This window comes from Coregonus lavaretus (genome assembly GCF_964263955.1).
Source record: "Coregonus lavaretus genome assembly, chromosome: 33".
Taxonomy (NCBI): Eukaryota; Metazoa; Chordata; class Actinopteri; order Salmoniformes; family Salmonidae; genus Coregonus; species Coregonus lavaretus.
Window position 1 is genome coordinate 13,722,334 of NC_140020.1, and position 141,681 is coordinate 13,864,014.

Below are 141,681 nucleotides of genomic sequence, written 5' to 3' on the forward strand. Positions count from 1 at the left end.
CAGGGTTTCTATAAATCTTTGTTTAAAACTGTACAGTAAGTGTGCATTTTGCATTTGTGAAAGTATTTTGACGTGATATGAAAGTAGTGGGCTTTATATTTATAGAACCGTATCGCAATTGAGAATCGAATCACGTTTAGATTGAGTATTAAAGTACTTGGACCTTAATAAGCAGTAACGGTAATATTAGGCTCCCTACGAGTATTGAGCTAAGTGAAGGTTCCTACTCAACATCACTATATCTGTATTAGGACATTTTTATATATTCTGAAGAGTGAACAGCTAGCTAATTTAATACCCGTTTACAGACAAATAAATAGAAAAGGTGACACGTTGCCATGATTGTCCAAAACTGTAACAATGAGCACGAGAATGTCATAATATACCTAGCATACATATCATGACCACTGTAACGTTTGTTTTTGTCATAAGCGTATGTAATTTGATCATTTGGAGTATCCGTAGTCCTGTGTTTACATGTGTAGTGAGCCATATTCGCTTGCTAGCTAGGAGTAAGCAAACATTTTGCAGGTTTGCGGCAAAAACCACCATTTCACTTTATGCGGAAAATAAATGGACATTTATTTTTCTTCTCTACAAAGCCAGCTAGCCTTTCTGTGTGCTAGCGACGTCACTAGCTAACTTGAATTACAGTATACTTATTCCAACAGGCGGCAGGAGCTAGCTAGCTAAAGGTAGCTAGCTAGCGAGTACTAAAAGACTGAATCCCATGTCCAGGTCACACGTGAGTAACCTGTCCTTACTCCAAATGCTATGTAACTAGCTAACGTTAGCTGGTTAGTCTCGTTTAGGTTGTCATGCTCAGACTTCACTTCTTAAATTCATTTAGAGGGATTTGCCTGCTTCAAATAATGCTTACAGTCAGAGAACAACAACAATGTGCAAACTGCACGAAGTCCCACGCTGAATTTGACAAAGGAAGCTAATCAAAACAGTTTAAACTTTTCTGTATTACCTCAAGGTCAGGTAAACTTATTTGGAGTACAGCCGGTCACTGGGACTGATTATGCTGTCGAGCTCGAGACGAGCAGCATGGAACTTGACAACGACCTCTTGCTGTCACCTGCACATGATCCATCGACTGCTATAGTTGCTGCTGAGGAGAGTCACTTGCATTGCAATGTGAACGAACTCATCGCCCCTGGTAAGAAATATAAATCTATTATCATCACTGAAATACGCTGAATGAGTGGAACCTGGCGTCTTTGATTCCAAAGTTTGAGGGTGGGGTGGGGTTACAGATTTTCATTGACCCTGTGTAAAACAGCATCTATGTCTTACACATTGTCATCTGGAACAACGATTGAGGAAGTCGACTAAACCATTCCATTGTTTCTGCAACTACCTTCCCCTAACAAGTAATGTTTGAAATGTGTTCTACCCTCTTGTGGCTTTGAGACTAGTGACATTTTAAGTAGTCCAACCTCAATGGAAAATTTAAAGACTTAACTTCACCAGCTACTCGCTGTTTATTATCTATGCATAGTCACTTTACCCCTACCTATATGTACAAATTACCTCGACTAACCTGTACCCCTGCACATTGACTCGGTACCGGTACCCCCTGTATATAGCCTCATTATTGTTATCTGTAAGTCGCTCTGGATAAGAGCGTCTGCTAAATGACCAATTATTTATTTATTATTTATTTTATTGTGTTACTTGTTTAATTTTTTTTACTTTAGTTTATTTAGTAAATATTTTCTTAACTCTATTTTCTTAAAACTGCATTGTTGGTTAAGGGCTTGTAAGTAAGTATTTCACGGTAAGGTCTACACCTGTTGTATTCGGCGCATGTGACAAATAACATTTGATTTGATTTGAAATAGAAAACTATTATTAGAGAATTGTGAGAACATACTCTTCTCACTGTAACATCAAAGGGAAAGTGCATCCCACAGTCATTTATTGGATGACATGCTGCACAAACAGATAGAGCCCCCCTTTTTTTCATCCAAGTACATTATATTGTTATGTACTGTCTTGGTGGTGGCCAGTGTCATGGCTTAATATCAGAAGTTCCAGTATCATCACTCTCACACTGCATCACAAGATGTCTGGCCTAGCATACTGTTTGCATGCTTGTTGTTGTCAAAGCAGAACAGTGGATGGGGTGGAGTCACACCACAGGAGGTTGGTGGCACCTTAATTGGGGAGTACGAGCTCGTGTTAATGACTGGAGCGGGATCAGTGGAATGGTATCAAATACATCAAACACATGGTTTCCAGGTGTTAGATGCCATTCCATATGCTCCGTTCCGGACATTATTACGAGCCGTTCTCCCCTCAGCAGCCTCCTGTGAGTCACACACATAATCCATTCAGTCAGACCATAAATTTGACTATGAGCAGTTTTTGCTGTTGCTCAACTAGTTTTTAGGGATAGCTTGTGTTCACTAGCTTCAAACATTCATTACATTCACCCAGTATCCAGAGTCTTTGAGCGCTTTTGTTGGAAATTATGTCTGAGATATTTGGAGGATCTATCTTAGCCATTCACATGCTGTCATCATCTCCCCCATGTTCCTCAGAAAATGAAATAGTGAAGAGGATCAAGAAGAGACCCAAAAAGCCACATGGAAGGAAACAGAAGTCCAAGTCATCAGAATGCTCTGACAATCTTCTGTCAGAATTTCCATTCGCAAGTACAGCAATATGGAAGGACCTTGGCTGTAAGTAAACAGTTTATGCCATATTATTTATGCATTTAAATCTAGGCTAACTTAAATCAACATCTCCAGACTAATATAACATAGTTGTAACATACCTTCATAGAGAGGATTAGTTCAGTAGTTCCCATGGCAGGGCTCTACGCTGACCTTTTTTTACAAGGACCACCTGTGTGCCTAAGTTGAAAAATGTAGGTGCACACACAGAAATTTAGGAGCACAATTAAAATATTCAATATATTAAAGCTAGAATCCTTCATTTTTATAGGCTCACTGGTGCTCCTAAATTAAAAATCCAGTAAAATATTTAGGCGCATATGCGAGTGAAATGATCGCAATGTAGAGCCCTGCATAGTGTGACCAGTTGATGGTATCTTTCCATTTGAACTCCGGTCGAGTAGGAGAGCAGAAATGTCACTAGTGGCACCAACTCTGTAAGTCTATAATGACTGGTTATCTGTATTAGTTGCCAATTGATGCAAGGACCTTCCTTGTACCGCAGCTGCCCTTGAATTCAAATTTCCTCCAGCTGCCTAGTGGCGATGAATAATGCATTGTTGACTTGACTGGTGGTTGGTTTTACAGGAGGGCAGTCAAATCCAACTACAGAAGAACAGAATCACACGTTTGTCTCTTGTACAACACTAATATCATTGTGCTACATTTCCCCTAGTCACCAAGCCAGAGACCAATTTGAAGAAGAAGCGAAAGAGAGGTGAGAGTGGTCGGGTAGAAAGTGAGGAGGATACAGAGAAAAAGAAAAAGAAGACAACACAACGCCCAAACTACTTTGTTTCAATACCCATCACAAATCACAAGGTACAATTGTGTGATTTTTTTGGTTGAAAAGTCAATCTTATCCTCTTTTATTTGGGGGTATTTCTCCAAAAAGTTTCTCCATATGAACGCACTGATATTTAGAATACATTACTGCAGGTTTGACTTTAAATGTGATCACAAGGCAACTGTTGGAACTGAATGGCCAGAGAGTGAATGGCATGCTCTATTTGAGCAGATCAGTGAAGGTGTGGGGGCAGTGCAGGCCCTGGTGATGCAGAGGGACTCCAGACTCACAAGGGCTCTGGTGCCTGTGGGCAGTCTCCACATCACGCTGCTGGTGACCCACTTGGCCAGTCAAGAGGAAGTCAACTTGTGAGTGTCTGCAGCTGATCTCATCTATTTCAATCAGACAGCCACCCCCTGTTTATAGATAGCAGAAGCTGTATTCTGTCTGTTTCTATATCCTACACATTTGTAGAGATAATATTGATTAAAATATCATTTGTCCATAGATGAAAATATTCAGTGCAGTGTGTTATTTTCTGAAAACATACAGTAAAACACAATGTAGGCAGCCACTTCCACTTTTTTGAACCTCCATAGCCACTGAATATATAGGCCTAGTACTGTATCTCCCTATGATTAACACATGGCTACATATCTGACTGTGTAGACATCCCAGGAAATTTATATTTGCATCACTAAATCCTGCAGGGGTAAATTATGTATTAGCTGAATGGCCAGTGTGTGACCATGGTGGTGAGAAGAGGATGAAGGGAGGATGTAGAGAGAGAGATGGAGAGGATCAGTGCTGTGCTGTGCTGACTGCAGGGCGGTGTGTGCAGTGGCCCAGATGAAGGCAGCGCTGCAGGACCTGCTGCGGGGGCGGGAGCTCATCCTGCCCTTCCACGGCATCGGACACTTCAGGAACGAGGTGGCGTTTGTAGCGCTGGCCCAGGGAGAGCACCTCGCCACACTGGACCAGATCGCAGGTGGGTGCTACTGCTAGTCGGCTACTGCTCCCCCACCCAACCCCCCTCTCCTTACTCTCCCTCTTCCCATCCTCCTCCCCCTGCTTTTCTCCCCTGTGTGCGGAATCTTTGACGTCTCTCACTGTGCCTTTCTAGCTGTATGTTAATCGTATATGGATGTGAGCTGGGCTGCCAATTTAGGATAAAGCTGTTATGTATGAGTATTTCCAAGGGTCAGTACTATATTCATAAAATAATATTTAAAGCTGCAATATCAAAATCAAATCAATCTTTATTTATTCAGCACATTTCAGACATGGAAAGCAACGTAATGTGCTTCACAGGAAAAAACTGAAATATTTACTACACATCAAACATACGAGGATAAACTAAAGGATAACAATAAAAACTGAACGACTAAAAAGCACCCTATGGAAAAGCAAAGCAAAAAAGGTGTGTTTTTAAGATCTCTTTTTTAAATATGTCCACGGTTTCAGCCCCTCTCAGGTTCCCTGGCAGGCTATTCCAGAGAATGCGGGCATAATTACTGAAGGCTGCATCTCTATGCCTCTTGGTCCGAGGCTTTGGGATAGTTAAAAGGACAATGCCAGAGGACCTGAGAGACCTACTGGGTAGATAACTTAACTTTAAAAGCATGTCTGACACATGTTACGGTGCACAATCGTGGATTGATTTAAAAACCAATAGAAGAATCTTAAAATTAATTCTAAAACTCACAAGCAGCCAGTACAGAGAACTTAAAACCAGTGTAATGTGTGCTCTCTGTCTGGTCAATAGCCGTGCTGCAGCATTCTGTATGTTTTGCAGTTGACCAATGGCTTTCTTGGGTAGACCAGACAGGAGAGCATTACAATAGTCAAGCCTGCTTGTAATAAAAGCATGGATGAGTCTCTCTGTATCAGCCTGAGAGAGAAACGGCGTTAGTAATAAGTTATTTTGGTCACATTCCTAATGTGTGATTTGGAATTTAGTTCAGAATCTAAAATAACACCTAGGTTTTTTACCTAGTGTTTTATCTTTATTGCCTGTGAATTAAAATGTGCGGCCATATTCTCTCTCTGTGCTTTGGCTCCAACAGTAAGTACCTCGGTCTTGTCTTGATTTAGCTGGAGGAATTTGAGCCATCCAAGTATTTACAGTGCCTTCGGAAAGTATTCAGACCCCTTGACTTTTTCCACATTTTGTTTTCGTTACAGCCTTATTCTAAAATGGATAAAAAATTATACAAAACTCAGCAATCTACACAAAATACCCCATAATGACAAAGTAAAAACAGGTTTTTAGAAATGTTTTCATATTTATTAAAAATAAAAAACAGAGATTCCTTATTTACAAAAGTATTCAGACCATTTGCTATGAGAATCGAAATTGATCTCCGGTGCATCCTGTTTCCATTAATCATCCTTGATGTTTCTACAACTTGATTGGAGTTCACCTGTGGTACATTCAATTGATTGGACATGATTTGGAAAGGCACACACCTGTCTATATAAGGTCCCACAGTTGACAGTGCATGTCAGAGCAAAAACCAAGCCATGAGGTCAAAATAATTGTCCGTAGAGCTCCGAGACAGGATTGTGTTGAGGCACAGATCTGGGGAAGGATACCAAAACATTTCTGCAGCATTGAAGGTCCCCAAGAACACAGTGGCCTCCATCATTCTTAAATGGAAGAAGTTTGGAACAACCAAGACTCTTCCTAGAGCTGGCCACCCGGCCAAACTGAGCAATCGGGGGAGAAGGGCCTTGGTCAGGGAGGTGACCAAGAGCCCGATGGTCACTCTGACAGAGCTCTAGAGTTCATCTGTGGAGATGGGAGAACCTTCCAGAAGGACAACCATCTCTGCAGCACTCCACCAATCAGGCCTTTATGGTAGAATGGCCAGACGGAAGCAACTCCTCAATAAAATGCACATGACAGGCCGCTTGGAGTTTGCCAAAAGGCACCTAAAGACTCTCAGACCATGAGAAACAAGATTATCTTGTCTGATGAAACCTAGATTGAACTCTTTGGCCTGAATGCCAAGCGTCACGTCTGGAGGAAACCTGGCACCATCCCGATGGTGGCGGCATCATGCTGTGGGGATGTTTTTCAGCAGCAGGGACTGGGAGACTAGTCAGGATCAAGGGAAAGATGAACGGCGCAAAGTACAGAAGATCCTTGATGAAAACTTGCTCCAGAGCGCTCAGGACCTAAGACTGGGGCGAAGGTTCACCTTCCAACAGAACAATAACCCTAAGCACACAGCCAAGACAACGCAGGAGTGGCTTCGGGAAAAGTCTCAATGTCCTTGAGTGGCCCAGCCAGAGTCCGAACTTGAACCCGATCGAACATCTCTGGAGAGACCTGAAAATAGCTGTGCAGCAACGCTCCCCATCCAACCTGACAGAGCTTGAGAGGATCTGCAGAGAAGAATGGGAGAAACTCCCCAAATACAGGTGTGGTAAGCTTGTAGCGTCTTACCCAAGAAGACTTGTGGCTGTAATCGCTGCCAAAGGTGCTTCAACAAAGTACTGAGTAAAGGGTCTGAATACTTATGTAAATGTGATATTTCAGTTTTTAAACATTTCAACAAACCTATTTTTGCTTTGTCATTATGTGGTATTGTGTGTAGATTGATGAGGGGAAAAATCAATTTAATCCATTTTAGAATAAGGCTGTAACGTAACAAAATGTGGAAAAAGGGGTCTGAATACATTCCGAATGCACGGTAAATCACTAATACAGTGTAATATTTTATCCGTGGAGCTAAAATCAATGCTGTGCTTTCTGATAACGCTGCCAAGGGGTAACATATATAAACTGAACAGTACCGGGCACAAAATCGAACCTTGTGGAACTCCACATGTGATATGTATTTTCTCTGAGTTATGTTCACCAAGAGTGACAAAAAACTCTCGACCGGTTAAATAGGTCCTAAACAAATTTAGAACTGGACCGGAGAATATGTAACTTTTTGGGCAATCTGATCAAATTCACATAGAAATGTGTTTTTATAGATCTGTTATTCTCATTGAAAGCAAGTCTCTAAGAAGCGGTAGATGTGTTCTATGTGCACTATTTCTATGCTTCTATGTATCGTCTTTTACTTAAGGTTTTGTACACCAGCTTCAAACAGCTGAAAATACAATATTTGTGGTTATGGAAAATATTTTTCACAGCGGTTTAGATGGTATAATGATTCTCTACACTCTACTTGCTTCTTTTGTCACATAAACTGAAATTAGACAAACTAGTCGAATTTTAGCAACCAGGAAATGGATTTCTGCGTTATAGTGCATCTTTAATATGTTGCTTTTTTCTCGCTTTATCAAAATCTGATATCTTGGTATTATTTTGTACTTTTTAGATATTACAAGTTGTTTTCAATGAAGCTGTGCTTTTTAGATGGAGAAAGCTTCCCTAAATAGAGACACTAACAGGTTATCAGCTGCTGTCCTGTACTGCCCATTCTTATACCCCCTGCCCTCTCCTCCTTTTGATTATCTCCTTGTCTTACACCATCCTGTGCTGAAGTTGCTCTCTCCCTCTTGGTCCTGCACTACAAATAGATCTGCTGTTGTTTTTCCCATCACCCTCTCTCTGTCTCTGGTCATTATCTCCAGGGCTTGTGAGGAAAATGTTTGAGGAGAAAGGCCTCTCATCTGGCAACAGCAAAGCCTTCAAGCCCCACCTTACCTTCATGAAGCTGTCCAAAGCTCCTAAGCTACACAGTCAGGTGAGCCTCATCACTCCTGCTGGAATGGCATGTATGGAGAGAAGAACACAGCTGTGTGGAGGTCTAGCGTAGCTTCACTGTCCCTTCAGACTGGCAACCTTCTCTGCCTTTGAGGGATACCTTATTTGGTTGTGTAGGTAAAATGATGTTAGTGGTTCAGAGAATATTAAGGCTGAGTCATTCAAAGCCAAGTGATATCAATTTAGAGTCGAGACATCTTGATTTACTCACATCGATTTAAATGAATGTTAATGGATTTCTACAGTCTACGAAGCAAGACCAAAGTCCTTATGATAATGTCATTGATTATAATAATGTGTAGATTATCAAGAAATAAGTCAAGAAATCAAGAAATGTGCATGATCATTCAGTGACTTGGGAATGAAAATCACTAGTTGTGGAGTGTATAAACTATAATAATACATGACAAGGCAATGCTTTGATACTGTCTTTAGTCTACGTCTCTTTCCCGTGGAAGGAAGAAGGCCCTTTTGATCAAATTGTGAACAATGATGTTCACTCGGAGGGAGTGTGTTTGTAGATGTCCACTCTGTGTGACATGTTTACTGTCCTGGCTGAGTGAATGATGGTGGTGGCAGTAGATATTAGTAGATGTACAGTGGTCTGGTCTGGTAAGGGGGAGGAGGGATGAGGAGGATTTGTCCTGGGGGGTTGCAGGGGAAGATAGGAGCCCCCTGCTTGATCTGTTTGTTGGCGGTGGACGACACATTTCCTGCTGGGGTTATCGTTCCCACCAGACAACAGGCAGCCTAGAGAGTACTGTGTTCCTCTGGTGTGGGGGAGGGGTGTTACTGTGTGGGGTTAGGGTGGATGGGTGTGTTCAGGAACATCCATATCTGGTCAGACGTGACATTGTGCACGTCCCCATGTCTGTCTGTGTTGTCTCCCAGGGTTTAAAGAAGCTGGACCCGGAGCTGTACTCTGACTACGTTCGAAACCACTTTGGAGACGAGAGGGTGTTCAGACTGGACCTCTGCTCAATGTTGAAGAAAAAGACCCCAGATGGATACTACCACCGTGAGGCCTCCGTCACTTTTGGTGAGTAGACACCATGAGGCAGACTTGAAAAAATGATTGTGACTGAAACCTCATCTGCTGTCAGCATTATTTACATAATTTAGAATTCAAAGCGATGAAAACAAAACGTTTTTCTCTTCAGACCTACTGTACTGTACAACTTCAATATCACATGAATTATGCACATAACTTGATTTACTCCAAAACTTGGGAGGTAAACTGACCCTGAGGGAAAGTCAAAATATAATAATATAGACTAACGGTGAGTACAGTGGGGATTTTCTTACTGGGATTTAATATTTATCCTAGAAAAGTTTATGTAGCAAGGGATGTTATTGTGTTTTAGCCTAGATTCTATTTGCAAACTGCCCCTTGGATGTTACTGAATGGAATTATAGCGGGTTGCTGTGTTTATAGTTTGACCAGCAGAGGGAGTTTATCATCCTTTTTGTTTTAGGGATTGTCTGTGAAGGCATTGCATTTCCTCTACATCATCTGGTCAACTCTTTACCCAGGGACTAACATTAGGAGGTTTAAGATCCTTGTTGTACAGACCTGCCTTGATATTCCTCAGGTTTGTTCTGACAATCAATAGACACTCATAATCAATAGACACTCCTAATTGGTGGGGATTGTGTGTTGAGTCTTCCTGTCTGAGTGGCTTTTAGTGCTTGTTTTATTTTATTTTATTTTGTTCAGATTTCCTGCTTGCTTTCTTCTCTCGATGAATACATTATTTGAGGATGATGTTCTCCTCTGGGAACACAAGTATCCTTGTCAGCCATTCACTTTCATGTACTATTTTTAACTGAGTAAACTACAGAACAGACCTTTTCCAAATCAGCCTAATTGTTTGGAAGCCCATTAATATGTTTACTTTTTGCCTCCATCAATATATGCACATTTTGGTTTGTGTTCTTCTAAGCCACTAAAACAAGCTTGGCAAAAGTAAAATGCACCCGCAGTGAGGGAGATATTGGCAGTGTGAGATCAGCTTAAGGCTGGGAAATTATTAGCCAGTACACTTGAGAGCTGAAGTGTTGAGAAGAGGAAAGAAGCGTTGTGGGAACAGGGCAGCCTAATTAATGTGCACTGCCTGTCTCCACTGTGCTCTCCTCTGGCTGTGTGTGTTGTTGTGTGTGTGTTTAGTCTGCAAGGGAAGCTTTTTAAGACAAACAGAAACAAGTTAATTTTGCTTCAGATGGCTGTCAAACAACCTTGTGAAATTGGTTGTACTGGGAATTAAGTTGTTCATCCCACTGGGCAGACGTCAATTCATCGTCTTTTCCACGTTGGTTCAACGTACATTTATTGAAACAACGTTGATTCAACCAGTGTGTGCCCAGTGGAATGTGTATATAGTGTCGACAAGTGAAAAGAAGGTGGTTGGGCTAAGCCTAGACCTTGTTCATCATCTGTAATTAGTTAGTCCACAGAGCTTTTGGTTGGTCTATATGACTAACATGGAAACGTTTAAAGCATCAGGTTGAGAGCAACATGGCTCCAATTGAAATGTGATGTTAATTAGCCTGGCACTCAGGGTAGGTCTGGAAGGACTCCAACTGGATCAGGAAACTGTCAGCTGCAGGCAGGCTATAAAGTGGAAGGGTGTTGATTCAGGAGGATGTGTAAGAAGGATGTGTTTGATATACATGACAGAAATAGAACTCACCCAACGCTCAGCTCCATGGCCAATTTCTCATTTGAAAACAATATGTAAACACACACACAATTAAAATATGACTGTGATATTATGATTAAGATAGAATTGGGATTGGAGTGCACATAAACACTGGTGTGAGTTGACGAGTCCATATATAGTATATTCTTCTCTGGTCTCTGTCAGCTGTCACTGGGCTCATGATGAAGGCTATGGTTGGGCAGTAGTGCCAGGCCAGCTAGGCAAGCTCTCCAGGACTTGCCCACTAGATGTGTGTAGTTGGCAGCAGGCAGGTCGGGAGTCCCTCCCCAGCCCTCTGTGATCTCGACTAGCTGCTCCCAGTACTGCCCTAGGTCCTGTGTATGTGTGATGCTGTGAGGACTGTGGGCCACTGAGCTGGCTTGTGATGGGATGGCCCCACTCCCCTCCCCTGACTGAGTCACACTGTCACACTGTGGTGTCACAGACAGGACACAGCACACTGAGGGTTCCCTCTCACTCACCTCACACAAGCAGCCAGCTGTGAAGCCCATGTCAAGGAGCCGACACCACGGCTCAGTTTCAGAAACACTGTTGCCATACTCACCCTGTAAGGTTGGGCAAGAGGTTAACCCATGTGTGTGTGAGACTTAGATTTGATAGTGTTACTGGGTTGTGAATACGAGTCTCAGTTTTGTTCCAACCTCCAAGGATGCTGCAGGCTGGTTCCTCTCATATTATGGATTATACGCTATTCATAAATCACTCTGCTCTTTAATAATTTTAGGGTGGCTGATTGGGGGGGGGGGGGGGGGGGGGGGGTTGTTGTGTCGTATTCTCACAACTTCAGTTGAAGGATCTACAGTGAGGGAAAATAGTATTTGATCCCCTGCTGATTTTGTACGTTTGCCCACTGACAAAGAAATGATCAGTCTATAATTTTAATGGTAGGTTTATTTGAACAGTGAGAGACAGAATAACAACAAAAAAATCCAGAAAAACGCATGTCAACAATGTTATAAATTGATTTGCTTTTTAATGAGGGAAATAAGTATTTGACCCCTCTGCAAAATATGACTTAGTACTTGGTGGCAAAACCCTTGTTGGCAATCAGAGGTCAGACGTTTCTTGTAGTTGGCCACCAGGTTTGCACACATCTCAGGAGGGATTTTGTCCCACTCCTCTTTGCAGATCTTCTCCAAGTCATTAAGGTTTCGAGGCTGACGTTTGGCAACTCGAACCTTCAGCTCCCTCCACAGATTTTCTATGGGATTAAGGTCTGGAGACTGGCTAGGCCACTCCAGGACCTTAATGTGCTTCTTCTTGAGCCACTCCTTTGTTGCCTTGGCTGTGTGTTTTGGGTCATTGTCATGCTGGAATACCCATCCACGTCCCATTTTCAATGCCCTGGCTGAGGGAAGGAGGTTCTCACCCAAGATTTGACGGTACATGGCCCCGTCCATCGTCCCTTTGATGCGGTGAAGTTGTCCTGTCTCCTTAGCAGAAAAACACCCCGAAAGCATAATGTTTCCACCTCCATATTTGACGGTGGGGATTGTGTTCTTGGGGTCATAGGCAGCATTCCTCCTCCCCCAAACACGGCGAGTTGAGTTGATGTCAAAGAGCTCCATTTTGGTCTCATCTGACCACAAAATGTTCGCCCAGTTTTGGGTCTTGGCCATGGTGGAGAGTTTGGAATCTGATTGATTGATTGCTTGATTGATAGGAGTGTGCTCCTAATCTCAGCTCGTTACCTGTATAAAAGACACCTGCGAGCCAGAAATCTTTCTGATTGAGAGGGGGTCAAATACTTATTTCTCTCATTAAAATGCAAATCAATTTATAACATTTTTGACATGCGTTTTTCTGGATTTTTTTGTTGTTATTCTGTCTCTCACTGTTCAAATAAACCTACCATTAAAATTATAGACTGATCATTTCTTTTGTCAGTGTGCAGACGTACAAAATCAGCAGGGGATCAAATACCTTTTTCCCTCACTGTACAATCACGCCTGACAAGGCCAATGAAATCGGCGTCTCGCTGGAAGCCCCACCTTCCACAGGTGATAAGCGTGAGGCTCGGATTCATTCTTTCATCTCGGTATGAACAGGAACAATTTACGCTTGCCTCTTCCCAGACTTGTTGATGAAGCGATCTGGTCCTATGTGGACTTTGGAGACCGGGCTAGCTAAACGAGCGCTGCATAGCATGCTAGCCAGGTTGGCTAACTTGCAGAGGCGAGCTAGCTCTTACTAGCTATTCCTGCCTCCCTACGGTGAAGTTGCTGGGGTAGCTCTTTTGTTTAGAATACGTAGTGTTAACTCGCTTGGTTATTCTAAACGGACCTTGCTGATGTCAAAGAGGCTAGCTAGCCTAGCTTATGCTAAAAAGCGTCCTGGCTAACGTTGGCTAGCATGCTTAACTTCTGGCAAGTAAAACTTACTAGCTTTCCCCTGGTGTTCCCCTAGAGTTGTAGGGAATGAAGAAAACAAGGTTTGCGTTTACCTCCGATGAAGAAGCAGCAATTATTTAGATATGTAACATTCAAAATACAGAAATCATCCCTGTATGATGCATTTTGAATCATATTATGCTGTGTTTTGCATCACACTGGGGAGCCAGGCCCAGCCAATCAGAATTAGTTTTCCCACACAAAAGGGCATTATTAAAGACAGAAATACTCCTCAGATGTCTCAAGTTTTGAGGGAGCATGCAATTGGCATGCTGACTGCTGGAATGTCCACCAGAGCTATTGCCAGAGAATTGAATGTTCATTTCACTACCATGAGCTGATGAAACTGTGGGTTTGCACAACTGTCAGAAACTGCCTCAGGGAAGCTCATCTGTGTACTCATCGTCCTCACCAGGGTCTTGACCTGACTGCAGTTCGGCGTCATAACCGACTTCGATGGCCACTGGCACGGTGGAAAAGTGTGCTTTTCACGGATGAATCCCGGTTTCAACTGTACCGGGCAGATGGCATCGTGTAGGCGAGCTGTTTGCTGATGTCAACATAGTGATCGGAGTGCCCCATGGTGGCAGTGGGGTTATGGTATGGGCAGGCAAAGCTACGGACAACGAAAACAATTGCATTTTACCGGTGGCAATTTGAATGCACAGAGATACCGTGACGAGATCCTGAGGCCCATTGTCGTGCCATTCATCCGCCGCCATCACCTCTTTTCGCAAGGATCTGTACACAATGGATGCTGAAAATGTCCTAGTTCTCCCATGGCCTGCATACTCAGACATGTCACCCACTAAGCACATTTGAGATTCTCTGGATTGATGTGTACGACAGCGTGTTCCAGTTCCAACCAATATACAGCAACTTCGCACAGCCATTGAAGAGGAGTGGGACAACATTCCACAGGCCACAATCAGCAGCCTGATCAACTCTATGCGAAGGACATGTGTTGCACTGCATGTGGGAAATGGTGGTCACACCAGAAACCGACTGCTTTTCTGAACCACGCCCCTACCTTTTTTTAAGGTATCTGTGACCAACAGATGCATATCTGTATTCCCAGTCATGTGTAATCCATAGATTATTTCAATTGACTGATTTCCTTTTATGAACTTGTTGCATTTATATTTTTGTTCAGTGTATTATCCAGGCTCTGTCGTAGCCGGCCGTGACCGGGAGACCCATGTGGCGGCGCACAATTGGCCCAGCGTCGTCCAGGGTAGGGGAGGGAATGGCCGGCAGGGATGTAGCTCAGTTGGTAGAGCATGGCGTTTGCAATGCCAGGGTTGTGGGTTCAATTCCCACGGGGGGACAGTATTAAAATATATATATATATATATATATATAAATAATGTATGTACTCACTAACTGTAAGTCGCTCTGGATAAGAGCATCTGCTAAATGACTAAAATGTAAATGTTATATACTATTGATTCCACTACCCACTTTATATATGTAAATACAGTGTAATACAGTCCATTATTACTATCTACTGTATACTTCTTCTTTTACCTCGTATTTTTTACTTGACTCTTTCATTGTTGTTATTGATTAATGTACTGTATTGTTGAGGGAGCTAGCACATAAGCATTTTGCTGCACCTTTTACACCTGCTGTAGTCTGTGTATGTGACAAATACATTTGATTTTGTCAGCAGACTAGCAGTAGGGAGGTAGGTAGTGTGGGTGAACGTGGCGAGAGGAGCGTGCTACTCCTATGTCTAGGATATAAAGAATGTTTTCATCGCATACAATAGGCCTATTTGACAGTCCTCTTACTCAAGTTGGAGGCATCATTACATTATATTTGTTCAAATAAGCACTGTGTGTGTGTTGATATATTGTTGTAATATTATTACAGTGGGGAAAAAAAGTATTTAGTCAGCCACCAATTGTGCAAGTTCTCCCACTTAAAAAGATGAGAGAGGCCTGTAATTCATCATAGGTACACGTCAACTATGACAGACAAAATGAGAAAAAAAAAATCCAGAAAATCACATTGTAGGATCTTTAATGAATTTATTTGCAAATTATGGTGGAAAATAAGTATTTGGTCAATAACAAAAGTTTCTCAATACTTTGTTATATACCCTTTGCTGGCAATGACACAGGTCAAACGTTTTCTGTAAGTCTTCACAAGGTTTTCACACACTGTTGCTGGTATTTTGGCCCATTCCTCCATGCAGATCTCCTCTAGAGCAGTGATGTTTTGGGGCTGTCGCTGGGCAACACAGACTTTCAACTCCCTCCAAAGATTTTCTATGGGGTTGAGATCTGGAGACTGGCTAGGCCACTCCAGGACCTTGAAATGCTTCTTACGAAGCCACTCCTTCGTTGCCCGGGCGGTGTGTTTGGGATCATTGTCATACTGAAAGACCCAGCCACATTTCATCTTCAATGCCCTTGCTGATGGAAGGAGGTTTTCACTCAAAATCTCACGATACATGGCCCCATTCATTCTTTCCTTTACACGGATCAGTCGTCCTGGTCCCTTTGCAGAAAAACAGCCCCAAAGCATGATGTTTCCACCCCCATGATTCACAGTAGGTATGGTGGTCTTTGGATGCAACTCAGCATTCTTTGTCCTCCAAACACGACGAGTTGAGTTTTTACCAAAAAGTTCTATTTTGGTTTCATCTGACCATATGACATTCTCCCAATCCTCTTCTGGATCATCCAAATGCACTCTAGCAAACTTCAGACGGGCCTGGACATGTACTGGCTTAAGCAGGGGGACACGTCTGGCACTGCAGGATTTGAGATTTTGAGTCAATGTGATTTTCTGGATTTCTTTTTCTCATTTTGTCTGTCATAGTTGACGTGTACCTATGATGAAAATTACAGGCCTCTCTCATCTTTTTAAGTGGGAGAACTTGCACAATTGGTGGCTGACTAAATACTTTTTTCCCCCACTGTATCTTTAGTGTGTATCTGCTTATCCTTCCGAAAGTATTCATACCACTTGACTTATTCCACATTTTGTTGTGTTAGAGCCCGAACACTACAGCCCAAAATGACAAAGTGAAAACATGTTAGATATTTTTGCAAATTGATTGAAAATGAAATACAGAAATATCTCATTTACATAAGTATTCACACCTGAGTCAATACTTTGTAAAATCATCTTTGGCAGCAATTACAGCTGTGACTCTTTCTGGGTAAGAGCTTTCCACACCTGGATTGTGTAACATTTGCCAATTATTATTTTCAAAATTCTTCAAGCTCTGTCAAATTGGTTGTTGATCGTTGCTAGACAACCATTTTCAGGTCTTGCAATTAAGCAGATTTAAGTCAACTGTAACTCGGCCATTCAGGAACATTCACTGTCTTCTTGGTAAGCAACTCCAGTGTAGATTTGGCCTTGTGTTTTAGGTTATTGTCCTGCTGAAAGGTGAATTAATCTCCCAGTGTCTGGTGGAAAGGAGACTGAACCAGGGTTTCCTCTAGGAATTTCTGTGCTTAGCTCCATTCTGTTTATTTTTTATCCTGAAAAACTCTCCCCAGTCCTTAACGATTACAAGCATACCCATAACATGATGCAGCCACCACTATGTTTGAAAATATAGAGAGTGGTACTCAGTAATGTGTTGCATTGAATTTGCCCCAAACATAACACTTTGTATTCAGGACATAAAGTTAGTTGCTTTGTCCCATTTTCTGCAGTATTCCTTTAGTGCCTTGTTGCAAACAGGATGAATGTTTTGGAATGTTTGTATTCTATACAGACTCCCTCCTTTTCACTCTGTCAATTAGGTTAGTATTGGGAAATAACTACAATGTTGTTGATCCATCCTCAGTTTTCTCCTTTCACAGCCATTAAACTCTGTTTTAAAGTCACCATTGGCCTCATGGTGAAATCCCTGAGTGGTTTCCTTCCTCTCCGGCAACTGAGTTATGAAGGACCCCTGTATCTTTGTAGTGACTGGGTGTATTGATACACCATCCAAAGTGTAATTAATAACTTCACCATGCTCAAAGGGATATTTAATGTCTGCTTTTTATTATTTTTACCCATCTACCAAAAGGTGCCCTTCTTTGCAAGGCATTGGAAAACCTCCCTGGTCTTTGTGGTTGAATATTAGTTTTAAATTCACTGCTCGACTGAGGGACCTTACAGATAATCATATGTGTGGGGTACAGCGATGAGGTAGTCATTAAAAAATAATGTTAAACACTATTATTGCACACAGAGTGAGTCCATGAACTTATTATGTGACTTGTTACAGGGTTGGAGAGCCCTGCACTAGAGACTCAGTATGTGTGTTCATCAAAAGAGTTGTCTGAACCAATATTAAGCTCTGTTCCTTTTAACTTTGCTCAGATTGTGGGTTGCCAGTGTGGGCCGTGGAGGCAGCGGTGTTGCTCAAAGGCAATCTGATATTTTAGAGGGCTCAGTCATGCTTACACAGTAATCTTATATTTGAGCGATGCCACTGTGTTCATATCTACCAGCTGCCTCTCTCTGTGGCCTTTTTAAATATTATGTTTATTAGGCCTATTTTATAGTACCATGTAGTGTAGATTACAGATCTTTAAAAATCTTTATTTTTACTGATGTTAGTTTAGTAAGTGTAGACCTGCTTAAGCAATCAGTATTTCTTTCTGGTTTTGAAGATGAAATAACCAATACTATCCATCCCCTAGCCCAGTGTTTCCCAATTCCAGTCCTCCAGTACCCCCAACGGCACACATTGTTATTGTAGTCCCGGACAAACTCACCTGATTCAACTCATTGAGGGCTTGGTGATGATGATTTTTTATTTTATTTTATATATATATAATAGTAATAATAATAAGCTGTGTGTGTGTGTGTGGACACCCCTTCAAATGAGTGGATTCGGCTATTTCAGTCACACCCGTTGCTGACAGGTGTATAAAATCGAGCACACAGCCATGCAATCTAGACAAACATTGGCAGTAGAATGGCCTTACTGAAGAACTCAGTGACTTTCAACGTGGCATCGTCATAGGATGCCACCTTTCCAACAAGTCCGTTCGTCAAATTTCTGCCGTTAGAGCATCCCCGGTCAACTGTAAGCCCTGTTATTGTGAAGTGGAAACGTCTAGGAGCAACAACGGCTCAGCCGCAAAGTGGTAGGCCACACAAGCTCACAGAACGGGACGGGCGAGTGCTGAAGCGCGTAGCGCGTTAAAATCGTCTGTCGTCGGTTGCAACACTCACTACCGAGTTCCAAACTGCCTCTGGAAGCAACGTCAGCACAATAACTGTTCATCAGGATCTTCGTGAAATGGGTTTCCATGCCTAAGATCACCATGCCAAGCATCAGCTGGAGTGGTGTAAAGCTCACCATCATTGGACTCTGGAGCAGTGGAAAAGCGTTCTCTGGAGTGATGAATCACGCTTCACCATCTGGCATCATGACAGAATCTGCATTTCGAGTCTTGCTCAATACCCCAAATGCAAAGCATTTTCTTTGTTGACAGAATTTTATCGAATATCTTTAACTGAAAGGCTCTTGAGTATGTATCTATTGATGTTTTGTATGGAAAATGTATGGCCTGCTTCCATGTTATTGGGTTGTCATATACATCTTCCCAATACGTTTGAAAGTTTATGGAATTGCAGATAGGTTATGGAAATTCAAAGTAAATTGGTATATTTCAGAAGTGATTTTGTCATTTTGTATCCATTTTTTGTGTTTTTTTTAAAAAGTAGAACGGCATACAGTTAAATTGTGCTTTCCTTTCTTCATCTGAACTTTCCATGTGGGGGCTATAGCAGACACCAATTGAGCATGAGTTGTACAAATATCCCCATATGTTCCAAAATCAAACTTTCCGTCCTTGTCCACAATGTAATTTAGAAAATAAATGTTTTTCAATAAAGGATTGCCAACAAAGAGGTTGTCCATCAATTTCAATATTTGTGTTTTACCAAATAAGTTGCTGAATAATTTTTGGAATAAGTAGGTGTGTCTAAACTTTTGACTGGTACTGTAGTTTCTGTATCCAAGACTCCTTCAAGGTCGCAACCAGGGCCTTTTAAATTAGTCAGTCTTAGTCCACCCTCTTGAAAAGAGTTATACATGTATTTTCTTTTAATTTCTCTGGTTTATTGTTCCATATAAATTTAAATATTTTCTGTTCATATCGTTTAAAAAAGTATTATCTGGCGAAGGGAGAGACATTTGAAGATAATTGAATTGAGAGACAGCTAAATAATATATTAATGTGACTTTTCCATGGATGGAAAGATGATTGCCTTTCCATGTTAGCAATATTTTGTCAATCTTTTTACATTTAGCTTCAAAATGTACACTACCGTTCAAAAGTTTGGGGTCACTTAGAAATGTCCTTGTTTTCGAGAGAAAAGCAATTTTTTTGTCCATTTAAAAGAACATCAAATTGATCAGAAATACAGTGTAGACATTGTTCATGTTGTAAATGGCTATTGTAGCTGGAAACGGCAGATTTTTTTATGGAATATCTACATAGGCGTACAGAGGCCCATTATCAGCAACCATCAGTCCTGTGTTCCAATGGCACGTTGTGTTTGCTAATCCAAGTTTATCATTTTAAAAGGCTAATTGATCATTAGAAAACCCTTTTGCAATTATGTTAGCACAGCTGAAAACGGTTGTGCTGATTTAAAGAAGCAATAAAACTGGCCTTCTTGAGACTAGTTGAGTATCTGGAGCATCAGCAATTGTAGGTTCGATTACAGGCTCAAAATGGCCAGAAACAAAGAACTTTCTTCTGAAACTCGTCAGTCTGTTCTTGTTCTGAGAAATGAAGGCTATTCCATGAAATTGCCAAGAAACGGAAGATCTCGTACAACGCTGAGTACTACTCCCTTCACAGAACAGCGCAAACTGGCTCAAACCAGAATAGAAAGAGTGGGAGGCCCCGGTGCACAACTGAGCAAGATGACAAATACATTAGTGTCTAGTTTGAGAAACAGACGCCTCACAGGTCCTCAACTGGCAGCTTCATTAAATAGTAACCACAAAACACCAGTCTCAACGTCAACAGTGAAGAGGCGACTCCGGGATGCTGACCTAGGCAGAGTTGCAAATAAAAAGCCATATCTCAGACTGGCCAATAAAAATAAAAGATTAAGATGGGCAAAAGAACACAGACACTGGACTTTTTCTTTGCAACTCTGTTTATTGCCTAAAATGGATCAATTGAAAGTGTGGGTTCACAGCTCCAATCCAGATGTGTTGGTCATTACTGAGATGTGGTTAAGAAAGAGTGTTTTGAACACTGATGTTAACCTTTTTGGTTAAAACCTTTTTCGGCAAGACAGATCTTCCAAAGGTGGTGGAGTGGCAATCTTTACCAAGGAACACCTTAGTGCTCGGCTGTCTCCACCAAGTCTGTCCCCAAACAATTTGATTTACTGGTTTTAAGCATTCAACTTTCAAATTGCTCTTTGTTGATTGTTGCTGGGTGTTATCGTCCACCATCAGCATCAGCCTGTACCGTACCTGCCCTAAGCTCTCTCCTGGCCCCTTACGCTAAGTCTGAATTTGTCCTGCTAGGTGACCTAAACTGGGACATGCTTAAACCACCTGACCAAGTCCTAAAGCAATGGGACTCCCTAAATCTTTCTCAGATTATTACCAATCCCACAAGGTATGACTCCAAACACCCAGAAAAGGCTACTCTCCTTGATGTTATCCTCACAAAGAATCATGATAGGTATCAGTCTGGTGTTTTCTGTAATGACCTTAGTGATCACTGTTTTATAGCCTGTGTTCGTAATGGCTGCTCAGTGAAACAACCTGTCCTGATTTGTCATAGACATTTGCTAAAACACTTTAATGAGCAAGCCTTCCTTCATGACCTGGCCTCTGTAAATTGGTATAGAATCAGCTTGATCCCCTCTGTCGAAGATGCTTGGACCTTCTTTTTTGATATTTTCAAGTGGTATTGTTAACACACGACCCCATAAAGAAAATGAGAATTAAAAACAGGTTCAGCCCCTGGTTCAACCTTGATCTGGCAGAGTTACTCCACCTCAAGAATTCCATTTGGTGAAAGGCTCAGCACACGCATACTCAAGTTGACTGACTCTCGTTCAGGCAAATGAGAAATAAGTGCACTTAGGCTATCCGGAAGGCCAAAGTGAGTTACTTTAAGGAGCAGTTCTCTCTCTGGGTCTAAACCCAAGAAGGTCTGGAAAACGGTTAAAGATCTGGAGAATAAACCCTCCTCCTCACAGCTGCCCATGTCCCTTAATGTTGATGAGGTTGTTACTGACAAGGAGCACATGGCTGAGCTCTTTAATCACCACTTCATTAAGTCAGGATTCCTATTTGACTCAGCCATGCCTCATTGCCCGTCCAACATTTCCTAATCTCCCACCCCTTCTAATGCGACTAGCCCAGATGCTCCTCCCTCTTTTTCCCCCTGCCCCGCTACAAAGTTTCTCCCTGCAGGCATTCACTGAGTCTGAGGTGCTAAAGGAGCTCCTTAAACTTGACCCCAAAAAACCATCTGGGTCAGATGGTTTAGGTCCTTTCTTCTTTAAGGTTGCAGCCCCTATCATCGCCAAGCCTATCTCTGACCCTTTTAACCTGTCTCTCCTCTCTGGGGAGGTTCCCATTGCTTGGAAGGCAGCCACAGTGCGTCCTTTATTTAAAGGGGGAGATCAAGCTGATCCTAACTGTTATAGGCCAATTTTCTATTTTGCCCTGTTTATCAAAAGTGTTAAACTTGTCAATAGTCAACTGACTGGCTTTCTTGATGTCTAGTGTTCTCTCTGGTATGCAGTCTGGTTTCCGCTCAGGTTGTGGATGTGTCACTGCAACCTTAATGGTTCTAAATGATGTCACCATTGCCCTTGATTCTAAGCAATGTTGTGCTTCTATTTTTATTGACTTGGCCAAAGCTTTTGATACGGTAGAGCATTCCATTATTGTGGGCCGGCTAAGGAGTATTGGTGTCTCTGAGGGGTCTTTGGCCTGGTTTGCTAACTACCTCAAAGAGTGCAGTGTATAAAGTCAGAACATCTGCTGTTTCAGCCACTGCCTGTCACCAAGGGAGTACCCCATGGCTCGATCCTAGGCCCCACACTCTTCTCAATTTACATCAACAGCATAGCTCAGGCAGTAGGAAGCGCTCTCATCCATTTATATGCAGATGATAGTCTTATACTCAGCTGGCCCCTCCCCGGATTTTGTGTTAAACCAGGGGTGTCAAACTCATTTTAGCTCAGGGGCCACATGGAGGAAAATCTATTCCCAAGTGGGCCGGACCGGAAAAATCATGGTATATATAACTTAAAAACAACAACTTCAGATTGTTTTCTTTGTTTTAATACGATCAACATACAACATAAAGCTGGAGCCTGAGGACAGTGTGTCCAAAATAGTACAAGCACAACATCATTATTAATCATAAAACACGTCAAGTTTATTTGAAAATTCTAAAGAAAAAGAACACAAACACACAATGCCTCAGTGATTAACAGAACTGTTTCACAGATCACAGAACTATATCAGGGGGTCATTTCTCAGGCAGAAATGTAGATAAAAAGAATGAAATCCTGTTCCCCAAACAAGTGCAAGAACCACAGAGTCAAGAATAGGTTAAATATACAAATAAAATAAAATCAATTAAAAACAATAGCACATCAACATAAAAACATATAAACATAAAGCTGGAGCCTGAGGACAGTGTGTCCAAAAGCACAACATCACTATTAATCATAAAACACCTCAAGTTATTTGAAAGTTCTGAGGACAAAGAACACACAAACACACAATGCCTCAGTGATTCACAGAGGTATATCACAGATCACAGAACTATATCAGGGTGTCTCATGTAGCACTTTAAGTGGGGTTGCATAGTTTATTTGACTCCTGATACCTGGCATCTTTTAGCTTTCACCAGCGCATCAATATCAGGCGTCACATCCTGAGTGGCAGCCAACTTCAGGATGTGATTCAAGTGCTTGTGCCTGAGCCTTGAGCGCAGCTTTGTTTTATTTATGCTCATTACAGAGAACTTGCTCACAAAGATATGTGGTTCCAAACATGCACAACAGTTTTGCAGCGAGGGCTGTCAAGTTGGGGTAACCTGGCAAGAGATTCTGATTAAATGTGTCCAAGCCAGCTACGGCAAATTTGCCCTTCAAATCCGAGTCACACTGCAAGTCTATTATTTCAAGTTGGATGCTGACGGGCAGATCAGAGGGATTCACGGTGAATGGCGAGCAAAAAACGTTGAAGTCTTTCTCCAGTTCACCAAAAATCTGAAAGCGTTGCTCAAACTCCCGTAACAGTCCCGTTATTTTATCTTTGAACCGCTTCATGTCTGCCACATGTTGGGTCGCGCACACATTTTTCAGACAGGGGAAGTGAGGTGCATCACCACCGGCAAGTTGCGTCTCCCACAATGACAGCTTCAACTTGAAAGAACGTATGCTGTCATAATACAGCTGTTTGTTCAAGTTATTCAGGTGCTCTGTAACATCCACCATAAATGCAAGGTCCTGCATCCATTCTGCGGAATGAAATTCTAACACTGTTCAATTTCTTCTCGTAAATCAAAGAAACGCCTCAGCACCTCGGCTTAACCATCTTACCTCAGTGTGGTATGGCAGGCCATAGATGTCTTTCTCTCTGAGAAGGCTGTCAAACTGACGGTGCTTCTGGATCGGATGAAATTAACAGTTTGGATGACCACCTTCATGACGTTATCCATCTTTAATGACTTGCAACACAAAGCCTCCTGGTGCAAAATACAGTGAAAAGTCAAAAAATCACGTCCTCCATTTGCAGATTGCACTTTCTCTCTGAATTTTGTCACAACGCCTGCTTTTTTCCCGATCATTGAGGGCGCACCATCTGTAGCCAGGCTGACAGCGCGGGACCAGTCCACTCCGACCCTGTCCAGCGCGCCGACGAGTGCGGTAAAAATATCAGCTGCTGTCGTTGTATCTGTCATCGGCACCAACTCCACGAACTCCTCGGTGACGGTCAATGTGTCATCAACTCCGCGGATGAAAATGGCCAGTTGTGCAACATCTGTAATGTCCGTGCTTTCATCAATTGCAACCGAAAACGCAATAAATGACTTTACTTTTTGCTTCAACTGGCTGTCCAAATCCACTGAAAGATCGGAAATCGTGTCTGCAACTGTGTTTCTTGTCAGGCTGATATTTTCAGGGCACACAATCTCAGCTGCCTTCATCATGCATGTTTTTACAAATTCACCCTCACTAAATGGTTTTGAAGCCACTGCGATTTCATTAGCAATGAGGTAGCTAGCTTTCACTGCAGCGTCACTGATGTCTCGGCTGTGAGTAAACACAGACTTGACCTACTTGCTCTGCCCCGGTATAAACAGTTTGCTTGCTTAACACAATTGCTATTGCGCCATCCAGTGGACGCAATTGGAACAGCAGTTTATTTTATTGAAAAATTGCAGCGCATTTTTATACTTTACAAAATCATCTCGCGGGCCGGATTAAACCCGTTTGCGGGCCTGATCCGGCCCGTGGGCCGGACGTTTGACACCCCTGTGTTAAACGCTCTACAACAAAGCTTTCTTAGTGTCCAACAAGCTTTCTCTGTCCGTAACCTTGTTCTGAACACCTCCAAAACAAAGGTAATGTGGTTTGGTAAGAAGAATGCCCCTCTCCCAACCAGTGTAATTACTACCTTTTGAGGGTTTAGAGCTTGAGGTAGTCACCTCATACAATTACTTGGGAGTATGGCTAGACGGTACACTGTCCTTCTCTCAGCGCATATCAAAGCTGCAGGCTAAGGTTAAATCTAGACTTCCTCTATCCTAATCGCTCCTCTTTCACCCCAGTTGGCAAAGTAACCCAGATTCAGATGACCATCCTACCCATGCTAGATTACAGAGATGTAATTTATAGCTCGGCAGGTAAGGGTGCTCTCGAGCGGCTAGATGTTCTTTACCATTCGGCCATCAGATTTGCCACCAATGCGCCTTATAGGACACATCACTGCACTCTATACTCCTCTGTAAACTGGTCATCTCTGTATACCAATAAAAGATTGTCCCCAACTAAAACGCTCCCAATTACAGTTTAAGAGTGCAGCTTGGGTTTAAAATTGTCCCATCGATGACAATTACAGTTCAGAGCTGCTTAGGCCCCCATAGGCCGAGAAACAAAGCTCTGATAAGAAGTTCAGCTGCCTCGTCAAACCTCAGCGTTCAGAGCTACTGGTATTGACAAGAAAATCCCTGTTGCCTTATCTTGTGTTTTTTATTATAGAGATTGCCATTATAACCCCCCGCTACTAATATATTTGTATTGATCTATTCTGGGTAGTGGTAGAAAGGGCCCGTATTGGTAAGCAGTAAGTAGTGGAGGAAAGATGCGAGGTGAGTTGGACCCATGCTGGTTGCGATAACTTCCCCCTGCTTAGGTCGTGGCACTCAATACATTAACATTTCCATTTTAGTCATTTAGCAGACGCTCTTATCCAGTGCAAGTTACAGGAGCAATTAGGGTTAAGTGCCTTGCTCAAGAGCACATCGACAGATGTTTCACCTAGTTGGCTCAGGGATTCAAACCAGCAACCTTTCGATTACTGGCTCAATGGTTTTAACTGCTAGGCTACCTGCCACCCCACAACAATGGCCTCGCCCTACCTGCTCGCTCAGAGACTCTGGATATGAAACATGCTGTTGTATCGATCTGATGCTGTTTGTTGTGGGATTATTAATTCTGTGGATGCTGCCACTCGCTAGCTGCTGTCTAGACACCCCTAATGGCCTTGGTGCCCTTCTCGCACACGAGGAGGGAATTTGTAGTAAACCAGGCTGAAGCCATTTTCTCTCGCCATTTAATCTGATGGTGATGGGCTTTCATCTTGGATATAATACAGTCTGTGTTTAGATAACGATCCAATAAGTGGTCCTCAGTGGCTAAGCTAAAGGCTTCATTCAGGCTAAAGGGTTAAAATGGGTTTAACAGTAATTGGATCTAGTCTACTCTAGGCTAAATCGATATGAAATATGTAGCTTATGTGATATATTTCACTGTTATTTGATGCAGACACATTTCTATGATCTACACTGTAAGGCTCAGTAGTCTCTGCACTGTCTGAATGAATGTATTCATTTCTCACACAAAACAAGTCTCTGATTCATTTAGTATCTGTCAGATTCACGCTGTCCAACATTTAAAAGTAATGCTCGGGTGCATTTTACTTTCAATACACGTCGGTAGATCTGATTTAATCAAAGCTTTTATCTTTCAAATGCAACTAGACCTTGTAAATCGGCATCAGTGGGACAGAACTAATAAACACACCGGCATCCTAGCTAAAAGAGCTCTGATGTTATCAGTGTTTAACAACAATAACAGAGCTATGTCTGATATCAGCACAGTCATCTAGACAAGGTCCACAGACAGCTAGACATACCACTTTTCCCCTTTAGTAGAGACTTCAGGCATCTAGCAGTGCTGACGTCCAGCGAGCAGTTCCATGTCATTAGGCTCTAAGCAGGTGTCACCCTGTCACGGCCGTGTGTGTGAGATCCAGGCTGGCCATAGTGTGCCCACATATACATCTCTCACTCCTCCACAACCACAGATGTTTTGAATACCAACAGACTAGTTTGAATTAGCTGCTAATCAGTGGAGGCTGGTGACTTGAAAAAATGAGGAGGATGAGAGACCCACGGTATAGGCGCGGAACGCACGGAGACGTCAAAGTGTGTTTCAAAAATCATCCGAGTAATTCATTATTTTTACCTAAAGCATTTAATAAAGACATTTTATAGTACAATATTATGGGGAATGGGAATGAGAGGGCTACTTATACCGTGTTGGGAAGGGATCACCGCAGTGATTGAATTAGGGCATGAGTTGAGGTGTTCAGAGGCTTGACTTCAGTGCAGGACAGGATTTGACTGGGAAGACAAAAACAATAACACAACACACTACACAGTTAGACAAAATAGCTAAGAATGAGTTAGTCCAAGCAAGGAGTAAAATCATTGATGTGTAATAATGTGATTGTGTTTGTGTATGTGATTGACTCTACATACAGTAATGAGAGAAAATTGATAGGGGTACTCACCGTGCTTGGAGAGCGGGCACATGAGACGTGGCTTCAGTTTATGTCAGGAGAGAGTTGACAATGGTAGTGGAGTGAAGTTGTCATCACCTCTTAATCAGGGAACAGGAGAGGACTTCGCTATGAATACAAATGGCAGATACATTCCATTACAGCCGCGCCATCGTAGGTTTGAAAAACAAGTTTCTCCATGAAGTTAAACACAGACTGTGCATCTCACCCACTTGACACATCATAGTAGGCCAAGAAACGTTCCTGAATAAAGCCCTGATCATCCACATACCTGTCTAACTGACAACTGCAAGCAGACTGGTGGCACCATAGGTCCTAGATTGGGGGGGGGGATTATACTTCTTTATATTAATTATAATTAGACTAGATTAGGAGGGGGATTTCCTCTACCCAGACACAGATACAACAACTGATGGACAATAGAACTCACAGGGCTGAGCTTGCTTTATGCATGTTTGCATCATGCAGGCAACTGTAGGCCTTATAAAAAATCAACTCACATCTGTCATCACTATTATGCTGATTGATTCATTCCAGTTAATAATTTTGGATTGAAAACGTATAGGCAGCCTAGCCAGCCCAATTTTGAATATAAACAAAATTTGATCACATTCACATTTTCTCCTGACACACAAATGGACTATAAATACATAACGTTACCAATGAGTTACCCTGAACAAATGGACAGCGCACATAGGCTGTATGCAGCTGCTCTAATTAGTAGCCTACAGTTGATCAGAATGAAAAACCGTCTCGTTTTCATCTCATACAGCATGTCATATCTCTCATGTTTAGGTGTAGCCTAGGCTGCTGCAACATTTATGTAATGAGTTTTTGCTTTTGTCTGTCCGGAGTGCTTTTTGTTATCATCTTTGCTAAATAAATACCGGAGGAAAGTGGAAAACCTACTTTAGCGTGCGCGAAAACATGCGCTGCGTCAACCTCTCTCTTTAATCTAACTTTTAATGGATGATGCGATGGAAGCTATGAAATCATTCTGAATTTATTTCAACATCCCAGAAAAGACAGTAGAAAGTTCCATATGTTCCGTAAGTAAAGCATCGTAACGCGCAATTACCGCGGCAAGCTCCTTGTAGTTGCACTTGTTAGCGGGAACTTTCCCTCTCGTCATGTACTCTAAAAGCCAATTCTTGCATGCCCAAAAACACAGTGGTGTTGATAAGCCGCTTGAGAACATCCCTGTTTCTTCTTACTTTCTCGTTGTGTTGCGCAGTTTGAATACGCAGACTTTCGTCATGATTGTTGCTGCTTTTTCTGATGTGGGCGTTTTATATGCTCCCTGCTTTTGTTTTGCCGTTTAGCTGAACGATAGATGTTCTTCAGGTCACTGTACCCCTCTTTCGCCCAAGGCTGACTTTCCAAAAAGCAGGCAAGGCCAGCAATACAAGCGGCTTGATGAAAGACTCCCTGTTAACCTCCCGAGTGGCGCAGTGCTAGCTGTGCCACTAGAGATCCTGGTTCGAATCCAGGCTCTGCTGTAGCTGGCCGCAACCGGGAGATCAATGGGGCGGCGCACAATTGGCCCAGCGTCGTCCAGGGTAGGGGAGGGAATGGCCGGCAGGGAGGTAGCTCAGTTGGTAGAGCATGGCGTTTGCAACGCCAGGGTTGTGGGTTCGATTCCCACGGGGGGCCAGTATGAATAAAACATTTTTTAAAATAATGTATGCACTAACTGTAAGTCGCTCTGGATAAGAGCGTCTGCTAAATGACGTAAATGTAACCAGCTATACTTTTGATACCAATTGGTATTGAATGCCCTCACCTTTTTAATCCTTCTTCATGAAACTGGTCTCAGGCAGAGGTCGACCCTCGGTTTTAATTCGCACCTTTTCCGTGTACCCAGAGAATGAAAGGGGTTCTCAACAAAAAGTATACAAAGTTTGCGGTAGCGTTGGCGGCGAAAACTGCACACCGGACCTGGTAGCTAGCTACTGCTACTTGCTACTGAAGTTAGCAAGGCAAATTTAAATAAATTGCACTAACAGGACACTAAAACCAAGAAAACTATTTATAATCTACCTCCTCCGTCTCCTGTAATTTGAAGAAACTAATTTGAATTGAATAATATCATAAAAAATGCTCAACTATCACTTTTCAATCTCTATCCAATAATGTCACCAACTCACCAAGCTTCTCAACACATAGAACCCCCCCACCCATAATGCTCTGCGGCACAACCCCAAAACAACACACTAGGTTCATTTTCTGATCCTTATCTTATGATTGGATGGACAACATCCATACTGCAAAAGCTTTGATTGGTTGGAGGTCGTCCTCCGGAAGTGGTCATAATTACCATGTAGGTCTATGGAAGGGGATGAGGCCTACGAGCATCTTAGGTTTTGTATTTATCAATGTAGACAGAGGAGGACAGGAGCTAGCTGTTCTCCGGCTACGCCATGGTGCTACCCCAGAGAGTGCTATTGAAGTTACTATAGACCTTCATTGCAAAACAGTGTGTTTTAATCAATTATTTGGTGACATATGAATATATTTAGTATAGTTTTAGCTAAAAATGATAACTTTTTTAGTGTTTCACTATTATTTCACTGAGGAGGATGGTCCTCCCCTTCCTCTTCTGAGGAGCCTCCACTGCTGCTAATTTAATATTGTATGTCAAGGGTTAAGTGGAGGAGAGGAGAGGACCGTAGTCACCCTTGCGTAGTATTTCACACAGGCTGCCTTCTGGTGGGCCTTGGATGGTGGATGAGCGATGGTGATAGTGGTGAGTGGGGTCAGAGCAGAGCAGTGTGTCTACTGGGTCATAACATAAACAAGTTCTGCCTCATATCATCATCTGGACGCTCCTGGCTGTTTTCCACTACTGCTTTAACATGGAGATGTAGTCCGTTCTCTGGTAGTTTGGCTCCATATTTCAATGCTTTAGTAGCCATTTAATGTTGTCAGCACATTTTCAGCTTAGCAGCCTAACTAATAATAAAGTGGTCATCATAGATGAGATTGTTTGCTAAATGTATTCATGCCATTGCCTGTAGCTAGCCTATATGCCCTCTCTGGACACTCCTTGCTGCCTTACTCTACTGCTTTAACATGGAGATGTAGTCAGTGGTTCTCTGGCCGTTTTGCTCCATATTTCACTGGCTAGTAGCAAGCTTTGAGGCTGCATCAACTCACTCGACACATTTTTTCCACTAGCTAATAATGAAGTGGACATCAGAGATGAGATGGTGTTCATTACCTGTAGCTAGGTCTGTATGCCCTGGCTCTTTGCCTGACATGTCATTTTTCTATTCTTAGTTTTTGCTGGAAAAGCCACCTCTAAAAGCAATTACATAGTTCAACTATTGAATTGTATAAAAGGATGAAAGTTCTAATAGAGGAGTCGAATAATGGATCACCCAATACTAGCCATGGTAGGGATTGTAATAATAAATAACATTTATAGTATGTATAGTGTTTTATAAAAGGATAAGACGGTATTACAAGAAAAGATAACAAAGCAAAATAATACATCTTCAAATACAACTAATTAGAACACATGTACTCAATCAACATAGTGGAGATAAAAACATAGCGAATAGAAGGCACAGTATGTGTGGATGAATTGTGATGGAAGGTGTGGTGTGCATTTTTGTGTTTGAATAAGTGTGGCGTTAAGTGAGTGAGAAAGGAAATGGTTGCATATCCCAGAACCAACGTGTGTCTGTGAGCAGGGGTTGTGAGAGAGAGCTTTCAATTTTGTGCACTCTGGTACCAGAGTGTTTTTGTCTCAGGTGAAGAGGGTGGATCTGATCTCCATCACCTAGGACTTGACATAGATTAAATAGATTAATCAAATCTCACATTGTTATCAATTTTTGCTCAATCTTGCATGCTTTCTCAAACAGCTGTAACTGTATATGCATTCGTAAATCAGGTCCTTTCTTGAGTTGGGGTCTGGGATGTAACAACCGTTGAGCATCTGATCTTATGGTTGATTGTGGAGGAAAGGGGTTGAGTGTGTTAGAGTATGTGCGTGTATGTTTATCCCACATCTGTTGCAAGGGGGTAAGGATGTTAGGGAGAATATAGGATGAACCACAATAATTGTTGGCTAAAATAATAATTGCTTGTCAAAAATGTAATGTAATACAATGGCAATCCGGGTTATAGGTTAAAATCCTACGCATGAACTGCAGACATTATTACGCATATGAATTGCTAATGATGGAAAATAAGATATGCAAGATATTTGAATGGATATATATTTTTAAATAGCTATACAGTGGGGAGAACAAGTATTTGATACACTGCCGATTTTGCAGGTTTTCCTACTTACAAAGCATGTAGAGGTCTGTAATGTTTATCATAGGTACACTTCAACTGTGAGAGACGGAATCTAAAACAAAAATCCAGAAAATCACATTGTATGATTTTAAAAGTAATTAATGTGCATTTTATTGCATGACATAAGTATTTGATACATCAGAAAAGCAGAACTTAATATTTGGTACAGAAACCTTTGTTTGCAATTACAGAGATCATACGTTTCCTGTAGGTCTTGACCAGGATTGCACACACTGCAGCAGGGATTTTGGCCCACTCCTCCATACAGACCTTCTCCAGATCCTTCAGGTTTCGGGGCTGCCGCTGGGCAATACGGACTTTCAGCTCCCTCCAAAGATTTTCTATTGGGTTCAGGTCTGGAGACTGGCTAGACCACTCCAGGACCTTGAGATGCTTCTTACGGAGCCACTCCTTAGTTGCCCTGGCTGTGTGTTTCGGGTCGTTGTCATGCTGGAAGACCTAGCCACGACCCATCTTCAATGCTCTTACTGAGGGAAGGAGGTTGTTGGCCAAGATCTCGCGATACATGGCCCCATCCATCCTCCCCTCAATACGGTGCAGTCGTCCTGTCCCCTTTGCAGAAAAGCATCCCCAAAGAATGATGTTTCCACCTCCATGCTTCACGGTTGGGATGGTGTTCTTGGGGTTGTACTCATCCTTCTTCTTCCTCCAAACACGGCGAGTGGAGTTTAGACCAAAAAGCTCTATTTTTGTCTCATCAGACCACATGACCTTCTCCCATTCCTCCTCTGGATCATCCAGATGGTCATTGGCAAACTTCAGACGGGCCTGGACATGGCTTGAGCAGAGGGACCTTGCGTGCGCTGCAGGATTATAATCCATGACGGCGTGGTGTGTTACTAATGGTTTTCTTTGAGACTGTGGTCCCAGCTCTCTTCAGGTCATTGACCAGGTCCTGCCGTGTAGTTCTGGGCTGATCCCTAACCTTCCTCATGATCATTGATGCCCCACGAGGTGAGATCTTGCATGGAGCCCCAGACCGAGGGTGATTGACCGTCATCTTGAACTTCTTCAATTTTCTAATAATTGCGCCAACAGTTGTTGCCTTCTCACCAAGCTGCTTGCCTGTTGTCCTGTAGCCCATCCCAGCCTTGTGCAGGTCCACAATTTTATCCCTGATGTCCTTACACAGCTCTCTGGTCTTGGCCATTGTGGAGAGGTTGGAGTCTGTTTGATTGAGTGTGTGGACAGGTGTCTTTTATACAGGTAACGAGTTCAAACAGGTGCAGTTAATACAGGTAATGAGTGGAGAACAGGAGGGCTTCTTAAAGAAAAACTAACAGGTCTGTGAGAGCCGGAATTCTTACTGGTTGGTAGGTGATCAAATACTTATGTCATGCAATAAAATGCAAATGAATTACTTAAAAATCATACAATGTGATTTTCTGGATTATTGTTTTAGATTCCGTCTCTCACATTTGAAGTGTACCTATGATAAAAATTACAGACCTCTACATGCTTTGTAAGTAGGAAAACCTGCAAAATTGGCAGTGTATCAAATACTTGTTCTCCCCACTGTATTGAGGTGAGAGCATTGGAAATGCTTTTGACGGTTGACCTGCTTCTGTTTTGTGGGTGGCACTGTGTGCTGTTTTCAATGGATGGGTCCTGGCCTCTTGGGGGCCTAGGGATCCGGGGGGACGGGGGTGGTATGCTGATCACTGGGATGACGGCCCAACTTGGGATGGGGAGGGGCTTTAGCGGGGGAATTAGTGGAGAACAATTGGAGGGTTACTTAGTAGCAATGCAAATATCATGCTACAGCTATATGGACACTCAATCACTATGGTATTTTCTATTGGTAAATTTACAACCATATATAATGATAAATAGATTTGAAACTTGTATCCCATTATGGTATGTGGTGAAATAAGTATAGCCATATAATAACAAAATAACAATATTTACATGGCTCAAAGAGAAATAATATAATATCTATTGTTTACAGGAAACCCATTCAACAATTCTAGATGAAGTTGTGTGGAAAAAGGAATGGGGGGGCGAAATATACTTCTCACATGGACAAAGAACTCAAAAGGGATGATGATATTAATGAACAGTAATTTCGATCCGAATGTGCAAATTGTCCAAACAGATACGCAAGGTAGATGGATTATTTTAAATATGTTATTGGACCATAAACAGATATGGCTCATTAACCTTTACGGACCAAATAATGATGATCCACACTTCTTTGATAATATATATAATAAATTATCAACACTGCAAGCAATTCAAGACACTATTATTATGGTAGGAGATTATAATACCGTTTTAAATAGCTCAATGGACCGTAAAGGAAATCGCACTACAAACAAACACCGTCATGCTCTTAAGGAAATCGTGAATGTCATGGATACATTAGAACTAGTAGATATATGGAGGCTTAAATATCCTGATCTAGTGAGATATACATGGTGGAGACTCAATCAAGCTAGTCGTCTTGACTTCTTTCTTATGTCATTCTCGTTGGCATCAAAAGTTAAAAAAGGTGTTGATAGGGGACAGAACGCGGTCGGACCATCATATAATTGGAATATACATTACTCTTACTGAATTTCCACGTGGGCGAGGATATTGGACATTTTATCAAAGCCTATTGGATGATAACTTGTTTTTAACTAGGACAGAGGAATTTATAACTGATTCTTTCCGACATAACATAAGTACAGCAAATCCCCTTATTGTATGGGACACCTTTAAATGTGCCTTTAGAGGCCATGCAATTCAGTACTCATCTCGAAAACAAAAACAATTTAGGACAAAAGAGTCCACACTAACAAAGGAAATAGAAGGTCTAACAGAACAGATACCAGTCGAGGTAGACCAAACCTTTTTTGATATACTCAGACGGCAGTTATTAGCATGTTTTAACCACTCCTATGTAAATGGTAGATTATCAGACACTAAAGAAGAAGGTCTGATTTCATTATTACTGAAACAGGATACAAGTGGAAAATATAAAGATCCAGTTCATTGAAAAAATTGGAGGCCCCTTACACTTCAGTGTTGTGATGCAAAAATTCTAGCAAAATGTATAGCGCATAGAATTAAAAAGATCTGCTCTACCCAAAATTACAACCAAATAATTGCAGCATTACCGCAAAAATGGAAGAGGAAAGTGGAAGGGGGAAAAAGTAAGGAACTTGCATTAAAGAACTTAATTGGTTAAAGAAAATTGTGATAAATACAAAAGTATACCAGTTTCATTTAAGGACCAAAGGATTGACAGCCGTCCCATATAGATTGCAAAATAGTTGGGAAGAGATTTTTGACGTACCGATTCCATGGCATAGTGTTTATGAACTGATACGCAAAACAACGCTGGATTCAAAACGTAGAATTTTTCAATTTAAATTATTATATAAAAAATATAAAATTCTTGCTACCAATAGAATGTTATTTATATGGGGGATACAATCTTCCCAGCTCTGCAGATGTTGCTGCGAAGAGACAGAATCATTAGATCATTTGTTTTGGTACTGTCCATTTGTAGCTTGTTTTTGGACACAGGTCCAGGAATGGCTAAAGGATTGCAATATTTACCTGGAGCTAACCCTGCAGATAGCACTACTGGGTGATCTGAAAAGTCATAGTCAATCGATCAATAACATAATAATACTTTTAGCAAAAATGTTTATTTTCAATTTACAATCTGTAAAAACAATAATAATAGAAAGGTTCAGAACTTTTGTAAAACATCACAGTACAGTTGAAAAATATATGGCAAATAGAAATCCAATATGGATGGTGTTAAGAGATAGATGGGAGGTGTTGAATGGAGCTGAAGGATGGGACTAATAACAACTAACAACAACTAATAACAACAAGATAACTAATGTAAAGCATACTGTGTCCATAATAACTATATAGGTTATAGGTTGAGAGCTTTTGTGAAAGAGCACAGTTAGAAAAATATGGCATATAGAAGCAAACCAGATGGACATCATGAAAATGATCGGAGGAAGTTCAGGAGTAAAAACAAACAAAATTTGACTGTGTCCATAAAATGTATATAGTATGTATAAGCTGGAAGTAGAGGCCTAAGCATTGTTGTTCACTAGTTTACTCCAATTTGGGAAGGGGTGGTGTAGTTGGAAAGAAATGAAGGGAAATATAATTTAAAAAAGGATATGTACAGTTGAAGTCGGAAGTTTACATACACCTAGGTTGGAGTCATTAAAACTTGTTTTTCAACCACTCCACAAATGTCTTGTTAACAAACTATAGTTTTGGCAAGTCGGTTAGGACATCTACTTTGTGCATGACACAAGTAATATTTCCAACAATTGTTTACAGACAGATTATTTCACTTATAATTCACTGTATCACAATTCCAGTGGGTCAGAAGTTTACATACACTAAGTTGACTGTGCCTTTTAAACAGCTTGGAAAATTCCAGAAAATTATGCCATGGCTTTAGAAGCTTCTGATAGGCTAATTGACATCATTTGAGTCAATTGGAGGTGTACCTGTGGATGTATTTCATGGCCTACCTTCAAACTCAGTGCCTCTTTGCTTGACATCATGGGAAAATCAAAAGAAATCAGCCAAGACCTCAGAAAAAAAATTGTAGACCTCCACAAGTATGGTTCATCCTTGGGAGCAATTTCCAAATACCTGAAGGTACCACATTCATCTGTACAAACACCATGGGACCACGCAGCCGTCATACCGCTCAGGAAGGAGACGCCTTCTGTCTCCTAGAGATGAACGTACTTTGGTGCGAAAAGTGCAAATCAATCCCAGAACAACAGCAAAGGACCTTGTGAAGATGCTGGAGGAAACAGGTACAAAAGTATCTATATCCACAGTAAAACGAGTCCTATATCGACATAACCTGAAAGGCCGCTCAGCAAGGAAGAAGCCACTGCTCCAAAACCGCCATAAAAAAGCCAGACTACGGTTTGCAACTGCACATGGGGACAAAGATTGTACTTTTTGGAGAAATGTCCTCTGGTCTGATGAAACAAAAATATAACTGTTTGGCCATAATGACCATCGTTATGTTTGGAGGAAAAAGGGGAAGGCTTGCAAGCCGAAGAACACCATCCCAACCGTGAAGCTCGGGGGTGGCAGCATCATGCTGTGGGGGTGCTTTGCTGCAGGAGGGACTGGTGCACTTCACAAAATAGATGGCATCATGAGGAAGGACAATTATGTGGATATATTGAAGCAACATCTCAAGACATCAGTCAGGAAGTTAAAGATTGGTCGGAAATGGGTCTTCCAAATGGACAATGACCCCAAGCATACTTCCAAAGTTGTGGCAAAATGGCTTAAGGACAACAAAGTCAAGGTATTGGAGTGGCCATTACAAATCCCTGACCTCAATCCTATAGAATATTTGTTGGCAGAACTGAAAAAGCGTGTGCGAGCAAGGAGGCCTACAAACCTGACTCAGTTACACCAGCTCTGTCAGGAGGAATGGGCCAAAATTCACCCAACTTATTGTGGGAAACTTGTGGAAGGCTACCCGAAACGTTTGACCCAAGTTAAACAATTTAAAGGCAATGCTACCAAATACAAATTGAGTGTATGTAAACTTCTGACCCACTGGGAATGTGATGAAAGAAATAAAAGCTGAAATAAATAATTCTCTCTACTATTATTCTGACATTTCACATTCTTAAAATAAAGTGGTGATCCTAACTGACCTAAGACAGGGAATTTTTACTAGGATTAAATGTCAGGAATTGTGAAAAACTGAGTTTAAATGTATTTGGCTAAGGTGTATGTAAACTTCCGACTTCAACTTTATGTGTGTATGTATATGTATATATATGTGTGTGGATGTATGTATGTATGTATGTATGTGTGTGTGTGTGTGTGTGTGTGTGTGTGTGTATATATGTATGTATGTGTGTGTGTGTGTGTGTGTGTGTGTGTATATATATATATATATATACAGTGGGGAGAACAAGTATTTGATAAACTGCCGATTTTGCAGGTTTTCCTACTTACAAAGCATGTAGAGGTCTGTAATTTTTTATCATAGGTACACTTCAACTGTGAGAGACGGAATCTAAAACAGAAATCCAGAAAATCACATTGTATGATTTTTAAGTAATTAATTTGCATTTTATTGCATGACATAAGTATTTGATCACCTACCAACCAGTAAGAATTCCAGCTCTCACAGACCTGTTAGTTTTTCTTTAAGAAGCCCTCCTGTTCTCCACTCATTAGCTTTATTAACTGCACCTGTTTGAACTCGTTACCAGTATAAAAGACACCGGTCCACAGACTCAATCAAACAGACTCCAACCTCTCCAAAATGGCCAAGACCAGAGAGCTGTGTAAGGACATCAGCGATACAATTGTAGACCTGCACAAGGCTGGGATGGGCTACAGGACAATAGGCAAGCAGCTTGGTGAGAAGGCAACAACTGTTGGCGCAATTATTAGAAAATGGAAGAAGTTCAAGATGACGGTCAATCACCCTCGGTCTGGGGCTCCATGCAAGATCTCACCTCGTGGGGCATCAATGATCATGAGGAAGGTGAGGGATCAGCCCAGAACTACAAGGCAGGACCTGGTCAATGACCTGAAGAGAGCTGGGACCACAGTCTCAAAGAAAACCATTAGTAACACACTACGCCGTCATGGATTAAAATCCTGCAGCGCACGCAAGGTCCCCCTGGTCAAGCCAGCGCATGTCCAGGCCCGTCTGAAGTTTGCCAATGACCATCTGGATGATCCAGAGGAGGAATGGGAGAAGGTCATGTGGTCTGATGAGACAAAAATAGAGCTTTTTGGTCTAAACTCCACTCGCCGTGTTTGGAGGAAGAAGAAGGATGAGTACAACCCCAAGAACACCATCCCAACCGTGAAGCATGGAGGTGGAAACATCATTCTTTGGGGATGCTTTTCTGCAAAGGGGACAGGACGACTGCACTGTATTGAGGGGAAGATGGATGGGGCCATGTATCGCGAGATCTTGGCCAACAACCTCCTTCCCTCAGTAAGAGCATTGAAGATGGGTCGTGGCTGGGTCTTCCAGCATGACAACGACCCGAAGCACACAGCCAGGGCAACTAAGGAGTGGCTCCGTAAGAAGCATCTCAAGGTCCTGGAGTGGCCTAGCCAGTCTCCAGACCTGAACCCAATAGAAAATCTTTGGAGGGAGCTGAAAGTCTGTATTGCCCAGCGACAGCCCCGAAACCTGAAGGATCTGGAGAAGGTCTGTATGGAGGAGTGGGCCAAAATCCCTGCTGCAGTGTGTGCAAACCTGGTCAAGACCTACAGGAAACGTATGATCTCTGTAATTGCAAACAAAGGTTTCTGTACCAAATATTAAGTTCTGCTTTTCTGATGTATCAAATACTTATGTCATGCAATAAAATGCAAATTAATTACTTAAAAATCATACAATGTGATTTTCTGGATTTTTGTTTTAGATTCCGTCTCTCACAGTTGAAGTGTACCTATGATAAAAATTACAGACCTCTACATGCTTTGTAAGTAGGAAAACCTGCAAAATCGGCAGTGTATCAAATACTTGTTCTCCCCACTGTGTGTATGTGTGTGTATATATATATATATATATATATATATATATATATATATATGTATATATATATATATATATATATATATTTGCGAGAGAAAAAATATATAAATAAAAATAAAAGGATGATTGGATTTTCACTTACAGCATTCTGTTGCACGTTGACATTTTTGATCTGTTGGTGTGATTTTTATTTGATCTTTTGGGTCTGCAGGTTAGCTCATTAAATGTGAGTGACAGTCGTAGTGCTTCAATTTGTTGTTTTTTAAAGCCGATAAATAAAACTGTTGTCGGCCAAAATGACCAAGAGAAGAAAAAAAAAGTCCTGTTGCAAAATGCTTTTTATTCATTGATTGAAATACCAGTCGACGTAATTACGTTTGACCGTCATGCTTATCGGTCTATAGGGTAATTTGCATAGTTTAGTGGCCTTGTATTTTTGTTAGGCATCATGTATCTTATGTATCCAACACAACTATCACACGCCCAGCATACAGAGCCTATTTTGAGCAGGATTTCTCCTGCAGCTCCTCAGCTGGTTGCTACTGCAGTAAAACATGGGCCTTTATTATCCCATTAACTGTGCAACAATTCTAAATGCAATCCTGTGTGTAAAACAGTTTTGGTGCACGATAAAAAATAGCTACTATTTTTATTTCTCAACTGGTAATTGAAGCCTGCCTCCCATTCACCATTCAAGTGCAGGCAACAGGCTATCAGCGTGTCACCCACCACTTTACAATGTGAGCTGGAGGCAGTATGCATTTTGAAAACATACAGTGAGGGAAAAAAGTATTTGATCCCCTGCTGATTTTTGTACGTTTGCCCACTGACAAAGAAATGAACAGTCTATAATTTTAATGGTAGGTTTATTTGAACAGTGAGAGACAGAATAACAACAACAAAATCCAGAAAAACTAATGTAAAAAATGTTATAAATTGATTTTCATTTTAATGAGGGAAATAAGTATTTGACCCCTCTGCAAAACATGACTTAGTTCTTGGTGGCAAAACCCTTGTTGGCAATCATCAGACGTTTCTTGTAGTTGGCCACCAGGTTTGCACACATCTCAGGAGGGATTTTGTCCCACTCCTTTAGCTCCCTCCACAGATTTTCTAGTGGATTAAGGTCTGGAGACTGGCTAGGCCACTCCAGGACCTTAATGTGCTTCTTCTTGAGCCACTCCTTTGTTGCCTTGGCCATGTGTTTTGGGTCATTGTCATGCTGGAATACCCAACCACAACCCATTTTCAATGCCCTGGCTGAGGGAAGGAGGTTCTCACCCAAGATTTGACGGTACATGGCCCCGTCCATCGTCCCTTTGATGCGGTGAAGTTGTCCTGTCCCCTTAGCAGAAAAACACCCCCAAAGTATAATGTTTCCACCTCCATGTTTGACGGTGGGGATGGTGTTCTTGGGGTCATAGGCAGTATTCCTCCTCCTCCAAACACGGTGAGTTGAGTTGATGCCAAAAAGCTCAATTTTGGTCTCATCTGACCACAACTCTTTCACCCAGTTCTCCTCTGAATCATTCAGATGTTCATTGGCAAACTTCAGACAGGCCTGTATATGTGCTTTCTTGAGCAGGGGGACCTTGCGGGCGCTGCAGGATTTCAGTCCTTCACGGCGTAGTGTGTTACCAATTGTTTTCTTGGTGACTATGGTCCCAGCTGCCTTGAGATCATTGACAAGATCCTCCCGTGTAGTTCTGGGCTGATTCCTCACCATTCTCATGATCATTGCAACTCCACGAGGTGAGATCTTGCATGGAGCCCCAGGCCGAGGGAGATTGACAGTTATTTTGTGTTTCTTCCTTTTGTGAATAATCGCACCAACTGTTGTCACCTTCTCACCAAGCTGCTTGGCGATGGTCTTGTAGCCCATTCCAGCATTGTGTAAGTCTACAATCTTGTCCCTGACATCCTTGGAGAGCTCTTTGGTCTTGGCTATGGTGGAGAGTTTGGATTTGGATTGATTGCTTCTGTGGACAGTTGTCTTTTATACAGGTAACAAGCTGAGATTAGGAGCACTCCCTTTAAGAGTGTGCTCCTAATCTCAGCTCGTTACCTGTATAAAAGACACCTGGGAGCCAGAAATCTTTCTGATTGAGAGGGGGTCAAATACTTATTTCCCTCATTAAAATGCAAATCAATTTATAACATATTTGACATGTGTTTTTCTGGATTTTTTTGTTGTTCTTCTGTCTCTCACTGTTCAAATAAACCTACCATTAAAATTATAGACTGATCATTTCTTTGTCAGTTGGCAAACGTACAAAATCAGCAGGGGATCAAATACTTTTTTCCCCTCACTGTACTTCATTGTTTTATTTCATATTATGAGGCATGTCTTACCTATAGGCTAAATCCTACCACGGAAATGTGGAGGCAATTATTTTATAAAGACTTAGGTGGCGCTTGAGTTTCAAGTTTGGGGAAGCTTACAATGTATCCTACCATTTCTACCATTCTGCGTGCCAGTTATGATTTTCATGTGCAAATTTTTGTGGATGAGTTTAATTTCAATAATAACGTTTTCGTTTCTCAAAATCATTGTCCTCGTGGTTAATCATACATTTCTGAATTTCAACTCATGCGTGATCACCAGCCTCTGCCGTATGGACACATTGATACACCGTGATCCATTGGCGGCTAAAGAAATGAGTGCATTGTAACTCATAGCCTATAGGCCAATGCAGGAGTAGGCCTATAACTTCCATTGCTCTTTCACACAGAGGATTGGTGATTATCGAGGGGGAGATTGTTGGAAAGATTTTTCAAATGGCTTACTGTGAGGAACTATAGTTTTGATATACACTCAGTGTACAAAACATTAGGCACATAATGCACACATACACAATCCATGTCTCAATTGTCAAAAGGCTTGAAAATCCTTCTTTAACCTGTCTCCTCCCCTTCATCTACACTGATTGAAGTGGATTTAACAAGTGACATCAATAAGGGATCATAGCGTTCACCTGGATTCACCTGGTCAGTCTATATCATGGCAAGAACAGGTGTTCTTAATGTTTTGTACACTCAGTGTATGTAATGGGAAATTGATTTTTTTAAAATAATTAAAGGGCGAACAATTCACACAATGAAACAATAAATGTGCAAGAATTGGCGGGAGACGTTTGAGCCACGCGCGCTGCCCAGATTGCGGGCTTCACATTTGAAACAATCCACAGCTATTTTTTTAAAGAAGCTAATGATCCTCAATTCCTCTGTGGCTAAGTCAGGCTTTCTGGTGAAGTGTTTTGAATGACTGAATTTATTTCTGTATAGACAGGAGTAACTGTATGTATTTTCAGTTACTTCCCTATTGGACCCACCGCTATGTCATTTCTCTCCTGTTCTATTGGTTTTCATATCAACTGTCTTTCGTAGTCCAGAGCCAAAGGCACAATTTTCATCACTGCGTTGTTTAGAATGGTGTTTTCTCAGGTGCGCTGTTTAGAATGGTGTTTTCCCGCGAATTGCATTTTGGCAAATGTTTGAAAATGACATTTTATTGGCTGCTTCATTACATGAGTTGCATGTTCTGTTAAGATGCATTACCATAATCTAAATGTGATTTCTTTAATTCAGAGAACCGTGGGTGGACGCCCTAATGGGTTACTCACCCAATGCATATGGGTCTGATACATTTCTCAAATTGTCGGTAAATTAAAATCTTCCCAGTCACGTTGTCCGGTGCCACATTTTCCTAACGGAAACCCTGACTCACACACCCCTCCCCTCTCTATCACAGAGCGAGCGCAGCGTTCAGCCTCTCGTTCACTCCCTCATTCACTCACTCCATCTCAGGCGGTGTGGAAGCTGTGCTGGATTTTACCACTCATCCGTTTGCAGTGGAATACAGTAGGGAGTGATAGAGAGGGGAAAAGAAAGAGAGAGAGAGGTGCGGCCATGGGGCAGTTGTGTTGCTTTCCCTTCTCCCGAGCGGAGGAGAAGATCAGTAAGTGTATGTCTGTCTGTCTTATGGTTTGCATGTGGCTGGGACTCTAAATCAGATCTATAGGAGAAATAAACGGGATCATCATTAAATTGTGTGTACCTTTGAGTGTGTGTGTCTGTGTTTGTATCGGAGTGTCCATAATTGTGTTTGTAGTGTGTGTGTGTGTGTGTGTGTATGTGTGTGTACTTGTATTTGCACTTTAGGTCTTATCTTGGCATTGCGGAGGAGTTTATAGTCCAACGACGTGCACATGCCATAAACGTGCGTGCTCCTGTCTCTGTAACTAGTGTGTAGATGTGGAATTGGGGCTGTCTGTCAAAGTGCCAGTTTCTCTTTCTAAAGCTGCTGTGCGCTAACAGCCTCTCCAACAATGGGCATTGCAGCACTCTTAGCGCTGGCAGCTCCCATGCTGCCAACCAATTCATTTTTCATTTCTCAAGACATTTTTATGAATTGGTCCAAAGGTCTTTCCAGTCTGGCAAAGCTAGGTTAAATTGGGATGTCTTTTTTGATTTGGCAGGATTTTCTGTCTGCATTCTTTTTCTGTCTCCAACTCTATGCAGCCCTTTCTCTCTGAAACACTGCAATCAGAGAGCTTGCCTTGTTCTGAGAACCTGTTTGCCCTACTTCTAGCTAGAGAGAGGGGGAGTGAGAGAGGGGGCTTCTAGCTAGACAGAGGGGGAGTGAGAGAGGGAAAGTAGAGGGATGGTAAAGGGAGAGAGAGTGAGAGGGGTGAATAGGTTTGTTGTAAGAGGTCAGATGCTTGTTGGGTGATGTGACTGTGATGTCGCCACACCTCGTGAGCACAGCTGGATTCGAGAAGCATGTGCTTGTTTGGCCGCTGGCTGTCCGTGTGGATACTGTGAAAGGGTGTCTGTATTTTCCCACAGAAAAAGGGGGCTGTCTTTTGTTCCACCGGCACAAACTGTGAGCCCTTAGCCTCTGACAACCCCGACAGGGCGACATAATGGCTTTGGGATTTTAAAAGGCATCATGGCGGGGAGGAGTTGGGGGTAGGAGGGGATGGGGGAGATGTATCAAGCTAGAGCTGATCGGTATGCCTGGTTTCACACTGCAGTTAGTAGCCACTGGAGGAGAAAAGAGAAAAGCCGGGGGAGTGACACAGACACACAGAAAATCACAGTGCTAGTTGCCTTATTTGTATCTGTGATACAATTCTTGTTTCCGTGTGTTCTACACTGCATCCATATTGGGAGAGAACCCTTGATTGGTTTCTTGCTATGGCCTAATGGCATTATGTTGTCCTGATTTGTTGCTGCCTGTCTGCATTCCTCTCTGTCTTTCTGACTGCTTTAATGCGTCCACTGTGGCCTTGGTGAAGAGGGCACTCCTTTTCTCTCCTGCCATTAGTTTTTTTTACTCCCTCTCATACTGGCTGTCTCTCTCTATCACATACATAGCCTTTGCTAACCTCGTTAGGACAGATTGGAGTTGGGACCCAATGACAACCTTGTCATGCCACCAGGTCCCCTGTCGCGTCATTTCCCTCAGATGACCTGGTGGTTTAGGAGGAACTATCCTCTCAGGATCTCCCTAATGGAGCTGCCGTTTCCTCAGGAAATACCTCTAGGCAGGCTCCACCGCACCGCTCCCCCTCCCAGGGATGGAGAAAAACAACTTACATTTCTGGCATTTCTAATGAAATGTCTGGCCACAAGAGTGGAGGAGAGAGGGCAACAGAGAGACGGGCTGAGAGAGTGGTGTTCGATACCTGCATAGTACAATACTCTCAAACTCATTCTAATGCTATCGCCATGATTACGAGCCTAGGACAGTCTGGGTTTGGGCTTCCCTCCTCTCAGTCCAAATGAAAAGGTGAACCACTTCTCTCTCTGATATGCCCTGCTGGCCAGCTCTTAATCTGTCAGCCTTATCTCTCACACTATTATGGGTGCTGAGGGAGCATTTACTGCTCTCATAATGTTGTGCAGCAGCTAATGGAATAGAGTTTAGCCTCTCAGGCTGCTCAATATTCTGGTTAGATTAGAAGAAAAAAAGTCTGTAGTCTACAGTAGTTCTATGGATGTATCAGTGCATTCGGAAAGTATTCAGACCCCTTCACTTTTTCCACATTTTGTTACGTTACAGCCTTATTCGAAAATGGATTTTTTTTAAATCTCATTAATCTACAGACAATGTTTGCAAATGTATTACAAATGAAAAACTGAAATACCTTATTTGCTTAAGTATTCAGACCCATTGCTATGAGACTCGGAATTGAGGTCAGTTGCATCCTGTTTCCATTGATCATCCTTGAGATGTTTCTACAACTTGATTGGAGTCCACCTGTGGTAAATTCAATTGATTGGACATGATTTGGAAAGGCACGCACCTGTCTATATAAGATCCCACAGTTGACAGTGCATGTCAGAGCAAAAACCAAGCCGTGAGGTCGAAATAATTGTCCATAGAGCTCCGAGACTGTATAGTGTCGAGGCACAGATCTGGGGAACGGTACCAAAACATTTCTGCAGCATTGAAGGTCCCCAAGAACACAGTGGCCTCCATCATTCTTAAATGGAAGAAGTTTGGAACCACCAAGACTCTTACTAGAGCTTGCCGCCCGGGCCAAACTGAGCAATCGGGGTAGAAGGGCCTTGGTCAGGGAGGTGACCAAGAACCCGATGGTCACTCTGACAGAGCTCCAGAGTTCCTCTGTGGAGATGGGAGAACTTTCCAGAAGGACAACCATCTCTGCAGCACTCCACCAATCAGGCCTTTATGGTAGAGTGGCCAGACGGAAGCTACTCCTCAGTAAAAGGCACATGACAGCCCGCTTGGAGTTTGTAAAAAGGCACCTAAAGACTCTCAGACCATGAGAAACAAGATTCTCTGGTCTGATGAAACTAAGATTGAACTCTTTGGCCTGAATGCCAAGAGTCACGTCTGGAGGAAACCTGGCACCATCCCTACGGTGAAGCATGGTGGTGGCAGCATCATGCTGTGGGGATGTTCTTCAGCGACAGGGAGACTAGTCAGGATCGAGAGAAAGATGGACGGAGCAAAGTACAGAGAGATCCTTGATGAAAACCTGCTCCAGAGCGCTCAGGACCTCAGACTGGGGGCGAAGGATCACCTTCCAACAGGACAATGATCCTAAGCACACAGCCCAGAAAAAGCAAAAGTGGCTTCAGGATAAGTCTCTGGACTTGAACCCGATCGAACATCTCTGGAGAGACCTGTAAATAGCTGTGCAGCGACGCTCCCCATCCAACCTGACAGAGCTTGAGAGGATCTGCAGAGAAGAATGGGAGAAACTCCCCAAATACAGGTGTGCCAAGCTTGTAGCGTCATACCCAAGAAGACTCAAGACTGTAATCGCTGCCAAAGGTGCTTCAACAAAGTACTGAGTAAAGAGTCTGAATACTTATGTAAATGTGTTATTTCAGTTTTTATTAACTAAATAAGGGGTCTGAATACTTTCTGAATGTGCTGTATGCATACCTAGAGATAGAATGACTAGTATATAGTTCTATTGATGTATGCATACCTAGAAATAGAATGACTAGGATATAGTTCTATGGATGTATGCATACTTGAACCATGGAAGTCCACAGAACAGAGAGACAGTGTACAATACATATATGCACGACCTATGTATTGTACACTGTCTCTCTGTTCTGTGGACTTCCATGGTTCAACGTGTACTCTCCTGCCTTGATTGAGTTGATATGTTTTTCTTCACACTTCTCATAACTAACTTCTCCTCGTGTCACTAATATAACAGCACACTCTTTATTCTAATCTTCACACTGTAGGTAAAAAAAAAAAAGGTCATTACTTTGCGGTTTAAAGAAAGCGAATTATTTATCCACCTTTGCTGTAAGTATTTAATTAAATGTCTTTGGAGATGGAGACTCATCCCTATGTGACGACCCTCCCACTCTGTCTGCCGAATTCGCTCTATGTTCTTGTTTTCCTTAATAGGATGTCGGTGGGCGGAGCCGGGAGGGTCGTCAGAGAAATGGGAAATGAGAAATGATAAATACACATTTCCCCTGTTCATTGTGGAGACTCTCTCCATGCAGACACACTGTTGGATTTTGGTTGTGGCATTTGTGTGGCTGTATTGTTTGTGGCATTTGTGTGGCTGTATTGTTTGTGGCATTTGTGTGGCTGTATTGTTTGTTTGGTTGTTTGCTTTGGCACCTTTCAACACTCCTCATTATCACATCTATGCACGCATCCACTCACTTACACTACTGATTACTGACTACACACACCATTGTTAATTGTATAAGTTTGCTTTAGTTAATAAATATATTTTGTTATTCCTTATCTCCACGTTGTCTCCCTATTTGTTATGCGCTACGAGCCGGTTCGTGACACTAAGAGAAAAGAATATGCTTAACCTTTCTTAATCTGACAGTGGTCCTCTGTGTACAAGACCATAAAACACCACATAAATCAAATGTGTGAAGTATTATGAGTACTTTGAAGTACTATTTCAAAATGAGTGTTGACATTTCTCAAACTTATCATTCAATGCTGCAATAAAGGTATGTTCTGTCAATCAATCAAAATGTGTATAGCCAATAAAAAAAATGAATAGGCTAATTGCCACACAAACTCCTCTGATTGTAAGAATTGGAGTCTGATTTGAGTTGAGGAGTGCTATTCTGTTGCTAAATGGCTATTGTTTGTCTTGCAGATCTTTTTCAGAGTGGGCCTCTGGCTGCTCGGACAAGTACGTGTCTCTCTGTCTCTCAGTGGGCTCTCTGAGGCCCAAAGCACCATTTCATTTAATGCACTGTATTCTCCTTGACTCCCTCCCTTGACATGTTATTGTGTAACTAGCTGACTGACTCACAAACCCTACTGGAGCAACAGCATGAAAGGATGACACCAGTGTTTGTCCTGCTTTAGTCTCAGCTATCTTCTCAGTGCTCTCACTGTCAATACCAAATCCCCTGTCACTCTAATGCACCATCCCAACACGAATACACTCTAACACTGGCAGACTGTCACTGATACAATAGCTAACAAGAGAACATTACTGCAGGTACGAAATATCTCATGCAACTATAGCCACAATAAATTCACAGATTCCCTTAATCACAGATCGCTTAATTGCACAAATGTACTTCCCAGTCTCTTTGTGAATGTGCTTTGATACTGTATGATCTTACCATCACTACTAACTGATCAACTTTGACAGAAGTTGACACTGAGCTGGAATAGAGCAAGGGTAATATAGCCTAGAGCAGCTGTGCATGGTGTGAGTATTAACAGGGTGTGGGAGTGACGCTAGCTGTTGTGGTGTCGTTGGTTGTGTAGGTGTCAAGAGGGGTCCGGAGCCTGACGATGAGGAGCTTGTGAGCCTGAGTAAGAGGCTGGTGGAAGACGCCGTGCTGCTGGCCGTGCAGCAGTTCATGGACGAGACTCCGCACAACGGGGCCGCGTCATCCGACCCGGCGCGGCCCTCAGACAACCTCAACACTAACGCTGTCAACACTACCATCACCACCACCGACACCACTGCCAGCAGCAAGTGACCACAGCCAATTCCCCCAGGCAGCACTGGATCCTAACCAGTCAGGCAGGCAGTCAGCCAGACAGCCAACCGGCCCAGTAGCCAATGGGCAGTACTGTTACTGGATCAAGCCCAGTTGAGGTGTTTTACTAGACAAGGAAGAAAGGTTTTGGGGACAAAACTCTTGATTGAGTGTGGAATCCATATGTTGTTTTTTGTGTACCTTAACATCTGGTTGTCACCCGCTGCTCAAGGTAGCCTCCCTCCACACAATCCCTCCTGTCATGTCTATCTGTCCATCTGTCTAGTGTGGACCTTTGTTCATTCTTGTTTTATCAGTGCCCTGGGAGAAAGAATTGGCCTTCTGAAGGAAATTTCTGTTCTGATTAATGTGCTGCGTGGGGTGTGGGTCGTCCCAACGCTTAGAGTGGAGCTGACATGACATGACACGACACACACTACAGACTGATCTTGGTAAGGTGAGGCTATACCTCGGCCCTCCACGAGGTGCAGTCAGTACAAAGACATTCAGTCTTTCTACAAAGCTAAAACAAAACATCACTACAAAATGAACTGCAACTCAAAAACCTGAGACCAGGGAAAATGAGCTGGACTATGCAGCTGGACAATATTCTGTGAACTATGTTTACATGATCCTGTCTCATCTGTGCTGTATGTGGCTAAACCTTGAAGGATAAATGAAGAGTGGGTCCCATGTGCTACCTGTGGTAAAATATGCTTTAAAAAATGTAATTACAAAAAGGTTGACCTACCAGCGATGAGGATCATGTTGGGTTTGTGTTTGTTTGTTTGTCCCCTGTAGGAGAGGCTGGTGATGCAGCAGGCCTGGTTAGGAAGGCCCGGTGCACACAGAACCAGTCTCTATCTCAGAAACTACAGGACATAAAGGAGCTTCTATCCCAGTCGGCTGTCCGAGCTAGCATCCGCCGGGAGATCTCTGGCACACAGAGGAGTCCCTCTGCACCTGACTGACTGACAACACTCCCAGCTCCCACCAGCATGGCGGAGACAGCACCAAGGAACTAGAGATACTGTAGTGGGCTACTGTACTACACACAGTAGATCGATACAGTGCATTCGGAAAGTATTCAGACCCCTTTACTTTTTTCACATTTTGTTACATTACAGCCTTATTCTAAAATGGATTAAATTGTTTTTTTTTACCTCATCAATCTACACACGATACCCCATAATAACAAATCAAAAACAGGTTTTTCAAAATGTGTGCAATTTTATTAAAAAAACAACAACTGAAATATCATATTTACATAAGTATTCAGTACTTTGTTGAAGCACCTTTGGCAGCGATTACTGCCTCGAGTATTCTTGGGTATTACGCTACATGCTTGGCACACCTGTATTTGGGGAGTTTCTCCCATTCTTCTCTGCAGATCCTCTCAAGCTCTGTCAGGTTGGATGGGGAGCGTCGCTGCACAGCTATTTTTAGGTCTCTCCAGAGATGTTCGATCTGGTTCAAGTCTGGGCTCTGGCTAGGCCACTCAAGGACATTCAGAGACTTGTCCCGAAGCCACTCCTGCGTTGTCTTGGAGCGCTCTGGAGCAGGTTTTTATGAAGGATCTCTCTGTACTTTGCTCCGTTCATCTTTCCCTCGATCCTGACTAGTCTACCAGTCCCTGCCGCTGAAAAACATCCCCACAGCATGATGCTGCCACCACCATGCTTCACCGTAGGGATGGTGCCAGGTTTCCTCCAGACGTGACGCTTGGTATTCAGGCCAAAGAGTTCAATCTTGGTTTCACCAGACCAGAGAATCTTGTTTCTCATGGTCTGAGAGTCCTTTAGGTGCCTTTTGGCAAACTCCAAGCGGGCTGTCATGTGTCTTTTACTGAGGAGTGGCTTCCGTCTGGCCACTCTACCATAAAGGCCTGATTGGTGGAGTGCTGCAGAGATGGCTGTCCTCCTGGAAGGATTATCCCATCTCCACATAGGAATTCTGGACCTCTGTCAGAGTGACCATCGGGTTCTTGGTCACCTCTTTGACCAAGGCCCTTCTCCCTTGATTGCTCAGTTTGGTCGGGCGGCCAGCTCTAGGAAGAGTCTTGGTGGTTCCAAACTTCTTCCATTTAAGAATGATCTATCATTCTGTTATGACCACTGTGTTCTGTGATCAGCCACTGTGTTCTTGGGGACCTTCAATGCTGCAGACATTGTTTTATACCCTTCCCCAGATCAATGCCTCGACACAATCCTGTCTCTGCGCTCTACGAAAAATTCCTCGACTTCAGGGCTTGGTTTTTGCTCTGACATGCACTGTCAACTGTGGGACCTTATATAGACAGGTGTGTGCCTTTCCAAATCATGTCCAATCAATTGAATTTACCACAGGTGGACTCCAATGCTCGGTGCTGGTGCCCCCTGTATATTCACATTTACATTTTAGTCATTTAGCAGACGCTATATAGCTTCGTTGTTGTTATTTTATTGTTTGTTTGGTGAATATTTTCTTAACTATTTCTTGAACTGCATTGTTGGTTAAGGGCTTGTAAGTAAGCATATCACGGTAAGGTCTACACTTGTTGTATTCGGCGCGTGTGACAAATATAATTTGATTTGATTTTGAATCAAGTTGTAGAAACATCTCAAGGATGATCAATGGAAACAGGATGCACCTGAGCTCAATTTTTGAGTCTCATAGCAAAGGGTCTGAATACTTATGTAAATAAGGTATTTCTGTTTTTTATATTTAATACATTTGCAAAAAAATCAACCTGTTTTGTCTTTTGTCATTATGGGGTATTCTGTGTAGATTGATGAGGAAAAAACATTATTTTATCAATTTTAGAATAAGGCTGTAACGTAACAAAATGTGGAAAAGGGAAAGGGTCTGAATACTTTCCGAATGCACTGTACAACAGTACAAACACAACAGGAAGTACATAGTGGAAGTTTTTCTGTATGATTCATTTTACATATTTGAAAAGAATGTGTTTAATTTTGAAAAGAGTAGAAAGAAACTAGTAGGCAAAAAAAATGCACAAATTATTAATTTCAGTTTTTTTGTGTTTTTTTGGGGAGTTTTTTATACATACTTTTAGCAAAGGATATGCTTAAAATACCACTTCCAAAGTGGCCTTAATAAAGACTGGGGCTAATCATTTTGAGGCTTGTTTTTGTTTATCTTTTACATAATTTCACCAGAACCTTAATATATGCTTTGTGTCACAGATGTGTCATGGGATGCTACAACATTGTCTGCTGCCTTGCTCATGGTCTCCACAGTCGAGATGTTGTTCTGTATAACAGGTCTGCTGGATGTCAACTACAGTTTGTGTATCATGTCTAGCCACAAAGAACCATAACAAATCAGGATATGAAGATTGATTTAACAGTTTGTTTCCTATGTTGTTCAGTGAGTCTGAAGCCATGGGGATGTGGGTTTTAGATGAAGATTTGTTTTTATTTAACCAGGAAAAGACTTGAGGTTAGAAACCACTTTCTCGAGGGGGACCTGGAATCTATGGTGTCTATCTTGGGCGATGGGAAAGTTAAAGGCAAAGATCTCTCCCTCTTAGGTGCTGTGATGAAGAGCCTTGTAATGCACACTGCACCCTCATATTGGGATTTCCTCACAACAGATGGGTCATTGACTTCTTCCTGTATTTTAAAAGCATCTGCCTCAAGCTGCGTTCTTCAGTTTTTTTACTGATATACTTATATTTTTGGCCTTCGCCCTCAAAGCTCCCTTTCGCCTCAGCTCTGGCACCATCTGCCAAAGCAGGGGGAAAAGACAAAGGAGTGCACAGAGTGAGCGGAGCAGGATTGGCAGGCTGTGGGCTGAAACTATACTTTTATGAATCTTTGGTGCTGCCTGCTCCGATCGATACACACTCCCTGCCAGAGCCACTACACTCTTCATAAAAAAGGTGCTATCTAGTGCCTAAAAGGGTTCTTCGGCTATCCCCATAGGAGAACCCTTTGAAGAACCCTATTTGGTTCCAGGTAGAAACCTTTTGGGTTCCATGTAGAACCCTTTCCACAGAGGGTTTTACATGGAACCAAAAAGGGTTCTACCTGGAACCAAAAAGGGTTCTCCTATGGGGACAGCCGAAGAACCATTTGGGACCCCTTTTTCTACGAGTGTAGTCTTCAGATCAGTCTTTATCGTCATAAACTCCCCTTTACTCAATAGCTCTCAGTATGATATGACCACTGCATTGAAGCCACTGGGTCATTCTTGAATTGTTGTTGGCATTTGCGTCCCTTGGCTTTGCAATCATAAAAAAAAAACAACAAAGACAGTTACACATCATACATGTTTTTGTTTATTTTACACTGTTTATCAATGATAAAACATAATGCAAGTCCTTTATACCGCAAAACTATGTTTATGCATTGTTTAAAGTACTTAGGGTAAGCAAATTGTCTTGTCCCACTCCCAGTAATGATGTGTATAGTTGTAGTGACATGTTTTGGGGATTTAGAGATATCTATCTATTATTTTGAATTCTAGAAAGTGAACAAAAGTATTTAAGATGTTGTATAGATCAATAAAAACAAAAGGCTATTAAAATATATATTTTTTGCTAGTATAATGTCTGTCCCTCAGTTTTATGTAATTGGTGTTACCATCTTGAATATCACTCACTACAACGATTCCCTCCAGTGGAAAACTGTGTCGGGGGAGGGGTCTATATTAAATAAAATTATTAGCTAATCACACCCTTTTAGTGTGTGTAATAAATTCTATTGATAATTTTGTGTCTACAGTGCATTCGGAAAGTATTCAGACCCCTTGACGTTTTCCACATTTGTTACGTTACAGCCTTATTCTAAAATGGATTTAATAGTTTTTTCCCCTCATCAATCTACGCACAATACCCCATAATAACAAAGCAAAAACAGGTTTTTAGAAATGTTTGCACATAATTATTCAGACCGTTAACTCAGTACTTTGTTGAAGCACCTTTGGCAGCGATTACAGCCTCGACTCTTCTTGGATGTGACGCTACAAGCTTGGCACACCTGTATTTGGGGAGTTTCTCCCATTCTTCTTTGCAGATCCTTTCAAGCTTTGTCAGGTTGGATGGGGAGCGTCGCTGCACAGCTATTTTCAAGTCCGGGCTCTGGCTCGGCCACTCAAGGACATTCAGAGACTTGTCCCGTAGGCACTCCTGCGTTGTCTTGGCTGTGTGCTTAGGGTCGTTGTCCTGTTGTAAGGTGAACCTTCACCCCAGTCTGAGGTCCTGAGCACTCTGGAGCAGGTTTTCATCAATGATCTCTCTGTACTTTGCTCCGGTGCCAGGTTTCCTCCAGACGTGATGCTTGGCATTCAGGCCAAGAGTTCAATCTTGGTTTCATCAGACGATAGCATCTTGTTTCTCATGGTCTGAGTCCTTTTAGGTGCCTTTTGGAAAACTCGAAGCGGGCTGTCATGTGTCTTTTACTGAGGAGTGGCTTCCGTCTGGCCACTCTACCATAAAGGCCTGATTGGTGGAGTGCTGCAGAGGTGGTTGTCCTTCTGGAAGGTTCTCCCATCTCCACAGAGGAACTCTGGAGCTCTGTCAGAGTGACCATCAGGTTCTTGGTCACCTCCCTGACCAAGTCCCTTCTCTCCCGATTGCTCAGTTTGGCCGGGCAGCCAGCTCTAGGAAGAGTCTTGGTGGTTCCAAACTTCTTCCATTTAAGAGTGATGGAGGCCACTGTGTTCTTGGGGACCTTTAATGCTGCAGACATTTTTTGGTACCCTTCCCCAGATCTGTGCCTCGACACAATCCTGTATCGGAGCTCTACGGACAATTCCTTCGACTTTATGGCTTGGTTTTGGCTCTGACATGCACTGTCAACTGTAGTACCTTATATAAACAGGTGTGTGCCTTTCCAAATCATGTCCAATCAATTTAATTTACCACAGGTGGACTCCAAGTTGTAGAAACATCTCAAGGATGATCAATGGAAATAGGATGCACCTGAGCTCAATTTCGAGTCTCATAGCAAAGGGTCTGAATACTTATGTAAATAAGGTATTTCAGTTTTTTACTTTTAATATATTTGTACAATTTTCTCAACCTATTTTTGCTTTGTCATTATGGGGTATTGTGTGTAGATTAATGAGATACATTTTAGAATAAGGCTGTAACGTAACAAAATGTGGAAAAAGTAAAGGTGTCTGAATACTTTCCGAAGGCACTGTAAATCCAAAGTGTCACTTGGTGTTAATTTAAATGAAAGGAGATAACATTGAGCAAAATTATTCATCATATCACTTTAGTAAAGGATTTTTAAAGGGTTCATCACCTTAGATTTGAGCGTCCGTGGGCTCCATTTAAGAAAATCCTCAACTTTAAAATGTCTCATTGGTCTTACTACTGATACTTTAAGTCATTAAAGTGTGATAGCGTTTTAACTACTTTGCAGATATTAAACAAACAGTCAAAAATATCAAATTCCCAGTTTATGCTACAAAACCAACTTCATAAGAGGTTTTAAAAATAGGTTATATTTGCCTCAACATTCCATGACGTACACTAAGGCATTGTTGGCAAAATATATTGATTCAACTCAATACATGATTAATATAATTCACCAATACATTTCTTGGTAGTCCAAAAAAATATTCCTATCAGGTTGTAAATCACAGCTGGCCTGGTACATTGTTTGCTGCCTCCATTCGGGATGCACGGTTTCAATTTCAATGGCTCAATATTTTGGACCAAAATGGACGAACGTAACAAAGGCTGGGAATGACAATACAATCAAACTAGCAAGGCCAATGATCACATGTCAGTCATAATGTGGCTAATAGGCTAGCATATCTATTTATGTAGAAGCTAAAAACATTGAGCCTAACGTTAGCTAGATTGGAGGAGTGGGTGAGTGACTGACTTTTTCCCCCATATCGTTTTTCCTTGGCTATACACAGCTAGAGATGCAGGTGTCATTTGGTTAGCTAGCAAGAACTTGAACTACTGTTATCCAGTTAGCGTATCTCTTGTGTTGGCAAATTCACTCTGGCTATCTACTCCAATTTCAGAGCACTCTCGTCTGAGTGTGCCAGAGCGCAGAATAACTGATGAATTTACGAACGAATATGACCAGTGTCAGTAAACGTAGGCAAAGAAAGTAATAGTTAGTCACAAACGCTCTAGATAACATGTAAACAGCCTAACCAGCTCTGCTAGGGTGAGTAAAATGGTCAGAGTAAGGTCTTCTCTCATTTGTGTCTGGAAGTAGCTAGCTAGCAAGCTGGCCAACTTTAGACAGTTATCTTTGGGTGCTTGGTTGGGACAAGCATGTATTTTTGGCAGGCAAGCTGCAGAAGGACGAGTAGGCAACAATTCCCCATAGTTTATCAGTGCTATTTTGACTACCAACTAGCTGAAAATGTTTGAGAGGGTTTATCTAATGTTCCTTCATTAATGTCTTTCTCCGGCTAGCATTAGTTGTGGATCTTGTTGATGTGAATAACTGTGGGAGAGAGCCTACTTTTTCATGGTTGTTTGATCAATAGGACTGTAAAGTTCCCAAATGTAAGAGGACTCCCAAGTGGTATTGACATATTTGCAGAAATCCATTCAGGTGTATTTTTTGGCGAATGCGTTCTAATGATCTAAAGTCGCACTGTAGCAACTGCCTGTAAACACACAGTCCAGTTCAAAGTGAATGATGGGAGGCCTGTGTGCAAATGGCTTGTTTGCATAAAGGCCTACTGTAGCTCTGATTGGCTATGGCGCACCGGTCTGCGTAGACTGGTCCTGGATGAGACAAGATGTTTTCATTAGGTTTTATTTACTACTGTGTCTATTAATTGTCCAAAAGCACGGCCGCTATTGCTATAGAATTTTCACAAATGCCTTAGTATACAGTACGTAACAAACATTCTAAGAATTTATGAAAACATGAAAATTACCATATCTAAGTGCTCGCTTGTCAGAAAATGTTTAAAAAAGTGTCATATTCAGGGCCTCCCGAGGGGCGCAGTGGTTGAAAGCACTGCATCTCAGTGCTAGAGGCGCCACTACAGATCCGGGTTCGATCCCGGGCTGTGTCGCAGCCGGCCGCGATCGGGAGACCCATGAGGCAGCGCACAATTGGCCCAGCGTCGTCTGCGTTAGGGGACGGTTTGGCCGGCCGGGATGTCCTTGTCCCATCGCACTCTAGCAACTCCTTGTGGCGGCTGAGCGCATGCACGCTGACTTCAGTCGCCAGCTGTACGGTGTTTCCTCCGACACATTGGTGCGGCTGGCTTCCGGGTTAAGCGAGCAGTGTGTCAAGAAGCAGTGCGTCTTGGCGGGGTCGTGTTTCGGAGGACGCATGGCTCTCGACCTTCGCCCCTCCTGAGTCCATATGGGAGTTGCAGCGATTGGACAAGACTGTAACTACCAATTGGGGAGAAAGAAGGGGTAAAAAGTACTTTCATTCGCCAAGTCTTATTCTTCCTAGGGGTGTATATGGAAGAATTATTCAGATCTAATGTTGCTAAAATGCTGTCAGTCCCACTTTAAGCTGTCATATTAGTTGATTTAACCCCCCCCCCCCCAAAAAAAAAATTGTAAAGTGGTTATCCCACTGGCTATAGGGTGAATGCACCAATTTGGGGATCGCTCTGGATAAGAGCGTCTGCTAAATGACGTAAATGTGCCCTTGAGCAAGGCACTTAACCCTAATTGCTCCTGTAAGTCGCTCTGGATAAGAGCGTCTGCTAAATGACTAAAATGTAATGTAAAAAGGGGAAGATGTACCTAAATACATTTAAATAAATGTTTGTATTTTATTTTAAAAAATATGCCATGCCCAAATGCCACTGCAATTCAAGAACAACCCCACTGTCTGTCATGGTGAAGGCATAACAGCCACACAAAAGTTAAATGTGTCATGTTATGATACCAGTCCCAAATCAATTTATTTCAGTATATTTGTAATCCATGTTTATGAGTGAAGTCAGAGTTGAGTGTTTCATTGTTATCTGGTGGCTGAATTCTACTGTCGATACTGGGGTCATATAGCAGACATTTGCTCTTTACTCTCTACCTTTTCTCTAAGGTTGTGTTTTATGATGCACTAGCTGGCTGCTTTACAGCCCTGTGTAGAAGAGACCTTGTGCAGCTAACCCTGTGAGCAATTTATTTTAATGCTTTTAAAATTACCTCCATCCTCACCACTATTATATCTCTAGTTATAAGACTCTGAAATTACTGATAGTCCTGATTTGAATCGTGAATAATGATTGAGAAAGTTAGAGGGTCAAAGATCATACCCCCAAGACATGCTAACCTCCCCTGTTATTGTTAACGGTGAGAGATTAGCATGTCTTGGGGGTATGATCTTGGACCCTCTAACTTTCTCACTCATTGTTATTCACGATTCATTCAGGATTATCCATTATCATGGTAGCATCCAAATTAATTTGGAAGTGTTTAGAAACATATTATATTCTTATTTATAATAAAAGTGACTCTAAAATGACACTACATTATTTATCATTGATTTCTTTTGGGCACAAAGTAATCTGAAACACAACCTAAACAAACTGCAAATGCATCCAACAAGTTTGTAAAGTCACAACCTTGATGTAGTCATTGCGTGCTACGAATATGGGACCAAATACTACATTTCTCACTACTTTATTAATAAGAAACTTTAGGGGTGTCAATAATTTTGACCCCTACCTTTTTGAGAAAAAAAGTATTACTTGTTTCTCTGAGCAATTCTATTAATATAAAATAATATAATTTCCCAATTTTTGTAGAGCATACAATATAGCTCAGTATTTTAATTATTTATTTTATACAGTCATTATTGGCAGGTCTGTGATTTCCACCTCATTCAACTGCATGTTGTTAGGTTAGGTAGCGCCTTGTGAATATTTCTGCTCTCTGGAACATATTTTAACTTTTTCTCATATCCCCAATGTTTGTATTCCATTCATTACATATTCATAAACAGAACTTTCCTGTTTTTGTTAATTATTAGTTAATTATTAAAACAATCTCTGTCAGATCTATTCTGAACTAATGGACCTAAAGCAGGAAGAGCTAGATTAGAGCTTTTGGTTTTACAGTGATGGGTAACAGATAGAAATAGCCCCAGAATAATCACCCCTCATTAGATGTACAAACAATAATGTAGCATTTTTCTTTTCATGGCATGGACAAGGAAGCCATTAGTGGCACTGGGCACCCAACCCCCTACCCCATAGATAATGAAGGCCACTTCCCAGCAGTTTCATTGAGAGTTGAGTTACTGCTGTTTTGACAACAAAGACAAAGATCTATAAATTGATTGTGCAGAGATGATTTTCTCAGGAACAAAACATAACATATACATACACATACTGTCAGTGAATAATTAACCTGCATGAGGCTGTTTGATTTGTGTTAAATGAGGGGAGAGCTGATATTTTTCTCGCTTCATCAATTTCTTATTGCTACTAAGGATTTTGGCGATGCACCAAATAGAACTATCACATTTACGATCCATATGTTCTTTCAACTTTTTCCTCTCTTTCATTAGAAAAATAAAAGCTGGTAATCCTGGGTTAGCATGTGTTTATTGTGTTAGTGTATTTTCCCTGTTCCAGTCAGGCCCCCTCCAGGCTGTGCATGCTTCTGCCTCATGATGCCATGTGGAAACCTTAGGACTGGAGAAACAGGCACACAGCAGGACACGACATACTGTACACACAGAGATGGTGCTTTTTCCTTTCACCACCATCCAAGCCTTGGAAATAAAGATTGAACAGCAAGTTTTCTGCATTTGTTTTAATTCTCCACATTCCAAACATTGTTGTCTGTCCTTTTGTTGATGCTTTCTGACCACAGAGAGAGGGGTTACTGTCAGCGAGCTGCTGGCTTCAGTGCACACAGCAGGCAGAATAAAGGCTGAAAACATTGTGTGTTGAAGTGCCTAGATCAATTAAATAGCTTTCTGTATTAATATCCTTGAAATACCATGCCTGATAGTAGCAAAATGATCAACAACAACAAAAATACATTCAATACATTAGTGTGAGAATTCTTCCCCTTCAATTCAACAGTTGAAGAAGTCTGCTATATCCTACATTACTCTTGCAGACACCCTCTCCAACTCTCTTCACAAAGCTCTGGTTCATGGGAACTCCAGAATTAACACACAATGAAACCCTCATCTCTCACATCTCTGGGAACACTTCAGCGCTCCACCCATCCATTCTGACCTGTGGTGTACCACATCCTTGGGCTGCAGTGGTGGACGAGAGAGAAAAGAAAAGCCTTTTTTTTCTCTAATGTTATTACCTCTACTCCGACAGGAAAATTAGCCTTGTCACCAGCCACTGCCTCCACAGCCTGACGAACATGAGAAGATAGAGGAACACAGAACCCTCCCGCTCCGTTTCCCGCTCCCGCTTATCTCCACCCAGCCCAGTAAGGACACTGGGAAGCCCAGATTTAAAGTAGGGATAGAGCCAGTATGGATAGAGAGGAGATCGAGAGGCAGCAGCCCTGCCACAGCAGACTGTCATATCCCTGTGATCTCAACTAGCCTAGTGGCTCCTGCGGCAGTGAAATTCCATCAAGAGAGCTGATCTTTCTTAGGTGATAAACTGTACTGCTGTTGTAGACTACTGCGTAGTGATGGAACGATGTGATAGCCTGATACGGTATGCTTGTTTTGATAGATGTATTTACTACAGGTAGCCAGGTAGGTAGATCCCTGACATTGAGGAGTACTTAATTCCCTCTGCCTCCATTACTGACACATGACTCACAACCCTACTGCTACCAGTAGAGTAGGTTCATGCATCACAGAACTGCTAAAGCACTCTTTGTGACGGTGTTCACATATATTTGACGAGTGTTCAGATAGTGGGTCTGGTTAAAGTCTTGATTTAATCCAGCACTTAAATCGCTGTGTCTGTGCTCACAAAGCCATTTATTCCAGTAAATCAGCTTCGCCTTACAATGGTCAGTGGGTATGAAGGCCACTAATGGCTCAACATTACTTTCATCATCCCTGCCTTAGGGAGAGAGAGGGAGGGAGAGGTGATGATAGAGCACGAGAAGCCCCCATAGCTATAATGCCATTTCTTTTCGATTTCAGCCCACTATTATCCCTGACCATGAAAGCAAATATTTTCAAGTCTCTTCATAGCAAAGTCAGGCAGACTGAAAGGGTTGAAACCATCACCAGTCTAAAGTGGATAAAGATGTTATTCCTGAGTGAGTGAACCTAGCTACTTAAACTACCTGTAGTAAACAAAGCTATCGCAACAAGCATACTATATCACACAATCACATTGTTCCATTACTACGCAGTAGTCTAAAACAGCCGTACAGTTTATCACCTATGGTCAGCTCCTCTGTTGATGCAATATCACTTCCACAGAAGCCACTAGGCTAGCTGAGATCACAGGGCAGCCCACATGACTTACTACAGAATTATGTAGTAAATTGTAGTATACTTAAGCAATAAGGCCCGAGGGGGTGTGGTATATGGCCAATATACCACGACTAAGGGCTGTTCTTATGCACTACTCAATGCGAAGTGCCTGGACACAGCCATTAGCCGTGGAAAATTGGCCATATAGCACAAACCCCGGAGGTGCCTTATTGCTATTATAAACTGTTTACCAACATAATTAGAGCAGTAAAAATAAGTATTTTGTCATACCCGTGGTATACAGTCTGATATACCACGGCTGTCAGCCAATCAGCATTCAGGGCTCGAACCACCCAGTTTATAATGTAGAATACTATACTAAACACTGTAATATCCCTTGATCATGTGTAGTGCTTACTATAGAATGTTGTAGTATACTGTAGAATACTATAGTAAATACTACAGTATTAACCACAAAAAATCTCTGTAGTAAATACTACAGTAATGTCCTCAAAAACACTACAGTCCGCAAAAACACTACACCTTTTTTAACTATAGTAAATACTACAGTATGTAATTAGCATATACCCTGCCCATTCCCATTCCCCATATCCCAATTTGTGCCACCCATGAGTGAGAAACCTACATGCCAAGTATAGACCACATAGTGTGTTCAATACACAGTCCTACCTACCTACAGGTTATGCTATTTTAGTATTTCTCCAGTAGGTTTCCTCAACGAGAAAGCATCCACTTCTTTGTCACAGATAATAAAACAAAAACACTAAATACTACAGTATATTACAGTCCGCAAAAACACTACAGTAAATACTACACTATACTATAGTCCGCAAAAACTACAGTAAATACTACAGTATACTACAATCCGCAAAACACGACATTAATTACTATAGTATATACTATAGTTTTCTTTTACTACAGTATTTATACTATAGTTAACTGTAAATACTACAGTATACTACAGTAAATACTACAGTATTACAGTATTAACTGTAAAGCCCACAAAAACACTACAGTGAATACTTTAGTATTTATACCATAGTATACTATAGTATTTTTTCATTTCGTAGGGCTGTTGCCTCTCTATCCCTCCTTTAAATCTGGGCTTCCCAGTCTCATTACTGGCCTGGGTAGAGATAAGAGGGAGTGGGAAACGGAGCAGGAGGGTTCGGTGTTGCTATATCTTCTCAGGGTTGTGCATCCACGGATATCATAAAGTGCAGCTGCAGCACCATTTTAGAGCGACACCTCCATTGACTATAGAATTTGTCTTCCTCCTTTCTCTCTCTCTTTCTCTTTCTCTCTGTTTCTCGCTCTCTCTCTCCATCCATTTATCTCTCCGTCTGCAATAAAGCCAATTAGTGCCCAGCTAATGAAGTGGAGGCTGTGATGACTTCCTGTGGAACATGTCTCTTCATCCTCCCTGGCTCCCCTCCATCCTCCCCTCCATCCTCCCCGGCTCCCCTCCATCCTCCCCAGGCTCCTCTCCATCCTCCCTGGCTCCCTTCCGGGGTGAGATCTAAAGCTCCAGCCCTGATAGAGACCCCTAGTCAGAGTTGTGATAGATCTTTATCACTCCCTATTACACAGCCAAGGCTGGGGAGCGAGATTTGTTGCCATCCTCGCAATGTGACAACATGGCTGTGGGAGAGAAGAGGCCGTCCAGATTATAATTACATTTACATTTTAGTCATTTAGCAGACGCTCTTATCCACAGCGACTTACAGTTAGTGAGTGCATACATTTTCATACTGGTCCCCCATGGGAATCGAACCCACAACCCTGGCGTTGCAAGCGCCATGCTCTACCAACTGAGCTACACGGGACTACATGAAGGGAGAGCTGTTGTGAGGGAATAACATTCATTAGAATAATATTGTTGAGGAGATCATGTGAGGCCCACGCGGCTCTAGCTGCTGCCTCCCTCCACTGTGTTGCTCTAACACACCGCAAGCTCAGTAATACATGCACTCATCTTGTGTGCCTCATCAAACCGCTTGAAGATGTGTATTTCATCATCCTACAGTATCTCCACAGCACAGCACCGCTCCAACAGGGGAACACAACACAGGCAGCCAGATATCTAGAAGGCACAGTGTGCTGCACATGAGCATGGTGTGGTATCTCACTGTGTGTGTAGGGATGGGGGACGATATCTATTCAGTAGCTCAGGGAACCCTAATTCGAATCAGTACTCTTCCTGTGGGATTGTGCTTCTGGAAGAGCTGTGATATCCATGTAACATTACCTTACAAATTAGAGTTCAGACACTTAACCTTAAAGCTGTGAGGATACACAAAACCATCATGATGACACATAGGTTTACGAATAAAATAGTTTACAGTTTGTTCATGATTAATCAAGCTAATGAAAATAGATTTTATCTTCAGACTTTATTGATATGAAGATGGTGTTACTTGTCTAATAAATAATTACATGAAGCCTGCCAGTAGCAGAGTTTACTTTCTCCCTCACAACCAAGATGCCAGAACAAATATCTTAATCTGCAGAGAATGTCTTGGCTTGGTTACTGTGGGAGATCGGGCCAAGTCTTCAGTTTCCCCTCTGAGGCAATGCCTAAACCCAGTCTGCAGTCTGAGGGAGTGCAATGAACAGAAAAGCACAGAGACATATACTAGCGCATGTATTTATATTTCTCTGGAAAATAATCGCTTTTAACAAACAATAACGCAACCTTGAGCTGTACTTGGAACCAAGCAACTAATCATGGCTACCCGGACTATTTGCACTGCCCCCCCACCCCATCCTTTTTACGCTGCTGCTACTCTGTTAAGTATTTATGCATAGTCACTTTAACTCTACCCACATGTACATATTACCTCAACTACCTCAACTAGCCGGTGCCCCCGCACAGTGACTCTGCAATGGTACCCCCCTGTATATATAGCCTCCCTACTGTCACTTTATTTTACTTCTGCTCTTTTTTTTCTCAACACTTTTTTTTCTTGTTGTTTTATTTTGACTTTTTTTGTTTAAAATAAATGCACTGTTGGTTAAGGGCTGTAAGTAAGCATTTCACTGTAATGTCTGCACCTGTTGTATTCGGCGCATGTGACCAATAAAATTTGATTTTATTTGATTTTATTTGATTTGTGGATTCCAGATCCACCTACACAAAAGTATGTGGACACACCTTCAAATTAGTGGATTCTGCTATTTCAGCCACACCCGTTGCTGACAGGTGTATAAAATTGAGCACACAGCCATTCAATCTCCATAGACAAACATTGGCAGTAGAATGGCCCGTACAGAAGAGCTCAGTGACTTTCAACGTAGCACCGTCATAGGATGCCACCTTTCCAACAAGTCAGTTCATCAAATTTCTGCCCTGCTAGAGCTGCCCCAGTCAACTGTAAGTGCTGTTATCGTGAAGTGGAAACGTCTAGGAGCAACAACGGCTCAGTGGTAGGCCACACAAGCTCACAGAACAGGACTGCCGAGTGCTGAAGCCTGTCCTCGGTTGCAACACTCACTACCAAGTTCCAAACTGCCTCTGGAAGCAACGTCAGCACAATAATTGTTAGTCGGGAGCTTCATGAAATGGATTTCCATGGCCGAGCAGCCGCACACAAGTCTAAGATCATTGGACTCTGGAGCAGTGGAAACGCGTTCTCTGGAGTGATGAATCACGCTTCACCATCTGGCAGTCTGACGGACGAATCTGGGTTTGGTGGATGCCAGGAGAACGCTACCTGCCCGAATGCATAGTGCCAACTGTAAAGTTTGGTGGAAAAATGGTCTGGGGCTGTTTTTCATGGTTCGGGTTAGGCCCCTTAGTTCCAATGAAGGGAAATCTTAACGCTACAGCATACAATGACATTCTAGATGATTCTGTGCTTCCAACTTTGTGGCAACAGTTTGGGGAAGTCCCTTTCCTGTTTCAGCATGACAATGCCCCCATGCACAAAGTGAGGTCCATACAGAAATAGTTTGTTGAGATCAGTGTGGAAGAACTTGACTGGCCTGCACAGAGCCCTGGCCTAATCGCCCAACATCAGTGCCCGACCTCTTTTATTTTGTATTTATTTAACCTTTATTTAACCAGGTAAGCCAGTTGAGAACAAGTTCTCATTTACAACTGCGACCTGGCCAAGATAAAGCAAAGCAGTGCGATAAAAACAACAACACAGAGTTACATATGGGGTAAACAAAACATAAAGTCAAAAATACAAACAGAATATATAAGGAGGTAAGGCAATAAATAGGCCAAAGTGCAAAATAGTTACAATTTAGTATTAACACTGGAATGATAGATGTGCAAAAGATGATGTGCAAATAGAGATACTGGGGTGCAAATTTGCAAAATAAATAACAATATGGGGATGAGGTAGTTGGGTGGGCTAATTTCAGAATGGCTGTGTACAGGTGCAGTGATCGGTAAGCTGCTCTGACAACTGACGCTTAAAGTTAGTGAGGGAGATAAGAGTCTCCAGCTTCAGAGATTTTTGCAGTTCGTTCCAGTCATTGGCAGCAGAGAACTGGAAGGAATGGCGGCCAAAGGAGGTGTTGGCTTTGGGGATGACCAGTGAGATATACCTGCTGGAGCGCAGACTACGGGTGGGTGTTGCTATGGTGACCAGTGAGCTAAGGTAAGACGGGGATTTGCCTAGCAGTGATTTATAGATGACCTGGAGCCAGTGGGTTTGGCGACGAATATGTAGTGAGGGCCAGCCAACAAGAGCGTACAGGTCACAATGGTGGGTAGTATATGGGGCTTTGGTGACAAAACGGATGGCACTGTGATAGACTACATCCAATTTGCTGAGTGTTGGAGGCTATTTTGTAAATGACATCGCCGAAGTCAAGGATCGGTAGGATAGTCAGTTTTACGAGGGCATGTTTGGCAGCATGAGTGAAGGAGGCTTTGTTGCGAAATAGCAAGCCGATTCTAGATCTAACTTTTGATTGGAGATGCTTAATGTGAGTCTGGAAGGAGAGTTTACAGTCTAACCAGACACCTAGGTATTTGTAGTTGTCCACATACTCTAGGTCAGACCCACCGAGAGTAGTGATTCTAGTCGGGTGGGCGGGTGCAAGCAGCGTTCGGTTGAAGAGCATGCATTTAGTTTTACTAGTGTTTAAGAGCAGTTGGAGGCTACGGAAGGAGTGTTGTATGGCGTTGAAGCTCGTTTGGAGGTTTGTTAACACAGTGTCCAATGAAGGGCCAGATGTATACAAAATGGTGTCGTCCGAGGTGGATCCGAGCTTCACCAGCAGCAAGAGCAACATCATTGATATACACCGAGAATAGAGTCGGCCCCGAGAATTGAACCCTGTGGCACCCCCATAGAGACGGCCAGAGGTCCAGACAACAGGCCCTCCGATTTGACACATTGAACTCTATCTGAGAAGTAGTTGGTGAACCAGGTGAGGCAGTCATTAGAGAAACCAAGGCTATTTAGTCTGCCAATAAGAATGCGGTGGTTGACAGAGTCGAAAGCCTTGGCCAGGTCGATGAAGACGGCTGCGCAGTACTGTCTATTATCGATCGCGGTTATAATATCGTGAACAGCAATAGGAGAGTTCGGAGGTAGTTCGGGGGCTCCTATAGCACTAGCGAGCAAGAGGCCACGGCTAGCGTGTGCTAGCGGGCCGGGTCTAGCAGATGGATCTTCGTGGTCGACGTCGTAACGGGAAACCTGTTGTAATTAGATCAGACGATTTCGTCGGCAGACTAGTCGTGTTGGATCGGTGGGGCTCCGTGTCAACACTAGAGAGGTAGATAGCCGGGAGAAGGGCCTGGCTCGCGGTTAGCTTGAGGCTGATTAGCCAACAACAACGTCCATTTGATTGCAGCTACAGTGTGGAGAACAAGTATTTGATACACTGCCGATTTTGCAGGTTTTCCTACTTACAAAGCATGTAGAGGTCTGTAATTTTTATCATAGGTACACTTCAACTGTGAGAGACGGAATCTAAAACAAAAATCCAGAAAATCACATTGTATGATTTTTAAGTAATTAATTTGCATTTTATTGCATGACATAAGTATTTGATACATCAGAAAAGCAGAACTTAATATTTGGTACAGAAACCTTTGTTTGCAATTACAGAGATCATACATTTCCTGTAGGTCTTGACCAGGTTTGCACACACTGCAGCAGGGATTTGATCACCTACCAACCAGTAAGAATTCCGGCTCTCACAGACCTGTTAGTTTTTCTTTAAGAAGCCCTCTTGTTCTCCACTCATTACCTGTATTAACTGCACCTGTTTGAACTCGTTACCTGTATAAAAGACACCTGTCCACACACTCAATCAAACAGACTCCAACCTCTCCACAATGGCCAAGACCAGAGAGCTGTGTAAGGACATCAGGGATAAAATTGTAGACCTGCACAAGGCTGGGATGGGCTACAGGACAATAGGCAAGCAGCTCGGTGAGAAGGCAACAACTGTTGGCGCAATTATTAGAAAATTGAAGAAGTTCAAGATGACGGTCAATCACCCTCGGTCTGGGGCTCCATGCAAGATCTCACCTCGTGGGGCATCAATGATCATGAGGAAGGTGAGGGATCAGCCCAGAACTACACGGCAGGACCTGGTCAATGACCTGAAGAGAGCTGGGACCACAGTCTCAAAGAAAACCATTAGTAACACACTACGCCGTCATGGATTAAAATCCTGCAGCGCACGCAAGGTCCCCCTGCTCAAGCCAGCACATGTCCAGGCCCGTCTGAAGTTTGCCAATGACCATCTGGATGATCCAGAGGAGGAATGGGAGAAGGTCATGTGGTCTGATGAGACAAAAATATAGCTTTTTGGTCTAAACTCCACTTGCCGTGTTTGGAGGAAGAAGAAGGATGAGTACAACCCCAAGAACACCATCCCAACCGTGAAGCATGGAGGTGGAAACATCATTCTTTGGGGATGCTTTTCTGCAAAGGGGACAGGACGACTGCACCGTATTGAGGGGAGGATGGATGGGGCCATGTATCGCGAGATCTTGGCCAACAACCTCCTTCCCTCAGTAAGAGCATTGAAGATGGGTCGAGGCTGGGTCTTCCAGCATGACAACGACCCGAAACACACAGCCAGGGCAACTAAGGAGTGTCTCCCTAAGAAGCATCTCAAGGTCCTGGAGTGGCCTAGCCAGTCTCCAGACCTGCACCCAATAGAAAATCTTTGGAGGGAGCTGAAAGTCCATATTGCCCAGCGACAGCCCCGAAACCTGAAGGATCTGGAGAAGGTCTGTATGGAGGAGTGGGCCAAAATCCCTGCTGCAGTGTGTGCAAACCTGGTCAAGACCTACAGGAAATGTATGATCTCTGTATTTGCAAACAAAGGTTTCTGTACCAAATATTAAGTTCTGCTTTTCTGATGTATCAAATACTTACAGTGCTATGAAAAAGTATTTGCCCCCTTTCTAATTTCGATAACGCGTTGTGCAGACAGTGCAGACTGGCGGATAATAGTCCAGGCTAGAGCTGGCTGGTAGGTAGTGCAGGCCACGGACAATGGTGAGAAACCGCTAGCGGTGGCTAATGGCAAGTGGCTAGTTAGCTGGCTACTCCCGTCCGGTAGACAGAGAGGTAGATAGCCGGGATATGGGCCTGGCTCAAGGCTAACTGGTGCTTGCTTCAGGGCCAGTGGTGATTAGCCAAACAGCAACATCCAATTCGGTTGCGGCTAGCTAGTTGCGATCCGGTGTTAATGTCCAGTGATTCAGTTATTCCGGCAGAAAATCCGATGTTCTGGGTGAAAACCGCTAACTGTGGCTAATAGCAAGTAGCTAGTTAGCTGGCTAGCTGGTATCAACTGGAGATTCTAGATAAAAGGTAAGTCAATAATATAATCCGTTCCACATTGAGTGAGGCAGGTTGCAGGAAAGTATACTTTGTAGAAGGAATGAAAAGTGTGATAGGGAAATATGTACGAAAAATAAAAAAAATAAAAAAAACATGCTATTTACACAGACACACAACAAAGAACACGACCGCACTGCTATGCCATCTTGGAAGTGGATGCATGGGAAAACACAGGACCTCACTAATGCTGTTGTGGCTGAATGGAAGTCCCCACCGCAATATTCCTACATCTAGTAGAAAGCCTTCCCAGAAGAGTGGAGGCTGTTATAGCAGCAAAGGGGGGACCAACTCCATATTAATGCCCATGATTTTGAAATGAGATGTTCGACGAGCAGGTGACCACAAACTTTAGTGTATTTTTGGTGGCTGTTCTGTTCTCGAGAGGGGCACGTGCCTTTCAGACAGCCTTCGATGCCTCTCTGTCTCGATTAGGGCAGTTGTGTGTGGGTAGACTGGGCACTATTCATCAAGTGTGATTACCAAAATGAGTGCTTGTCATCTTGAACGCTCCCCCAAAACTCCTCTCTTCCTGATTATAATTCCCTCATAAACACTCCAGAACTGCCTGAGGGCTGGCCTGCCTAATTACCTGATGCCTATTTCATTGTGAAAAAATGACTAAGTCCCCGGTAGCGATGATGGATGCCACACTGTGTACAAGTTGGAGGAGTATTACTTTAACAGATCCACCATGTAATCATAATGGTATTCAGTATGTCATTATACTACAGTGTGCCTGCCTGGTATATAACTGCATCTGCCAGCTAGAAACAATAGGAAGCAAAGTCAAGAATTGTCCCTCGGGGACAATAAAGATCTATTGAATTAAATTGAATGTCTGTTGAATCCCTGTAACACTGCTTTGTGCTCAAGTAGCCTTGACCGTGTTAGCTAGTCAATGGTGACCGCATGACTCTTGTATGACCATCCTGAAGGCTCCTCTGAACTCGGTTTGCTCTGGCTTTGTTTCTGTCTCTTGTTCACATTACACTGTCATCACTGTAGATTAAACTCTACCATTGTTCATGAGACACTGCATTATCTCCCTCCCTCCTTCCCTATCTTTCTCTCTCAGACACACACACAAGCACTCAAGCGTGGATAAATACACACTCCTGTACACTATCTCTGGACAGTAGCCCACATCTCCAGGCAAAGGCTGCTCTTTGGGGAGTGAGGGAGGGAGGCTGGGAGAGCTAGAGGCTCATCTCTGGACTGAACAAGCCTGCAGCCGGAGAGAGGGGGTCTGGTCTGCCTCCCTCTAGTCCTCTGGAGGCTTATGTGAGTGCTTGTAGCAGAAGTAATGAATAGCAAGTTTAACAAGGCACACGGTGCAGGCAGATTACATGCCAGCCATGAGGGGGGCAATGACAGACAGACAGGCAAACACCAGGTTGACACAAATCCTCCTTGATGCACCCTGTTACCATGGAAACCCTGGCTGGTGGTGAAAAAATAGAGACTAAGGATGGAGGGGGAAATATGCAGTTTTCCATTCCGCTGCAAATGACTGGAGTTCACTAGAGGCCAGAGACCACGGCCTAAAATGAATACCTGCCAAATGCGGGTAGATTTTGGCATTGGCAGGTAAAATGTATATTTCACCAGCCACATTGGTGTGTGGTCAGGGCTCCACTGCGAGCATTTCACTCGCATTTGTGAATAAAAAATATTCTAGTATGATAACATTAATAGTCAAATAAATGCTCGCGTTTTGTTTTATAGCTGGTAAATTAATCGATGAAAAAAATAAAAAGATGAATCCTATATAGCCTATTCCACCTCGCGCTGGAACACTGCCTGGCTGGGGGCTGTGTGCACGTGAAGAGCTGAGTGAAATATTCATTTTTAGAAGCGCTGCGCACAGGCATAAAAGTGTATCTTATTTACTTGAAACGAAAGTCTACTGAAGTGAGACTTTGTCCATCTGTTTCTTGCCTAGTTCCATTATTTTGTTCACAAGCTAGGTTGTTTCTCTATGTTTTAGTTTCAACTGCTAGGGAAGAGAAGACAACGCTTCTACTAGTCAGACTCAATTTCACATGCACAAACATGACTCTAGTCGCGTTAGCGCAGTAAACTCCAGCCCTTAAGGAGGGAGATACATTTTTTTGTCTCTGTGATATTTTGGTTAAAAGACTCAGGTCACAAAAAATGAAATGAAACAATATACTGATAGATTAATTATTAATGACTAATTATTACACCCTGAAACTGTGTATAATGTGTTAGAAATGTGTGAGTGTAGGACCAGTAAAGGCTATGGCATTGAGCCACTATTTAGCAATGTGAGTAAGAGTTAGGCCAGACAACAAAGACAACTGAGAAACTAAGATAAAGAGGCCTCCCAATTTAGGGAGGGGAGAAACTGTTATGAAAACATGGTGCAGAATATTGTGAGAACGGCAATAACTGAGTAAAGCAGGGAGTAGGATATGTGTGTGTGTGTGTATGTATGTGTGTATGCATGTGTGTATATGTGTGTGTGTGTGTGTGTGTGAACTGAAGGTCAGTAGAGCAGTTTTAGAGTGGAAAACTACAGCCCACCTACAGAGGGGAGGGATTTCTTTTTGTATGACGTATGAGTATAAAAGATGGACTCTGAAATTGTAATGGCAGAATTCTCAATGAATAAATATCTCTGACTATGCAGACCGGGACTCTGGCCGTTACTTAAATCCCAAAAGACTTACAACATTTTCGGAGACGCACAGAGACACTAAAATAGTTTGTTCAATAATTCACATAACAGCTTGGTCCTTCTGAGCCGGACTCCAATACCCTGTTTCTGTCATTCCAGGTAACTCTGAAAACCGTCGACGGGCGAATGATACATTCGTAAATAGAAAGTCCTGCCCTTTGACATTAAGGGTTAAAACAGGCCAGAGGACACCTGATTAATGACAGAGACGGTGATGGAATCCAAACCTACATTGAATCTCGGCTGCAAGGATAAGGTCAGTAGTCTTTATTCATTACTTGGTGAAATTGATTTGAGAACTTGCTAAAATATTGAAAAGTAGCAAATTGATCAATGCGTAGCCATTTTAAGTGAAATGTAGGGGACTGTCAGGAATTATCAAGATTACATTGTGAGGATAGACTCCTCCGTAGAGTAGGAGATAATTCTGGGGGACTAGTCAACCTGTTGGTGGGTCCGTAACGATTCATGGTAATAGGCCATTACCAAAAGAAACTACCCGGTGTTGAAATAGAAGGAACTATTAAAAGTACACCTATGGGATGGAACCTGTAAGAGATTATTGAACAGTCAACAAATAATCCGGGTTAAACAAATACAAAAAGTACACCAGAAGGAATTAAAATAGCATGTGTGTGAGAAATATAATATTAGTAAAGTCAAAAGTCACAAACAACTGTAGATTTTGCTGTAACTCTATCCGTTCTGGAGCCTTATAAACTCCAGGTTACCGATATAACACCAATAATCATGTAAGGTTGTATACGTGTGAGACCTAATGTTTGCTCAAAAGTCACATGAATAATTCCAGGTGGTTGTATAGAGGAGGGAGAACCCATTCCTGTTGTATGAGACTGTTAGGAATTATCAAGATTACATTGTGGGGATAAATCCCTCTGTAAAAGTATGAGATAATTCTGGGGGACTAGTCAAGATTACATATACAGGAAGGGGTGATTCAAGGTGTTGTTGTGTGAAGCTATTTTGAATTACTTGTTAAATTGACTTGTTATATAGAAGAGGTGGCTAAGGGATTTTTAACAGTACCAACCATGGGGGGGGGGCAAATCCTCACAAGAGGTCCCAGAATTTACTGGGGACGAGAAATACTTGATGTAATTAAAATGGAATCCAGGGATAGAAGAAATCTCCATTATGTAACCAGGTGGAGGGAGAGGTATGGTTTTGAGGGACGTCTAGACGCAGATAAACTCAAATCCATGCTTAAACAGATACATAAGGTGTGTAAAGGAGAAAGAAGCAGTGAGAGAGAGAGAGAGTAGGAGGGGGCCAGTACCCACTGATAGCCTTACCTAATCTATTGGCGGGGAATGAAAGGGGCGGAGAATAGGGTCTTTAACTGTAACAAGGGAGGGCACTTCGCCAAAGAATGTGAGGCCCCGTGTAAATACTGTGGCAAGATAGGCCATAACTTTTCCCGCTGCAAACATAAAGGAGAGGGCAAGAAGGGAAACCGGGGAGAGAAAAGAGAGAAAAGAGAGAAGAGCGAGAGAGAAGTCCATCCCCCAGCTTTGAGCGTGAGGAAGAGGAAGATAAGGCGTGACTAGTCCTTGAGGGAGAAATAGTAGACTCTAGTGAGGGGAAGACTAAGGAACCCTTTGATCCAAATTGTGAGGTGTTTGAATTGGCTACTATTGACTTAGCACTTCAACAGGAACAGAAACCTTATTTGACATTGACAGTAATGGGTAAGAAAATTCAATTCCTTTGTGATACGGGCGCCTGCAGGACAGCAATCTGTGCAACAGACAAGCCAGATGGAGTCAGGATTGATGGGGAGAAAATCATAGTGCGATCTGCCTCTGGTCATCAATTTATTGAAAGGTTATCAGCCCCAATAACCCTAAAACATGACCAATCAGGATGAGAGGCAACCATACCCATCCTGATATCTAAGCTGTGTCGGGTAAATTTACTAGGACGTGATGTAATGACTAAATTGAATGTGGCCGTCATTTCCACTGAGAGGGGAATGAAAGTACACATAGTCAGAGACAATATGGTGGTCTGTGGGGAAGGGGAACCATGTTATTGGTATAGGCAAGATTTGTTAAGGGGGGAATAACTGATAATCCCCGAACCTTGATGGAACTTGCTGATGATGTAGTACCAGGCCCCACTAAAATGTCCCCCGATGACCTACACTGTACTCTCTGGTATAGCAAACACCCAGGTCCAGATGCAATCTATGAGGAAGCATTATTTAAAACCACAGAAAGGACTATAGCCTTGAAATGGTTTCACTATGACAACACCCACGCAGCAGTGGAGGTGGAACTAGGGCCCCAAAGTTCAGGGAAAGATGGAGCCCACATGTGTCCCTAGCAAAGGAGCCAGCAGAGTACTGGAAAGACATGGGCCAGTGGGTATCCAAGGGTAAGAGGATCACTGATTGGGTCAATATTGTGAGTGGCGATCAACACAGCCCATCCACCGATAGTACATTTAGATGAGAATGGCAGATGCTGAGGAGAGGAATACCTGTTGACAGAACAACAGGAGTCAGACTTAAAATAAGTTCAAGAGCATTTGTGGTCCCGGGGTCCAGCAGACGTAGGATTAATAAAAGGGGTAATTCCAGTACAGGTGATACCCAAATCTAATCATAGGCCATATCAGAAGCAATACCCTATGAAATCAGAAGCAATAAAAGGTTTGCAGTTTACCAAGAGCAGATTGGGAGGGACCTTGAGGGAGGGCCAATTCCCGGGGAGATAGTGAGGCCAGAAACAATGGTGCAGTGTCCTGGAAATCACAGTCTGTTTTTTTTTTTTTCAGTTCTGCTGGGAGTACATTTGATGATGGGGTTTTGTGTTGAATTAGAGACAGTGAGACTATTAGTCAATACCTAGGAGAGAAGAGAGGTTACGGTAGCAAAGACAGACAAGAAGGAAATGGTAATAGTGGAGACAGGAGTGAGTGGAAGTGTTACAATTGTGACAAAACGGGACATTTTGCTAGAGAATGTGAGGAACCGTGTAGTTACTGTGCAAGGAAAGGGCACCAGTTAAGAAACTGTAGGCAGAAGGGGAAGAGAGAAATCAGGAGTCCTCATGACCTGGCTGTTTGGTTGTTGTTTTTTAATTGGGGTTTTCAAATAAAAAACAACACACCTAGTATGATGTTTATAAAGGGTTGTTGTTTCAATTTTGGGGGGTTTTCAGCAGGTCAAGGGTGATAGGTCTTGGAGGAGCACGCACAGTGAATTTTATGGAGTTTTTCAGTTTTGGCTGAGTTTGGGGTATATATGATTTCTTATGAGAATGAATGTCATGAGGACTTAATGAACACTTGGGATAAGTAACATTTATTAAATATTTAGAATAATGGTAATGTTTGGTATACTATGGGATGGAATTTCAATTGCCTCTGAACTCTGTTTTAACTTTCTGGTGTTAATTAATCATCCACACTGGTAAATTCTAAAGGCATGAGAGGAGGACTTTAAGATAGTTTATTTTACCAATAAATAAAAATAAGGGATGGCAATTGGATGATAAATTACCAATATTACCTAAGTGATTGTTTAGATAGGTGGTAATATTGACACATGGGCAGTGACATGTGTCAAAAGGAGGGATGGATGGTAGAACAGATTAGACAACACTTTGTTGCACATGGGATTACTAATTATAAAAAAAAATAATAATAATAAAAAATAACTTTTGTTCAAGATGTGTTATCTGTGCTCAAAATAATCACCAGGGCAGACAAAGGGCACCTCATGGTGAGTATCCTCCGGCTAAGTACCCTTTCCAGCAATTGGAAATTGATTTTATAGAGTTATCACGGAGTGAAGGAAAGAAATTTAGAGTAACCCCAGATAAAGATGGGTTATCCCCCTTTGAGAAAGTGTTTGGAAGACCTTACAGAATGCCACAGTTGGCAGGACCAGACAGGCAGACATAGAACTAGAGAGCACCCTAGCAGAACACGTGAGAAGATAATTTATTAACCACACCCGTATGTCAGAGGTTTTGTGCCCCACAGGTGAACTAAAGGAGAAGGTGACCCACTCTATCTAACCAGGAGACTGGGTGTGGATCCAGTCCCTAAAGAAGAAAAACTGGAAGCAGCCCCGTTGGGAAGGTCTATATCAGGTCCTGTTGGTGACGGCCTTCGCTGTAAGAATCGCCGAAAGATCCACCTTGGTGCATGTCACTCACTGCAAAAAGGTAAACCCAGTTACACCTGACGAACAAACACAGAGTTAGGAGAAAGAACCGATCACCACTAGGGCTCGGGGGTTGGCTCCTTAACGAAGATTCCCTTACCCTGTCTGATCATCCCTGTGTGAGTTCGATAGAAGGTAAAGCAATGGGTTGGCCTTTGGCGTCTGACATGTTCTCAGGGCGAGGGTGGGGATTCACAGGTCTCCTGACGGTAGGTAGCTGTCTGATTGTGGGGGCCATATTCCTAACACACTCAAACCCTCCTGATCCGCCAGAAGTAGTAGTTAACCTAACAACAAGTTGATAAAATAATAACTTAACACAGTCTATGAAGGCATAGGAGACAACTAGACGTAGGGAAAGGGGAAGTACTAGGTACTGTAGGGAAGGACATCACCATATGTATGTCACCATGTATATCCTGGGACTATGTAGTTGCTCATACCAAGCGGGGGGGATATGTCAATCTCCATACACAGTTTAAGGACAGGTGTAGTATTGTGAAAGTAGGGAATTACCAGAAATGGCAGTGCGACCCATATAAGGGTAGGTACTGTCTGAAAGTCTGAATTACGCTAAAACAGGTTACAGACCTGAACAAGTGAGATATCCTCTTCAACTGGGGCACCCTATATTGTAAACCTCTCTGAGGGAGGTAGTCAGACCGGGGCTGTGGTGAAGGTGTCTTGTAGTAACTTGCACTATCTGTATCCCCCGATAACAAAGTCACCCCGACCTAGGTTGCCTCCGTTTGAAGTCTCAGGGGATTCTTATTGTTTTTCTAGGACTAGTAAGATAGGATACAGGGTTGGGCATCTTAGCTCCTGCTCCCACACAGAGAATGTCACAACTAAAGAGACCATGACTAATCTCTCCTCTTTGTTGCAGCCAGAGGATTTTAGGAACCAAAACCAGGCCCGTGCTGACATCTGATGGTTGTGTGGTGATAACAGATTGTGAACTCACCTACATACGCAAACAATCAAACGTGTCAGAGACTGGTGAGTTGTCACGTAGAAAGTGGGACCTCCTCCCGGGATCCTTTGATGAAAGGATATATATTGATGGGATAGGAGTACCTCGAGGGGTTCCAGAAGAATTCAAAGCTAGGAATCAAATCGCAGCTGGGTTTGAATCAAGTATTTTCTGGTGGTCAACAATTAATAAAAGCGTAGGTTGGATAAATTATATGTACTATAACCAGCAAAGATTTATAAACCACACTCGTGATGCAATAAAGGGATTAGCTGAGCAGACAGCGGCAACTAGCTTAATGACATGGCAGAATAGAATAGCTTTAGATATGCTTTTGGCTGAGCGGGATGGAGTTTGTGTTCTGTTTGGATCTATGTGCTGTACTTTCATCCCCAACATTGATAGCTCCCTAAACGGTTAGTTTGATAACATATTTGGTAAATGGAAAACTATTGTTGTAACTATTCTGGGTGAAGTTATAGCTTCTATGGGTATACTTGTTCTTTGTGGATGTTGTCTTATTCCCTGTGTCTGAGGGTTGGTGAGCAAGGCGGTTTCCCAACACATGGTGAGATACGGCCCAATCCCGGACTCCGACCTAAGGAATGAAGGATATGACCTACCAGGCTTGGTGGAGGACGACGACGATCCAGATAATTTGAGACTGGATGTTTTCCTAGAACTATAAATCTCTAGTTTAAAAGTTATTGTAATGATCTTTTGTGTATTAAAGTCTCGTTTTAACTATGATGTACTAGTTACCATTGCTAAAAAGTAACGTTACGCTTTTAATCATGGGGTAACCCTGATGAACCTGTAATGTTTTTATATGCAAACCAATTTATATACTTCAATGAGTGTGATTCATTTCTATAACAACATATATTTTGTATGTGTGTAATATTTAGTCAAAGGGTGGAATTGATAGATTAATTATTAATGACTAATTATTACACCCTGAAACTGTGTATAATGTGTTAGAAATGTGTGAGTGTAGGACCAGTAAAGGCTATGGCATTGAGCCACTATTTAGCAATGTGAGTAAGAGTTAGGCCAGACAACAAAGACAACTGAGAAACTAAGATAAAGAGGCCTCCCAATTTAGGGAGGGGAGAAACTGTTATGAAAACATGGTGCAGAATATTGTGAGAACGGCAATAACTGAGTAAAGCAGGGAGTAGGATATGTGTGTGTGTGTGTGTATGTATGTGTGTATGCATGTGTGTATATGTGTGTGTGTGTGTGTGAACTGAAGGTCAGTAGAGCTGTTTTAGAGTGGAAAACTACAGCCCACCTACAGAGGGGAGGGATTTCTTTTTGTATGACGTATGAGTATAAAAGATGGACTCTGAAATTGTGATGGCAGAATTCTCAATGAATAAATATCTCTGACTATGCAGACCGGGACTCTGGCCGTTACTTAAATCCCAAAAGACTTACTGTCAAGGATGTTGTAAGTGGGTGTGGTGGTGGAATCAGGCGCAGGACGCAGAAGTATAGTTCCAAAGACTTTAGTGAAATCTCGAACCGTGCAAGCACTAAATAGCCCGAAGGCGAAACTCCGCGCGCAGGCGAAACAAAACGGGCGCACAGACAGGTGCGACAAAACTCTCCAAACTATGGAGGACAGCTCTACCGAGCAAATAGTCAAAACATCCAGCAACAAAGCACGACAGTGAAAACAATCACACACAACACTAACACAAACCCAAGGAGAACTTGTAGGACACTAATTCACTAAACGAAAACAGGTGTGACAACAATTAGACAAAAGCAAACGAACATAGAAACATGCAACGGTGGCAGCTAGTATTCCGGAGACAACGAACGCCGAAGCCTGCCCGAGCAAGGAAGAGAGGCAGCCTCGGCCGAAACCGTGACAGTACCTCCCCCTTGACGCGCGGCTCCAGACGTGCGCCGACTCCGGCCTCGGGGACGACCAGGAGGACGCGGAGCAGGATGCGTCGGGTGCCCACGATGGAATTCCGTCAGGAGAGACGGGTCCAAAATGTCCCTCCTTGGCACCCAGCACCGCTCCTCCGGGCCGTACCCCTCCCACTCCACTAGATATTGGAGACCCCCCATCCGACGTCTCGAATCCAAGATGGACCGCACGGAGTACGCCGGTGCCCCCTCGATGTCCAATGGGGGCGGAGGAGTCTCCCTGATCTCACTTTCTTGGAGTGGGCCAGCTACCACCGGCCTGAGAAGAGACACATGGAACGAGGGGTTAATACTTTTATATTCAACAGGTAGTTGTAATTTGTAACACACCTCGTTCAACCTTCTCAGGACTTTAAATGGCCCTACAAACCGCCGACCCAGTTTCCGACAGGGCAGGCGGCGGGGCAGGTTTCTGGTAGAGAGCCAGACTCAATCACCAGGTGCGTACACCGGTCCCTCACTGCGGTGGAGATCGGCGCTCGCCTTATGACGCCGGAGGGCCCGCTGCAGGTGGACGTGTGCAGCGTTCCATGTCTCCTCCGAGCGCCGCACCCACTCATCCACCGCAGGAGCCTCGATCTGGCTCTGCTGCCAAGGTGCCAGAACCGGCTGGTAACCTAACACACATTGGAAAGGGGTTAGGTTAGTGGAGGAATGGCGTAGGGAATTCTGGGCCATTTCGGCCCAGGGAACGTACCTTGCCCACTCCTCTGGCCGGTCCTGGCAGTATGTTCTAAGAAACCTACCCACATCCTGGTTCACACGTTCCAACTGCCCATTACTCTCCGTGTGGTAACCCGAGGTGAGGCTCACCGAGACCCCCAATCGCTCCATAAAAGCTCTCCAGACTCTGGAGGTAAATTGGGGACCTCGATCAGACACAATATCCTCGGGTACCCCGTAGTGCCGGAACACATGGGTGAATAGTGCTTCGGCGGTTTGCAGGGCAGTAGGAAGGCCCGGCATGGGGAGAAAACGACAGGCCTTAGAAAACCGGTCCACAACGACCAGTATAGTGGTATTCCCCTGTGAAGGAGGAAGGTCAGTTAGGAAATCCACCGAGAGGTGAGACCATGGTCGTTGTGGAACGGGCAGGGGTAGTAACTTACCCCTAGGCAGATGTCTAGGCGCCTTACACTGGGCGCACACCGAGCAGGAGGAAACATAAACCCTCACATCCCTCGCCAACGTAGGCCACCAGTACTTGGCACTAAGACAGTGCACTGTCCGGCCGATACCAGGGTGTCCAGAGGAGGGTGACGTGTGAGCCCAATAGATCAATCGATCCCGAACCTCGAGCGGAACGTACTTCCGACCCTCCGGGCATTGAGGTGGACTAGGGTCGGTGCGTAACGCTCGCTCGAGTTCAGCATCGACCTCCCACACTACCGGTGCCACCAGACACGACTCCGGCAGTATGGGAGTGGGCTCCACGGACCTCTCCTCCGTGTCATACCGCCGAGACAGTGCGTCTGCCTTACCATTCTGTGACCCAGGGATGTACGTGATCTTGAATGTGAAACGGGTCAAAAACATATTCCACCTCGCCTGGCGAGGGTTCAGCCTCCTCGCTGCCCGGATGTACTCCAGGTTACGGTGGTCCGTCAAAATGAGGAAAGGGTGTTGAGCCCCCTCAAGCCAGTGCCTCCACACCTTTAGGGCCTGTACCACGGCTAACAGCTCCCTGTCCCCTACGTCATAGTTTCGCTCCGCCGGACTGAGCTTCTTGGAATAAAAAGCACAGGGGCGGAGTTTAGGTGGCGCGCCGGACCGTTGCGAAAGCACGGCTCCTATACCGGCCTCTGACGCGTCCACCTCTACCTGAAATGGCAAAGAGGGATCCAAATGCGCCAGCACCGGGGCCGAGGTAAACAGGTCCTTCAGCCTCCCAAATGCCCTGTCCGCCTCGGCAGACCACTGCAGACGCACCGGACCCCCCTTCAAAAGAGACGTGATGGGAGCTGCCACCTGTCCAAAACCCCGGATAAACCTCCGGTAGTAATTCGCAAACCCCAAAAACTGCTGCACCTCCTTCACAGTGGTTGGTGTTTGCCAATTACGCACGGATGACACCCGGTCTACCTCCATCTTCACCCCTGACGCAGACAACTGATACCCCAAAAAGGAGACCGACTCCTGGAAAAACAGACACTTCTCTGCCTTGACATACAGGTCGTGCTCCACCAGCCTCCGCAACACCCTGCGCACCAGGGCCACATGCTCGACTCGGGTAGGCGAGTACACGAGAATGTCATCTATGTACACAACCACCCCCTGCCCCTGCATGTCCCTGAAGATCTCATCCACGAATGATTGGAAAACTGACGGAGCGTTCATCAACCCGTATGGCATGACAAGATACTCGTAATGGCCCGAGGTGGTACTAAAGGCTGTCTTCCATTCATCGCCCTCCCTGATGCGCACCAAGTTGTACGCGCTCCTGAGATCTAATTTAGTGAAGAAACGCGCCCCATGCAATGACTCAGTCATGGTCGCAATCAGCGGGAGTGGATAACTGTACTTCACCGTGATCTGATTGAGACCACGGTAATCGATGCACGGGCGTAACCCACCATCCTTTTTCTTCACAAAAAAGAAACTCGAGGACGCAGGGGAAGTGGAAGGCCGTATGTATCCTTGTCTCAGAGATTCGTCTATGTAAGTCTCCATAGCTTTCTTCTCCTCCTGAGACAGAGGATACACATGGCTCCGTGGGAGCGCAGCTCCTGCCTGGAGGTCTATCGCACAATCTCCCTGCCTATGGGGCGGCAACTGCGTCGCCCTCGACTTACTAAACGCAATAGCCAAATCCCCATACTCAGGGGGAACATGCAATGCGGGCACCTGGTTTGGACTCTCCACCGAGGTAGCCCCTACGGAAACGCCCAAACATCGACCCACACACTGAGCAGACCACTCCATCAGAGCTCTCTCCTGCCACGAAATAGATGGGTTATGGGTACTCAACCAGGGCATGCCCAGCACCACCGGATACGCAGGCGAGTCGATCAGAAATAGCTGGATCATCTCCTGATGACCCCCCTGCGCACACATCCTAAGTGGCGCTGTAACCTCCCTGATCAAGCCCGCACCCAACGGACGGCTATCTAGGGCATGAACGGGGAAAGGAACGTCAACAGGTAGAAGGGGAATCCCTAAGGCTAAACAAAATTGCTTATCAACAAAATTCCCAGCCGCACCTGAATCTACCAGCGCCTTATGCTGGGAATGAGGTGCTACCTGTGGAAAACGCACAGGTATACAAAAGTGTGCAACAGAGAGCTCTGGGTGAGTGGGGCGCCTACTCACCTGGAAGGACTCCCCAGTGCGGGACCTGTCGTCTTCCCCCCTAGGAGGCCATCCCCAGCACCTAGCCGCGGTGTGTCCTCCCCGACCACAGTTGGTGCAGGAGATGGACCCCCTCGTATTCCGACCCCTCCTCTCTCTAGTGCCAGCGCCACCGAGCTCCATGGGGCACGGCTCGGAAGCGCTGGAGGGTGAACTGGACGGACCCCCCTCGGGACGTCCGCGGGTAGCTAGCAGGGTATCCAGCCTGATGGACATGTCGACCAACTGGTCGAATGAGAGACTGGTGTCCCTACAGGCCAGCTCCCTACGGACGTCCTCACGTAGACTACATCGATAGTGATCGATGAGGGCCCGCTCATTCCACCCTGCATCCGCCGCTAGAGTGCGGAATTCTAAGGCGAACTCCTGGGCACTCCTCCTCCCCTGCCGGAGGCCGAACAGACGCTCCCCCGCCGCTTTCCCCTCCGGGGGATGGTCAAACACCGCCCTGAAGCGGCGGGAGAACTCGTCGTAGGTGATGGTGTTAGCGTCTATTCTCCTCCACTCTGCGTTGGCCCATTCCAACGCTTTACCGGAAAGGCAGGAGATCAGGGCGGACACGCTCTCGTGCCCCGAGGGCGCCGGGTGCACGGTGGCCAGGTAAAGCTCCACCTGGAGAAGGAATCCCTGACACCCGGCAGCGGTCCCATCGTAGGCCCTCGGGAGCGAGAGTCGAACTCCTCTGGGTTCCGGAGCGGGAAGAGGCTGACTTGCCGATGGCGCGGGCAGGGACGATGGTAGTGGAGGTGTCCCTCGGGTCTCCCAGCCTCTGATGGTGGTGATCACCTCCTGCAATGCGGACCCCATCCGCAGGATCTGGTCATCTAGCTGGCGGACCCTGTCCTCCAGCGTCGCCTGCGCTGCTTCGGCTCCTGCTGTTTCCATTTAAAGGTGTGTGATTCTGTCAAGGATGTTGTAAGTGGGTGTGGTGGTGGAATCAGGCGCAGGACGCAGAAGTATAGTTCCAAAGACTTTAGTGAAATCTCGAACCGTGCAAGCACTAAATAGCCCGAATGCGAAACTCCGCGCGCAGGCGAAACAAAACGGGCGCACAGACAGGTGCGACAAAACTCTCCAAACTATGGAGGACAGCTCTACCGAGCAAATAGTCAAAACATCCAGCAACAAAGCACGACAGTGAAAACAATCACACACAACACTAACACAAACCCAAGGAGAACTTATAGGACACTAATTCACTAAACGAAAACAGGTGTGACAACAATTAGACAAAAGCAAACGAACATAGAAACATGCAACGGTGGCAGCTAGTATTCCGGAGACAACGAACGCCGAAGCCTGCCCGAGCAAGGAAGAGAGGCAGCCTCGGCCGAAACCGTGACACTTACAACCTTTTGGGAGACGCACAGAGACACTAAAATAGTTTGTTAAATAATTCACATAACATATACCACATTACTTCCTACTAGTAATACATGTATTGTTTTGGAAACATTCCAAAGCATGCTCATCCGTTTTTTTGTGTTTTGTTGGTGTAATTTTAGCAGGAAAGAATATTGGGGCTGGTAAAAAATCTGAGTGGCTGGTAGATTTTGTAATCTACCTGCCACAGTGGCTGGTGGACCAAAAAGTAAAAATTATGCCCTGCCAGAGACACATACATCTCAATAAAATAATGAACTGTGTTTGGTACTGGATCCGGGGAAAATACAAACACATGCTTTGTCTGTGGGGGAAGAGAAATGTTCCATCAGGTTAAGGGTTACCTCAGTTCATATTATGGAAAAGAGTATGAGTTTGCTCTAAAACATAAGGTAGAATAGCAGTTCCTACTCCCTATCTTAAGTCCCTATCCCCAGCAGGAAGGAAATGGTTATATAGTCACAAGGCCAAGGGAGATGGAGATGAGATCAGGCAGAAGGCTCAATCACAGATAGAACAATGACGCAGATATTTCACTGGATGTATAAATGTGAAGCTTCCGCTTGGCGTTTCCACTCACTACCAAATATGGTTGTGAGAGGAAGCCCAGTGGCCGGCAGTGGGAGAAGATGGAAGGAGATGGATTTTGGCTGACATTCTGCAAATGTTCTCATTGATGAAACATTTGATCAAATCAAATTACATTTTATTTGTCACATGCACCGAATACAACAGGTGTAGAATACAACAGGTGTAGACCTTAGCGTGAAGCTGTTAAGAAGCCTTTTGGACCTAGACCTTTTGGACCTAGACTTTTTTGGGCCTTCCTCTGACACCGCCTGGTATAGAGGTCCTGGATGGCAGGAAGCTTGGCCACAGTGATGTACTGGGCCGTACGCACTACCCTCTGTAGCGCCTTGCGGTCGGAGGCCGAGCAGTTGCCATACCAGGCTGTGATGCAACCAGTCAGGATGCTCTCGATGGTGCAGCTGTATAACTTTTTGAGGATCTGAGGACCCATGCCAAATCTTTTCGGTCTCCTGAGGGGGAATAGGCGTTGTCGTGCCCTCTTCACGACTGTCTTGGTGTGTTTGGACCATGATAGTTTGTTGGTGATGTGGACACCAAGGAACTTGAAGCTCTCAACCTGCTCCATTACAGCCCTGTCGATGAGAATGGGGGCGTGCTCGGCCCTCCTTTTCCTGTAGTCCACGATCATCTCCTTTGTCTTGATCACATTGAGGGAGAGGTTGTTGACCTGGCACCACACTGCCAGGTCTCTGACCTCCTCTCTATAGGCTGTCTCATCGTTGTCGGTGATCAGGCCTACCACCGTCGTGTTGTCGGCAAACTTAATGATGGTGTTGGAGTCATGCTTGGCCATGCAGTCGTGGGTGAACAGGGAGTACAGGAGGGGACTAAGCACGCACCCCTGAGGGGCCCCCGTGTTGAGTATCAGCGTGGCAGATGTGTTGTTGCCTACCCTTACTACCTGGGGGCGGCCCGTTAGGAAGTCCAGGATCCAGTTGCAGAGGGAGGTGTTTAGTCACATGGTCCTTAGCTTAGTGATGAGCTTTGAGGGCACTATGGTGTTGAACGCTGAGCTGTAGTCAATGAACAGCATTCTCATGTAGGTGTTCCTTTTGTCCAAATGGGAAAGGGCAGTGTGGAGTGCAATAGAGATTGTGTAATCTGTGGATCTGTTGGGGCGGTATGCAAATTGGAGTGGGTCTAGGGTTTCCGGGATGATGCTGTTGATGTGAGCCATGACCAGCCTTTCAAAGCACTTCATGGCTACCAACGTGAGTGCTACAGGGCGGTAATCATTTAGGCAGGTTACCTTCGCTTCCTTGGGCACAGGGACTATGGTGGTCAGCTTGAAACATGTAGGTATTACAGACTCGGTCAGGAAGAGGTTGAAAATATCAGTGAAGACACTTGCCAGTTGGTCCGCGCATGCATTGAGTACACGTCCTGGTAATCCGTCTGGCCCCGCGTCTTTGTGAATGTCATCAGCAGGGTAGATTATAAGGCATCAGTTTAGGAAATGACAACTGTGCCTCTCTCTTGCAGAGGCTTAACAATTTCCTATTTCAAATTGTGACTGCAAATCAACTATCTACACTGATTGTACTAAACATTAGGATCACCTTTTGTCCTCAGAACAGCCTCAATTCGTCGGGGCACTCTACAAGGTGTCGAAAGCGTTCCACAGGGATGCTGGCCCATGTTGACTCCAATGCTTCCCACAGTTGTGTCAAGTTGTCTGGATGTCCCTTGGGTGGGAGACCATTGTTGATACACACAGGAAACTGATGAGCATGAAAAATCCAGCAGCGCTGCAGTTCTTGACACAAACTGGTGCACCTGGCACCTGCTACCATACCCCGTTCAAAGGCACTTACATTTTCTGTCTTGCCCATTCCCCCTCTGAATAGCACACATACACAATCCATGTCTCAGTTGTCTTAAGGCTTGAAAATCCTTCTTTAACCTGTTTCCTCCCCTTCATCTACTCTGATTGAAGTGGATTTAACAAGTAACATCATTAAGGGATAATAGCTTTCACCGGGATTCACCCGGTTAGTCTATGTCATGTTAATGTTTTGTATACTCAGTGTACATCAACTCAACTCATTGTCAACTTGTTACGTGCGTGCACTTCTTACATGCAGTGAGAGTGGTATGGCCGGAAAGAAAACATGAAGAATGTGGAAATAGCATTGATTGAACACAGCAGGAAAAAGCCATAGCCATTAAACATCGACGTCTGGTGACGCACTCTGGAATACATTTCATGCATATTTCCTGGCGTCCATCTCACATCCGCGGCTCGTTGATTTGTGCCATTTGTGACTGTGTCACGTAGTTAATGGCCGTCCTGTCATCCAGAGCAGGGCTGGCTGTCTCTCCAGTCTTAATGACAGCTCTGGCCTGATTACTCTTCATCAGGAGTCCCAGGGGCAGAATGCAAGGCAGCAGATGGAGGGGATGGGGCTGGGGAAAGGTTGGGGTGCTGAGGCTGAGCGTCTGAGAGACTGGAGGGCTGAGATTTTGGTCCAGCCCAACCTTTTGATTGTCAAATCAAGTCTTATGAGCTTCCATGACCATGCATCACTTGCACTATGCAGTATAAAACAACAAATGTTTTACTGACACATTTTAATGACAAAAATAAACAATACAATATCCTGCACTAGGCAGTAGCAGGCACTGCAAGAAGCCCCTGGAGTGATGCGGTGCCTGCTGTGATTGGTTGAGATTTCACAATGCTCACGTTGCAGTGTAACGCTCACGTCCCTTGACCCCTTCCCCACCCCTACAGCACCAGTTAGATGTCAATGACATCACTCAGCAAAACGTCTGTCACTCAGTCAGTCTGCGTGTCTATAAGAATCCTAGGGCATGGAAATGAATTACTAAGGTTAAGTAAATACATGATACAGTGAGGGAAACAAGTATTTGATCCCCTGCTGATTTTATACATTTGAAGTGTACCACTGACAAAGAAATGATTAGTCTATAATTTTAATGGTAGGTTTATTTGAACAGTGAGAGACAGAATAACAACAACAAAATCCAGAAAAATGCATGTCAAAAATGTTATAAATTGATTTGCATTTTAATAAGGGAAAGTATTTGACCCCCTCTTAATCAGAAAGATTTCTGGCTCCCAGGTGTCTTTTATACAGGTAATGAGCTGCGATTAGGAGCACACTCTTAAAGGGAGTGCTCCTAATCTCAGCTTGTTACCTGTATAAAAGACAACTGTTCACAGAAGCAATCAATCAATCAGATTCCAAACTCTCCACCATGGCCAAGACCAAAGAGCTCTCCAAGGATGTCAGGGACAAGATTGTAGAGCTACACAAGGCTGGAATGGGCTACAAGACCATCACCAAGCAGCTTGGTGAGAAGGTGACAACAGTTGGTGCGATTATTCGCAAATGGAAGAAACACAAAATAACTGTCAATCTCCCTCGGCCTGGGGCTCCATGCAAGATCTCACCTTGTGGAGTTGCAATGATCATGAGAACGGTGAGGAATCAGCCCAGAACTACACGGGAGGATCTTGTCAATTATCTCAAGGCAGCTGGGACCATAGTCATCAAGAAAACAATTGGTAACACACTACGCCGTGAAGGACTGAAATCCTGCAGCGCCCGCAAGGTCCCCCTGCTCAAGAAAGCACATATACAGGCCCGTCTGAAGTTTGCCAATGAATCTGAATGATTCAGAGGAGAACTGGGTGAAAGTGTTGTGGTCAGATGAGACCAAAATGGAGCTCTTTGGCATCAACTCAACTAGTTGTGTTTGGAGGAGGAGGAATGCTGCCTATGACCCCAAGAACACCATCCCCACCGTCAAACATGGAGGTGGAAACATTATGCTTTGGGGGTGTTTTTCTGCTAAGGGGACAGAACAACTTCACCGCATCAAAGGGACAATGGACGGGGCCATGTACCGTCAAATCTTGGGTGAGAACCTCCTTCCCTCAGCCAGGGCATTGAAAATGGGTTGTGGATGGGTATTCCAGCATGACAATGACCCAAAACACACGGCCAAGGTAACAAAGGAGTGGCTCAAGAAGAAGCACATTAAGGTCCTGGAGTGGCCTAGCCAGTCTCCAGACCTTAATCCCATAGAAAATCTGTGGAGGGAGCTAAAGGTTCGTGTTGTCAAACGTCAGGCTCAAAACCTTAATGACTTGGAGAAGATCTGCAAAGAGGAGTGGGACAAAATCCCTCCTGAGATGTGTGCAAACCTGGTGGCCAACTACAAGAAACGTCTGACCTCTGTGATTGCCAACAAGGGTTTTGCCACCAACTACTAAGTCATGTTTTGCAGAGGGGTCAAATACTTATTTCCCTAATTAAAATGCAAATCAATTTATAACATTTTTGACATGCGTTTTTCTGGATTTTTTTGTTGTTATTCTGTCTCTCACTGTTCAAATAAACCTACCATTAAAATTATAGACTGATCATGTCTTTGTCAGTGGGCAAACGTACAAAATCAGCAGGGGATCAAATACCTTTTTCCCTCACTGTAGATGATTACCCTAATCCTCTCCTCTATGAGTTAATTTCCTATTCCAATGTGACATTAGTGTCCTTGGAAGGTGAAAGGCTCCTTTAGGAGAGAGTAGCCTTGTGCGTCTGAATGAACACTGGACTCATTCCCAAGAAGTTGCTTTCATATACTCTTTCTGAAAGAAGTACCACTCATACATTACTGTGCATAGTATCCACCTCAAATTACTTACATTCCAGTTAGCACAGGGCTTGCATCAGTGCCGACATGAAATCACACATTCCCCCACTGACTGCTAGTGCTGTCATGCTGTTTGCCAGAGCCCCATCTCCAACTTGGTAATATCTTAAGAGACTGCTTTAGCAGCAACACCTAATTTACTGTCGATGTCTGAAAAATAATTGAAAAAATCTACTGGCACTGAAGGCAGCAGGCAGGCAGTGATAAGGCACGATTGACCCAAATTATACATTAATTTATGGGAGATATGAAGGAAGTGCTTGGCATAATAACACAAATTACATATCTAAAGGACTTTACTGACATATCACAACTGGTAAATCAAATAAACACAGGCACAGTCAGCCCCTAAAAAAAACACTAGCAACACTGTAGTTTTTTCTATTTATAAGAGAATACTATATGAAACACCCTCAAAGGACTAGACAAGGGAATCCACAAGAGGTTAATTATGATAATTCAATCAAATCCACTTGACTACTTCTTACTCTGCTTGAGGAGTTCCAGAGCATCCTCAGAGCCACTTTCAATCAATCCTCATTCAAATCCATTCTCATGTTTTCACACATCTCACTATGAGTGGATTGACTCACTCTAACCATGTGGAGATAGTGTTGTTAACACACTAAGCCTCTCCAGTCAGTTTGTGTTTAAAGAACAGTGATAAGTGTTGTTGACCCTGTTCTGACCTTAGTGCTTGTGCATCGACATACAGATGCAGGATCTTAATTTGAGACAGTTTGATACAGCAGGAAAATAATCCTGCAACAAAAGGAAATGTGAAATATGCGAATTATAATTAATGGAAATTTTTCACAAGAAAAAATCTAGTCTGAAATTTCTACGTGAAATTACAAACTTCAGAAGCCTTTTTAAACCTCAAATACACTTCAAAGTTATCCTGCAACAGGGTGATCAAATTAAGATCCTATATCTGTACAGACATCTGGCAGAGGTCCTGAGCTGACAGAATACAGATCCTCTACAGAGCTCAGCACAGAATTACACAGAGGATCAGACAAACAACCATCCAACACAGACTACAGAGTACTAAGACATTTTATTGTTTTTTATTTCATGTGAAAAATACAACATAAATCACCTCTTTCATGATTAAGTGGGGAGTCACAAGGCACTGGACCATCTCATGTTATTACAAAGGAATAGCAATAACAGAGCGAGAAGCAGTCATCAACTGTCATCTTTTATATACACACTCTAGGAGACCAATGTTTGCAGAGGAAACACTTGTCTTTTTCCAATACACTCCTCAACAAGACCTATAAAAAAAGCACTATAAAGCTAAAGGTTATAAAAAGTGAATGTCTGTGATGTGTAACAGTTAATGTCCTTATCTGGTTGTGCTCTGTTGTGTTTGGACTGACTGGCTGTTTAAACTTTGGAACACACCACATCACTGGGTTGTTGCATGGTCAGTCACACTCCATGAATGTGTAGGTCAGGGTTGCAGACAGACAAGATGACCAGACTCTCGAGGTCATCTTGTCTGTCTACAACCCTGACCTACACATTCATGGTGTGTGTCCATCTCAATACTTCAGCTGGTGACAGTGGGAGCATGGCCATGGGGCTGCCCGTGCCACTGGGGGTGTGTCGTCACCGGGCTCTGCCGTCAGAACGCTGCGGCGCCCTTTGAGATCTCCCACGTCTCACGCTCCCACTCCCACACTGATGGCATTTCCATCTGCTTCACAGTAATATAATCTCAGCAGGCCATAGCTCTGCTGTCATTTCACATGACAGTCCGTCAGTGGCACAGGAGCAGGCCAGGCACTTGCTGACACTTTAGGGAGCACATCTATTTGGGCTTGAAGTCCAGCGAGGCCTATAGGTACACTTCAACTGTGAGAGACGGAATCTAAAACAAAAATCCAGAAAATCACATTGTATGATTTTTAAGTAATTAATTTGCATTTTATTGCATGACATAAGTATTTGATCACCTACCAACCAGTAAGAATTCCGGCTCTCACAGACCTGTTAGTTTTTCTTTAAGAAGCCCTCCTGTTCTCCACTCATTACCTGTATTAACTGCACCTGTTTGAACTCGTTACCTGTATAAAAGACACCTGTCCACACACTCAATCAAACAGACTCCAACCTCTCCACAATGGCCAAGACCAGAGAGCTGTGTAAGGACATCAGGGATAAAATTGTAGACCTGCACAAGGCTGGGATGGGCTACAGGACAATAGGCAAGTAGCTTGGTGAGAAGGCAACAACTGTTGGCGCAATTATTAGAAAATGGAAGAAGTTCAAGATGACGGTCAATCACCCTCGGTCTGGGGCTCCATGCAAGATCTCACCTCGTGGGGCATCAATGATCATGAGGAAGGTGAGGGATCAGCCCAGAACTACACGGCAGGACCTGGTCAATGACCTGAAGAGAGCTGGGACCACAGTCTCAAAGAAAACCATTAGTAACACACTACGCCGTCATGGATTAAAATCCTGCAGCGCACGCAAGGTCCCCCTGCTCAAGCCAGCGCATGTCCAGGCCCGTCTGAAGTTTGCCAATGACCATCTGGATGATCCAGAGGAGGAATGGGAAAAGGTCATGTGGTCTGATGAGACAAAAATAGAGCTTTTTGGTCTAAACTCCACTCGCCGTGTTTGGAGGAAGAAGAAGGATGAGTACAACCCCAAGAACACCATCCCAACCGTGAAGCATGGAGGTGGAAACATCATTCTTTGGGGATGCTTTTCTGCAAAGGGGACAGGACGACTGCACCGTATTGAGGGGAGGATGGATGGGGCCATGTATCGCGAGATCTTGGCCAACAACCTTCCCTCAGTAAGAGCATTGAAGATGGGTCGTGGCTGGGTCTTCCAGCATGACAACGACCCGAAACACACAGCCAGGGCAACTAAGGAGTGGCTCCGTAAGAAGCATCTCAAGGTCCTGGAGTGGCCTAGCCAGTCTCCAGACCTGAACCCAATAGAAAATCTTTGGAGGGAGCTGAAAGTCCGTATTGCCTAGCAACAACCCCGAAACCTGAAGGATCTGGAGAAGGTCTGTATGGAGGAGTGGGCCAAAATCCCTGCTGCAGTGTGTGCAAACCTGGTCAAGACCTACAGGAAACGTATGATCTCTGTAATTGCAAACAAAGGTTTCTGTACCAAATATTAAGTTCTGCTTTTCTGATGTATCAAATACTTATGTCATGCAATAAAATGCAAATGAATTACTTAAAAATCATACAATGTGATTTTCTGGATTTTTGTTTTAGATTCCGTCTCTCACAGTTGAAGTGTACCTATGATAAAAATTATGCTTTGTACGCTTTTACATGCTTTGTAAGTAGGAAAACCTGCAAAATCGGCAGTGTATCAAATACTTGTTCTCCCCACTGTAATTGGGACGTACCTCATGACTGGAGGACAGTTAATCCAGGCTGGGCTGCTGGTGGGCCTGACTTGGTGAGGAGAGTTAGGAGCAGACCTAGTGGTGAGAGACAGGACCAGGCTGGAGGGGTAGAGGACAGTTGGGCTGAGAGTTCAGAGAGCTGCTGGTACCAGGATTAGAGGGGTGGAGAACAGCTAATCAGGGGGCTGCTGGTGGACCAGGACTAGAGGGGTGGAGAACAGCTAATCAGGGGGCTGCTGGTGGACCAGGACTAGAGGGGTGGAGAACATTTAATCAGGGGGCTACTGGTGAATCTTACTTGGGAATGAGGGAGAGCTGTCCGATGCTGGAGTGGTGCCAGAGGGCGTGGACCAGGGCCAGCACGTAGCTGCAGTACATCTCAGAGTAGGACTGGTAGCAGGCGGTGAAGTCCAGCAGTGCGAAGGAGTACCCCACCCACTCAGTCTCTGATGTGAGGCACGGGCTGCCCAGCACACTCACGATACGGTCCTGCTGGACCACCCTGTAAGGCTCCTAGAGAGGAAAACACACATACACACAACGTTAAGCTCACTTTTCAGACTTTAGAGACGCTTCCAGACAGAAGTCTGGAGGACGGATGAAGTAGATGTTTATTTGGGTAAAGCTGTCACTCTTGTCTAGCTGCCCAGAATTTCACTGTGAGCCCTAAAAGATCACAATTTATGGACCTTGTCTTTCATGGATAGTCGAAACTTGATCGTGCGAATGGGAAAAACAAGTTTGCTGTATGCCGTGAACTACAGATTCCTGGCGCAATATTTTGATGATCTGTAACAAAGCCTTTATGCTAGTGTGTGTGTGTGTGTGTGTGTGTGCGGACAGAGAATAATATTACAGGCAAGGCGGTGATCATCAGGCCGATAGCGTTCATCCAGGCAGTTATATTCTCCCGAGGCACCAGCGGTTGGCTGTTAGAGGGCACATGACATCAGAAGGCCAATCAACACACAACATAACACCAAACAGACACCAAACAGATAAAAACACTGTCATCTAGAGGGGCACACAGGTCTAATTAAGCTCTGCAGAAAACTAACACACTGCAGTGACTCAGCAACACTTCAAGATGACTCATCATCCATTCCTCACACAAGGGCTTCTGCATAATAATACAGACTTTACACATGCATCAACAGGGCAGTGCAGTCAGAATATATATATATTCTTTTTTTGTTGATTTTTTTATATAGCCTAGAGCTCGTTCTCAGACTTCTCCCACTCTCAATGGCTGGTTAGCGGCCCCTGTTTGACCTACGAGCCTTGACCCCATGCTGACCTCTTGAGGACGACGCTGAGCAGGGCATTGCCAACGTCCTTGCGGGGCACTGCCAGGGCCATCAGCTCTACACAGGTGGTGTGCAGGGCGTGGGCGGCCGGGTTGGGGAACTCATTGAAACCTCCAGTCACAGTTCAGGAACGGCCCGGGGGACTTGCCAGCCATCGGTGAGATGGGTCAAGGACTATACTGAACATTGGGACTGCAGTGCACTCTACACAACATTCTCTACACAACATAATGTGCTAAGACATAGCACATTAACACATTAATGATTGCAAATTTCACAAGTCTCTCACTCCTTCATAAATCTCAACAGAAGCTCAGAGACAGAAAACAATGACCGATGATGATTTGGACATAATATTCATTAATTTAAATGTTACATTTTAGTCATTTAGCAGACGCTCGTTATTTTTTTTCTACCCCTTTTTTCTCCCAATTTCGTGATATCCAATTGGTAGTTACAGTCTTGTCCCATTGCTGCAACTCCCATACAGACTCGGGAGAGGCGAAGGTCGAGAGCCATGCGTCCTCCGAAACACGACCCTGCCAAGCCGCACTGCTTCTTGACACACTGCTGCTTAACCCGGAAACCAGACGAACCAATGTGTTGGAGGAAACACCGTACAACTGGAACACGATGGGACATGAACATCCCGGCCGGCCAAACCCTCCCCTAACCCGGACGACGCTGGGCCAATTGTGCGCCGCCTCATGGGTCTCCCGGTCGCGACACAGCCCGGGATCGAACCCGGGTCTGTATTGATTCCTCTATCCGTGCTCTTTTGAGATATTACTATTACTATACAGAGATTATTCTGCCTTTGAAATCCTTGGGTGGGCTGCCTAAGCGTTTTCCTAATTCCAAAGTGTACATTTAATTTAAAATAATTATATACAGTGGGGGAAAAAAGTATTTAGTCAGCCACCAATTGTGCAAGTTCTCCCACTTAAAAAGATGAGAGAGGCCTGTAATTTTCATCATAGGTACACGTCAACTATGACAGACAAAATGAGAAAAAAAATCCAGAAAATCACATTGTAGGATTTTTAATGAATTTATTTGCAAATTATGGTGGAAAATAAGTATTTGGTCAATAACAAAAGTTTCTCAATACTTTGTTATGTACCCTTTGTTGGCAATGACACAGGTCAAACGTTTTCTGTAAGTCTTCACAAGGTTTTCACACACTGTTGCTGGTATTTTGGCCCATTCCTCCATGCAGATCTCCTCTAGAGCAGTGATGTTTTGGGGCTGTCGATGGGCAACACGGACTTTCAACTCCCTCCAAAGATTTTCTATGGGGTTGAGATCTGGAGACTGGTTAGGCCACTCCAGGACCTTGAAATGCTTCTTACGAAGCCACTCCTTCGTTGCCCGGGTGGTGTGTTTGCGATCATTGTCATGCTGAAAGACCCAGCCAAGTTTCATCTTCAATGCCCTTGCTGATGGAAAGAGGTTTTCACTCAAAATCTCACGATACATGGCCCCATTCATTCTTTCCTTTACACGGATCAGTCGTCCTGGTCCCTTTGCAGAAAAACAGCCCCAAAGCATGATGTTTCCACTCCCATGCTTCACAGTAGGTATGGTGTTCTTTGGATGCAACTCAGCATTCTTTGTCCTCCAAACACGACGAGTTGAGTTTTTACCAAAAAGTTATATTTTGGTTTCATCTGACCATATGACATTCTCCCAATCCTCTTCTGGATCATCCAAATGCACTCTAGCAAACTTCAGACGGGCCTGGACATGTACTGGCTTAAGCAGGGGGACACGTCTGGCACTGCAGGATTTGAGTCCCTGGCGGCGTAGTGTGTTACTGATGGTAGGCTTTGTTACTTTGGTTCCAGCTCTCTGCAGGTCATTCACTAGGTCCCCCCGTGTGGTTCTGGGATTTTTGCTCACCGTTCTTGTGATCATTTTGACCCCACGAGGTGAGATCTTGCGTGGAGCCCCAGATCGAGGGAGATTATCAGTGGTCTTGTATGTCTTCCATTTCCTAATAATTGCTCCCACAGTTGATTTCTTCAAACCAAGCCGCTTACCTATTGCAGATTCAGTCTTTCCAGCCTGGTGCAGGTCTACAATTTTGTTTCTGGTGTCCTTTGACAGCTCTTTGGTCTTGGCCATAGTGGAGTTTGGAGTGTGACTGTTTGAGGTTGTGGAAAGGTGTCTTTTATACTGATAACAAGTTCAAACAGGTGCCATTAATACAGGTAACGAGTGGAGGACAGAGGAGCCTCTTAAAGAAGAAGTTACAGGTCTGTGAGAGCCAGAAATCTTGCTTGTTTGTAGGTGACCAAATACTTATTTTCCACCATAATTTGCAAATAAATTCATAAAAAATCCTACAATGTGTTTTTCTGGATGTTTTTCCCTCAATTTGTCTGTCATAGTTGACGTGTACCTATGATGAAAATTACAGGCCTCTCTCATCTTTTTAAGTGGGAGAACTTGCACAATTGGTGGCTGACTAAATACTTTTTTCCCCCACTGTATATTCATTAATTTTTGGGGTGGAAAAACACTTTCAGTGTAAACTTAAAACTGCAATATGTAACCTTTTGGGCAACCCAACCAAATTAACATAGAAATGTGAGTTATAGGTCTGTCATTCTTATTTAAAGCAGTTATAAGAAGCAGTAGATCTGTTCTATTGTACTATTTCTATGCTTCCCGTTCTTAAGTTTCGTTTTTGTGTCTTTTACTTTTGGTTTTGTACACCAGCTTCAAACAGATGAAAATACAATATCTTTGGTTATTGAAAATACATTTCACAGCGGTTCACATGTTACTGTGATGCGTGTGATAGAAGGAGTCAGGCGCAGGAGAGTAATACGCATCCAAAGAGTTTATTCCGTCGATAAACAGTTGCGCAAGCATGCGACAACAAAACTCAGGCACAGGGGAAATATCTACCCTGGCAACAACAAGGTAAGGTTAGCTCAACCGAGCTACACACAGCTCACTACAAACAATCACCCACACAGACAAGGAAGCAGAGGGAACACTTATACAATGACTAATTGGGGATAAGGACCAGGTGTGTGTGATTAATTAGACATGACAAGTGGAGTGATGATAAATGGATCGGCAGCAGCTAGTAAGCCGGTGACGACAAACGCCGAAACCTGCTCGAACAAGGAGGGGAGGCAGCCTTGGCGGAAGTCGTGACAGTACCCCCCCCCCCCCCCTTGACATGCGGCTCCAGCAGCGCGCCGCCCCCTGCCTCGGAGACGGCCAGGAGGACGCGGAGCAGGGCGAGCCGGATGGCGACGGTGGAAATCCCGTAACATGGAGGGATCGAGGACATCCCTCACCGGGACCCAGCACCGTTCCTCCGGACCGTACCCCTCCCACTCCATGAGGTACTGAAGGCCCCCCACCCGACGCCTCGAATCCAGGATGGAACGGACCGAGTACGCCGGGGCCCCCTCGATGACCAGAGGAGGTGGAGAGAGCTCCCGCACCTCAGACTCCTGGAGCGGACCAGCTACCACCGGCCTGAGGAGAGACACATGAAACGAGGGGTTAATATATGTGACCTCGTTGACTCTCCTCAGGACTTTGAACGGCCCCACAAACCGCGGGCTCAGCTTCCGGCAGGGCAGGCGGAGGGGCAGATTCCAGGTCGAGAGCCAGACACGATCCCCCGGTACAAAGACGGGGGCCTCACTGCGGTGGCGGTCAGCGTTGGCCTTCTGACGACGCACGGCGCGTTGGAGGTGAACGTGGGCAGCATCCCACGTCTCCTCCGCGCGCCGAAACCAGTCATCCACCGCAGGAGCCTCGGTCTGGCTCTGGGGCCACGGTGCCAGAACCAGTTGGTAACCTAGAACACACTGGAAAGGAGTTAGGTTAGTGGAGGAGTGGCGGAGAGAGTTCTGGGCATATTCTGCCCATGGCAAGAACACCGACCACTCCCCCGGCCGGTCCTGGCAGTAGGACCGCAGGAACCTACCCACGTCCTGATTTACCTGTTCCACCTGCCCATTACTCTCGGGGTGGAACCCAGAGGTCAGGCTGACCGAGACCCCCAGACGTTCCATGAACTGGGGACCTCGGTCAGACACTATATCCTCTGGTACCCTGTAGTGCCGGAAGACGTGAGTAAACAGGGCCTCCGCAGTCTGCAGGGCTGTGGGGAGACCGGGCAGTGGAAGGAGGCGGCAGGACTTTGAGAAGCGGTCCACAGCGACCAGGATGGTGGTGTTACCTTGGGAGAGGGGAAGATCAGTCAGAAAATCAATGCTAAGGTGAGACCATGGTCGTTGTGGAACTGGTAACGGTTGTAGCTTACCCGCTGGGAGGTGCCTAGGTGCCTTACTCTGGGCACACACCGAGCAGGAGGAGACGTACACCCTCACGTCCTTAGCCAAGGTAGGCCACCAGTACATTCCGCTCAGGCAGTGCACTGTACGACCGATACCTGGGTGACCAGAGGAGGGTGACGTGTGTGTCCAGAAGATCAGACGATCACGGATAAGAGCAGGCACGTACTGCAGCCCAGCTGGACACTGCGGTGGAGATGGATCTGTGCGTAATGCCTGCTCTATATCCGCGTCCATCGCCCATACTACCGGGGCCACAATGCAGGAGGCCGGGAGTATGGGGGTGTTGTCTCTGGGCCTCTCCTCTGTGTCATACAGCCGGGACAGTGCGTATGCCTTCACGTTCTTCGTACCCGGAATGTATGACAATGTAAAATCAAACCGGGTGAAGAATAGGGCCCACCTGGCCTGGCGAGGATTCAGCCTCCTCGCTGCCTGGATGTACTCCAGGTTACGGTGGTCCGTCCAGACGAGGAAAGGGTGTTTTGCCGCTTCGAGCCAATGCCTCCACACGATCAAGGCTCGGACAACAGCCAACACCTCCCGATCACCAACGCCGTAGAATGCACAGGGGCGGAGCTTGGGTGGCGTACCCAAGCATTGAGACAGGACAGCTCCTATCCCAACCTCGGACGCATCCACCTCCACTACGAATGGTAGTGATGAATCAGGGTGGGCCAGTACTGGGGCTGAGGTGAACAGACCCCGCAGTTTGCTGAAGGCCAGGTCAGCCTCAGCAGACCACCGGAGCCGGGACGGTTCACCCTTCAACAGGTAGGTAATGGGAGCTGTGACCTTGCCAAAGCCCCGGATAAACCTCCGATAGTAGTTGGCAAAGCCAAGGAAGCGCTGCACCCCCTTAACTGTGGTTGGAGTCGGCCATTTACACACGGCTGAAATGCGATCTCCCTCCATCTCCACACCTGAGGTGGAAATGCGGTATCCAAGGAAGGAGACGGACTGCTTGAAAAACATACACTTCTCTGCCTTAGCATAAAGGTCATTTTCCAACAGTCGGGCCAGCACCTTGCGAACCAGGGACACATGCTTGGCGCATGTAGCGGAATACACCAGGATGTCATCAATGTAGACCACTACACCGCGACCAAGCATGTCCTGAAACACCTCGTTCACAAAGGACTGGAAAACTGAGGGAGCATTCATCAAACCATAGGGCATCACCAGGTATTCATAATGCCCCGTGGTTGTGCAGAATGCTGTCTTCCACTCATCCCCCTCTCGGATACGCACCAGGTTGTACGCACTCCTGAGATCTAATTTGATGAAGAAGCGCGCCCCATGCGTTGATTCAATCACTGAAGGAATGAGGGGGAGAGGATAACTAAATCTTATCGTCTCCCTGTTCAGTGGTCGATAATCAATGCACGGGCGCAGACCTCCGTCCTTCTTCTTCACAGAGAAGAAACTCGAGGAGGCAGGTGAAGTGGAGGGACGTATATACCCCTGACGCAGGGACTCGGTGACATATGTCTCCATAGCCACCGTTTCTGCCTGTGACAGGGGGTATATATGACTCCTGGGAGGTACAGCGTCTACCCTGAGGTTTATCGCGCAATCCCCCGCATGGTGAGTTAGTAACTTAGTCGCCTGCGTTTTAGAGAACGCTTGCGCCAGATCACGGTATTCGGGGGGAATGCGCACGGTGGAGGTACTATCTGGACTTGGTTGCACCATCGGAAACATCTAGACACCTACCCTGACACTCACACGACCACCCCGTGAGAGCCCTCTGTGGCCATGAGAAGGTGGGGTTGTGGAGTGCTAACCAAGGGATACCTAATACCACAGGGAAAGCAGGAGATTCAATAATCGAAAAAAATCACCTGCTCAAAATGATTCTCCTGGGTGATCATGGTGAGTGCTATAGTGACTTCCGTAACAAATCCGGACCCTAATGGTCGACTATCGAGTGCTCTGAGGGGACGTGGAATGGAGAGGGGAACCAATGAAATGCCTTGACGGCGTGCGAATGCCCTATCCAAAAAGTTCCCAGCTGCGCCTGAATCGACTAGCGCCTTACACTGGGGAACTACCATGTGATCGGGAAAGTGAATAGGTAGGGTACAGTGCGCAACAGAGGGCTCTGAACAAGTGTGGGTGTTCGATACCTGGGGTGATGTGTGAGTGTCCTGCCTGCCGCCTCCAGGCCCAAAAGAACGTTGACTACGACGTGTGGTGGATTGTCCCTTCGTGCCACCAGAGTGGCACTGTCGCTGTCCTCCTCCACTTTCTCGGCCGGCGGCTCCACCCAGCTCCATCGGCTCGAGGTCCGAGTCTTCCGGGGTGGAAACAGGCAGACCCCTACCAGGACGTCCTCTGGCTGCCAGCAGGTTGTCCGACCGAATGGCCATGTCCACCAGTTTATCGAAGGACAACATGGTGTCCCGGCAGGCTAGCTCCCATCGGACGTCCTCCCGCAGATGGCACCGGAAATGGTCGATCAGGGCCCGCTCGTTCCACCCGGACCCCGCTGCCAGGTCCTGCGTGGTCCTCGTCTCCTGCCTCAGGTGGACCAGTCGCTCACCCGCCTCTCGACCCTCGGGTGGTCGAATACCGCCCCGAAAGAGGCGAGCGAACTCCCTGTAGTCCTCCAACACGGCTCCTCCTTCGTTCCACACCGCGTTGGCCCACTCCAGGGCTTTCCCACAGAGGCAGGAAACGAGGACGGACACCTTCTCCCGCTCCGATGGTGCTGGCCTGATGCTGGCGAAGTTAAGCTCCAATTGGAGGAGGAATCCCTGGCACAGCGCAGCTGTCCCCTCAAACGCCCGTGGTCGGGATATCTGGATCCCTCCTGGTGCTGGGGTGTAGGTGGCTGGATCCGGTTGGCCAGCTGGTCTCGACAGATCGGGTCTGCTCCTCTCCAGGCGTTGGACGACCTGAAGAACCCGATCCATCGCTTCCCCCAAGCTGGCCAGCATCGTGGAGTGCTCCTGGACCCGTGCCACGACTCCAGGCATGCGCTCTTCTCCCGCTGACTCCATAGCGGGTGGGTGATTCTGTGATGTGTGTGATAGGAGTCAGGCGCAGGAGAGTAATACATCTCCAAATAGTTTATTCCGTCGATAAACAGTTGCGCAAGCATGCGACAACAAAACTCAGGCACAGGGGAAATATCTACCCTGGCAACAACAAGGTAAGGTTAGCTCAACCGAGCTACACACAGCTCACTACAAACAATCACCCACACAGACAAGGAAGCAGAGGGAACACTTATACAATGACTAATTGGGGATAAGGACCAGGTGTGTGTGATTAATTAGACAAGACAAGTGGAGTGATGATAAATGGATCGGCAGCAGCTAGTAAGCTGACGAACGCCAAAACCTGCTCGAACAAGGAGGGGAGGCAGCCTCGGCGGAAGTCGTGACAGTTACAATGATTCTCTACATTATACATCGCTTGTTTTGTCACATAAACTGAGATCAGGCAAACTATTTGAATTTTTTCAACCAGGAAATGGAGGAGTGATTTCTGCATAATAACGGACCTACAGTACCAATCAAAAGTTTGAACACACCTTCTCATTCCAGGGTTTTTCTTTATTTTTTACTATTTTCTACATTGCAGAATAATAGTGAAGATATCAAAACATTGAAATAACACATATGGAATCATGTAGTAACCAAAAAAGTGTTAAACAAATCAAAATATATTTTATATTTGAGATTCTTCAAATAGCCACCCTTTGCCTTGTTGACAGCTTTGCACACTCTTGGCATTCTCTAAACCAGCTTCACCTGGAATGCTTTTCCAACATTCCTAATGTTTGGTATACAGTGCCTTTGGAAAGTATTCAGACCCCTTTACTTTTTCCACATTTTGTTACGTTACAGCCTTATTCTAAAATGGATTACAGAAATCTACACACAATACCCCATAATGACAAAGCGAAATCAGGTTTTTAGAAATGTTTGCAAATTTATTAAAAATTAAAAACAGAAATACCTTATTTACATAAGTATTCAGACCCATTGCTATGAGACTCGAAATTGAGCTCAGGTGAATCCTGTTTCCATTGATCATCCTTGATGTGTCTACAACTTGATTGGAGTCCACCTGTGGTAAATTCAATTAATTGGACATGATTTGGAAAGACACACACTTGTCTATATAAGGTCCCACAGTTGACAGTGTATGTCAGAGCAAAAACCAAGCCATGAGGTCGAAGGAATTGTCCGTAGAGCGCAGAGACAGGATTGTGTCGAGGCACAGATCCGGGAAGGGTACCAAAAAATGTCTGCAGCACTGAAGGTCCCCAAGAACACAGTGGCCTCCATCATTCTTAAATGGAAGAAGTTTGGAACCACCAAGACTCTTCCTAGAGCTGGCCGCCCGGCCAAACTGAGCAATCGGGGGAGAACAGCCTTGGTCAGGGAGGTGGCCAAGAAACCGATGGTAACTCTGACAGAGCTCCAGAGTTCCGCTGTGGAGATGGGATAACTTTCCAGAAGAACAACCATCTCTGCAGCACTCCAACAATCAGGTCTTTATGGTAGAGTGGCCAGACGGAAGCCACTCCTCAGTAAAAGGCACATAACAGCCCGCTTGGAGTTTGCCAAAAGGCACCTAAAGACTCTCAGACCATGAGAAACAAGATTCTCTGGTCTGATGAAACTAAGATTGAACTCTTTGGCCTGTCTGCCAAGTGTCACATCTGGAGGAAACCTGGACCCATCCCTACGGTGAAGCATGGTGGTGGCAGAATCATGCTGTGGGGATGTTTTTCAGTGGCAGGGACTGGGAGACTAGTCAGGATCGAGGCAAAGATGAACAGAGCAAAGTACAGAGCGATCCTTGATGAAAACCTGCTCCAGAACGCTCAGGAGCTCAGACTGGAGCGAAGGTTCACCTTCCAATAGGACAACGACCCTAAGCACACAGCCAAGACAACACAGGAGTGGCTTCCGGACAAGTCTCTGAATGTCCTTGAGTGGCCCAGCCAGAGCCTGTGGTCCTCTGTAGCTCAGCTGGTAGAGCACGGCGCTTGTAACGCCAAGGTAGTGGGTTCGATCCCCGGGACCACCCATACACAAAAAAATAAAATAATGTATGCACGCATGACTGTAAGTCGCTTTGGATAAAAGCGTCTGCTAAATGGCATATTATTATTAAACCTGATCGAACATCTCTGGAGAGACCTGAAAATAACTGTGCAGCAACGCTCCCAATCCAACCTGACAGAGCTTGAGAGGATCTGCAGAGAAGAATGGGACAAAATCCCCAAATACATTTTAGTCATTTAGCAGACGCTCTTATCCAGAGCGACTTACAGGAGCATTTAGGGTTAAGTGCCTTGCTTAAGGGCACATCAACAGATTTTTCACCTAGTCGGCTCGGGGATTAGAACCAGCGACCTTTCGGTTACTGGCACAACGCTCTTACCCACTAAGCTACCTGCCGCTACCTAAGCACAAAGTCAAGACAACGCAGGAGTGGCTGTATGTCCTTCAGTGGCCCAGCCAGAGCCGGGACATGAACCTGATCAAACATCTCTGGAGAGACCTGAAAATAGCTTTGCAGCAACGTTCCCCATCCAACCTGACAGAGCTTTAGAGGATCTACAGAGAAGAATGGGAGAAACTCCCCAAATACAGGTGTGCCAAGCTTGTAGCGTCATACCCAATAAGACTCGAGGCTGTAATTGCTGCCAAAGGTGCTTCAACAAAGTACTGAGTAAAGGGTCTGAATACTTATGTAAATGTAATATTCCAGTTTTTTATTTGTAATAAATTAGCCCAAAAAAAAAAAAACGGTTTTTGCTTTGTCATTATGGGGTATTGTGTGTAGATGAATAAGGGTGAAAAAAACAATTCAATAAATTTTTGAATAAGGCTGTAACCTAACAAAATCTGGAAAATGTCAAGGGGTCTGAATACTTTCCGAAGGCACTATTTATCGATGTTTGCCCGATGCTGCCTTTCATCTCTGATTCTCTGCTGGGCTCGCAATATCAAGTGCGCCTATAGTGTGGTCTCAATCAAGTGATCCATAGCCTATAGGCTATAGGCTACGAAATGCATGCTCGGAGAAGGACAAAGCAAAGTTATATTTCTAAGATAGTGTAGTGTATTAAGATTATGACTTTGTTAATGTTTTCAAGTGGAACCTGAGGGGATGTTTATTTAGGTTCAAAGAGAGCCGTTTTTAGGGTGACGCCCCATACAAGACAGGGGATTGGACAGTAGAGGGAGCCACCCATATTTTTGTATATCTTATAAGTGTAGGCTAGAGAGAGAGAACGTTAGAGCAGACATTGCAATTTGGGAACCACTGCTCTCCGGGTGGTCATGACATCCGTAAACTTATGCTGAAATCTTGTGATATGAATAAACCTTATGATCAAAGTTCAGTATGAGCGGACTCCTTTGTTACAGCAATAACTAGTGACACTTTAACTCGACACTACAATAGCTCCTGGGATATTCCAACCCTGAGCCCCCGCCTGCTCTGCTCTTGCTGATCAAAAACGTTTTTGCCTGCTGCCTAACCAATGCTGTGCTGTGTAGGCCTACGGTGGCAGTTCAGGAGGAGAGTCAAAGGCTTCTTCCACTCTCTTGGGTGCGGACTAGCCTATAGCCTATGTTCTGTTCAGTTTGAGAAGGAGAGCACAAGAGATGAGAAGGAGGACCGGAGGTCAACTTTGATAGCTTGCTACTACTATAATTGATTTAAAAAAAAAATTTAAACTATGTTTCTTGCCCATTATGTATTTATCAGAGTTATTGACCTCACAATAAGCCAGATTAGAGTAATTTACATTGTGGTGCTGAAACTTGAAGCAGCAGCCGTGGCACAATCAATCAGAAATGGACACCTCATGGTGCTTTAAGTAGGCAAATTCGAGTAGACATCATTAATTTAAACACCCTTCATTTTAATGAGACTTTACTAACAACAAGAGGGCTTTGTATTGTAGCCTATTTCTTCCCATTTCATAAATAAGGGGTAGGCCTACCTGTTTGACAAACGAAATTAGGCTATAGGCTGTCGGTCAATCCCTCCACCCACCATGCACTCTTTAAATAGCCTACCTCCGAGTTAGTGAAAGGCTGTTAAGTTAAAACCAGGACTCGAATTGAGGGGGTTTGAGAGGGTTTGAGAGGGTTTCTTCTTAAAGAAAATGGCAAAAAGCACAGGCCTACCCCTTATTAGCTTAAGATATTTAAGAAAATAAAACAAATCTGATGATATAAAGTGATCTATAACAGCGCTTTGGTCCGCGATGCTTTATGCTAGAAACAAGCTGTAAAATACCTGGGAAAGACGTGTCTCCGAGGCATATGGGAATATCATCGTTTAGTTTCTTTGACATTCAGAGGCTGAGCTACAACCTTCTATAGCCGAGGAGACATAACATTTACTTTGCTTGGGAAGTAATCTAATTCTGTCACTATCAATTGATTAAGCTATTCACTTTCTGTACTATAGAAGATGTTTAAACCCAGACAGCTCTCGTTGGGTTAAGCCACGGAAGAAGAGTAGCCAGCAGTTAAAGCTTACATTTTTCTGCTCCGGTAGGCCTACTCTATCTCGGGTGGAAATGTAGGCCTAACTTTTGAAAGTACCTTGCTCAGATTCCTAATGTCATCTCGGATGTAATTATTTGCAAACAGGGACAGTTTTGTTGCAAACAAGACACACTGATTTGGCATTGGAGAAATATGAAAGGATGAACACATTGGTCTATCTCTCTGTCCATTCTTAGCTTGTAATTTCAGTAATTTGTGTGGTATTAAAAAATATTCTGCTAATATGTAAAATGATGTAGAATTGCATTAAATGTTTATAAAATTCATTTTTTTCTCGGACCTGCAAATACGAAGATAGATTCATGCAAGACTTTTACTATAAAGGAGATCTTTCCAACCCTACTCTTGTTCACGGTGTGCTATCAAAATTCCTGCGTTGCCATGTAATTCTCACAGGATGAAGAACAGTTTCTAAAACTGCATATCTAAGGCTCTGGTCTGTCAAAGACGTGAGGGTTAACAGTAGATATGTTCTCTGCTATCCACTTTGTTTAAAATAATTATTTTAGGTATAGGGGAGGATCACTTTTCCAAGCGTTAAGACAGGGTTTAGTTAAAATATATTTTGCTAAAGGGAGGGCCATCCATTTTCATTTCAGAGAAGTCTGATTTTCTCCATGTAACCCTTATTATAAATAATGTTCACTCCCTTACCAGACACAAGATGAGTCTGTCCAGCGTGACAATGTTGTACTTCCACACCATGTCATTGAGGATCTCGATACACTTGTTGAGCTGCTGGCCACCGGCTGACGTGGAGAACTCATAGACCAGGAAGTCTGCAAACGTCCTGACATGGGCCACCAGAGCCCGCGCTCCGATCCTCTCCAGAACCCTGGGGCAAGACAGGACACACTGCCTGGTCAGGAGGATGGCCTCACCTCACAACGAACGCACGCACGCATGCAAGCACACATGTCAAATGGACATAATGCACCATAACATGGCTCATTGTTTACCATGAGTCATCATTACTAGTGAGTGTTCCTCTGAATTCAAAAGGCCATCTATCAATAACATGATTATCTCATGATTCAATGCAAAGCTGTTATCTCAAACACTATCAGCGCCCTTAAACAATCAACACAAACAACCACCAAACAGCTTTCCGACACCATCTGCCTCTAGTGCATGAGTGTGTGTGTGTGTTCCCCTCAACAGCATCCAGAGACAGGGCGCCTGGGGCCCACAGCAGCCCCTTCCTCTTCCCAGTGGTAGTGCCCCCTGGGGACCCCTTCCTACCACCACACCTGGCCCTACCACAACCACCACCACTGGCATCTCCCAATCCCCCAGGCTCCAGCTTCCTGGTAGACAGGCCCTATTTAGAGAACAGGAGGAGAACAGTTTTACTGTACCAGCTCTGCTGCATTACAAGACAGTCATTAGCAGACTTCCAGTCACTGGAGGAGCGAGAGCACTTTCCCCTCCAAAGCCCTTTTGAAAAATACCTGAGGCTTTCACTGGCGGTAAATGATATTACAAATGGCGGCGTGCGGCACTCAACACAATGCTCCAAAAAGCCCCCCATGATTGCCTTCTCGAGGAAAGCCATCACTCTCTGCAGGGTAGTGACATAAAGAGCAGGTTTACAATAGAAAAGGCTTTATTCATTCCTCACACTCAAACTCTGTGGGGTGGGGGGGAGAGGGTGCAGATTCTTTCCTACAGATGAGAGATGGAGAGAGAGAGGGAGAATTGGAGAGAAAGTGCCAAGGAGGGAGAGAGAAAGAAAGATAAAGAGCGAGAGAGAGAAAGAGGGAGAGAAATATAGAAAAAGAGAGGGAGGGATAGAGAGAGGGATAGAAAGTGCTAGGGAGGGAGTCAGAGCGTTTAATAACTTTCGCAGAAACTCTGTCCGGAGGGTTACGCAAATAACAGCTCTTCACAGCCACATTTTCACTCCTCCTGCCTGGTGATAAGCAGAAGGGCTCTGCTCTCCAAACCCCTCAAACCCCTGGCCTGCAGAGAGAGCAGACATCAGATAGCACATAGCCTCTGTTGAACAGTAGCACTCAGCACATGTCCTGCCATGTGGCTCCAGTGATTGGTTGTGAGGCTGTGCTGATTTTCACACTGAGAGGGAATCCACAACAGCACTTTAGCGGCACGGCGCTGGCTGCAGGTTGTCAGTCAGACTCCACGACTTATGCTTCAGAAAGCACTTTAAAACTGCCTCGCTAGTACAGACTGGGCCTGTGGAAAAATTTTAAAAGATGATGGTAGCGGCAGGAAAGCTGTATCGGTGCTGTCAGAGATAGTGGAGAGTAGAGATTCACATTTAGCCAAGTGTAGTTCTCTTTCAGCGCTCGTGATTAGAATGACTAGTGGGATGTTGAGGAGAGGGGTATGTGTGTGTATGGTCAGGCTGTTTCCATCCACACAACGTACAGTTATAAACATGGGTGTGCCGATCTCGTCAAACTAGTATTCGTATCCGTCACACTTGATACTCATAATCGGATTTACTCGTGATCGGAAAACCCAGAAGTGTGCTTTAAATGCCTGTAAAGCCTATACTTCAAGTGCACATTAATGCACTATCACTCAGCTCAGAGGGTTTCCATTAGTTACCACAGCCACAGAGTAGAAATGGGCTATATCGTAAATATGAATGAAAACTAAATTTGCATTTGGGTCTTAATTTAAGGTTAGGGTTAGGCATAAGGTTAGCAGTGTGGTTAAGGTTAGGGTTAGGCATAAGGTTAGCAGTGTGGTTAAGGTTAGGGTTAGGCATAAGGTTAGCAGTGTAGTTAAGGTTAGGGTTAGGCATAAGGTTAGCAGTGTGGTTAAGGTTAGGGTTAGGCATAAGGTTAGCAGTGTGGTTAAGGTTAAGGTTTAAAATTAGATCTTAAGAAGAGAAATGGTAGAAATAGGCAGGGTTTATGAGTTTGTGGATGTGGTAACTAGTGAAAATGCACATGATTCACTTACTTCAGGACTGCCCAACCCTGTTCCTGGAGCGCTACCATCCTGTAGGTTTTTGCTCCAACCCTAATCTAGCACACATTATTCTAATAATTAGCAGGTTGATAAGATTAATCAGGTTAGTAACACCTGGGGTTGGAGCGAAAACCTACAGGAGGGTAGCTCTCCAGGAACATGGTTGGGCAACCCTGACTTACTTAGTTCTATTCAATTATCAATGAAATAGGCTAATAAATAGCCTAATGCATGTCTGGCTACTCCTGCCTGCATTTATTCCAGACACAGATTTAGATGAAGGTAGGCTAATTCGCTTGCCCCATATATTGTTTCACTTTCTAGAGGAGCAAAACTTCTCTCCCTACACTTAGCCTATGCCACAACATTTGTACAATCAAAATGAACTATACTTTTACATTTACATCATTTAGCAAACGCTCTTATCCAGAGCGACTTACAAATTGGTGCATTCAACTTATGATAGCCAGTGGGACAACCACTTTTTTTTTTAATGGGGGGTGGGGGAAGAAGAATTACTTTATACTATTCCAGGTATTCCTTAAAGAGGTAGGGTTTCAAGTGTCTCCGGAAGGTGGTCAGTGACTCCGCTGTCCTGGCGTCGTGGGGGAGCTTGTTCCACCATTGGGGTGCCAGAGCAGCGAATAGCTTTGACTGGACTGAGCGGGAACTGTGCTTCCGTAGAGGTAGGGGAGCTAGCAGGCCAGAGGTGGATGAACGTAGTGCACTCGTTTGGGTGTAGGATCAGAGCCTGAAGGTAAGGAGGTACCGTTCCCCTCACAGCTCCGTAGGCAAGCACCATGGTCTTGTAGTAGATGCGAGCCTCAACTGGAAGCCAGTGGAGTGTGCGGAGGAGCGGGGTGATATGAGAGAACTTGGGAAGGTTGAACACCAGACGGGCTGCAGCGTTCTGGATGAGTTGTAGTGGTTTAATGGCACAGGCAGGAAGCCCAGCCAACAGCGAGTTGCAGTAATCCAGACGGGAGATGACAAGTGCCTGGATTAGGACCTGTGCCGCTTTCTGTATAAGGTAGGGTCGTACTCTGCGAATGTTGTAGAGCATGAACCTGCAGGATCGGGTCACCGCTTTGATGTTAGCGGAGAACGACAGGATGTTGTCCAGGGTCACGCCAAGGTTCTTTGCACTCTGGGAGGAGGACACAATGGAGTTGTCAACCATGATGGCGAGATCATGGAGCGGGCAGTCCTTCCCCGGGAGGAAGAGCAGCTCCGTCTTGCCAAGGTTCAGCTTGAGGTGGTGATCCGACATCCACACTGATATGTTTGCCAGACATGCAGAGATGCGATTCGCCACCTGGTTATCAGAAGGGTCTGTTGCAGAATGATCAGAATGATCTGTTGCTCGGTAAACATGCCTGGGCGAAAATAAATAACAATAGCAAGCAAGCATGGGGTTGGATCACAACATAACGACAGACATCAGCAATGGAATAATTATACGGACAGACAAAGTAGGCCTACTGCCAAGTAGACAGACAAAAACAACCATATGGGCTCAGCAAAGTCAACAGGAAATAACTAGATTGAACAACAATGACTAGCTACGGATTCTGATTCATACACAATGTTTGGAGAATGGGAGACTTGTGCCCTGAGATGAGTGACTGAGTGAAACAGAGCCACACGTGTGTCTGTCTGGGGAAATGAGAGCAGAGGGAGACTGACTTGTTCTAATCCAATCGTTGCAGCAGGCTCAACCGATACCCCACCCTGTTTCTTTACAGACAGAAGAACTAGCCAATAGTTGTTTAGAGCACACAGCGCTTCACACTGTTTGAGTGAAAGAGAGATGCGTGCTGACAGCTGAACATTAATTTTTTACGATCACAGATCATTAAAAAAAATACCTCCTTCATATACGTTACGATATTCGTTTTGTCCGAGTACTCGGCACACCCCTTGTTATGAATATAACTACTGTTCCCTGAAGGAGGGACTGAGGTATAACATACTATGGTGAGTCAATGACCAATCCTATTCACCTGAAGCAAACTGAAATCATGCCTAACGGGCCAAAGCCCCGCCTTCCTGGCTATAATACAGGGCCTCACATCCGTTTCCTCAATTCAGTACCGCTCTTCAGCGAACCCAAACCCCCTGACGGCGCGGGGCCAAAAAAATGTATACCTCGTTCCCTCCTTCAGAGAACGTACAGTTATATTCATAAATTTACTTTCCCTTTCAGTTGGTCACTCAGTACTACGGGGACATACATTCACGCCCCAAGCCGGCTCAGAGGGTACCAAATTAGGAGACCCACGGCAGCCCAAGCTCACACACAGGTTCCACCAGCTCCAAAAAAGGGTTACAGAAGCCACCTTTTTCCCCAGTACTTACCCGAGAAGCCTGAACTGTCATAACCTCATGAGGCCTGAACATTCAGAGCCCCATATAGGGAACCAGAACCTATAGGGAACCAAAACTTGCCTATGCACACTGACATGCTGCCACTGTAGTCCCTAGACCCCACGGTTCCAAGAACAATACTCACCTTGCGAGCCTGAAATGTCAGAACTCGTACAAGGAACCGCAGGTCCAAAACAACAGAACACCTGTCGTAACTTGGTAAAGTGCGCATGCGCGCTGCATAGCATCGACCAGAGTCGATGAACCACAGCAGCCCGAGTCTCAAACCCACAGGAAACCTGCAGTAACATGGAAACTGTGTGCTTGCGCGCTGCCACATCAGTGCAAGGCTCAAACCCACAGGGCACTGTGGTAACCTGGATAAATGCGCAACCTGCACGCTGCCAAACACCCACTCCCGGACCCAGCCATAAGAACACTATGAGCCACACAGGGAGCAGTTACATCCAAGCATAAAACCTCAAAGGTATGTGGAGAACCCTAACTCGCTGCAGCACAGATATCACCAATCCTCATGCCCCTGAACACTGCCCAAGAAGCCGCCACACCCCTATTAGAGTAAGCACACACACTGCTAGGCAACCCTTGTCCTTTGCCGTCATATGCCAGGGAGATATGCCTCCACAATCCAATGAGAAAGACGCTGCTTAGAGCTGGATTAGCGAGACATACAAAAAGCTGGTCACAAATGCGGATATCCTTGGTCCTATCTATATAAATGTATGTGCATAAAGCGCGCCCTGGACACTAGGGGTGTGACATTTAAACGAATTTGGCATTGTTAACGTTTAGAAAAATTACTAACCACAGTGCAGTTATCACAAAACTACCACTAACAGGTCCCGATGATAATCATCATAAAGGTAAACATTTAAATTAAACAAATACCTAACGCAACAATGCTGTAAGTAGGAGAAATGCATCTTTCAAATTATTTGCCATGGATATAAAGAGCTCCGAACATCATCATCGGCTGCCACAGGAAAAATGGCAGAGAGTGAGAGAGAGAAGCGACAGCAGCAAAGTCTTGAATGACAATACTTTGAGAAGTTAAATGAGAAGGTGATGAAATGCAAACTTTGCGAGGTGAAATTGGGCTACAGTGGCAGTACAGGTGCAATGCTGAAAGGGAGGCACCGTGAGACCCAGCCCGTTGCTGGCAGCAGTGCGATAAGGGACAGAGTGAGAAAATCACAGTGCTGATTACAGAAATGATTGCAGTTGATATGCAGCCATCAATGGTAGAGGATGTCGGCGTCACTGCCCAGACTACAAGATGTCATGTCGAAAAACCGTGACAGTCCTGGTGGAGAAACTTTACAGCAGTAAGGTGAGCGCCGTCTGGTAGGTATCCAGGACCGCGGTGGATTGAACTGCATTGCTCCCTAGCGGTCATACGCAGAACCATATCTGATTTGTGAATTCCCGTCACATCCATCACTCTTGACAACTGTGTTTCTGAACATGTGGAAAGAACTGTGTGTTCTGATACCTGGCCCACACCGGGTTTGGGACCTCAGCAACCAGTAACTTGCCCCCATTGACCAAGCCACTTGGGAGCACTGTTACCACAGTAAATGCTTGGGGAGGAGGGCCCCGAGTCAAACAACTTTGTTGGCGAAACTGGTTCATTCAAATACATCCGCCTGTCCCTCTCAGGAATCCAGAGAACCGGCGCTGTTTATTCGGAAGCACCGTGCTAGGATTAGCCCCTTGTTAGTCTCTGGAGCGAAGTAACTCGCCACTCATCTGCGAAATCTTTAAACCGTGGTAAGCGACGCTTCACCGCTGCAGGGACAGGAGGTAAAATAACTTCATCCAAACCTGGAGGAACTCCGCTTCGAAGGTGCATTCACCACCAATTGTTCACTGTCCTCCGCCAAATCCAAAGATGACTGATGTCATCCGATTCACACTTTGAAAACCCTCCAGAGCCAATCAGGGATAGTGCATCATCCTCGGAATCCGGACTCTGAACACTGCCAGAGAAACCGGAATGAGCTTCACTTGACTGGGATGACACCTCTATCAACTCCGACCACCAATCTTCCTCACAAAGTCAACCCGACTTCCAATGGAAGTTGAAGCCAGCCGGAGACAATGGTCACACAAACTGGTCCCAGCCAAGGCCTCCTGAGCGTGTGTCCACCCCAGACAACAGGATAGCACTCGTGAGTATCTATTTTTATTGTGAAACCACATGCCCTAGGGCACGGTCGGACGTTCAAACTTGGCTGGTTAGTCTTACTCAAGCATGAAAGCACTTTTTACACAAGCAGAGCAGAAAGTAGTTCGCTTTTAGCAAACAAAAAAACCTATACCAAGACCCAAAACTCACAACATCTAGGGGAACAACTACTCTCTCCCCACTAACAGACACCTAAGTCGGAGCTGAATCTCGTAGCCTTCATGATTGGTCGTTGACTCCCCATAGTATGTTATACCGAGTGACTGACTGAAAGGGAACTGTCCTTTGTCTGGAGAGGGAGCAGCTACACGACAGGGAGACCATGCCCTCTATTCCCCAATCACTTAAAATTAACAGAGCTCATCCAATCACAATCATATTATCAAAAATGTTAACCTTATTATAATGGTCCCAGATTACCTCATACTATTTATTAATGATATGTATAGATTGAAATAAATTGATTAGGCCCTAATCTATAGATTTCACATGACTGGGAATACAGATATGCATCTGTTGGTCACAGATACCTTTTAAAAAGTAGGGGCGTGGATCAGAAAACCAGTCAGTATCTGGTGTGAACACCATTTGCCTCATGCAGCGCAACACATCTTCTTCACGTAGAGTTGATCAGGCTGTTGATTGTGGGCTGTGGAATGTTGTCCCAGTCCTCTTCAATGGCTGTGTGAAGTTGCTGGATATTGGCGGGAACTGGAACACGCTATTGTACACGTCGATCCAGAGCATCCCAAACATGTTCAATGGGTGACATGTCTGGTAAGTATGCAGGCCATGGAAGAACTGGGACATTTTCAGCTTCCAGGAATTGTGTACAGATCCTTGCGACATGGCGTTGTGCATTATGTTGAAACATGAAGTGATGGCGGCTGATGAATGGCACGACAATGGGCCTCAAGATTTAATTTCCACAGTATCTATGTGCATTAAAATCGCCATCGATAAAATGCAATTGTGTTTGTTGTCCGTAGCTTATGCCTGCCCATACCATAACCCCACCGCCACCATGGGGCACTCTGTTCACAACGTTACCACACAACACCCTTTCACATGGTCTGCGGTTGTGAGGCCGGTTGGACGTACTGCCAAATTCTCTAAAACAAGGTTAGAGGGGGCTTATGGTAGATACATTAACATTAAATTATCTGGCAACAGCTCTTTTTGACATTCCTGCAGTCAGCATGCCAATTGCACGCTCCCTCAAAACTTGAGACATCTGTGGCATTTTGTTGTGTGACAAAACTGCACAATTTAGAGTGGCCTTTCATCGTCCCCAGCACAAGGTGTAATGATGTAATGATCATGCTGTTTAATCAGTTTCTTGATATACCACAGCTGTCAGGTGGATGGATTATCTTGGCAAAGGAGAAATGCTCACTAACAGGGATGAAAACAAATTTGTGCAAAGAAATTGGGAGAAATAAGCTTTTTGTGCATATGGAACATTTCTGGGACTTTTTATTTCAGCTCATGAAACATGGGACCCACACGTGGCGTTCATATTTTTGTTCAGTATATATACAGATCTATCTATCTATCTATCTATCTATCTATCTATCTATCTATCTATCTATCTATCTATCTATCTATCTATCTATCTATCTATCTATCTATCTATCTATCTATCTATCTATCTATCTATCTATCTATCTATCTATCTATCTATCTATCTATCTTATCTATAGTGCATTCGGAAAGTATTCAGACCCCTTGATTTTTCCACATTTTGTTACGTTACAGCCTTATTCTAAAATGGATTAAACATAACATTTCCCTCATCAATCTACACACAATACCCCATAATGACAAAGTGAAAACAGGTTTTTAGAAATTTTAGCAAATGTATACAAATAAAACAGAAATACCTTATTTACATAAGTATTCAGACCCTTTGCTATGAGACTCGAAATTGAACTCAGGTGCATCCTGTTTCCATTGATAATCCTTGAGATGTTTCTACAACTTGATTGGAGTCCACCTGTGGTAAATTCAATTGATTGGACATGATTTGGAAAGGCACACACCTGTCTATATAAGGTCCCACAGTTGACAGTGCATGTCAGAGCAAAAATCAAGCCATGAGGTCGAAGGAATTGTCTGTAGAGCTCCGAGACAGGATTGTGTTGAGGCACAGTGGCCTCCATCATTCTTAAATGGAAGAAGTTTGGAACCACCAATACTCTTCCTAGAGCTGGCCGCCCGGCCAAACTTAGCAATTGGGGGTGAAGGGCCTTGGTCAGGGAGGTAACCAAGAACCCGATGGTCACTCTGACAGAGCTCTAGAGTTCCTCTGTGGAGATGGGAGAATCTAGAGTTCCTCTGTGGAGATGGGAGAACCTTCCAGAAGGACAGCCATCTCTATAGCACTCCACCAATTAGGCCTTTATGGTAGAGTGTCCAGACGGAAGCCACTCCTCAGTAAAAGGTGTCGTAGAAATATTTAACTCAAAAGTAATTAACTCAAAAATATCTCTCAAGAAACGGGAGCTTGTGAATCCAAAAATCAGACCTTTATTATCTAATAACAAATGCCGAGATGTTCCATGGAACAACTGTCTCTCTCTGGCTTAGACATCCCTTTTATACACACACACAAATGCACAAACATGCGTACATGGCATATACAGTTACCACCTTATGGCAAATTCCTAACTTATTTTAGTTCTACACCATCCTTATTTTTCAACGTCCAGCTGCCACACAATGTCCACTCCAAAAGGTCATGAATGCTTTTTTCTAAATGAAGCCTCTCATTCTATCATTCTATTGGATGTGTGGCTTAGGCCCCTTCTTAAAAAAGAACTAATGTAACGCATACTGTTGAGAGCTTTTGTGAAAGAACACATACATTCATTTGAAACACAGCATATACTACATGGCTATATTCCTTATTTAAGCATGTATCTGGATTATAAAATATCAAACATGTTTATTATATTTTACCTTTGGCATCTCCCTACATTTGCCTTAATGATACATAAAATACTCCTATATAATCCCCCCTTTTGGGACTTCCAACAATGTCCCAAAAATACAAAGATTAATTTTTAAAATGAATGTAAGCATGTGCATTTACTTATTCTTAGCCTTGCCATATGTGGTTACATTTTACATGCATATATTTAAACCAATATATATTCCTCATTACTTGACCCATCCTGATGAGGACCCAAAGCCCAGTCAGGAATTGGTTACAATAAAGTCTGGAAGGTTTTCCTCTAGATTAACCTCCACATTTTTCTATTGGGCTTTGTAACCATGGCAAGCCCACCCACCCCCATGAACAACTCCATACAAACATTCAGGATTCCCAAATGGACAGTCCATTGGTCCTCCTTTAACATTACAAAACTTCCCATATTCATTTACATACTGTCCTGGAGCTCCCTGAACTGGGTGTATTTCTTTGGCTGAACTAGTAACAATGGTCTGTACAGTCATTTGTTTTACTGTGGTTTGAATCAAAAGTGATTTTAACAGAGGTAGTATACAACAAACACTACTCCCATCACTACAAGTGATATTCCTATCATTATTGCCATTTTTGTAAACATTGCACCCCATTTTCCCAAAGTTAATTCCATCCAGTCCCAAACATGAGCATCATACCCAGCATTATCCTTAACCTCTTTTCGTAGTCCTTTGAGCTTAGTCATTGCTTCAGTGAAAGAACCATCCGGGGCAGTATTATTGGGGATAAAAGTACAACATTCATCTCCAAACATAACACAAACTCCACCTTTTTCCGCTAATAGCCAGTTTAGAGCCTGCCTATTCTGCCATGCCATTCTACTAGTAGCCTGTACTTGCTCTCCTAGAGCTGATAATGCAGAGTCTGTGTAATTAATAAACCTTTGTTTATTATAATAAATATAATTGATCCACTCAAGGTTTTTGTTGGTTGAAATCCAGACAAATATTGATTCAAATCCTGCTTTAATTTAATATTTTGCCTTATATTCATTTGGAATTCCTCTGGGTTGACCTATTGCATCTAAATATACATTGGGGTCATGTTCATATGATCTTTTTACCCTTTTATTATTATTCTGTGCATCCCTATTTGTTGTTTTGTCTACCTCCCACTCTGATATAACCACCTCCTGAAGCATTTGTACTCTAGAACATACTCCCTTCCATCTTTTAGGCAAAGTAGCTCTAATCTTTTGTTCTCCACATACCCAAAAGAAATCTGCCACTGCCACCGATTGATCCTCATAAGGAAAAATCAATGGCATTGCCAGTGTTTGCTTTTCACATTCCCCAGGGTCACCCGGCCCTCCATTTGTAGCTATTACCCCAGTACTTGATTCTGCTGCCTGATAAACCGCTCTGTGGGGGGTATCTGCATTCCAGGACATATCTTTATTTAGGTGCCATGTGGTCTCACACTTTCCCTTAAATTTTCCCAAATCGTGCTCTCCATCCGTTTTATTGTAGCATTCATAATTTTGATTATAATCTATACGGTATTTTTCCGGTGCTTCCATTTTTCTGGGCTCTATCCTGATATCATTTTTTGTACACCACTCTCCCCATCCTACTTGATTATAGAATCTGTAATGATAGGGATTTCCCAAAAATTATAAACATTCTGCAGGACAGTAGGGCCTTTCTCCTCTTTTAAGATGACAGTAGCTTCGTTTAAAGTTAGCACAGTCCTTGTAACTGTGTGGACTTGGTATTACTATTAATTATTTTAACGGAGAAGGAGCATATACTAAACAATTCGTTTTTCTATTAATTATTTTAGCTGAATATTGTGCCCATTTGTACCAATCATTTTGCATGGCTCCCTCCCATAGCCTTTCTATTTTTGTTGATGCTTTCATTACTTTCGGTATTACTGTTGGGGCTGAAGTAGATTGTCTATTTTCCTGATTTCCCCAATTAGTTAAAGAATCCCATACATTTGGAAAAAACCCAGTTGTTTCAATTTTTTCTAATCCTGTCTTTGTTGGTTCTACTGCTATAGTAATTAGTGGTCCTTGGGTAATGATCATACAGTGGGGAAAAAAAGTATTTAGTCAGCCACCAATTGTGCAAGTTCTCCCACTTAAAAAGATGAGAGAGGCCTGTAATTCATCATAGGTACACGTCAACTATGACAGACAAATGGAGAAAAAAAAATCCAGAAAATCACATTGTAGGATTTTTTATGAATTTATTTGCAAATTATGGTGGAAAATAAGTATTTGGTCACCTACAAACAAGCAAGATTTCTGGCTCTCACAGACCTGTAACTTCTTCTTTAAGAGGCTCCTCTGTCCTCCACTCGTTACCTGTATTAATGGCACCTGTTTGAACTTGTTATCAGTATAAAAGACACCTGTCCACAACCTCAAACAGTCACACTCCAAACTCCACTATGGCCAAGACCAAAGAGCTGTCAAAGGACACCAGAAACAAAATTGTAGACCTGCACCAGGCTGGGAAGACTGAATCTGCAATAGGTAAGCAGCTTTGTTTGAAGAAATCAACTGTGGGAGCAATTATTAGGAAATGGAAGACATACAAGACCACTGATAATCTCCCTCGATCTGGGGCTCCACGCAAGATCTCACCCCGTGGGGTCAAAATGATCACAAGAACGGTGAGCAAAAATCCCAGAACCACACGGGGGGACCTAGTGAATGACCTGCAGAGAGCTGGAACCAAAGTAACAAAGCCTACCATCAGTAACACACTACGCCGCCAGGGACTCAAATCCTGCAGTGCGAGACGTGTCCCCCTGCTTAAGCCAGTACATGTCCAGGCCCGTCTGAAGTTTGCTAGAGTGCATTTGGATGATCCAGAAGAGGATTGGGAGAATGTCATATGGTCAGATGAAACCATAATATAACTTTTTGGTAAAAACTCAACTCGTCGTGTTTGGAGGACAAAGAATGCTGAGTTGCATCCAAAGAACACCATACCTACTGTGAAGCATGGGGGTGGAAACGTCATGCTTTGGGGCTGTTTTTCTGCAAAGGGACCAGGACGACTGATCTGTGTAAAGGAAAGAATGAATGGGGCCATGTATCGTGAGATTTTGAGTGAAAACCTCCTTCCATCAGCAAGGGCATTGAAGATGAAACGTGACTGGGTCTTTCAGCATGACAATGATCCCAAACACACCGCCCGGGCAACGAAGGAGTGGCTTCGTAAGAAGCATTTCAAGGTCCTGGAGTGGCCTAGCCAGTCTCCAGATCTCAACCCCATAGAAAATCTTTGGAGGGAGTTGAAAGTCCATGTTGCCCAGCGACAGCCCCAAAACATCACTGCTCTAGAGGAGATCTGCATGGAGGAATGGGCCAAAATACCAGCAACAGTGTGTGAAAACCTTGTGAAGACTTACAGAAAACGTTTGACCTGTGTCATTGCCAACAAAGTGTATAGAACAAAGTATTGAGAAACTTTTGTTATTGACCAAATACTTATTTTCCACCATAATTTGCAAATAAATTCATTAAAAATCCTACAATGTGATTTTCTGGATTTTCTTTCCTCATTTTGTCTGTCATAGTTGACGTGTACCTATGATGAAAATTACAGGCCTCTCTCATCTTTTTAAGTGGGAGAACTTGCACAATTGGTGGCTGACTAAATACTTTTTTCCCCCACTGTAGTTACATTAACTATTTCAGGTTCTTCTTCCTGTCTAGATTGGTGTTTGGAAATAGGATCAATGTCCATTGTTGTTACACTATTCCCTTCTAACCCTTTAACGCTAATTATTTCCAATATGTACTTTGCATTGTTTTCTTGAATCAATTCCTTAAAAGTAATTTCCCAACTAGTGTCTCCTTTGTTAACTTCTATTTGGCAGCCATATTCATCCCAGATTGCTTCTCCTCTTGTTTGATAATTAGCCCACCCACAAAGTGATTCCTCCGGCAGAGGTTTTATCCTACGTATTGAAAAGGATTTTTGAGTTTCCATCGCTGTCAGTACTTGGGCTGGAATATAAATACTGTTTCGAGCTATTTCCAAAGGTACGTGCTTTTTTATTATATTTCTTATTTTAGCTTCCGGAACCAATTTCTTAAGTACTGATGAAATCATGAGATGTTTGGCTTGTTTTATATCCATTATTTTTCCATGTCCATTCCCTTTTAGCTCTACTTCTACACAATGATTTTTTAGGCATTTTATTCTAAACATTGCATATCCTTCAATCTGACATTTCCCCAAGCTAGGCCATCCTGTATACGATACTTGTTCTTTATTCACAACAACAATTCTTCCTGGCCCAGTAAGACTATTTCTGGAATATTGTATAGTTGTAGGCAGACTCATCACCATCTCTCCCAGGTTAACTGCTATTACCGTTAGAGCAATTCCACAGTTCTTAAATTGTCGGAGACCATGTGAGGGCAGAGAAGTCAATTGTGGGAAAGTCCCTTTCCTCAACAGCAGAGGAGGTCAATAGAGTCATGTATTCTAAAGTTCTAGCATTGGTAAGGACAAACTTCCCCTGTTCTATTAGTTCCACTATTTTATGGTGTGTATGTATTGTTACCGGGTATCCCATAGTAATTGTGGACGCTTTGTCATATGCATATTGTAATGCAGCTAGACCTTGATAACAGGGTGGATATCCCTGGGCAACAGAATCTAGTTTAGAACTATAATACGCAATAGGTTGTTTTCGTCTTCCACTACATGTCTCTTGCATAAGTACCGCTGTTGCATACCTATCACATCTGTTTGCCACATACAACAATAATGGTTTTGTGTAATCTGGGGCTGCTAGAGCCGGAGCTGACTGCATCTCCTTCTTCATTGTTTCAAACGCAGTCAATGCATCACTGTTCCATTCCAGGCTTGCTCTGAGGTCTAGTTGTCCTGCTTCTTTCATGATTTCTCGCAGAGGAGCAGTTTTAATCGCATACTCCTCTATCCAGAGTATATGTGTATTGCTTACCTTTGTAGGTAAATGCAAACAAGTGTCTGCACTCTTCTGCCAGGGGCACACTAAAAAATGCTCCACATAGGTCAATCACTGTGAAGTACTTGGCTTCTGGGGGAACATTGGTGAGTAGCGTATGAGGGTTTGGAACATCAGCAGGCCAATCTTGTACTATATCATTTATGGCCCTTAAGTCATGTACCAGCCTCCACTTTTTCCCATCTGCTTTAAGGACCGGCAACAAAGGTGTGTTACAACAACTTTGCGTTTCTATCAGTACTCCTGCTTTTATCAGTCCCTCAATTGTGGCACTGATGCCCTCTTCTGCTTCAGGTTTCATATGATATTGAGCCCTCCAAGGGGGCTTAACATCTGGCTTTGTTTTGACAAACACAGGACTTGCTGATTTTACCAATCCAACATCTGTATTATGTTGTGACCATACCTCATGAGGTATGTTTTTCTCAATTTCCTGTTTTTGCCGGTCCTCAAATTCTGTTGCTTCCCCTAGCTGTGTTAGCTGTTGGGATGTAACTTCCACTTCTCTTGGGTCCCCAGTCATTATTGTAGTATGGTGTATCTTGATTAAGGCTTTATCTTTTGAGTGATAAATGTCACGGTTTCGGCCGAGGCTGCTCCTCCTCCTGGTTCGGGCAGGCTTCGGCGGTCGTCGTCCCCGGAGTACTAGCTGCCACCGATCTATGTTTCATGTTCGTTTGGTTTTGTCTTGATGTTGTACACCTGTGTCTTGTTAGTCCTCGTTAGTGTCCTATTTAGTTCTCGTTGTGTGTGTTTGTCTTTGTGTGTGATTGCTCTTCTGTTTCGTGTTGGATCTACGTACTTCCCTCCAGTGTTTTGGAGTGGTTTTTCGCACATGTTAGTGCGCCGTTTGTTTGACGCCTGTGTGCGCCGTTATTTCGCCTTCGGGCTTATTGTGCTTATTTTCTACGTGAATATTGCACTAAAGTCTTTTGGACTGAGCTTCTGCGTCCTGCGCTTGATTCATGCACCACACCCACCTTCAGCACCCCTTGACAGAATCACACACCACAATGGAATCAGCAGGATCTGCAGTTACGCCTGAGTCGCTCTAGGAGCATGTTCGCGGCCAAGATGACCAGATACGACAACTGGGGACCGCTCTACAGGACGTCATCAACACCCTGCACCGATGGGAGGCCAGCGGGGTACCCACACCTCCACCTACCCTGCCAACCCCATCGGCCGGTCCACCAGTCCCAGGTCCGGAACCCAGGGGGATTCGGCTCTCGCTCTCGAGGGCATATGACGGAACAGCTGCCGGGTGTCAGGGGTTCCTCCTGCAGGTGGAGCTCTACCTGGCCACTGTACACCCGGTGCCCTCGGGACACGAGAGCGTTACCGCCCTCATCTCCTGTCTCACGGGCAAGGCGTTGGAGTGGGCTAACGCAGAGTGGAGGAAGATGGACGCCAACACCATCTCCTACGCCGAGTTCTCCCGCCGCTTCAAGGCCGTGTTCGACCATCCACCTGAGGGCAAAGCGGCGGGGGAGCATCTAGTCCACCTGAGACAGGGGAGGAGGAGCGCACAGGCGTTTGCTCTAGAGTTCCGGACTCTAGCGGCGGACGCAGGGTGGAATGAACGGGCCCTCATCGACCATTTTCGATGTAGCCTACGGGAGGACGTTCAACGTGAGTTGGCCTGCAGGGATACCCATCTCACCTTCGACCAGTTGGTCGATATGTCCATCCGTCTGGACACCCTGCTGGCCACCCGTGGACGTCCCGAGGGGGGTCCGTCCATTCCGCCCTCCGGCACCTCCGAGCCGAGACCTATGGAGCTCGGGGGTGCCGGCGCTAGAGAAAGGAGGAGGAGGAGCCCGAGGGGGCCTGTCTCCTGCACCAAGTGCGGTCGTGGAGGGCACACTGCGGCCAGGTGCTGGGTAGGGTTCTCCGGGGGAGAAGACGACAGGCCACGCACTGGGGGGGCCTCCCAGGTGAGTAGACGTCCCACTTACCCAGAGCTTTCTGTTGCGCACTTTTGTATACCTGTGTGTTTTCCACAGGTTGCACCTCATTCCCAGCATAAGGCGCTAGTAGATTCAGGCGCAGCTGGGAATTTTGTTGATCGGAAGTTTTGATTAGATTTAGGGATCCCTCTCCTACCTGTTGACAAACCTTTTCCCGTTCATGCCTTAGATAGCCGCCCGTTGGGGTCGGGGTTGATTAGGGAGATCACAGCACCACTTAGGATGTGTGCGCAGGGGGGTCATGAAGAGACTATACAGCTGTATCTGATCGACTCTCCTGCGTACCCAGTGGTGCTGGGAATTCCCTGGTTAAGCACCCATAACCCTGCTATTTCGTGGCAACAGAGGGCTCTCGATGGGTGGTCTGCTCAGTGCGAGGGGCGATGTCTGGGTGTTTCCGTGGGGGCGACTTCGGTGGAAAGTCCAAACCAAGTGCCCGCACTGCACATTCCGCCTGAATATGGGGATTTAGCTCTCGTGTTTAGTAAAACTAGGGCGACGCAGTTGCCTCCTCATAGACAGGGGGATTGTGCGATTGATCTCCAGGCAGGAGCAGCGCTCCCACGGAGCCACGTATATCCTTTGTCTCAAGAGGAGAGAAAAGCTATGGAGACTTACATAGCCGAATCTTTGAGACAGGGATACATTCGGCCCTCCACTTCTCCCGCCTCCTCGAGTTTCTTTTTTGTGAAGAAGAAAGATGGAGGGTTGCGCCCGTGCATTGATTACCGTGGTCTCAATCAGATTACTGTGAAATACAGTTATCCACTCCCTCTGATTGCGACCATGACAGAGTCATTGCATGGAGCGCGGTTTTTCACAAAATTGGATCTCAGGAGCGCGTATAACTTGGTGCGCATTAGGGAGGGCGACGAATGGAAGACAGCGTTTAGTACCACGTCAGGTCATTTCGAATATCTCGTCATGCCATATGGGTTGATGAATGCTCCATCAGTCTTCCAATCCTTCGTAGATGACATTTTCCGGGATATGCAGGGACAAGGGGTGGTCGTGTACATTGATGACATTCTGGTGTACTCGTCTACCCGAGCCGAGCATATAACCCTGGTGCGTCGTGTATTGAGGAGGCTGTTGGAGCACGACCTGTATGTCAAGGCAGAGAAATGTCTGTTTTTCCAGGAGTCGGTCTCCTTTTTGGGTTATCGGTTGTCCGCGTCAGGGGTGAGAATGGAGGTGGATCGTGTGTCCGCTGTGCGTAATTGGCAAACTCCAACCACTGTAAAAGAGGTGCAGCAGTTCTTGGGCTTTGCGAATTACTACCGGAGGTTTATCCGGGGTTTTGGACAGGTGGCAGCTCCCATCACGTCCCTTCTGAAAGGGGGTCCGGTGCGCCTGCAGTGGTCAGCTGATGCGGACAGGGCCTTTAGGAGACTGAAGGACCTGTTTACGTCGGCTCCGGTGCTGGCGCATCCGGATCCCGCATTACCCTTTCAGGTTGAGGTAGACGCGTCTGAGGCTGGTATAGGGGCCGTTCTCTCTCAACGGTCCGGCACGCAACCTAAACTCCGCCCCTGTGCTTTTTACTCAAAAAAGCTCAGCCCGGCGGAGCGTAACTATGACGTTGGGGACAGGGAGCTGTTAGCTGTAGTTCAAGCCCTTAAGGTGTGGAGGCATTGGCTTGAGGGGGCTCAACACCCTTTCCTCATTTTGACTGACCATCGGAACCTGGAGTACATCCGGGCAGCGAGGAGACTGAACCCTCGCCAGGCTCGATGGAGTATGTTTCTCACCAGGTTCGTATTTAAAATCACGTACATCCCTGGGTCCCAGAATGGTAAGGCAGATGCGCTGTCCCGGCGGTATGACACGGAGGAGAGGTCCGTTGAGCCCACTCCCATACTACCGGAGTCTTGCCTTGTGGCACCGGTGGTGTGGGAGGTCGATGCCGAAATCGAGCGAGCGTTGCGTACCGACCCCAGCCCTCCACAGTGTCCTGAGGGTCGGAAGTACGTTCCGCTCGAGATTCGGGATCGACTCATTTACTGGGCTCACACGTCACCCTCCTCTGGACATCCGGGTATTGGCCGGACAGTGCATTGCCTTAGCACTAAATACTGGTGGCCCACTTTGGCTAGGGATGTGAGGGTTTATGTCTCCTCCTGCTCGGTGTGCGCCCAGTGTAAGGCGCCCCGACATCTGCCCAGGGGTAAGTTACAACCCCTGCCCGTTCCACAACGACCATGGTCCCACCTCTCGGTGGATTTTGTGACAGACCTTCCCCTCTCTCAGGGGAATACCACCATCCTGGTCATTGTGGACCGGTTCTCTAAGGCCTGTCGTCTTCTCCCTATGTCAGGTCTTCCTACTGCCCTACAGACCGCTGAGGCCCTATTTACCCACGTCTTCCGGCATTACGGGGTACCCGAGGATATAGTGTCTGATCGAGGCCCCCAGTTTACCTCCCGTGTTTGGAGAGCGTTCATGGAGCGTTTGGGGGTCTCGGTTAGCCTTACCTCAGGGTACCACCCGGAGAGTAACGGGCAGGTAGAACGTGTCAACCAGGATGTGGGTAGGTTTCTGAGGTCGTATTGCCAGGGCCGGCCGGAGGAGTGGGCACGGTACATTCCCTGGGCCGAGATGGCCCAGAACTCTCTCCGCCACTCCTCTACCAACCTAACCCCCTTCCAATGTGTGTTAGGTTACCAGCCGGTTCTGGCACCTTGGCAGCAGAGCCAGATCGAGGCCCCTGCGGTGGATGATTGGATGAGGCGCTCGGAAGAGACGTGGAACGCTGCCCACGTCCACCTGCAGCGGGCCGTCCTTCGTCACAAGGCGAGCGCCGATCTCCACCGCAGTGAGGGGCCGGTGTACGCACCCGGAGATCGAGTCTGGCTCTCTACCAGAAACCTACCCCTCCGCCTGCCCTGCCGGAAGCTGGGTCGGCGGTTTGTGGGGCCCTTTAAAGTCCTGAGAAGATTGAACGAGGTGTGTTATAGGTTACATCTACCTGTTGAGTATAAGAATATTATCCCCTCGTTCCATGTGTCTCTTCTCAGGCCGGTGGTAGCTGGTCCACTCCAGGACAATGAGATAGGGGAGACTCCTCCGCCCCCACTGGACATCGAGGGGGCTCCGGCGTACACCGTTCGGTCCATCTTGGACTCAAGACGCCGGATGGGGGGTCTCCAGTATCTCGTGGAGTGGGAGGGGTACGGCCCGGAGGAGCGGTGCTGGGTGCCGCGGAGGGACATCCTAGACCCATCTCTCCTGTCGGAGTTCCACCGGGACCATCCCGCGCGCCCTGCTCCGCGTCCTCCTGGTCGTCCCCGAGGCCGGGGTCGGCGCACGGCTGGAGCCGCGCGTCAAGGGGGGGGGTACTGTCACGGTTTCGGCCGAGGCTGCTCCTCCTCCTGGTTCGGGCAGGCTTCGGCGGTCGTCGTCCCCGGAGTACTAGCTGCCACCGATCTATGTTTCATGTTCGTTTGGTTTTGTCTTGATGTTGTACACCTGTGTCTTGTTAGTCCTCGTTAGTGTCCTATTTAGTTCTCGTTGTGTGTGTTTGTCTTTGTGTGTGATTGCTCTTCTGTTTCGTGTTGGAGCTACGTACTTCCCTCCAGTGTTTTGGAGTGGTTTTTCGCACATGTTAGTGCGCCGTTTGTTCGACGCCTGTGTGCGCCGTTATTTCGCCTTCGGGCTTATTGTGCTTATTTTCTACGTGAATATTGCACTAAAGTCTTTTGGACTGAGCTTCTGCGTCCTGCGCTTGATTCATGCACCACACCCACCTTCAGCACCCCTTGACAGATAAATCAGTGAATTTTCTGTCTTGTTCCATTGAATTGTTTTTGCTCGCTTCATCATGGGGCCCAAATCCTTGGCCTCCATTCCCTTGTTAACCAGCAAGGTAATGTGTGGGGTAGCTTCAGAAATATTGTACCATTTCTCCACAAAGTCTGAGCCATCCATGTCCGTCACCTCCATTGCTGCTCCTTGTTTTCCTATAATTATGTACTGAGACATTATAGGTACTGATTTCCCATTTGCATTTAACAACCACAGTTGCTCTAAAAGATCATCACGATAGGGATCATATTGCATGGTGCATTGAAATTCTGACTTTCCTCTTTCTGCTTCTGGTATCTGAGCCTGAATAAACCTACCCCATTTCTTGACTACCCTATCTACTTCTGTCTCAATATCCCCTAACCAATAGACATTTGCTGTATCCTGTTTCATTACCATTTGTAAGTTTAACCCTGCCCTGTCTATTAATACCCCTTCAGAGGAACATCGAATTTGTATACCCATTTTGCATAGGGCATCTCTTCCCAATAGATTGACAGGGGTGTGTTCTGATACAAGTATAGGGAGGGTTGCGGATTTGTCATCCGCTGTCAGGCGAACTGGAGCTGTCATTGAAATGAACTGCGTTTGTCCCGAGAATCCTATAGTTTTGGCATATTTGCCAGACATGGGGAGGTGTGAGGCATAATTTGGACTTACACAGGTGTAAGTGGCTCCAGTGTCAACCATCATGGGTGTGCCTCTGTTCTCTATTTGAACCTGCAACATAGGTTCTTGATCAGCTCGTGTAGTTAGTACTGGAAACTGACCCTCCCCGGTAGGATTCTCTGGGCACCCCTAGTACCCCTGATTGGGCCCTGCCCATGGATTCACAGGACCTTGGATTTGTTGCTGATTTTGTTGCCAGCCGTTAGGTTGCTTTGGTTGCCAGCCGTCAGGTTGCTTCCAATTATTTTGGTTTTTGTTCCCCTGTTGTTGCCAGGGGTTTGTGGGGCAGTTTCGTCTGGTATGCCCTGGCTGCTGGCATCCCCAGCAAATTCCAGTTGGCCCTTGTGGGCCCCGATTTCCTCCTTTCTGATTATTTTGCTGAAATTTTAGCTGTTTATTGTTATTATTCCATTGCCGGGGTTGTTGTGCATACACATTCACTACTGGTGCTGTGGGTTGTACTTGGGCCTGTGGCGCAGGAGGCAGATATGGCCCTTCTGGAGTGACTGCAGCCATCATTCCTGTTTCATTCGCAGGTGCTGTTACTGGGGCCTGGATTTTCTTCTTCCCTCTGTTTGTCAGTTCTTCCAATTGGAGTTGAGTCAGTTTCCTCTGACTGTCTCTCCCCTGCTCCATAAGTCTCTGTTCATCTTTTCTGTGTTTTTCTACTGCATGAATCACATGGTCACAGAATTCTTTGTGTGTCTTTGAGGTCAGTCCCACCACATCCTCCAGCCTGCTCCTTACTGATTGGGGCATGGCCTCTATTATTGAGTTTCAGAATAGAGTTGTCATCAGTGGGTCCCCTTCTGGATCTCGTTCTGTTTCCAGTCTCCATCGTTTCATCTGTTCATGTAGATAGGCAGCTGGATTCTCAGTTTCTCCCAGTGTCCCCCCTTTCAGTGACTTGGGGTCAATTCTCGCCGGGTATTCCAGTCTTAGTGCTTGCCAGACTTCAGGGTGGTGTGAATCAAAGTCCATCCCATCTCCTTGTGGGTCACTCACTTCTCTACTCAGGTCACTGTTCCCCAGTATATCCTCCATTTTTGCCTTTCCAACCACCCTTGCCAACAGTGCCTTCAGATCCCCCACAGCCAGCAGTTTCCCCATGGTTTGTTCCTCAAAAATCCTAATCCATTTTCCAGCCCCATCATGCAAATCTGGCAGACGGGCAACCAATCCTTCCAGGTCCTGTGATCCCCACGGAACATAGTGAGCCTGGGTACCTTTTATTAGAATTGGATATTGTCCCTTGTATTTTTCAGGTCTTCTTAATGTTCTCCTATTCCACAATCTTTATTCCCTTACACCTTGATTGCAACCTCCCCATATTTCAGCTGCTGCTCCTTCTTCCTCCTCCATCACTCTGCCTGTCCGCTGTCTTACCTCACTTTGCTCCCTCTCTTTTTCTTCCTTTTCTCTCAACATTCTCCTCATCCTGTCCATTTCTTTCTCTATTAGTTTGTTTGTTGCTTCAATATCTGCCATTTCTTCATCTGAGAGTTCTCCATCATCTCTCTTCGTCATTTTCATTCTTCCCAATGCTTCTCTCAGCTCTCCATAGCAATCCAATCTGTTTGGCTTGATTTCTGCCCTTCGCTTGATTCCTTCTGTTTTCTTTTGAGTCTTTTTCCATCCTTTGTGAGGATGTAAACAAAGGTCTTTCTTCTTCCATTTCTATTTCTCCTTTTATTGATATTACTCCGGACACCTGGGGATATTGTCCACAAACATATGGTGGAGGTCCCACAGACCAATCTGCTTCTTTTTGTTTGTTTTCTCATAATCTTTTCTCAACATGTTTCTGGCTTCTTGCATGTTCTTTAGCAATCCTTCTCCTTCTATTTTGAACATGATGAGTACTTATTTTTCTCTTTCTCTTTTGGCGCTTCTCTTCTTTCCTGTGTTTTTTGCTTTATGTTTTTTTTATCAGTGTTTCCATTTCCTCACACACTGTGACATCAAATGTTCCTCCTTCTGGCCATTTGGTGCCCATTTTCCTGGTGCGTTTCTCCCATTTTTCAGATGTTTTTGCTATTTCTCCCTTACCTAAGGGATACCTAGCACTCAGTATTTCTACTGCCGTTTTATTCATATTTATATATATATATGATATATATAGGTCATATCTATATATATATCTATATACATATATTATTATTTATTATTATTATTTATTTATTTTTTACTTCCTTTTTAATCTATTTTTGTATTTGTCCTATTTATTTATTTTATTTCTCCTTCTTAATTATTTTTATATTAGTATTTGCTTTTATTGTTAAACTATTTGTGCTTCCTTGATTATTGTTTGGTCAGAACTTATTTATTATTAATGGGTATTCGACAATCTCTTTATATAATAATAATAACTCCTATTGTCCACTTTACCTTTGTGTGGACACCTCATAAATCTTCCCCTTGCTAGTGTGTTATCTTAGCGTTAAATCACTCAGCTATATTCTTTCTGTAATAATAAAATAATATTTCTGATGTCCACTTTTCCTTTGTGTGGACACCTCATAAATCTTCCCCTTGCTAATGTTTTATCTTAGCTTGAAATCACTCAGCTATGTTCTTTATGTAATAATAAAAGAATGTCTTCTGATGTCCACTTTTCATTTGTGTGGACACCTCATAAATCTTCCCCTTGCTAGTGTTTTATTTTAGTTTTAAATCACTCAGCTATGTGTGTTCCTACCTCTATGAGCATCCACACACCATTCACTCTTTCTCTCCTGGTGCGAGACCGGGTGTGTCCTTCCTACCAGGTTACACTTAAGTAACGGTCCAGGAAAGGTGCGTCAACCTTTCCCCACCAAGGACAGAGATTTTCACACTCACTTGCACTCTCACTCTTTCACACACTTTTCTAAGTTACCTGTAAACTTAACCCCTTCTTGATACACTTCCTCGACACAAGAAAACAGTTTTATACAGGATTTATATTTATTTAGCCCCCTAGGTGATACACTTCCTCGACACACCCGGACTTATACCTATCCTACGCTTTCCTAAGCGACCTGTATATTCTACCCTTCCTCTCTGATTCACTTCCTTGACACAGAGAAAAAGCGATATTTCCACAGGATTTCGCCTACCTAAGCAGTCCTAAAAAACGATTCACTTCCCGACACGTTTTAAAGCGTTATTCGTAAGGCTTTCTAACATGTTATTCTCTAATCGCTCAACCAGATGGACAGCCACCCGTGCCGAAATGACCCAGACAAATTGATCAGCAAGATGAATCAAATGAATCGACCGAATCGAACAGACGCATCAGATGAGCAGCCAAGTGACCCCGATGATTGAATGCACGAATTGAGCAATCGAATGAAACAGATCGATCAGACTGTCCAGTTGAGCAACCCGAATGAGACAGATGAATCATCCAACTTGACCACAACCAATCAAATCACAATGGATTAAACAGAATGACCAGCAGGACGAACAACTGAATCAAATGACTTGAACAAGCGGTTCAGACGAACAACCGAATGACACCGACGAGTACAAGACGCGTCAAAACAGTCGGTTTGTCAAACAGATGCAATCATACTGACCAAATGATCAACTCAAACGAGACAGATAACCCACCCCACTCAACCACAATGACTGACTCACACCAACTCAAGCAGACCATCCATCTACCGAGCTGATCTATTTAAACTATTTTCTACTTATTGTAACCCTCGAGGCTTTTCATCATTTAACATGCATTTTAAATCCAAAAGCTCCCAGTCTCTAATTTTCTGGTTCTTACATTTGGAGAGACCTACTTGGTATAGTGCAGCTGAGGCCGGGCCCGGGAACAAACCACACAAACTTTATACTATATAAGTAAGAACTTGGCTTACCTTTTTTTTTTTTTAAGCGGACGCTTTTGTTTGTATGGTCCGTCCAAGCCGTTTCACAACCGCAGATTCACCGTCTCTGACCCCTGTTTCGAATCCTGGCAAGCTCGCCATTTATGTCGTAGAAATATTTAACTCAAAAGTAATTAACTCAAAAATATCACTCAAGAAACGGGAGCTTGTGAATCCAAAAATCAGACCTTTATTATCTAATAACAAATGCCGAGATGTTCCATGGAACAACTGTCTCTCTCTGGCTTAGACATCCCTTTTATACACACACACAAATGCACAAACATGCGTACATGGCATATACAGTTACCCCCTTATGGCAAATTCCTAACTTATTTTAGTTCTACACCATCCTTATTTTTCAACGTCCAGCTGTCACACAATGTCCACTCCAAAAGGTCATGAATGCTTTTTTCTATATGAAGCCTCTCATTCTATCATTCTATTGGCTGCGTGGCTTTTAAAACACAGCATATACTACATGGCTATATTCCTTATTTAAGCATGTATCTGGATTATAAAATATCAAACATGTTTATTATATTTTACCTTTGGCATCTCCCTACATTTGCCTTAATGATACATAAAATACTCCTATAAAGGCACATGACAACTTGCTTGGAAATTGCCAAAAGGCACCTAAAGGACTCAGACCATTAGAAACAAGATTTTCTGGTCTGATTTAACCAAGATTGAACTCTTTGGCCTGAATGCCAAGCGTCACGTCTGGAGGAAACCTGGCACCATCCCTACGGTGAAGCATGGTGGTGTCAGTATCATGCTGTGGGGATATTTGTCAGCGGCAGGAACTGGGAGACTAGTCAGGGAAAGATGAACGGAGCAATGTACAGAGAGATCCTTGATGAAAACCTACTCCAGAGTGCTCAGGACCTCAGACTGGGGCGTAGGTTCACCTTCCAACAGGACAACGACCCTAAGAACACAGCCAAGACAACGTTGGAGTGGCTTCGGGACAAGTCTCTGAATGTCCTTGAGTGGCCCAGCCAGAGCCCAGACTTGAATCCGACCGAACAGCTCTGGAGAGACCTGAAAATAGCTGTGCAGCGACACTCCCCATCCATCCTGACAGAGCTTGAGAGGATCTGCAGAGAAGAATGGGAGAAACTCCCCAACTACAGGTGTGCCAAGCTTGTAGCTTCATACCCAAGAAGACTAGAGGCTGTAATCGCTCCCAAAGGTGCTTCAACAATGTACTGAGTAAAGGGTCTGAATACTTATGTAAATGTCATAAACCTGTTTTTGCTTTTTCATTATGGGGTATTGTGTGTAGATTAATGAGGAACCCCCCCCCCCCCCCCCCCAATTTAATCAATTTTAGAATAAGGCTGTAACGTAACAAAATGTGGAAAAAGTCAAGGGGTCTGAACACTTTCCGAATGCACTGTGTCAATCAGCAAAAAATATAATAAGAACAAATCAACAGCATATGGTCCTGCTACGGCAAGATCATCATAGTTGAAGAGATGTTGAACCTGAAATGTTGATGAATGTCCATAGTCAAATTAATTAATTAACAAATAAAATTGTTAAGTCTTGTGCCACCAGTGTGTGATAATGTGTCAAATAGAATAGAATAGAAAATAAGTGAATACTTTGTGGTGTACCTGAAGCAGATCTGGTTGATGTGGTCAGTCTCCAGCAGCATCTTCCACAGCAGACACAGGAAGAGGGGTGGCGATCCCTGCATGGAGAAGTGGGTGATGATGTCGTTCTCGTTGGTCATGCTCTTCCTGTACTCCTCCTCCACGTTCTTCTTCAGGTTGAAGCGGCTCTCCTTGGGAACTTTGTTCTGCTTGAAGAACGCCTGGGGAAATACACACAGAAATGTATTTTTCTTTCGTTCTGTGAAGACAGATACTAATACGTTCCACTGAGACTTTATGTCTGTCTGGCATCCGAAAAATATGAATGGACTCCGTTTGTGTAGTAGTACCATTATTAATATAACATATTCACTTAAGCCTCCGGGTTGGGATTTACTGTTGTGATTAGGGTTGCAAAATTCCAGGCACGTTCAATAAATTCCCTGGTTTTCCAGAAATCCTGGTTGAAGGATTCTGGATTTCCTGTTTATTCACGGGGTTTCAGGAAAACCAAGGAATTTATTGAAAGTTCCCAGAATTTTGCAACCCTAGTTGTGATATGATTCTCTGAGTCAATAATTCTTTATGGCCGCCTATGTAGACATAAACCCTAAACCCAGTCAGTGACTATCTCTCTGTACCTGAAGAGGAGCAGGGAAGCAGCGGAGGGTGTGAGAGGCCCAGTTGTGAGGAGTGAAGTTCATAATGGTCTGCAGGATGTCCTTACACCACGTACCCTGGATGGAGTCAGAGCCTGTGAAGAAATCTGGGACACAGAAAGCAGAGGAAGGAAAATTAGTCTTGGGTTAGGAGAAGGTTTTCTTAATGCTAACCTACTAATTAGCATTAAACACTGACCTATAATGAGTTTTACAGCCATTATATGAGGGCACGGTTGAGCTCCTCAGATTCAGCTGACAGCACTGTTTTGGGGTCACTGAGGAAGCGGGTGAACTGAGGCTGAACCTCTGAACTCCCTAACGCTGTGATCAACCTCAGGGCTGTGCTCTCAACACTGAGGACACAGAAACAGACAGACAAAAAGGTTACTTTTATGTGACTGTAAAAGCTAGTGGTTATGTTGCAGAAAGTTGCGCATTTGCAAAGAGCTGACCCATTTCGGTGTTTCTATGGAACGTTCTTATTGAATTGGCAAAGATTGAATTACTTCGGCTCAATCCTTCCCTGTCTGAAGTATCTGGTCGGCATGATTGTAATGAGCTATGGTCAGAAAAACTACTGGCCCTTACAAACCTGGTCATAAAAACTCCTGTCCCTACAAACATGGTCAGAAAGACTCCTGGCCCTTACAAACCTGGTCAGAAAAACTCCTGGCACTAAAAACCTGGTCAGAAAAACTCCTGGCCCTACAAATAGCGGATGACTGTGCCTGATCCTGTGGTTACTGACCAAGGGTGAAGCTGGTTCTGGTTGGTCTGGGGCACGGCGGCCAGCGAGTGCAGGTGGCTGAGCAGCTGGACGCAGTAGTGGGGCTGGATATGCTGCATACGGTAGCTGAACATCTCCAGCAGAGTGTGAAGGATGCCGCGGGCATGGGACTTGAACACATTGGGCAGGAGCTGGCCTGGTAAAACAGGACATCATGTTATTATAGTTAGAACCTCATATTGAGCCATCTGTTATTCATACAGTGCCTTCAGAAAGTATTCATACCCCTTGACTTATTCCACATTTTGTTGTGTTACAGCCTGAATTCTAAATGGATGAAATATATTTTTTTCCTTACCGATCTACACAAAATATCCCATAATGACAAAGTGAAAACATGTTTTTAGAAATTTTTGCTAATTTCTTGAAAATTAAATACAGATATATCTCATTTACATAAGCATTCACACCCCTGAGTCAATCAATACATGTTAGAATCACCTTTGGCAGCTAGTCTTTCTTGGCAAGTCTAAGAGCTTTGCACACATGTATTATTATTTTTCAAATTCTTCAAGCTTTGTCAAGTTGGTTGTTGATCATTGCTAGACAGCCATTTCCAAGCAACTAAGCCACTGTAACTAGGCCATTCAATGTTGTTTTGGTAAGCAACTCCAGTGTATATGTGGCCTTGTGTTTTAGATTGTCCTGCTGAAAGGTGAATTTGTCTCCCAGTGTCTGTTGGAAAGCAGACAACCAGATTTTCCTCTAGGATTTTGCCTGCGCTTAGCTCTATTCCGTTTCTTTTTATCCTAAAAGAAACTCCCTTGTCCTTGCCGATGACAAGCATACCCATAACATGATGCAGCCACTACCATGCTTGAAAATATGAAGAGTGGTACTCAGTGATGTGTTGTGTTGGATTTACCTCAAACATAAAGCTTTTTATTCAGGCCATAATGTTAATTTCTTTGCCCCATTTTTTGCAGTTTTACTTTAGTGCCTTTTTATTTATATTCAGGCTTCCTTCTTTTCACTCATCATTTAGGTTAGTATTGTGGAGTAACTACAATGTTGTTGATCCACCCCCAGTTATCTCCTATCACAGCCATTAAACTCTGTAACTGTTTTAAAGTCACCATTGGCCTCATGGTGAAATCCATGAGCGGTTTCCTTCCTCTCCGGCAAATGGATGCCTGTATCTTTGTAGTGACTGGGTGTTTTCATACACTATCCAAACTGTAATTAATAACTTCACCATGCTCAAAGGGATATTCAATATCTGCTTTAATGTCTACCAATAGGTGCCCTTCTTTGCGAGGCATTGGAAATGCTTTTCCAACAGTCTTGAAGGAGTTCCCACATATGCTGAGCACTTGTTGGCTGCTTTTCCTTCACTCTGCGGTCCAACTCATCCCAAACCATCTCAATTGGGTTGAGGTCGGGTGATTGTGGTGGCCAGGTCATCTGATGCAGCACTCCATCACTCTCCTTCTTGGTCAAATAGCCCTTGCACAGCCTGGAGGTGTGTTGGGTCATTGTCATTTTGAAAAACAAATGATAGTTCCACTAAGCCCAAACCAGATGGGATGTCGTATCGCTGCAGAATGCTGTGGTAGCCATGCTGGTTAAGTGTGCCTTGAATTCTAAATAAATCACTGACAGTGTCACCAGCAAAGCACCCCCACACCATCACACCTCCTCCTCCATGCTTCACGGTGGGAACCACACATCCGTTCACCTACTCTGTGTCTCACAAAGACATGGCGGTTGAAACCAAAAATCTCCAATTTGGACTCATTAAAGGACAGATTTCCAGCGGTCTAATGTCCATTGCTCGTGTTTCTTGGCCCAAGCAAGTCTCTTCTTATTATTGGTGTCCTTTAGTAGTGGTTTCTTTGCAGCAATTCGACCATGAAGGCCTGATTCACGCAGTCTCCTCTGAACAGTTGATGTTGAGATGTGTCTGTTACTTGAACTCTGTGAAGCATTTATTTGGGCTGCAATTTCTGAGGCTGGTAACTCTAATGAACGTATACTCTGCAGCAGAGGTAATTCTGGGTCTTCCATTCCTGTGGCGGTCCTCATGAGAGCCAGTTTCATCATAGTGCTTGATGGTTTTTGCGACTGCACTTGAAGAAACTTTCAAAGTTCTTGAAATGTTCCAGATTGATGTCTTAAAGTAATGATGGACTGTCATTTCTCTTTGCTTATTTGATCTGTTCTTGTCATAATATGGACTTGGTCTTTTACCAAATAGGGCTATCTTCTGTATACCCCCCCCCCCCTACCTTGTCACAACACAACTGATTGGCTCAAATGCATTAAGAAGGAAATAAATTCCACAAATTAACTTTTATCAAGGCACAGCTGCTAATTGAAATGAATTCCAGGTGACTACCTCATGAAGCTGGTTGAGAGAATGCCAAGAGTGTGCAAAGCTATCATCAAGGCAAAGGGTGGCTACTTTGAAGAATCTCAAATATAAAATATATTTTGATTTGTTTAACACTTTTTTGGTTACTACATGATTCCATATGTGTTATTTCATAGTTTTGATGTCTTCACTATAATTCTACAATGTAGAAAATAGTAAAAATAAAGAAAAAACCTTTAATGAGTAGGTGTGTCCAAACTTTTGACTGTATATATATATATATATATATATACACAGTGGGGAAAAAAAGTATTTAGTCAGCCACCAATTGTGCAAGTTCTCCCACTTAAAAAGATGAGAGAGGCCTGTAATTTTTATCATAGGTACACGTCAACTATGACAGACGAAATGAGAGAAAAAAAATCGAGAAAATCACATTGTAGGATTTTTAATGAATTTATTTGCAAATTATGGTGGAAAATAAGTATTTGGTCAATAACAAAAGTTTCTCAATACTTTGTTATATACCCTTTGTTGGCAATGACACAGGTCAAACGTTTTCTGTAAGTCTTCACAAGGTTTTCACACACTGTTGCTGGTATTTTGGCCCATTCCTCCATGCAGATCTCCTCTAGAGCAGTGATGTTTTGGGGCTGTCGCTGGGCAACACAGACTTTCAACTCCCTCCAAAGATTTTCTATGGGGTTGAGATCTGGAGACTGGCTAGGCCACTCCAGGACCTTGAAATGCTTCTTACGAAGCCTCTCCTTCGTTGCCCGGGGGCGGTGTGTTTGGGATCATTGTCATGCTGAAAGACCCAGCCACGTTTCATCTTCAATGCCCTTGCTGATGGAAGGAGGTTTTCACTCAAAATCTCACGATACATGGCCCCATTCATTCTTTCCTTTACACGGATCAGTCGTCCTGGTCCCTTTGCAGAAAAACAGCCCCAAAGTATGATGTTTCCACCCCCATGCTTCACAGTAGGTATGGTGTTCTTTGGATGCAACTCAGCATTCTTTGTCCTCCAAACACGACGAGTTGAGTTTTTACCAAAAAGTTATATTTTGGTTTCATCTGACCATATGACATTCTCCCAATCCTCTTCTGGATCATCCAAATGCACTCTAGCAAACTTCAGACGGGCCTGGACATGTACTGGCTTAAGCAGGGGGACACGTCTGGCACTGCAGGATTTGAGTCCCTGGCGGCGTAGTGTGTTACTGATGGTAGGCTTTGTTACTTTGGTCCCAGCTCTCTGCAGGTCATTCACTAGGTCCCCCCGTGTGGTTCTGGGATTTTTGCTCACCGTTCTTGTGATCATTTTGACCCCACGGGGTGAGATCTTGCGTGGAGCCCCAGATCGAGGGAGATTATCAGTGGTCTTGTATGTCTTCCATTTCCTAATAATTGCTCCCACAGTTGATTTCTTCAAACCAAGCTGCTTACCTATTGCAGATTCAGTCTTCCCAGCCTGGTGCAGGTCTACAATTTTGTTTCTGGTGTCCTTTGACAGCTCTTTGGTCTTGGCCATAGTGGAGTTTGGAGTGTGACTGTTTGAGGTTGTGGACAGGTGTCTTTTATACTGATAACAAGTTCAAACAGGTGCCATTAATACAGGCAACGAGTGGAGGACAGAGAAGCCTCTTAAAGAAGAAGTTACAGGTCTGTGAGAGCCAGAAATCTTGCTTGTTTGTAGGTGACCAAATACTTATTTTCCACCATAATTTGCAAATAAATTCATTAAAAATCCTACAATGTGATTTTCTGGATTTGTTTTTCTCAATTTGTCTGTCATAATTGACGTGTACCTATGATGAAAATTACAGGCCTCTCTCATCTTTTTAAGTGGGAGAACTTGCACAATTGGTGGCTGACTAAATACTTTTCTCCCCACTGTATATACACACACATAAGTATTTGCCCCCTTTCTGATTTTCTCTATTTTTGCATATTGTTTATGTTGAATGTTAGAAGATCTTCAACCAAAACATAATATTAGATAAAGGGCACCTGAGATAACAAATAACAAAATAAAGACTTATTTTATTTATTTAATTAATAAAGTAATGCAACACCCTATTCCCCTGTGTGAAAAAGTAATTGCCGCCTCACACTCAATACAGCGAGGGAAAAAAGTATTTGATCCCCTGCTGATTTTTTTTACGTTTACCCACTGACAAAGACATGATCAGTCTATAATTTTAATGGTAGGTCTATTTGAACAGTGAGAGACAGAATAACAACAAAAAAATCCAGAAAAACGCATGTAAAAAATGTTAGAAATTTATTTGCATTTTAAAAACATGCAAAACATGACTTAGTACTTGGTGGCAAAACCCTTGTTGGCAATCACAGAGGTCAGACGTTTCTTGTAGTTGGCCACCAGGTTACACACATCTCAGGAGGGATTTTGTCCCACTCCTCTTTGCAGATCTTCTCCAAGTCATTAAGGTTTCGAGGCTGACGTTTGGCAACTCGAACCTTCAGCTCCCTCCACAGATTTTCTATGGGATTAAGGTCTGGAGACTGGCTAGGCCACTCCAGGACCTTAATGTGCCTCTTCTTGAGCCACTCCTTTGTTGCCTTGGCCGTGTGTTTTGGGTCATTGTCATGCTGGAATACCAATCCACAACCCATTTTCAATGCTCTGGCTGAGGGAAGGAGGTTCTCACCCAAGATTTGACGGTACATGGCCCCATCCATCGTCCCTTTGATGCGGTGAAGTTGTCCTGTCCCCTTAGCAGAAAAACACCCCCAAAGCATAATATTTCCACCTCCATGTTTGACGGTGGAGATGGTGTTCTTGGGGTCATAGGCAGCATTCCTCCTCCTCCAAACATGGAGAGTTGAGTTGATGCCAAAGAGCTCGATTTTGGTCTCATTTGACCACAACACTTTCACCCAGTTCTCCTCTGAATCATTCAGATGTTCATTGGCAAACTTCAGACGGGCCTTTATATGTCCTTTCTTGAGCAGGGGGACCTTGCGGGCGCTGCAGGATTTCAGTCCTTCACGGCGTAGTGTGTTACCAATTGTTTTCTTGGTGACTATGGTCCCAGCTGCCTTGAGATCATTGACAAGATCCTCCCGTGTAGTTCTGGGCTGATTCCTCACCGTTCTCATGATCATTGCAACTCCACGAGGTGAGATCTTGCATGGAGCCCCAGGCCGAGGGAGATTGACAGGTCTTTTGTGTTTCTTCCATTTGCGAATAATCGCACCAACTGTTGTCACCTGTTGGATCATTGTCTTGCTGCATGACCCAGCTGCACTTCAGCTTCAGCATACAGATAGATGGATGGCCTGACATTCTCCTGTAGAATTATCTGATACAGAGCAGAATTCATGGTTCCTTCTATTAAGGCAAGTTGTCCAGGTCCTGAGGCAGCAAAGCATCCCCAAACCATCACCATGATTAACCGTTGGTATGAGGTTCTTACTGTGGAATGCAGTGTTTGGTTTTCGCCAGACATAATGGGAAGCATCTTGTCCAAAAAGTTAACTCAAGTTTGCCAAAAAGCATCTGCAAGTACCTGGATGGTCATCAAGAGTCTTGGAAGAATGTTCTATGGACAGATAAGTCAAAAGTATAACTTTTTGGACTGTGGACATATTTAAAAGAGATCTTAAAACATTTTTAGCTTTGCTTTTCCTTTGAATGCTTTTTAGTCATTCAGTTTGTGTCATTCTTTTGTTTTGTATCTTAGGTGTGTTGTGTAATAAATATTTCAGCTTTTATCTTAATTGTTTTGTGTTTGTTTTTTCCTGTAAAGCACATTGCGTTAGATTCCATGTCTGAAATGTGCTGTAAAAATGAAGCTTGATTTGATTTGGAACATAGCAGACCCAAATGTCCGCAATAGAGCTGACGTGACTCCTTTTTCTGCAGTGAAAGGCATGTTTGTTCTACATTATGTTTTATTTGAACATTCCACAATGTTGTGCACTGCTGAACACAGCCCAGGACTTACTGATGAATCCCTTGATGCCCAGGGACTCTATCTCCATGTAGACCAGCAGTCTGCTGTAGGTCTCCACCAGGGCTGTGGCCAGCGCGATGCTGGACTTGGCGTGGACCAACTTGATCACCCGCGTGGCGATGCTGTGGATGAGGCTGGAGAGAAACAGGACATTTAGTCAGATTTTATTTATTTATTGAGTTATCGCTCACCTTTTTTATTAGGCTTTGATCACTAAACTGTCAGAATACTGCATATGCAAGTGTTGATCTTTTTATTGTAAAATCAATGAGCACTGAATCCTCTGCGAAGCCGGCAGAGCATATTTTTCATGGCTTAAAAAAGAAGAGCCCACTCATCTCTGTAAAAATAGCTTTTAGGTTGAAATGGATAGATGCTGTTTACACTCATCACCACCACTCTCTATCCTTAGTTCTAAATGGCAACTAACAGCAGGGAAAATACAACAGTCATCAACAAGAGAGGGAGGAAGACTTCACGCTTTAACGCGCTCATCTGTTATTTGTGATGTAGCACAGAGTAATTTCCTTTCATACACACTGGGCTACACTGAACTGAGTGAGGGGAAATGACGACAATGTTTAAATGTTATGTTTAAATATAGACTCATTATCTAAAACTCATTCCGTTTTAAATAGGGCAGTATAAATGTGAATAACATTGACATGGCATGTCCTTAAAAAACCACGACAGGGATCCAAAGTACTGTATTTTTAAGTAGATTATTTTTAGCACAGCATTTCAAGCAGGGTGTTTTTTTACTTAATTAAAAACATCATAGGACGCATCCTCAAGTCTTCCTGTAAGCCTCTCGTAGGCTGAGGATATTCCATTTTTACTTCAATAACCCCTAATAAGAGCTCTAACTACACTGACCACAAATAAACGCAATATGCAATAATTTCACTGAGTTACAGTTCATAAGGAAAACAGTGAATTTAAAGAAATTCAGTAGGCCCTAATCTATGGATTTCACATGGCTGGGAATACAGATAGTCATCTCAAAGGAGAAATGGTCACTAACAGGGATGTAAACAAAATTGAGATAAATACACTTTTTGTGGGTATGGAACATTTCTGGGATATTTTATTTCAGCTCAAGAAACATAGGACCAACACTTTACATGTTGTGTTTATATTTTTGTTCAGTGTAAATGAAGTATGACGTTACGACACCGAACTGCAGTCAGGTCAAGACCCTTTTGAGGAAGACGAGCACGCAGATGAGCTTCCCTGAGACGGTTTCTGACAGTTTGTACAGAAATTCTTTGGTTGTGCAAACCCACAGTTTCATCAGCTGTCTGGGTGGCTGGTCTCA

At 44.2% G+C, this 141,681-nt stretch overlaps 1 protein-coding gene across 3 annotated transcripts; it reads left to right on the forward strand.

Moving 5' to 3' along the window:
- Nucleotides 1-457: 457 nt before the first annotated feature.
- On the forward strand, nt 458-49,566 carry LOC311108620 (A-kinase anchor protein 7-like). Of its 3 annotated transcripts, none has more exons than XM_084151287.1 (10): nt 458-745; nt 983-1,165; nt 2,553-2,693; nt 3,364-3,509; nt 3,706-3,842; nt 4,302-4,462; nt 8,068-8,180; nt 9,092-9,239; nt 47,839-47,874; nt 48,465-49,566. In XM_084151287.1, the coding sequence occupies exons 2-10, from the start codon at nt 1,054-1,056 to the stop codon at nt 48,680-48,682; spliced, it is 1,212 nt and encodes a 403-aa protein (XP_084007413.1). In that variant the 5' UTR covers nt 458-745; nt 983-1,053; the 3' UTR covers nt 48,683-49,566. The 3 variants fall into 3 exon arrangements, with proteins under 3 accessions (XP_084007413.1, XP_084007411.1, XP_084007412.1); XM_084151285.1 differs by having other exon boundaries at nt 478-745; nt 988-1,165; XM_084151286.1 differs by lacking the exon at nt 47,839-47,874 and having other exon boundaries at nt 478-745; nt 988-1,165.
- The last annotated feature ends 92,115 nt before the right edge of the window (nt 49,567-141,681 follow it).

Excerpts from the sequence above, each read along its gene's own strand:
- LOC311108620 (XM_084151285.1), top strand. Across the intron at positions 3,510-3,705 it reads TACCCATCACAAATCACAAG|ATCAGTGAAGGTGTGGGGGC; the intron begins GTACAATTGTGT and ends CTATTTGAGCAG. Across the intron at positions 3,843-4,301 it reads AGTCAAGAGGAAGTCAACTT|GGCGGTGTGTGCAGTGGCCC; the intron begins GTGAGTGTCTGC and ends TGCTGACTGCAG.